Raw genomic sequence first — 143,882 nt, 5'->3', positions numbered from 1 at the left:
TAGTAGGGCCATGGGCATTGGCAACGCCATGGTACCGCAGAGGCGGGACTTCCGTGTAAGTCATTGATCCCTTGCTCTCATGGAGGGAGAGTGCTTGGTCGTGAAAGGGGCCGAAGAGGTGGAGCATGCAGAGGCAATCTCCAAGTACCGAGACAAGGCTGAAGGGCAGAGGCCAAGAAACTTCGTAAGACCGGTGTCAACAAGTTTCTCATCAAGATAGCCATAAGTGAAGGACTTCGGGTCATGCAAGAGTGCACGACCAAGGAACGAAGCAGGCAATACACGGTGCTGTACCTTTGCTACTCAGTGGAGTAGGCGGCAGGGTTGATGGAGAAGACGGTACAATCCCAGAGGCGACCTCATCTATCAGAGAATTACTCCAAGTTGGGGTGAAAACTTCCTGCATTCCAGAAGTTCAATGGCATTGAGAAGGTGAATCACAGTAACTAACTCAACGCAAGGAGTGCAAACACTTCAAGTGCTTCAGAAGTGTGAGCAAAGAGCAGGCGAAGGCCAGTAACCAACTCGATGCATGAAGTACAACCTCGAGGAGGCGGGCGAAGTCAAGTAACCGTTGCCTTCTCAACTCTTAAGAGAATCAGCGAAACCGAGTACCCCAATTCTTTCATCTATCCAGCAGAGGAGCTCTGCACAAGTTCAAAGACCCTTCGAAGATAATGGAAGACAATAGTTGTCAAATCCTCACCAACGGTGATCAGTGCTACTGAGAGTAGATTGTCCGCTTCATTTCCCAACGAAATGCCAATCGAAAGCGGAAGTGATGCGAACCTACTTGGATGTGACAATTAACCGAAAGGAGAGTCAATGAGCAGATTTTGTGGAGGAAGGACCCAAAACTTCAGAAGTTTGCGAGACGATGCTCGTTAAAGCTCCAACAAGCATCCACCCAATTCAAGCAGCATGTGGAATTTTAAGAGACTGGCGCAGTAAGGATGGTCTTTTCCTTCATCTGGGAGATCCGCAGGAATCAACAAGGATCAACACAACTCAGCCAACCCCACACCAGAGTCAAAGTCATTGGTGAGTTGAAGCAGCATGGCGGATCAAAGGTTCGACTACTCAAAAACAACAGCGGAGAGCAGTTGGGAGCCAGGAGGCGCATTGCAGCTGGAGCGAAAGATTGAAGACTCAGCAAAGGCGAAGAGTTGCAGTGTTCACAAAGGCTTCAACGAGGACGTCGAAGGGATAAGTGGGGGAGAATGTAACGGACAAACTTCTAAACAAGATGTTGGATGTAAGGCTTATGTCTGTCCGTTGTCTTTTGGCATGTTCATGCCTTGTACAGCAGGTAGAGGGACGGCCGAAGGCTAAATAGTCCCATGTTAGTTGGGTTGGTGGCCTCTTTAGGCTTGTAAATAAAGGTTGTGTCATGTGGACACGTGCGAGAGCTTTTTGGTTTGTAATGGACCATTTTACCCTGTGTTGTGCAACTATTCAGAGCTTGTAAAGTTTGTTTGTAATTTGCATTGTCTATGAAGTATTTTTCGGACATGTTTGCTTGTGGATCCCGATTGAGGCGTTCTCTTTAACCCGTTCTCTCTTTTGTTGGTCCTAAGGGACAATGGGAGGCTTCGGGGAGGCTGACCTTTGCGGACGGACGCGCGAGGGTGCCGCACGACTTAGGCAAAACCAGCTAAGTCCGTGACAAGACGTACGGAATCCAGTTAAAGTTTAGCTCGGTCGCACACCCCCAAACCAACGGCCAGACTGAAGTGATGAATCGAGCAATCCTTGAAGGCCTCAAGAGGAGAATCTTGGGCGCGCATGGGGCCTGGGTGGACGAGCTCCCCAGCATCCTGTGGGCAATGCAAACAACTCCCAAAACCGCTACGGGGGAGTCTTCGTTTAGCCTGGCGTTTGGGACTAAGGCGGTCCTTCCGCCCGAGATGGTATTCCCGACCTTACGCACCTCCAACTATGAGCGAGGGCACTCTGAGGAGGGACTACGGGCTAACCTGGATCTCCTTGAGGAGAGAAGAGTCAGGGCACACCTGCGCGCCCTGGCATACAAGAAGGCGACTGCTCGGATATACAACCGAAGGGTCCATCCACGGCCAATCCAGGTTAGAGACCTCGTCCTCCGAAGAGCAGAAGTAAGTAAAACCCGACCCGAGCAATGGGAAAACTTGCACCCAACTGGGAAGACCCCTATCGAGTCTACGACATGGTACGAGAAGGAACCTACCGACTCGAAACTATGGAGGGAAAAATCCCCCGCCGAGAACATGGAATGCCACGAACCTGAAGAAATTCTACCCTTAAGGGGGGGCTGGTCGGGGCGCAAGAAAGATATGGGAGCCCGCGCATCCACAGTCGGGGAGAAGAGCAAGCCAGAATTCTAAACTGAAAGTGCTTCTCGATCATAAAGGTGGTACATATAGCGGTCGAGCGACATGGCCCCAAGCCCGACCAGACAAAAAAAAGGGGGGAAGGAAAACAAAACTCAAAAGGTGAGGGGGTGCACCCCCTAACTCAAGGGAGGAGTCGTCAGCCCATCGTCGAAGGGGACGTTCGCCAGCATGTCGACGTCCTAGTTCGCCGGGTTGTCAACAAAAGGGTCTGACTCCAAGTCCAGGTCCGAGTACTTTGCCCGAAAACGAGCATAGGCCACCGGATACCCGTACTCGTACGTGACCCAGCCCGACCTCACCAGGCCACGCTCGAACCCGGCGGACGCTTTGTACCCGGCGATCGCCTCCTCGACCCTTCTAGGCAACCCCAGCCGCTCCTCCTTGAGTGCCTCCTTGGCGGCTCGGGCCATCGCCTTAGCGGCCCGAGCCGTCGCCTTGGCGGCCTCGACGTCCTGGGAGAGGGTCAAGAGCTCGTCATCCAACGAACGGATGTGTGACACCATCGTTGTGTCACCAGCAGAGAGCGACGGGGGGGCGTTATCGATGGACCGAATAGCCCACCCGGTGCTGAAGCCCCACTCTTGATCACAACTGATGAAGAAGAAGCGCCTCTTCCAACCTTTGTTGTTGGAGGGCACGCCGCTAATCTTGAAACCGCTGCAGGCGGTCAAGTAATATCCGCCTGGTCCCCTCCCTAGGCGGAAGCAAGCCAGAAACAAAGACTGGGACGGTACAATCCCAGCCCCCCGACACTCCCAGATGAAAGCCACCAGGTAGCGCTAGGAGTTAGGCGACACCTGGGATGGGGAAATCCCCTAGAAGTGAAGCCAATCCTTAATGACGGGGTGCACTGGAAACCGCAGACCGGCTTCAAGCGCCCCCACAATCAGCCCGAACCCATCGGGGAACCGGTTATATGGCCGCTACCCCGGACGAGGGGTGTGCAGGCCGTAGCACTCCGGGATGCGGTAGCGATCCCAGAGCACTCTCAACAAGTCCTCGGTAACCACCGAGTCCACATCGTGCCAAGACTTGAGGGCCTCAAGCTCTGCTAAACCCCTCGAGGCCTCGGTAGAGGCACTACCTGAGGACACGCTCACTACCTTATCCCAAGAGCTTGTAGGAGGAGAGGAAGAAGGCGAGAGAGAAGGGGTGGAAGAAGGGGACGAAAACAAAGACAAAGACGAAGAGGAGACGGAGACATCCCGACCTCAGAGTCGCAGGAAAGAAGCCCGGTTGCCGGGGCGAGGGATTGAAGCAAGGAAGACGACGGAGTTGCGAGGAGGGAACCGAGGCACAGAACGAAAGGCTGATCGCAAGAGTGATGATAACCACCCTGGATGGGGATTATAAAATGGGCATGACCCACTACGAGGCGGCGATTAGGGCTTCCCGAGGAGAGCAACAGTCGCGGCATTTAAGACTCATCACAACCCCTCGGATTCGCCAGATTCGCCCGCCTCGGACTCCCCACCAGAGGCATCCCATCACCCGAGACCCCCCGCCGAGCGCCATTCAAAATGAAGTCTCCTGCCAAGCCCCATGACGCTCCGCCTGGCTCGCCACATGGCACGACGATGTTCAGGTATGGCTCACCACCCCAAGCTCGATCCTTCCCCAGGTCGCTCCAGATCGCTCTCGACTAGCGACCCGTCACCACCCCAAGCTCGATCCTTCCCCGGGTCACTCCAGATCGCTCCCGACTGGTGACTCGGCAGCACCCAAGCTCGATCCTTCCCCGGGTCACTCCAGATCGCTCCCGACTGGCGACCCGTCACCACCCCAAGCTCGAGACTTCCCCGGGTCGCTCCAGATCACTCCCGACTGGCGACCTGTCACCACCCCAAGCTCGATCCATCCCCGGGTCACTCCAGATCGCTCCCGACTGGCGACCCGTCACCACCCCAAGCTCGATCCTTCCCTGGGTCGCTCTAGATCGCTCCTGACTGGCGACCCGTCAGCACCCAAGCTTGATCCTTCCCCGGGTCGCCCAAGATTGCTCCCCACTGTGGACCCATCAGCAACCCATGCTCGATTCCTGCCCGGGTCGCTCCAGGTCACTCCCAACTGGCGACCTGCCAGCGCTCAATTCGGAGCTGAGCTCACAAACTCGATCCCCAGAGTCAATTTGGAGCCGAGCTCACAAACTCGGTCCCCAGACTCAATCCGAAGCCGAGCTCACAAACTCGGTCCCCAGACTTAATTCGGAGCCAAGCTCACAAACTCGATCCCCAGACTCAATTCGGAGCCGAGCTCACAAACTCGATCCCCAGATGCAATCCGGAGCCGAGCTCACAAATTCGGTCCCCCGACTCAATTCAGAGCCGAGCTCACAAACTTGGTCCTTGGACTAGAATCGGATCCGAACTTATCCGGTCCCCAGGATTCAAAGCCGAATCTACCCTCTCGGCCCCCAAATCCGGCTCCCGTCCAAAGCGTACGAAATCACTCTCAATTTGCGACCCACCGACATCAAAACCCGAGCCCGGACGTAATCGCTCGGCCCACGGGCCCGACTCCAACGACCAAGCCACACCTTGCAACTAATTTAATACCCGAGTCGCATCCTACTATCCAAGTCACCCCCCGCAATGACGTCGACGCTTCGGTTTCGCTTCAGGCCCCTACCGTTCAATTAGCAGGGTCAGTCCTGCCTGCATCATGGGGTCCTACCCCCCTAATCACCCCTGACGAGTCAATTCACCTCTCCCAAGGAGACACCCAATACAATCGCGTCCCTCAGCCCTAAGCATGCCTCCCGGTCCGTTGGGGATCCGTTGACACGCCCCGGAGGGAGGGGGGAGAAGTGATAGGGCATATTTTGGCTCTAGATGAATCACCAGCAACACCACACACCGTCAGCCACCAACGCAACGCCACACGCCGTCAAAACCACGGGGTGCACGCCACATCAAGTTCGATACCAATACACTGTGCGACTTAACCACCCCGAGAGCTCGGGGCGGTGCCGTCTACTCTTGGGGCAGAGCCGTCTGACGCCACTCAAGAACCCCCAAAGATACCATCTCGTCAGAGAAGTCGTCCCGCCCCCACGAAAGTCAGCGGCCACGCCAATCCAAGGCACGACCAACCCTCGCATGCAGGTATAAATACCCTCGTCCGATGCCCGGTCGGGGGGGGGGGGGGGGGGGGGGGAGAAAGAAAAGGAGAAGAAACACAAAAGGGCAAACTGAACTGACTTGCTCGTCGGAGGGGCCAAAGTCGGGAAGCACCCAACGAAGGCCTTTTTGCAGGGAGGTGTCGCCCCCGAGCGGCGGGAGTCTTCACCCCGAAATCACCATCTGGTGCGCGGAAGAGGGTGGTCCATCGATTCGGATCCCAACCAACGCCAGCCTGCGCCTACCATCCCAAGGGCACGCCCACGTCACGAAGAAAGGTTGCCAACCACCCCGGGGACAAGAGGACACATCCCGCCATAAACAACACCCAAGTCGGCAGGCCTCGGAGCGCCAACCCCCAGCCACTCGCGAGGACTCAGCCAACCCTGCCGGTCCAACCCTCGCCCGAGACGCTCAAGAGGCACAGCCACCTCATCATCCTACTCATTCCACCAGAAGTTCCCAACGTTGGCCAGCGGACCAAACCGTGCTGACTCACAGCCACGATACTTTTGTTCACTAACAACCATAAAATCCATTTAGATATTGGTCATTAACATGCAATTTTTATGAGTTGCTACTGCTTATAACAACTTAAAACAACTATTTTGACCCTCTTGTGTACATGTATTGAACTACATTCGCAGATTAAATAAGAACAGCCACAGCTCCAAACAGAACATTAGAAAAGGGCAGGCTAGAAGATATGTTGTATAGAATCAGTAACACAGCTTAGAAGGGGACATTCAGAGAGACTAAAATAGAAAATAGTACCAGCGAGATAGTCACATTCATATGCAAGTCGTTGCCCTCTCTTCTGAAGCATTGATGTGGTAATGTTCAAATTCTGAACTTCTCAATGCAATTCTGCCTTTAGTGAAAAGTTATTTAAATAAGTCAATCTAATACTTCAGAAAAAAGTAAAACAAAAAACAAAAACTTGAGATCTCCAAGCTTCTCCATCAATTTTAGGTTCACCATGCTCGCAAAATAGCAACTCCTAAAATGTGTGCAAATAATTTAGACAGTGTCATGGTGAACTGGAGAACAAATAAAAAAACCTCCAGTGCAAACATATCCAGAGAAACAGCCACTAAAATTTACCAAATGAAACATATGGAAACAAAAGAAAATATATCAAGAGGTCTAATCTGCAAATATGTGGAGATTAAAATAGGATACAAGCAAAGCGCTACAAAACACACATAATGAAAATATTTGTTATAATGATGAAATGGTCATAATAGAAACAAATAATAGTACATAGAAGATGTTAAACAGCTATATTCCGGTAAGGTTCGAAGAAGGGTGACAGGGCCGCAGGTCTCCCTCGCCGTCTCTCTCGGCACGGCTTCTAATAGAAACTATTTGAAGAGATTAGTGAGAAATGGGAGTGCGTTGACCGTCGAGAGTGGAGCAATGGGAGGATGGAGGCTGGGTGTTCTAACAAAAGCGGCGGAGCCACGTCAGAGGAAGCAACGGAGGGAAGAACCCTAACAACAACAACAACAACAACAACAACGACAACATACCCTCCGACTCCCCTTTCTTTCGAGCGCCAAACACCAGCTCTCTCCTCGACGCCTTCGCCCTCGAAGGTCGGCTGCCATCTCTCTCAATGGCTAAATCCACTAGCAGTCGTCGTGTTTTTGCTTTGTTTTTCCCTATTTGCCTCGGTTTCCTAAATCGATCGCCGATCGAAACGTACTTAAGACTTCTTCTAATCTTTGATCCGCTCAGTTCCTATACCAGAAATCAAGTAACCTGTTTGCCGATTGTTAGTGAACAAAAGTACAATGACTAATGAGTCAACACAGTTAGGTCCGTGGGTCGAAGTTGAGAGCTTCTTGCGGAGTGAGTAGGATGATGCGGAGTGAGTAGGATGATGAGGTGGTCGCGCCCTCGGGAAGGAATGTTGGTCGGTGTTGATCGGGATCCGGGCCGGCTCACTGCTCTCCCTTATGCGATAGAAGGTATCTCTTGGGTCGAGATGCTCGTCGCTCGAGGGTGGCAATTTCGGAGTGACTCGGGCAAGGGTCGGGCTGGCAGAGTCGACTGGGCCCTCGTGAGAGGATGTTGATCAGCGTTTCTTGGTTTGTCGACCCGGGCATCATTTGTGGTGGGACACGTCTCTTCGACTCCGGGATGAATGGCAATGCGTCCTCGTGTACTAGATGGCAATTTCCGGGTTGAAGCGCTCGTCGTTCGAGGGTGTCTGTCTTCCTGCAAAATGCCCTTCGTCAGGTGTTTCCCAACTTTGGCCCCTCTAACGAGCAAGTCAATGGAGTATTTTTATATCAAGTTTTTTCCTCCCTTCCGGTCGGGCGTCGACCAAGGGTTTATATACTATTGTGCGAGGATTGATTGTGCCTCGGTTCGATATGGCCGCTGACCTTTGTGGAATGGGATGGCTTTTCTAACGAGCTGGCGTCTTGGGGGATGCCTGAACGGCGTCAGACGGCACCGCCCCGAGCCCTCGGGATAGTAGTGTCGCATAGTGTCTCGATATGGAACCTGGCTTGACGTGTGTCACGGGGTTCTGATGGCGTGCGGCATCGGATTCTGACATTGGTTGGAACGTGGCGTGTGACGTCGATGGTGACTCATCCGGGGACCAAAATACACCTTATCACTTCTCTCTCTCCCTCCTCCCCCTCTCCTCCTCCCCTCCATCCCGCCCCCAAGGCATGCCATTGGGTCCCTAATGGACCAGGAGGCATGCCTCGGGCTGAAGGATGCGATTGTGCTAGTTGCCCACGCGGGGAAGCTGGATTGACTCGTTCGGGGGGCGATTTTAGAGGGGCGGCGCCCCGTGATTTGGATAGGACTAATCCTGCTGATCGAATGGTGGGGCCTGACGAGGCGATACCTAAGTGTCGAAATCGGCCAAGCGAGACCTGCGTAGCGAACCCGACGTGTCTCAGTTTAGATGACGGGTTTCGCATGGCTTGGAGCTACGACTGCCAAGTTTGCAAGTTGGCGAGCGAATCGAGGCGACTCGGTTTAAAGACTTGTCGGGCGGCGAATCGGAGTCGACTTGAAGCGACTTGGATAACGGGGTAGGTCGGTGATTCGGGCGTTGGATCGACCGAGATGTGACTCGGGCATAAGATTGGTCGCGAGGTGTAGCTCGGGCGATGGATCGAGCCTGTGAGTCGAGTGATCGAATCCGGTTTTGGTTCTGGTGTCGACGGGTCATAAGTCGGGAGCGATCCGGGTAGGAAACAAACCTGGGGACCGAGTGACTACGCTCGGCTCTGAATTGAGCCTTGGGTTAGAGTGAGTATGCTCGGCTTCGAATTGAACCTGGGGACCAAGATCTAGGGACCGAGTGAGTAAGTTCGGCTCCGAATTGAACCTAAGGACCGAGTGAGTCAGCTTGGCTCCGAATTGGGACCAAGTGAGTAAGCTCGGCTCCGGATTTGAACCTGGGGACCAAGTGAGTAAGCTTGGCCCCGAATCAAACCTGGGGACCGAGTGAGCATGCTCGGCTCCAAATTTGAACCTGGGGACCAAGTAAGTAAGCTCGGTCGAGTGAGTATGCTCGGCTCCGGATTTAAACTTGGGGACCGAGTGAGTAAGCTCGGCTATGAATTGAACCTAGGGACCCAGTGAGTCAGCTCAGCTCTGAATCCAACCTAGGGACCGAGTGATTAAGCTTGGTTTCGGTTTCAGTGCTAGTAAGTCACCAGTCAAGAGCGATCTGGAGCGATCTGGGCAGGAATCAAACCTGAGGGCTGAGTGGTTAAGCTTGGTTCCGGTTTCGATGCCGGAGGGTCACTAGTCGGGAGCGATCTGGAGCGACCCGGGCCGGAATCGAACATGGGGACCAAGTGATTAAACTCGGTTCTGGTTTCAGTGTCAACGGGTCGCTAGTCAGGAGTGATCTGGAGCGACCCGAGCAGGAATCAAACCTAGTGGCCGAGTGATTAAGCTTGATTTCAGTTTTGGTGCCGGCGGGTCGCCAGTCGAGAGCGATCTGGAGCGACCCAGGTAGGAATCGAACTTGGGGGCCGAGTGATTGAGCTCGGTTCCGATTTCAGTGCTAGTGGGTCGCTAGTCAGGAGCGATCTAGAGAGACCCGAGCAGGAATCGAACTTGGGGGCCGAGTGATTAAGCTCGGTTCCAGTTTCGGTGCCGGCGGGTTGCCAGTCAAGAGCAATCTGAAGCGATCTGGGCAGGAATTGAACTTGGGGGCCGAGTGATTAAGCTCAGTTCTAGTTTTGGTGCCGGCGGGTCGCCAGTCGGGAGCGATATGGAGCGACCCGGGCAGGAATCGAACCTAGGGGCTGATTCATACCTGAATGCCATCGTGCCACATGGCGGGTCGGGTGGAACATCATGAGGCCTGGCAAGAAACTTTGTTTTGAACGGCCTTTGGCGGGGGTCTCGGGTGATGGGATGCCTTTGGCGGGAGCTCCAAGGTGGGTGAATCTGGCGGATCCGAGGGGTTGCGACGGGTCTTTAATGTTGTGATTGTTCCTCTCCTCGGGAAGCCCTAATCGACGCATCGCCATGGGTTACTTGCCTTTTATAATCCCCATTCAGGGCGGTTGCCATCAGTTTTTCGTCCCGCGCTTTAGCTCTTTCTTGCAACTCCGCCGTCCTCTTTGCTTCAATCCTGCGCCCCGGACCCCGGGATTCTTCCTCGCAACTCTGAGGTCAGAATGTCTCCGTCTTCATCTTTGTCTTCGTTTTCGTCTCCTCTTCCCTCTTCTTCTCCTCTCCTTCTCCTTCTACAAGTTCCCGGGATGAGGTGGTGAGTGTGTCTTCGGGTAGAACCTCCTCGGAGGCCTCAGAAGGTTCCGCCGTGCTTGAGGCCCTCAAGGCGTGACATGACATGGACTCGGTGGTGACCAAAGACCTTCTAAGAGTGCTCCGGGACCACTACCGCATCCCGGAGTGTTACGGCCTGCACGCCCCTCGGCCTGGGCAGTGATCATACAACTGGTTTCCCGACGGATTCGGGTTAACAGTGGAGGCACTTGAGGCGGGGTTGCGGTTCCCAGTGCACCCTGTCATAAGGGACTGTCTTCACTCTTGGGGAATCTCCCCATCCCATGTGTCGCCAAACTCCTAGTGCTACTTGGTGGCTTTCATTTGGGAGTGTTAGGGGGCTAGGATCGAGCCGTCCCGGCCCCTCTTTTTGGCTTACTTCCGCCTAGGCAGGGGACCAGGCAAGTATTACTTGACCGCCCATAGCGGTTTCAAGATTAGTTGTGCGCCCTCCAACAACAAAGGTTGGAACAGACGTTTCTTCTATATTAGTTGTGATCAAGAGTGGGGTTTCAGCACCGGGTGGGCTTTTCGGACCATCGATAATGCCCTCCCTGTCGCTCTCTGATGGAGACGCAGTGGTCGTGGATCATCTAAGGGGTATCATGTCCTCTTCTCGGGCGATTAAGGAGATGACCGAGGAGTGGATGGTCGAAGTGGAGCTGAGCCCCGCCACTAGGGGTATGGCCATTCGCATGTAATGGCATGTTTGCTTGTCCCGAACTATTTGACCGCTGCCAACTTTTGCAGAAATGGTGGACCTGCGATCGATGAAGAGGACAGCCAGTGCTAAGGCCTTCAAGCCCCCGTCTTAGGACAGGGAGGGCTCCGGAGGTGGGGTTGTCCCGCTGGGGGGCACACCGAAGAGGGCGTCAGCATCTCCGGCATCGGGGCACCCTCTTAAGAAGACGAAGACGGTAATTCGAAAGCCTCCTGTGAGTCGGGCCACCCGCTCGAGCACCTCCCTGGAATCGCTTGGGGCCAGTGCCCATGGGGAGGGCTTGGGGAGTGTGAAGGGGAAAGGGTCAGTCGAGTCATCCGGTAGTGACCCTTCCAAGAGGACGCCGACGCACCCATTGCTGGTATGAGAACCATGCTGCATCTATTCCTGGGCTAATGGTGGGCAGTACCAAGCCCAGAATATGGTCGATCTTCCGGCCGGAGAGCCGAGGGCCCCCTACGCCGCTCGGTGGCCGACCCTCAAGGCCAACAACCGTCTCTAGGGTGATGGGCTAACCGCCCAGGAGTTCGTCCGAGGGGCGTTGCACCCAACCCTGGCCAAGGACCTCTACAGCTCCACCTTCGAAGTGTTGGTAGAGCGGGTGGCAAAGTCGCTCGTCTGGGTAAGTAGTGGCTTCCTTTCCCTACCTGATCCCATCTTGCTTGGGTGCTAACATCGATCCTTGTGCAGAGCCAGCACTACGGTATGGCGTTGATCGACCGAGTCCTCGGAGTTGGGTGGGTGATCGGGTGCCAGTCTGTAACGGACAAACTTCTAAACAAGATGTTGGATGTAATGCTTATGTCTGTCCGTTGTATTTAGGCACGTTTATACCTTGTACAGCAGGTAGAGGGGCGGCCGAAGGCTTAATAGTCCCATTTTAGTTGGGTTGGTGGCCTCTTTAGGCTTGTAAATAAAGGTTGTGTCATGTGGACACGTTCGAGAGCTTTTCGGTCTGTAATGGACCATTTTACCCTTTGTTGTGCCACTGTTCAGAGCTTGTAAAGTCTGTTTGTAATTTGCATTGTCTATGAAGTGTTTTTCGGACATGTTTGCTTGTGGATCCCGATTGAGGCGTTCTCTTCAACCCGTTCTCTCTTTTGTTGGTCCTAAGGGACAATGGGAGGCTTCGGGGAGGCTGACCTTTGCGGACGGACGCGCGAGGGTGCCGCACGCCTTAGGCAAAACCAGCTAAGGTCGTGACAAGTCGGAAATTGACGTCACCCTCCGACTAGAGAACCTGGAGCTGCGAGCCAAGGGAGGTCTAGAGGCCGTTGCCGCGACCGAAGAGCGCGCAACGGCACTGGGTGAGGAGGTGGCTCGTTTGAAGACCAGGCTGGAAGAAAGCCGGTCACACATCTGTTCACCAGATGACGAGATGCTAACCCTCTCCCAGGGCGTCGAGACCGCTAGGGCGACAACTTAGGCCGCCGATGAGGTCCTGAAGGAGGAGCGACTAGGGTTGCCCAAAAGGGTCGAGGAGGCGATCGCTGGGTATAAAGCGTCCGCCGAGTTTGAGCGTGGCTTGGTAAGGTCGGGCCTGGTCACGTACGAGTACGGGTACCGGGTGGCCTACACTCACTTCTGGGCGAAGTACTCGGACCTGGAGCTGGGGTCGGACCCGATTGTCGACAACCCGATGGATCAGGACATCGACATGCCAGTGAACGTCCTCTTTGACGATGGGCCCATGACTCCTCCCTCGAGCTAGGGGTTGCGCCCCCTCTCCTTTTGTCTGTTGCTCCGGTTGGGCTTGGGGCCGTGCCGCCCGACCGCCATGTGTATCTCCTTTATCATTAAGAAGCACTTTTATTTTGAAATTCTAACTTACTATTTTCTTGAACCATGGGTGCGTGGGCCCCACATATCTTTTCTGCGTCCCGACGAGCCTCCTTTATGGGTAGAATTTCTTCAGGTTTACCACAATTCCACATTCTCGGCAAGGGACTTCCCTCCATAGTCTCGAGTCAATAGGTCCCCTCTCAGACCGTGTCATGGACTCGATAGGGACCTTCCCAGTTGGGTGTGAGCTTTCCCCTTACTCAGGTCGGGTTGCTTGTTGAATCTCGGATTTTGATGATGAAGTCAATTGTCATTTGTTGTCTAATCTATGTGTTGAGATAAGTGTGCAGGATTAACTACGATGAAAGATAGACAAGCAGCAGGAGTTGCGCCGGAGTCAAGTTCATGATCACGTTGGGAGTTCGAGAGTTCGACGGAAGTACGGACGGTCGTCGGAGGTTCTGCGGGAACAGATCCGAGAAGTCCAGAAGCTTGCCAAGCGAAGCTCGTCGGAACTCGCCAAGTGGATCGTCGCAAAGTCCAGGAGTTTGCCGGAAGTCCGCAGAAGCATCACCGAGGGTTCATCGGATGATCGACGGAAGTTCGCCGGAAACTCGCCGGAAAAAGCAATTGACGTACCGAAGCAAAGCTGCAGAAATTGTCTTAGATTTAATCGTAGTTAGCACGGTGATTAAGTTAGAAATGGGAGGTGATCCCATTAGCTTAATCCTGGGGCAATTGGGCCCCTGAAGAACTCAAGTTGGGTCGAATGGTTCAACCCATTCGAACCCAAGAAGCTGTGGGAGGTGCAACCGCCCAGGCAGGGAGGTGCCACCGCCCAGGCTAAGTCTCCCAGCGAGACTGGGAGGTGCAACCGCTCCAGCCAGGCGGTGCAACCGCCCAGGGCTCAGTCTCCAAGCGAGACTGGGTGGTGCAACCTCCTCTGTCAAGCGGTAGCACCGCCTGAGCTCAAGTTTCGAGCTCTGCCTGGTGATGCAATCACCGAGCTCAGTCTTCGAGCTCTGGAAGAGAAGTACGACCTCTCTGGCCAGGAGATGCACAGCCTAAGCTCAGTCTTCGAGCTCTGGCAGAGAGGTGCAACCACCTCTGGCAGAGAGGTGCAACCACCTCTGGCAGAAAGGGGCGATCACCTCTGGCAGAGAAGAGAAACTTCTCTGGTCAGGAGATGCACCGCCTGAGCTCGGTCTTCGAGCTCTGGCAGGAAGGTGCAACCACCCCTGACAGAGAAGGTGCAACCGTCTGAGCTCAGTCTTCGAGCTCTGCCAGGCGGTGCCACCTCTCCAGTCGAGAGGTGCAACCGCCTGAGCTCAGACTTCGAGCTCTGCCAGGCGGTGCCACCTCTCCAGTCAAGAGGTGCAACCGCCTGATCCCGGAATTTCGGGATTTGATCGTTTTGAGCTCGAAATTTGAATTGGGTTGGGGCCTATAAATACCCCACCCATTCAGCACTGAAAAGAAACAGACCCACACCGAAATCTTGATCTTTTCTGTGATTCTAAGAGCTCAAAAGTGTTGTAAAGCCTTTAAGTCTCCTCCTTCTGTTCTTCAAGTTTTCAGTTGTAAAGTGAGGAGAGAAAGGTCTGTAAAGGTTGTCTCCTGAGCCTGTTAAAAGGAGAGAAACTGTAAAAGAGCAGTTTGGCCTTCGCCCATTGAAGGAAGGCCCCTAGTTGACGTCGGCAACCTCGTCGGTGGAGGAAGCCAAAAGTGGAGTAGGTCAAGGCTGACCGAACCACTCTAAATCTCTGGTTTGCGTTTATTTTTGAGCACTTTATCATTACTGCAAACCTCCTCCATTACTACTGCACTCTGCGCTTTCACGAACAAGTTCTAAGTGCTGTTCTTCCGAATCTGCATTCAGACGTAAATTCGTATTTTCGTACATTACAGTTTACGTTTACGTTTGATTCTGCAGAACTGTCTTCCGTGCTTTTACGAAAGAGTTTCCTTGCAGTTTACACTTACATTTTGATCCTATTGATAACTGCAAACTGTCCTCTACAATTTTACGAACGAGTTTCAACATTTAAACGTAAAACTGCATTTAGACGTAAATCGGCTTTCCTCTCACAATCATCAGTTCTCAGTTCACGTTTACGTCTTGATTTCAACTGCATACTGCCTTCTGCGAGTATACAAACGAGTTTCAAAGTTTAGACGTAAATCTGCGTCTAGACGTAAACCAGCGTTTAGACGTAAATCTGAGTTTAGACGTAAATCTACGTTTAGACGTAAAACTGCGTTTAGACGTAAATCTGCGTTTAGACGTAAATCTGAGTTTAGACGTAAACTGCGCTTAGACGTAAAACTGCGCTTAGACGCAAACTGTGTTTAGACGCAAACTGCGCTTAGACGCAAACTGTATTTAGACGCAAACTGCGCTTAGACGCAATCTGCGCTTAGACGCAAACTGCACTTAGATACAAACTGAGAATTAGCTTTTGCATCATAATAGTTTTTTTTTTAATTGAACGAACGCAGCTTTTGGTTTTTAATCGCTGTAAGATTTCCGCTGCACTAATTCACCCCCCCCCCCCTCTTAGTGCTCTCGATCCTAACATTGCTCACTTCTGCTCTTCGGAGGACAAGGTCCCTGACCTTGATCGGGCGTGGATGGACCCTTCGGTTGTAAATCCAAGCTGCCGCCTTCTTATATGCCAAGATACGCAGATGTGCCTTGGCTCTCCTTTCCTCAAGGAGATCCAGGTTTGCTCGGAGCCCCTCCTCGGAGTCTCCTTGCTCGTAATTGCTAGTCATAGGTGCCCAGCAAGCCAATCACGTGAGTGATGGCACGTGTGACTTGATACAGAATCTTTTTGCTTATTATATTTTGGCGTATATCACTTTATAACTATTGCATAAATGCATATATATTGTGATGTCCTTAGATTTGTGCAATGGGAATCGGATCGTGATGAGATCACGATAATGAGATCGATTCACCTTTAAACACATATCCTAAATAATCCCGGTCATAGGTTACTCGAGAGGGACATCGTGATAACCGGATAGACTGGTGTGCTGTATACCCGTCCATATGATGGATGCAGCTGGTCTCATAGCTGCTCATGTAGGGACACTAGGGATACAGTACAGGTGCTCATTGGAGAATGAGTTCACTGATTGATCCGCTTACGGAATGCTGGATGGTTGATGATGCCTTATTGTCAGACAGCGATTCCGTAGTCCTAGTGGTGTATCTGGTCCTTAGACTTGAGACACCAAGGATGTCCTGTATGAGTGCTCCACTCTTTGATACCAGACTTATAGGTTTGGCTGTCCCCAGATCTAGTACAGCTGGTCATTGGGAGTGGTAGTCGACCTTACGAGGGCTATTAAGTGTCAATAGAGGATCATCCACTCTCGGCGTCATGAGAGAAATATCCTATGTGTTCTTGCTCAGATAAATCCCTGGCCAGGGTCATTCGGGTTGAGAGAGAAAGAGTTCTCCGGGAGAATCCGATTAGAGCGAGACTTGAGTAGAAACCGTATAGGTCTGACAGCACCATGCTCGATATACGGTCTCTAGGATATTAGATGGATGAGGGACTATAGGTACATGGTAACTGAGAACAGACAGGTCCAATGGATTGGATTCCCCTGTATCGTCTGGGGACTACGGCGTAGTGGCCTAGTACGTTCATAGTCGATGAGTCGAGTGAATTATTACAAAGATAATAATTCACTGAGTTAGAAGGAGTTCTGACAAGTATGACTCACGGCCAGCTCGATAGTGGGCCTAGAGGGTCACGCACATATGGTAGGCATTGCGATGAGTAGAGGTTCGGATATGAGATATCCGACGGAGCCCTTGTCTTATTGGATGCAGATCCAATACCCACTAGGGAAGGACCCATTAGGGTTTGACACGGGATCTCTATAAATAGGAGGGATTCACAGCCTCATAGGCTAGAGTCTTTGCTTGCCTTTCCTATTCTCCTCTCCCTCTCCACCTCAGAGTAAGCCTAGAGATTTGAGGAGCGTCGTCGCATCCCTACTGTGTGGATCACCGCTAGAGAGGAGGACGCTTGACCTCCTTCACCCTCTCCTAAGGATCTGCAAGGAAACAGGGATATACGATCTCCCTAGGTAACACAATCTCTATACGCAGTTTTGTGTTTTGCGGATTTTTTGCGCACCAATCTTCGCACGACAACGAACATCTTTTTGGGAATTGGGGATTTTTGTTTTCTTGTTCTTCCGCTGCGCATATGATGTCGCCCCCCATGATTTCCCAACAGTGGTATCAGAGCCAGGTTGTTCGTGCGAATGATTGGTTTTGAACTGCGTGTGTTGTGTTTAAGAAGAATTTTGACGCCAAAATCGTTGATGCAAAAGCGAGAAAGGGCAGCAACTAATCTGCGTGCGTGAAGCGCAGTCGAAGGCGGGCAGCACAGGGGCTGCGTCTGCAGTAGCCGGCCGGCGGCCTGCTTGCAGCAGCCTTGCTGCCGGCGTGGCTGGCAGCCCACGGGCAGAGGCGCCGCAGGGCAGCGACGCCTGCCGCCGCTGCTCCCGCGGGCGAAACCCCCCCACGCCCCCCCCCCCCCCCCCCCCCACAGGGGCGGTCGCCCGGCGGGACAGCACCGCCTGCGGGGGAGCCCACCTGCAGCGACAGCGCCGCCAGCGGGCGTGCCGCCTGTAGGCGAGGGCAGTGCCCTCGCCCCGCCGCACAGGCCGCCGCCAGCAGGGTGGCGGCGGCGGCGGCAGCAGCAAAGGATAGTAGGGCATTAGGGTTTTCTGGGAAAAAGATAGTTTTACCCCTCGGAATTTAAGAAATTCCAGTTTCTGTCTTTTGCCCAAATTACGAAAATACCCCTATAAATTCAAAAATTCCCTACATGTCCCTGATTTCATAAAATATTAATTAATTAAAAGGTTTAGTTGATTATTATTTTTATTATCTAGTAGTCCTACATGATGATGATTATTTATACATGTGATGTATGATGTGTGGACGGATGATCATGGACCGTATGATGTGTGTACTTGTGATTATTATTATTGAGGTCTGCGAACCTCCATTATATTTCTCGTTTATTGTCGGGCCTGCGTGCCTATGATTAAGTTGTAATCACATGAGGAGGCGCAGCGGGAGCGTGGATGCGATAGCGGGACCCACGAGACGGACGATCGTGATGCATGGAGATGCATCAAGATGTCGACGGAACCGACGAAGATGAGATGGACGATCACAGGGCATGGAGATGCACCGTTGCACACATAGATCTTGATGTGAGTGATTAGGCCTACTGGCTCGGGCCTAATCATATTAGGTTGTGGTCCATGATCATCTGGTGTGATTACTTATACACATACTAGATATGTATATATATTTGCATGCGATATAGATATATATTAAATATGTATATGTGTGACATGTCATATTAGGAGACCAAATTATAGAAACATCTCTCGATAATATTAAGTCGGTAAACGTGAGGCAATTAGATTGACCCACGTGGCCTTCCATCGTTATGAGTAGGAACCGATTCCCGGTGTAGGTTGAGTTGGTTGAGTCCCTCGAGACTCACCTATATCGCGATTCGCTATCTTGCTTATGACATAGAGATGTCACCGGTGACCTAAGGGTATGGTATGCTTGGTCGAGTCCCTCGAGGGTATATCATCAAATCAGACTCATCTTGTAACGAAGGTGTTGACTTAACCGAGCATCATGGTTGGTCGAGTCCCTCGAGGCCATGGTGATTCGGAGGCCGAACAGGACGGGAATCATAAAGAGTTGTGATCGGCAAGAGTTGCCTACCTTTTAGGCTTAGTGTGATTGGTCGAGTCCCTCGAGGTTACACTAAGACGCTGATTGGATCCTGATCCCCACTAGAAGTCTGCCGGAGACTTCCGTTTCACGTGCTGAGGGTGTCACGTGACTCGTTAGTAAAATAGTGGGAGCATATTAAGATAGAAGTCCATATCTTGATAGTTTATTTCTTGCAAAATCTGCATGTTATTCATTTCTGCTACATCTTTATTTTCAGAAAATGTCGCTTTCAAATCCCTTACGTGGCATACTTGATGTCAACCGCCTCACTGGTCCAAATTATACGGATTAGTTCCGTAACTTGAGAATTGTTCTCACAGCGGAGAAAATCGTGTACGTCCTTGATACAGTGATGCCTACGCCCGAAGAAGGGGCAAGCGAGGATGAGATCGCTCGCTACGTGAAGTACATTGATGACTCCACTCTTGCTCAGTGCTATATGTTGGGCTCTATGACTCCAGAGTTACAGAGACAACATGAAAAGATGGATGCCAGATCCATTCTCCTACATGTCCGCAAATTGTTTGAGGAACAGGGAAGGACTCAACGATATGAGATATCCAAGAGCCTTTTCCGCGCTAGGATGACTGAGGGGACACCGGTTCAGAACCATGTCCTAAAGATGATTGAGTGGATAGAGAAACTCACAGGTCTAGGAATGGTCCTAGAGGATAACTTATGTGTGGACATTGTGCTTCAGTCCCTACCAGATTCCTTTTCACAGTTCATAATGAATTTTAATATGAACAAGCTTGAGGTGACTCTCCCAGAGCTCCTCAATATGTTGAGGGAGGCAGAGAGTACTATTAAGAAAGAGAAGCCAGTTCTCTACACTGGTGAGACCAGAAAGAAAAGGAAAGCAAAAAGGTCCCTTAAGAAGGGAAAGGACAAGGGCAAACAAGGTAAAGCAAAGGTTGCTAAGAAAGACCCAACAAAGGACAAAGGCCAGTGCTTCCACTATGGTAAAGATGGGCACTGGAAGAGAAACTGCAAAGAGTACCTTGCAGAAAGGGCGAAACAAAAGCTTGATGAAGCTTCAGGTACATTTATGATCAGTCTCCATTTGTCAGAATCTTATGATAACATGGGTATTGGATACCGGTAGTGCTTATCATATATGCAATTCGTTGCAGGTTCTGGCAAGGCCTAGGAGACTTGAAAGAGGCGAGATGGACCTTAAGATGGGTAATGGAGCAAAAGTTGCTGTATTAGCTGTTGGCGAGGTTGCCCTACATCTGCCTAGTGGAGCTTTTATTGCATTAGATGCATGTTATTTTGTTCATTCTATTATCAAAAACATTATCTCCATTTCATGTTTAACAGTTAGTGGATATAAATTTGTTTTTGAGAACAATGGTTGTTCGATATTATTAGATGATAAGATCATCACGAAAGGAACATTGCATAATGGTTTATTTATGTTAGACACCACTCCACATATCATGAATGTAAATGTGTCCAAAAGGAAACGAGATGAGTTGAACAGTGCATACCTGTGGCATTGTAGGCTAGGTCACATCCATGAAAGAAGGATTCAAAAGTTGCTAAATGATGGATATCTAGATCCATTCGACTATGTGTCATATGCAACTTGTGAGCCTTGCATTCGTGGAAAATTGACCAACTCTCCATTTAGTGGAACTGGAGAGAGAGCCACTGAGTTGTTGGAACTCATACATAGTGATGTATGTGGACCCATGTCAACTCATGCCATTGGAGGTTACTCCTACTTCATTACATTTACTGATGATTTCTCAATGTATGGATATGTGTACTTAATGAAGTACAAGTCCGAGGCCTTTGAAAAATTCAGAGAGTATAAGAATGAGGTGGAGAACCAGACTGGAAAGAGTATCAAAACTCTTCGATCAGATCGAGGAGGTGAATACTTAAGTACAGAGTTTACTCAGTTCCTCAAGGACCATGGGATATTATCCCAATGGACACCTCCTTACACACCTCAGCTCAATGGTGTCTCTGAAAGGAGAAATCGTACTTTATTAGATATAGTACGGTCCATGATGAGTTTCGCTGACCTACCCATCTCATTCTGGGGATATGCCTTAGAAACCACAGCTTACCTTCTGAACAGAGTTCCAATTAAGTCGGTAGTGTCTACACCATATGAGATATGGAAAGGGAAGAAGCCTGATCTTAAGGTTGTTAAGATTTGGGGCTGCCCTGCCCACGTTAAAAGACACAACCTCGATAAGTTAGAATCAAGGACAGAGCGATGCATATTTGTGGGATACCCCAAGGAAACTTGTGGGTATTACTTCTATCATCCCGAGGACAAAAAGGTCTTTGTAGCTAAGAGAGCAGTGTTCCTTGAGAAGGAACACATTCTTGACGGAGACAGTGGGAGAATGATAGAATTGAGCGAGGTTGGAGAACCAAGCTCAAGCACCACTCTACAGCCCGAGTCTGTTCAGGTACCTAATACACAAGTATCAACTTTACGCAGGTCTGATAGAGTATCCCATCCTCCTGAAAGATATGTGGGACATATTAGAGTAGAGGATGTAGAGGATATTGATCCTCAGACCTACAAGGAGGCTATTATGAGTATAGACTCCGGGAAGTGGCAAGAAGCCATGAATTCTGAGATGGATTCTATGTACTCCAATAAGGTTTGAAACCTAGTTGATTCGCCCGAAGGTATTGTACCCATCGGTTGCAAATGGATCTTTAAGAAAAAGATCGGAGTAGATGGAAAGGTAGAGACCTATAAAGCAAGGCTAGTGGCTAAAGGGTATCGTCAAAGGCAAGGTGTTGACTACGACGAAACCTTCTCACCCGTAGCAATGCTAAAATCCATCAGAATTCTATTAGCTATTGCAACACACTATGATTATGAGATCTGGCAGATGGATATGAAAACCGCATTCCTCAATGGGAACCTCGAGGAGGAGGTGTATATGATGCAACCTGAGGGATTCGTGTCCAAGAACTGCCCAGATAAGGTGTGTAGGTTGCTTAGATCCATTTATGGACTAAAGCAAGCTTCCCGAAGTTGGAACATAAGATTTGATGAGGCAATCAGATCTTATGACTTCGTTAAGAATGAAGATGAGCCTTGTGTGTATAGGAAGGTAAGTGGGAGCGCTATCACCTTTTTGGTGTTATATGTGGATGACATCCTCATCATTGGGAATAACGTAGGAATGCTATCCACAGTAAAGACTTGGTTATCTAGACACTTCTCCATAAAGGACTTAGGGGAAGCATCCTATATCTTGGGGATTAGAATCTATAGAGATAGATCCAAGAGGATGCTTGGCTTGTCCCAGTCCAGGTACATAGAAACCATTGTCAAAAGGTTTGGCATTGAAAATTCTAAGAAAGGACGAACATGGATATGATACCTTACGCCTCAGCAATATGGTATATCATGTATGCCATGCTATGTAATAGGCTTGATATAGCGCATGCTCTGAGTGTCACGAGCAGGTATCAGGCGGATCCAGGCTTGGAGCACTGGAAAGCAGTAAAGTGTATCCTTAAGTACTTGAGAAGGACTAAGGATCTTTTACTAGTATATGGAGGTAATAGCCTTAAGGTTGAAGGCTTCACTGACTCAAGTTTTCAGTCTGATGTCGATGATAGCAAGTCGAATTCAGGGTATGTGTACACCTTGAATGGAGGAGCAGTGTGCTGGAAGAGTTCCAAGCAAGATACCACTGCTGACTCGACCATAGAGGCGGAGTACATTGCTGCATTAAATGCAGCAAAGGAGGGAGTCTGGATGAAGAAGTTCATCACAGATTTGGGAATCGTGCCGAGTAACGAGGAGCCGACTTCCTTATATTGCGACAACTACGGGGCGATTACCCAAATAAGGGAACCCGGGTCTCATCAGAAGTGTTCTGAGGAGGTTCCAACTTATCAGAGAGATCGTAACCCGAGGAGATGTAGCAGTGGAAAGAGTTCCATCCGAAGATAACATTGCAGATCCACTGACAAAGCCGTTGTCTCAGATTGTCTTTGAGCGTCACAGGAGTCTGATGGGGATCAGACACATAGGTGATTGGCTTTAGGTCAAGTGGGAGATTGCTAGTCATAGGTGCCCAACAAGCCAATCACGTGAGTGATGGCACGTGTGACTTGATACAGAATCTTTTTGCTTATTATATTTTGGCGTATATCACTTTATAACTATTGCATAAATGCATATATATATTGTGATGTCCTTGGATTTGTGCAATGGGAATCGGATCGTGATGAGATCACGATAATGAGATCGATTCACCTTTAAACACATATCCTAAATAATCCCGGTCATAGGTTACTCGAGAGGGACATCGTGATAACCGGATAGACTGGTGTGCTGTATACCCGTCCATATGATGGATGCAGCTGGTCTCATAGCTGCTCGTGTAGGGACACTAGGGATACAGTACAGGTGCTCATTGGAGAATGAGTTCACTGATTGATCCGCTTACGGAATGCTGGATGGTTGATGATGCCTTATTGTCAGACAGCGATTCCGTAGTCCTAGTGGTGTATCTGGTCCTTAGACTTGAGACACCAAGGATGTCCTGTATGAGTGCTCCACTCTTTGATACCAGACTTATAGGTTTGGCTGTCCCCAGATCTAGTACAGCTGGTCATTGGGAGTGGTAGTCGACCTTACGAGGGCTATTGAGTATCAATAGAGGATCATCCACTCTCGGCGTCATGAGAGAAATATCCTATGTGTTCTTGCTCAGACAAATCCCTGGCCAGGGTCATTCGGGTTGAGAGAGAAAGAGTTCTCTGGGAGAATCCGATTAGAGCGAGACTTGAGTAGAAACCGTATGGGTCTGACAGCACCATGCTCGATATACGGTCTCTGGGATATTAGATGGATGAGGGACTATAGGTACATGGTAACTGAGGACAGACAGGTCCAATGGATTGGATTCCCCTATATCGTCTGGGGACTACGGCGTAGTGGCCTAGTACGTCCGTAGTCGATGAGTCGAGTGAATTATTACAAAGATAATAATTCACTAAGTTAGAAGGAGTTCTAACAAGTATGACTCACGGCCAACTCGATATTGGGCCTAGAGGGTCACGCACATATGGTAGGCATTGCGATGAGTAGAGGTTCGGATATGAGATATCCGACGGAGCCCTTGTCTTATTGGATGCAGATCCAATACCCACTAGGGAAGGACCCATTAGGGTTTGACACGGGATCTCTATAAATAGGAGGGATTCACAGCCTCATAGGCTAGAGTCTTTGCTTGCCTTTCCTATTCTCCTCTCCCTCTCCACCTCAGAGTAGGCCTAGAGATTTGAGGAGCGTCGTCGCATCCCTACTGTGTGGATCACCGCTAGAGAGGAGGACGCTTGACCTCCTTCACCCTCTCCTAATGATCTGCAAGGAAACAGGGATATACGATCTCCCTAGGTAACATAATCTCTATACGCAGTTTTGTGTTTTGCGGATTTTTTGCGCACCAATCTTCGCACGACGACGAACATCTTTTTAGGAATTGGGGATTTTTGTTTTCTTGTTCTTCCGCTGCGCATATGATGTCGCCCCCCATGATTTCCCAACAGTAATTGGAGGTGCACAGGGTCGAGAATAACATTTTGAGCGGCAGAACTACCTCGGTCCCGATTGCCAGGCTAAACGGAGACTCCCCTGAGGTAGCTGTGGGAGTCGTTCGCATTGCCCATAGGACATTGGGAAGCTCGTCCACCCAAGCACCATGTACGCCTGAGATTCTCCTCTTGAGGCCTTCTAGAATCTTCCGGTTCATCACCTTAGTTTGATTGTTATTTTGGGGGTACGCGATCGAGCTGAACTTCAACCTGATCCCATACGACTGGAAATAGGCTTTGAACTTAGTGTTGTTGAATTAAGTTCCGTTGTCGGTGACGATAGCCTTCGGAATCCTGAACCTGGTGATGATATTCTTCCACGTGAAGCTCTGGACTTGCTTCTCGGTAATGGAGGCCAAGGGTTCGGCTTCCACCCACTTCATGAAGTAGTCGACCCCGACTATGAGAAAGCGTCGCTGACCCGATGTTGGAGGGAAGGGTCCAAGGAGGTCAAGCCCCCATTAGGCAAAGGGTCAGGCCACATCTACCGAAGTAAGGGGAACGGCTGGCTAGTGCGACAATCGAGCGTACTACTGGCATTATGGGCACTACTGCATGTATGACATGGCATCCTGGTGCATGATTGGCCAGTAGTACCCTTGTCGGAGGGTTTTGAAAGCCAAGGTTCGTCCCCCGATGTGCTCCCCACAAATCCCCTCATGAAGCTCGGCGAGGACCACCTCGGCTTCTAATGGCGCCAGATAACATAGGAGGGGTTGAGAGAATTGCTAGTCATAGGTACCCAACAAGCCAATCACGTGAGTGATGGCACGTGTGACTTGACATAGAATCTTTTTGCTTATTATATTTTGGCATTTATCACTTTATATTAACTATTGCATATATGCATGTATATATTATGATGTCCTTGGATCTGTGCAATGGGAATCGGATCGTGATGAGATCACGATAATGAGATTAATTCACCTTTAAAAATAAATCCTAAATAATCACGGTCATTGGTTACTCGAGAGGGACATCGTGATAACCGGGCAGACTGGTGTACTGTATACCCATCCATATGATGGATGCAGCTGGTCTCATAGCTGCTCGTGTGGGGATGCTAGGGATACAGTACAGGTGCTCATTAGAGAATAAGTTCACTGATTGATCCGCTTACGAAATGCTGGATGGTTGATGATGCCTTATTGTCAGACAACGATTCCGTAGAAGTCTGATTGATCCGCTTACACTAAGACGCTGATTGGATCCTGATCCCCACTAGAAGTCTGTCGGAGACTTCCGTTTCACATGCTGAGGGTGTCGCGTGGCTCGCTAGTAAAATAGTGGGAGCATATTAAGATAGAAGCCCATATCTTGATTGTTTATTTCCTGTAAAATATGTATGTCATTCATTTCTGCTGCATCTTTATTTTCAGAAAATATCGGTTTCAAATCCCTTATGTGGCATACTTGATATCAACTGCCTCACTGGTCCAAATTATATGGATTGGCTCCGCAACTTGAGAATTGTTCTTACGGCGGAGAAAATCGCGTACATCCTTGACACAATGATGCCTACGCCCGACGAAGAGGCAAGGGAGGATGAGATCACTCGCTACGTGAAGTACATTATTGACTCCACTCTTGCTCAGTGCTACATGTTGGGCTCTATGCCTCCTGAGTTATAGAGACAACATGAAAAGATAGATGTCAGATCCATTCTCCTACATGTCCGCAAATTGTTTGAGGAACAGGGAAGGACTCAGCAATATGAGATATCCAAGAGCCTCTTCCATGCTAGGATGACTGAGGGGACACTGGTTCAGAACCATGTCTTAAAGATGATTGAATGGATAGAAAACTCATAGGACTAGGAATGGTCTTAGAGGATAACTTATGTATGAACATTGTGCTTCAGTCCCTACTAGATTCCTTTTCACAGTTCATAATGAATTTTAATATAAACAAGCTTGAGGTGACTCTCCCAGAGCTACTCAATATGTTGAGAGAGGCAGAGAGTACTACTAAGAAAGAGAAGCCAGTTCTTTACACTAGTGAGATCAGAAAGAAAAGGAAAGCAAAAAAGTCCCTTAAGAAGGGCAAGGGCAAAGGCAGACCAGGTAAAGCAAAGGTTGTTAAGAAAGACCCAACAAAAGACAAGGCTAGTGCTTCCACTATAGGAAAGATGGGCACTGGAAGAGGAACTACAAAGAGCACTTTGCAGAGAGGGCGAAACAAAAGCTTGGAGAAGCTTCAGGTACATTCATGATCAGTCTCCATTTGTCATACTCTTATAATAACACATGGATATTGGATACCGGTAGTGCTTATCATATATGCAATTCATTGCAGGTTCTCGCAAGGCCCAGGAGACTAGAAAGAGGTGAGATGGACCTCAAGATGGGCAATGGAGCAAAAGTTACTATAGTAGATGTTGGCGAGGTCGCCCTACATATGCCTGGTAGAGCTTTTATTGCATTAGATGCATGTTATTTTGTTCCTTCTATTATCAAAAATATTATCTCCATTTCATGTTTGACGGTTAGTGGATATAAATTAGTTTTTTAGAATAATGGTTGTTCGATATTATTAGATGATGAGATCATCATGAAAGGAACATTGCATAATGGTTTGTTTATGCTAGACACTACTCCACATATCATGAATGTAAGTGTGTCTAAGAGGAAATGAGATGAGGTGAACAGTGCATACCTGTGGCATTGTAGACTAGGTTACATCCATGAGGGAAAGATTCAAAAGTTGCTAAATAATGGATATTTAGATCCATTCGACTATGAGTCATATGCAACTTGCGAGTCTTGCCTTCGTGAAAAATTGACCAACTATCCATTTAGTGGAACTGGAGAGAGAGCCACTGAGATGCTGGAACTCATACATAATGATGTATGTGGACCCATGTCAACTAATGTCATTGGTGGTTACTCCTACTTCATTACCTTTACTGATGATTTCTTAAGGTATGGATATATGTACTTAATGAAGTACAAATCCGAAGCCTTTGAGAAATTCAGAGAGTATAAGAATGAAGTGGAGAACCAGACTGAAAAGAGTATCAAGACTCTTCGATCAGATCGATGAGGGGAGTACTTAAGTACATAATTTACTCAGTTACTTAAGGACCATGGGATATTATCCCAATGAACACCTCCTTATACACCTCAGCTCAATGGTGTCTCTGAAAGGAGAAATCGTACGCTATTAGACATGGTATGATCCATGATGAGTTTCACTGACCTACCCATCTCATTCTGGGGATATGCCCTAGAGACCGTAGCTTACCTTCTGAACAGAGTTCCAACTAAGTCGGTAGTGTCTACACCATATGAGATATGGAAAGGGAAGAAACCCAATCTTAATATTGTTAAGATTTAGGGTTGCCCTGCCCATGTTAAAATATACAACCCCGATAAGTTAGAATCGAGGACAGAGCGGTGCAAGTTCGTAGAATACCCCACGGAAACTTGTGGGTATTATTTCTATCATCTCGAGGACCAAAAGGTCTTTATATCCAAGAGAACAGCGTTCCTTGAGAAGGAACATATTCTTGGCGGAGATAGTGGGAGCATGATAGAGTTGAGCGAGGTTGGAGAACCAAGCTCAAGCACCACTCTACAGCCCGAGTCTGTTCAGGTTCCTAACACACAAGTTTTAACTTTACGTAGGTCTGGCAGAGTATCTCATTCTCCTGAGAGATATGTGGGACATATTAGAGGAGAGGATGTTGAGGACATTGATCCTCAAACCTACGAGGATGCTATTATGAGCATAGACTCCGAGAAATAGCAAGAAGTCATAAATTCTGAGATGGATTCTATATACTCCAACAAGATTTGGAATTTAGTTAATGCACCTGAAGGTATTGTACCCATCGGTTATAAGTAGATCTTTAAGAAAAAGATCGGAGTAGATGGAAAGGTAGAGACCTATAAAGCAAGGATAGTGGCTAAGGGGTATCGTCAAAGGCAAGGTGTTGACTATGATGAAACATTCTCGCCCGTAGCAATACTAAAATCCATCCGAATTCTATTGGCTATTATAGCACACTATGATTATGAGATTTGGCAGATGGATGTGAAAACTGTATTTCTCAATGGGAACCTCAAGGAGGAGGTGTATATGATACAACCTGAGAGATTTGTGTTCAAGAACTACCCAGATAAGGTGTGTAGGTTGCTTAGATCCATTTATGGACTAAAGCAAGCTTCCCGAAGTTGGAACATAAGATTTGATGAGGCAATCAGATCTTATGACTTCGTTAAGAATGAATATGAGCCTTGTGTGTACAGGAAGGTAAGTGAGAGCGCTATCATCTTTTTTGTATTATATGTGGATGACATTCTGATCATTGTGAATGACGTAGGAATGCTATCCATAGTAAATGTTTGGTTATCTAGACACTTCTCCATGAAGGACATAGGGGAAGCATCCTATATATTGGAGATTCGGATCTATAGAGACAGATCCAAGATGATGCTTGGCTTGTCCCAGTCTAGGTACATAGAAACCATTGTCAAAAAGTTTGGCATGAAAAATTCCGAGAGATGTCTCATACTGATGAGACATGGGATATCACTTTCTAGGAGTATGTCCCCAAAGACTCTAGAAGAAAGGGTGAACATAGATATGATACCTTATGCCTCAGCGATAGGGTCTATCATGTATGTCATGCTATGTACTAGGCCTGATATAGCGCATGCTCTGAGTGTCACGAGCAGGTATCAGGCGGATCCAAGCTTGGAACACTAGAAATCAGTAAAGTATATCCTTAAGTACTTGAGAAGGACTAAGGATTTTTTTTCTAGTATATGGAGGTAGTAGCCTCAGGGTTGAAGGCTACACGGACTCAAGTTTTTAGTCTGATGTCGATGATAGCAAGTCAAATTTGGGGTATGTGTACACCTTGAATGGAGAAGCAGTGTGCTGGAAGAGTTCCAAGTAAGATACTACTATTAACTCGACTACAAAGGTGGAGTATATTGCTACAACAAATGCAGCAAAGGATGGAGTCTGGGTGAAAAGTTCATCACAGATCTGAGAGTCGTGTCGAGTCGCAATGGGCTGATTTTCTTATATTGCGACAACAACGAGGTGATTGCTCAAGCAAAGGAACCCAAGTCTCATCAGAAATCTAAGTATGTTCTGAGAAGGTTCCACCTGATTAGAGAGATCGTAACCCAAGGAGATGTAGTAGTGGAAAGAGTTCCATCCAAAGGTAACATTGTAGATCCACTAACAAAGCCATTGTCTCAGATTGTCTTTGAGGATCACAGGGGTCTGATGGGGATCGGACACATAGGTGATTGGCTTTAGGTCAAGTAGGAGATTGCTAGTCATAGGTGCCCAACAAGCCAATCATGTGAGTGATGGCACATGTGACTTAACACATAATATTTTTGCTTATTATATTTTGGCATTTATCACTTTATATTAACTATTGCATATATGTATGTATATATTGTGATGTCCTTGGATCTGTGCAATGGGAATCGGATCGTGATGAGATCATGATAATGAGATCAATTCACTTTTAAACACAAATTCTAAATAATCCCGGTCATAGGTTACTCGAGAGGGACATCGTGATAACCGGACAGACTGGTGTGCTGTATACCCGTCCATATGATGGATGCGGCTGGTCTCATAGCTGCTCGTGTGGGGACACTAGGGATACAGTACATGTGCTCATTGGAGAATGAGTTCACTGATTGATCCGTTTACGGAATGCTGGATAGTTGATGATGCCTTATTATCAAACAGCGATTTCGTAATCCTAGTGGTGTATCGAGTCCTTAGACTTGAGACACCAAGGATGTCCTGTATGAGTGCTCCACTCTTTGATACCAGACTTATAGGTTTGGACGTCTCAGATCTAGTACAAGTGGTCATTAGGAGTGGCAGTTGACCTTACGAGGGCTATTGAGTGTCGATAGAGGATCATCCACTCTCGGCATCATGAGAGGAATATCCAATGTGTTCTTGCTTAGACAAATCCATGGCCAGGGTCATTCGGATTGAGAGAGAAAGAGTTCTCTAGGAGAATCCGATTAAAGCGAGACTCAAGTAGAAACTATATGGGTCTGATAGCACCATGCCCGATATATGGTCTCTAGGATATTAGATGGATGAGGGACTATAGGTATACGGTAATTGAGGACAGATAGGTCGAATGAATTGGATTCCCCTGTATCGTTTGGGGACTACGGTGTAGTGGCATAGTACGTCCGTAGTCGATGAGTCGAGTGAATTATTATAGAGATAATAATTCACTAAGTTAGAAGGAGCTCTAACAGGTATGACTCATAGCCAGCTCGATATTGAGCCTAAAGGGTCACATACAAATGGTAGGCATTGTGATGAGTAGAGGTTCGAATATTAGATATCCGTCGGAGCACCTATCTTATTGGATATCCAATAAGCCCCTGAATTATTGGATCCCATGGACGAGATCCAATAAGAGCCCATGAGAGATTATTGGATAGAGATTAACTAATCTAAAAGGCTTAGGTAATTGGATGTAGATCCAATACCCACTAGGGGAGGATCCATTAGGGTTTGACAGGGGACCTCTATAAATAGGAGGGATTCAGTGGTTCATAGGCTAGAGCCTTTGCTTGCCTCTCCTATTCTTCTCCCCCTCTTCACCTCAGAGCAGGCCTGGAGTTTTGAGGAGCGTTGTTGTAGCCCTGCTGTGTGGATCACCACTAGAGAGGAGGACGCTTGACCTCCTTCACCTTCTTCTAGATATCTGCAAGGAAACAGAGATATACGATATCCCTAAGTAACACAATCTATTCTATACACAGTATGTTTTACGGATTTTTGCGTACCAATCTTCGCACGATAACGAACATCTTTTTGGAAAATTGGAGATTTTGTTTTCTTGTTCTTCCACTGCGCATGTGATGTCGCCCTAAGATTTCCCAACAAGAAGGCCCTTCGGTATAACTTTTCGTCGATGATGCAGTACCAGTCTTGAGTTCACCTTAACCGTCTCACAACCACCGAGTCGTCGGGCTCCTCTCCACCCACTTTATATCGGAGGATCTCCTCCATCCAGCTCCATGATGAATTTATTTTGGCGACCTCGTGAGTTATCACCGTTGGTGTTGCTACGAACTCAGTCGTTGGGGCCGACCCCGGGCTGCGGGTGGAGGCTGATCTGGCCAGCGCATCTACCCGCACGTTTTGCGCCCGAGGTATTTTGGTGATTAAAAGGCGGTTGAAACGGTGGGCGAGTCGCTTTGCCTCCATCAGGTATGCCACCATCGTCGGGTCCCGGGCTTCGTAGCTCCCATTGACGTGTCCTGTCACCAACTAGGAGTCGCTAAACACTTCATGGTCATCTACATGCATCTCCAGAGTGAGGCGTAGGCCGTGGAGCAACACCTCATACTCGGCCTCATTGTTAGTGGCTCGGAATTGCAATTGGAGTGACCTCTCGTAGGTTTCTCCCGACGGGCCTTTGAGGATAAGCCCGACCCCGACGGCTTCGGAAGTGGACGAGCCATCTACATGCAGGGTCCACGTGTTCTGATTGTTCTCCCGCCCCACAGCATGGTCCTCAAGGGTTAGCTCGAAAATGAAATCAGCCAGTGTTTGAGCTTTGATGGCAGTCTTGGGGGAGTACTGAATGTTGAATTCGCTGAGCTCGACCGACCATCGCAGTATACGACCTGATGTGTCAAAGTTGGAGAGGATCTGTCGTAGTGGTTGGTCGGTGATTATTTTAATCATATGGGCTTGGAGTAGGGCCGTAACTTTCGGGCTGTCTTGATAAGAGCGAGAGCTAGCTTCTCGATCGGGGAGTACCGCGCCTCGGGCCCCCTGAGGATATGGCTGACATAATGTACGGGTAGTTGCACTGGTGGTATCTCCCGAACTAACACCGAGCTGATGGCTTGTGCTGAGGCCGCCAAGTAGAGACCGAGGGTTTCGCTTGGCTCGGGCGAGGCGAGTCGAGGCAAGCGGGCGAGGCATGCCTTCAACTTTTCGAAGGCTTCCTCGCACTTTGAGGTCCATGTAAAGTTGTCGGCCCGTCATAGAGCCCGGAAGAAGGGGAGGCACTTGTCGCCTGAATGTGACACGAACCTGCTGAGCGCCGCCCAACCTCCTGGCAAGTTGCTACACCTCTTTGACCGAGCGGGGGGAACGCATCTCGGTAACGGCTCGTACCTTTTCTAGGTTGATGCCTATCCCTTGCTGGTGAATGACAAAACCAAGGAACCTCCCCGAGCTGACTCCCAAGACGCACTTCGTAGGGTTCAAACACATGTTGAACCGCCTAAGTGTTTGGAACGTTTCCACCAGGTCGGCCAGGTGTGTTCCTGCGACCTTGCTCTTTACAATCATATCGTCTACATACACCTCCATATTCCTCTTGAGCTGGTGCTTGAAAAGTTTGTCGACCATCCTTTGGGAAGTCGCCACAGCATTCTTTAGGCCGAAGGGCATCACTTTGTAACAATATGCCCCTCGATTGGTGACGAAGGCAGTGTCTTCTTGGTCTTGGGTTGCCATCCGGATTTGGTTGTAGCCCGAGAATGCATCCATGAACGTAAGGCGTTCATGGCCCGCGGTGGCATCGACTAACTGGTCTATCCTGGGGAGCGGATAGTAGTCCTTGGGGCATGCCCGGTTGAGATCGGTGTAATCAACACACATCCTCCAGCTTCTATTAGGTTTTTTAACAAGGACTACATTCGACAGCCACCGGGGGTATTTAACCTCAGTAATGAATCTGACCTTTATAAGGCGATCGACCTCGTCCTCGATCGCCTTATGTCGGTCGGGGGTGAACCTCCTTGGTCTTTGTCTCACCGGCCGTGCCTCGGGGTCGATGTTGAGCCGGTGTCGTGCCACTTTTGGGTCGATCCCGGGCATCTCCTCAGGGGACCATGCGAACATGTCGGCTTTCTTCCTCAGGAAATCGATGAGGTGGAGCTAGTCCGCTTCGGGGAGAGTGGCTCCGACTTTGATGGTCCGGTCGGGTCGCCTCCTCTTCAGGGGTACCTCGATGAGTGGCTCGGGAGGCTCCAGCGGCACTTGCAGTACGGGTTCTTCATGGGGATCGGGGATCGGGAACCGGAGTTGGGCGTAGCTTTCCTGGGAGAGTAACCGCGGTGAGGTAGCATCGCCTTGACTCCCCTGGGTCACTTCGGGCCTCCCCAATCCCTGCCGAGGTCGAAAACTTGATGGTCCTGTGGTAGGTGGAAACCACTGCCTTTATCTTGTTGAGTGTTGGGCGGCCGAGGATGATGTTGTAGGTCGAGGGCAGATCGACTACCATGAAGGTGGTCATTATCGTCATCGCCCTCGGCTCCTCCCCAATGGTGACGAGGAGGACTGTGGTCTCAAGCGGGGAGATGGAATGCCCTGTGAATCTTGTGAGGGTTGATGTCATAGGGGTAAGGTCTCCCTCGGTCAAGCTGAGCTTCTAGAAGGCGTCGAAGTAAAGAACATCGACGGAGCTCCCAGTGTCAACCATCACCCTCTTAACTCGGGCGTTGGCGATCTGGATGGAGATCACCAGAGCATCGTCATGGTGGTAGCGCTCGGCCTCCCCGGCCCCGAAGGAGATTTCAGGCTTAAGTTCAGGCCGGGGATGTTTCTCGGTCGTGCTGCGGGCGTAGGCCTTTCTCACCGCAGAGCTGCTACCGCCAGCCGCTGGTCCCTCAGAGATGACGTCAATTTGTCTCTCAACGGGTCCCCTGGGGCGTGGAGTCGCCTTTGGGGATTTGAGGTAGCATTCGAGGTGACCTCTCTGGATCAGTGCCTCTATTTGATTCTGGATGTCATGGCAGTCCTCCATGTCATGACCGTAGTCCTGATGGAACCTACAATATTTAGACCGATCTTTGTAAGTGGCCTTCATAGGGCGAGGTTGTTGCAAGAGACCCGTCTCCTTGATTTGGAGAAAAATCTCAGTGCGGGATGTATTTAGGGGGAGAGGCGGGGGCCTCAGGAGCGGTAGCTCTTGTCGGCCGAGCCCGCAGCGGGGTGTCGCTAGGGCTACTGAGGTTGTTCCCCGGGACAGTTCCGCCCTTGGCCTCTTGCCTTCCACATGCCTCACCGCCACCAGTGCCTCAGCGGCGACGTACTGGTTGGTGCGTTGGAGCATTTCGGAGATGGTCGCTAGCGGCTTCTCGATCAGGGACCAAAAGAACCTCGAAGGCGTCAAACCCATTAGAAAGGCCTGCAAGATTAGAGAGGGGTGAGCGTCTGAAAACCCCTGGATCTCGGTGGCAAAATGTGCTACGAACTGAGAGAGCGACTCGTCTTTGCGCTGGGATAGCGCGAGCAGGGTGATCATGGAAGGCCTAGGTCGCGCGCTGGCGAGGAAGTTTTGCTCATACTCCTCGACAAGTTGATCGAAGGATGAGACTGAGGATTGGCGTAGCCGGCTGAACCATGTTCGTGCTGACCCCCTCAAAGTGGTTGGAAATGCTCGGCACATCAATGCATCGGAGGTGCCATAGAGGGCCATCTGGGCTCGGAATGTAGAGACATGCTCCGTGGGATCGGAGCCACCGTCGTATGTCTCTAATGTCGACAACCTGAAGTTGAGGGGTACTGGCTTGTCCTGTACTTCCTGAGTGAAAGGGGACCTGCCCGAGCCACCTTCGCTAGACTTGCTTCGCGATTTTTGAAACTCGCTCTGGAACACGTCCAAGCGTTGGTTGACACGGGACAGTTGGGCCCTAAGTGAGTCGTCCGCCGAGTCGGACGATATGGTGTTAGGCTCGAGATGAGGTAGTGTGGCTCGGTAGGGCATGGGTATGTTCTGCCCGGGAGGACCTCTCGGGTCCGTTGCTTGCTCACGGGCTTCTCCGATCTCAACCTGCTCCTGCGACATGGGCCCTCCTTTTAGCGGTCAGTTTGCCGACCCGAGCGTCGTTTGTGGTGGGACACGTCTCTCCGACTTCGTGATGAATGGCAGCGCATCCTCGTATACTGGATGGCAATTCCCGGGTTGAGGCGCTCACCGTTTGGGGGTGTCCGCTTTCCTGCAAAATGGCCAAAATGGCCTTCGTCGGGTGTTTCCCGACTTTGGCCCCTCCGACGAGCAAGTCAGTGGAGTATTTTTATACCGAGTTTTTTCCTCCCTTCTGGCCGGACGTCGGCCAAGGGTTTATATACTATTATGCGAGGATTGGTTGTGCCTCGGTTCGGTGTGGCCGCTGATCTTTATGGGATGGGACGGCTTTTCTAACGAGCTGGCGTCTTGGGAGATGCCTGAGCGACGTCAGACGGTACCGCCCTTAGCCCTCGGGATAGTAGTGTCGCATAGTGTTTCGGTATGGAACCTGGCTTAACGTGTGTCACGGGGTTCTGATGGCGTGCAGACACGGACTTAGTTGGTTTTGCCTAAGTCGTGCGGCACCCTTGCGTGTCCGTCCGCAAAGATAAGCCTCCCCGAAGCCTCCCATTGTCCCTTAGGACCAACAAAAGAGAGAACGGGTTAAGAGAACGCCTCAATCGGGATCCACAAGCAAACATGTCCGAAAAACACTTCATAGACAATGCAAATTACAAACAGACTTTACAAGCTCTGAATAGTGGCACAACAAAGGGTAAAATGGTCCATTACAGATCGAAAAGCTCTCGCACGTGTCCACATGACACAACCTTTATTTACAAGCCTAAAGAGGCTACCAACCCAACTAAAATGGGACTTTGAAGCCTTCGGCCGCCCCTTTACATTCTGTACAAGGCATGAACATGCCAAAAGACACAGACACACATAAGCATTACATCCAACATCTTGTTTAGAAGTTTGTCCGTGACATTCTCCCCCACTTATCCCTTCGACGTCCTCGTCGAAGCCTTTGTGAACACTGCAACTCTTCGCCTTTGCTGAGTCTTCAATCTTCTGCTCCAGCTGCAATGCGCCTCCTGGCTCCCAGCTGCTCTCCGCTGCTGTTTCTGAGTAGTCGAACCTTTGATCCGCCATGCTGCTTCAACTCGCTAATGGCTCTGACTCTGGTGTGGGGTTGGCTGAGTTGTATTGATCCACGTTGATTCCTGCGGATCCACCAAATGAAGGAAAAGACCATCTTTACTGCGCCAGTCTCTCAAAATTTCCACATGCTGCTTGAACTGGGTGGATGCTTGTTGGAGCTTTAACGAGCATCGCCTCGCAAACTTCTGAAGTTTTGGGTCCTTCCTCCACAAAATCTGCTCATTAACTCTTCTTTCAGTTAGTTGTCACATCCAAGTAGGTTCGCATCACTTCCGCTTTCGATTGGCATTTCGTTGGGAAATGAAGCGGACAATCTACTCTCAGTAGCACTGATCACCGTTGGTGAGGATTTGACAACTATTGTCTTCCATTATCTTCGAAGGGTCTTTGAACTTGTGCAGAGCTCCTCTGCTGGATAGATAAGAGAACTGGGGTACTCGGTTTCGCCCATTCCTTAAGAATTGAGAAGGCAAAGGTTACTTGACTTCGCCCGCCTCCTCGAGGTTGTACTTCATGCATCGAGCTGGTTACTGGTCTTCGCCTGCTCTTTGCTCACACTTCTGAAGCACTTGAAGTGTTTGCACTCCTTGCGTTGAGTTAGCTACTGTGATTCACCTTCTCAATGCCATTGAACTTCTGGAATGCGGAAAGTTTTCACCCCAACTTGGAGTAATTCTCTGATAGATGAGGTCGCCTCTGGGATTGTACCGTCTTCTCCATCAACCCTGCCGCCTACTCTACTGAGTAGCAAAGGTACAGCACCACGTACTGCCTGCTTCGTTCCTTGGTCGTGCACTCTTGCATGACCCGAAGTCCTTCACTTACGGCTATCTTGATGAGAAACTTGTTGACACCGGTCTTACGAAGTTTCTTGGCCTCTGCCCTTCAGCCTTGTCTCGATACTTGGAGATTGCCTCTGCATGCTCCACCTCCTCGGCCCCTTTCACGACCAAGCGCTCTCCCTCCGTGAGAGCAAGGGATCAATGACTTGCACAGAAGTCCCGCCTCTGCGGTACCATGGCGCTGCCATGCCCATGGCCCTACTATCCGTCGCCTCGCCTCTGTATCCCTTTTCTTCACAATCAATAGAGATGTCTCCGTGGCACTCCTCTGAGTCCACCTCCATTCTAACTGATGCTTGATTTTGGGTAGCTAAGTCCCTCTGGACTCATCGTCGCTTCCTCGCCCCTTTCGACCCCTTGCTTCAACACCTCTGTGTTCTCCAAGCAGTCCGTTTGGTCGATGGAAAGACAGACTGCAACTCCCATGCATGGCCTCTGCCATCATGTTGTAGAGTTTGCACCGATTCTGTTCTCCTTAGCTTCCTTGGTAGCAACGTTCGCTTACTCGACCTTGTCCTCTGACTTGTCGGGCTCCCTTAAGCGAATATGAGCTCTGGAGAAGTCCAACTCTCCAGCTGCTTCGATCATACCTCTGCATGATCAAGTCCCTCCCATGGAACTCACTGGTACTTGCATTCGAACTTTTCCCTTAGTGGAACCCAGCCCCCATATGCTGATGACCAAGGTTTTCATCCGATGGAAAATTCGGTGCACGCCCGGAAGACCCGCCTCTGCGGTACCATGGCCTTCACTCCTTGAATCCATAGCCCTTCTTGCCGTCATGTAGTTCACCAAAGCTGAGCTCCCAGTAGCTCCCGATCATACCTCCATATGATCTCATCCCTCACGGGACAGATTGTGTGTATCGCATTGCCACGAACTGTTCCACCACGATCCGCTGCACCATGTCGCCTCCTGGTGACATCTCCTTTGCATTTTGATCCTTGTGGAATAAACTCGAATTGTGAACCCTCCATGTGTGGCCTCTGCCAATACATCGCAGGGTCTCTTCCACCTTCGATTTTGTTCGCTCCTCTGGCAATCGACCTTCATCCACCCACTCCTGGGTCACACCTAGATGAAGCACTGCTCTAGGACAATCCGTCGCCTAGTAGCCCTCGAAGTCCACCGACTTCACTGTAATCTGTGCACCATTGTCTGGATCCTGGGCCTCTGCCCCTACCAGCACAATCTCCGCTGCACACTGCTTCCTTCATAGCAACTTGAATGGCAATATTGTGGCATATTCTTCAAGAGTACCCACCTATGCGTCCTCTTGCCCCGTGCTAAGGCCTTCTAAACCCAACTTCGCCTCCGCAAGTTGAGTCGCCTTAGTTCCTCCATCAAATGCTTCTCCGAGTTAAGGTGCATGTGCCGCGAAGCTCCCTTCGTCTTTGGCACCATGCAAGATGAGTCCACTCCGTCAGAAAGAAGGACCCATGGAACAACATGATCCTACTCTTGCCTCTGCAAGAGTTCATGTCCTTGACCTCTGTCTAAGGAAAGCACTGTGCCTCTGCTCTATGTTCCAACTTCTATGCTAGCTCCCTTCATGCGGCTTGGGTACTTCGCCAAGTTACACCCAAGTTACTCCGCTCCTCGTTTTTGCATTGAGTCGATGGTGGCCCTCGCGCCCACCATTTCACGGGTCAGCCCTCCCTTGAGTTCGATCTCCACATCGACTCCAAGTGTGCCTTCATTTAAGTTGCTTCAAGTTGCTCCCCCACTTGATCTCACAATGCATCCTCCAATGCATTCTCTCAAGCGAGATCATGCGACGACTCCTCGTCGCTTACTCAGTCCATCAAGCTTCGTGGAGTTGTTGTTTGTTGAGGTACTCCTCCTCAACATGTGAGGTCTGTCTCACATGATTCTCCCTCTGGAGAGCCGGGACTTATCCCTCCTGGATAACTACCCCGTTGGAGCAACATCTCTCTTCGTTTCGGAGACCACCATCCCCTTGGACTACTCCGATCTGCTGAACAAACTGTGCATTGTTCTGCCTCCAGCAAACGCACTTGCTAGATTGCGACTCCACGTCCATACAGCCCCCGATGCACCCCTCAAGGCCTAGCAACATGCTGAACTCATTGCACACTTCAGCCTCCTACGAACGTATCCTTCACATGCCGAAGAGAAAGTTTCAATGCTCCATGGCGCCGAGTCTCGGTCGCCTTGGGATGGCCACGAACATTCTATCGTCCGCATACAAGCCCATGCATGAGTATCAAATTCTTCGAGTTAGCAATTCCCCTCACCTCTGTGAGCTTTTGCATAACTCTTTTGGTCGTTGAGCAACTCATTCCACCTTGGATGGTCTCATTCTTGCCAAGCGCCTCGCTTGCCTAGAGCACCATCAAGTATAGTTGTCAATGTTGAGCCGTAGCTCAAACTCAGCCATCCCAACCTTTGTGCGCTCCAAATTCTTCCAAGCTTGCCTGTTCTCGTGGTGCCTCTTGCGCGAAGGGTTGGCCATTCCTCTGAATGCCAATCTCAGATGCTCGCTCCTCTGAGCGACTCTTTTCCCTACATCTCCATTCCTGTTTTCCCTCAAACGGTCGCGCATGTGCTGACTGCCCTCAACGCAGCCCCGCTAGGTCCCCCACGTTTGCATGTCAAGTGTTTCTATGAGTGCTTGTCCCGCTCTGATACCATATGACACGGACTTAGCTGGTTTTGCCTAAGTCGTGCGGCACCCTTGCGCGTCCGTCCGCAAAGGTCAACCTCCCCGAAGCCTCCCATTGTCCCTTAGGACCAACAAAAGAGAGAACGGGTTAAAGAGAACGCCTCAATCGGGATCCACAAGCAAACATGTCCGAAAAACACTTCATAGACAATACAAATTACAAACAGACTTTACAAGCTCTGAATAGTGGCACAACAAAGGGTAAAATGGTCCATTACAGATCGAAAAGCTCTCGCACGTGTCCACATGACACAACCTTTATTTACAAGCCTAAAGAGGCCACCAACCCAACTAAAATGGGACTTTGAAGCCTTCGGTCGCCCCTTTACATTCTGTACAAGGCATGAACATGCCAAAAGACACGGACACACATAAGCATTACATCCAACATCTTGTTTAGAAGTTTGTCCATGACAGTGCGGTGTTGGATTCTGACATTGGTTGGAACGTGACGTGTGACGTCGATGATGACTCGTATAGAGACCAAAATACACCTTATCACGATCATAAGATTGTGATAAACAAGTCATTAATCTGCTTTTAATTTCAAATAACGTGATCAGAAATAGTACATACAGATGCTTGATTTCTCACTCGCATTCAACGAATCATGTGGCGCAACATCATCCAGAGAGAAGGATACGAAAGAAGCGACTAATCGCTCGATCAAAAACCGACGGCTAATCTCACCTTGATCAGAGGAAGAGGTGGAGAGGCGGAGCTGGGCAGCGGGATCCGCTTCTGGAAAAGGACACGACAGGAGACGGCGAGCGGCGAGGCCGCACAAAAGGGTTTGGGTCGGGGTATCGGCAAGTGCCGACGGTTTCGCTTATTGTAATCACAGAGAGCTTTATGATTCGCGCATTGATTCAACGAGTGATCAACGGTCGTGGGATTGATCTCCACCGGCGGGATTCGATCTTTTGTTTTATGCAGATGGCAGTATCAACGGCAGCGCATCACCAAGAGGTTAGTGGGTTAACATTACAGCAAACAGGTGATGATAAGGCTTGAATTGCACACATTAACGTAGTACAATAATTGCAGCAACCTCATCAACCCACTTGATAATGCATCTTCACATATTGTAGAGATCACATCGAAGACGATCCGAAACAAGAGCTACATTAACATATTTAGCACAAGAGATACACACAGTTTGTTAGCAGAACAATATGTCAGTAGAGACTTCATCAAACAGAAGGTGATCATCATCTTATGATCATTTACTTTAGGCGTATAGGAAACCAGATGAGAGGGCCATCAAGAGGACCGCGGCCTGCTCTTCTTCCCCAAGCACGCCTCTCCTCCGCCGCCGCCTCTGCTTCCGATCCATGGAAGTCGGCTTGCACAACCCCGATCCCAACATCAGAAGCTTGAAGGACACACCGAACGCCTCCCCTCCGCCGTCGACCTCCCTCTTCTCCTTCGCTCCAGCCTCCTCGAACCTCGGCACGGCTCTCCTGCTCTTTCGGTACCGGATCCCGCACGCGTTACAAAGCGACTGCCATCACGGATCGCAAAGCCAAACAAATTAGATCGAGAAAGAGACGAACGAACCGGCAGGCCGTAGATCGATCTCTGCACACCTTGGGACCAGAAGGGCCGGCTCTCCAAAGAGGGGTCTTGGTGGTTCGGCAACCAGTGCAGCTCTTAAGCTGGGAGTCGCTGCTGCTTGGATCAGAACCTCCCGAAGACTGCAGATAAGGCCCATGGATCAGCAAGCAAGTTGCGACAACGAAGGAAAGAAGCAATGGTAAGCTCACCATCGGATCAGGCCATAATTGCCTCCTATCACACTCCATCTGCTCCATTGCTGCGAGAACCAGAGCTGATCCGCCTTTCTGGCAAACAGAAGTAGCGGATCACAAAGATCGGGAGCTCCGATTTCGTATCTGATATCTGTGTGTTTATATACGATCTCTCGGGAGTGGAGGGAGGGAAGGGAAGTGGAGGGAAGCAGGAAACCGTGGAGGGAAAGGCGGAAAACAAGAAGAATATTTGGGGCATGAGATCATGGCAAGCTAAAGAAATCTGCTGGCTTCAATTCCCCGTGCGGGTCACGAGCCCGAGGACGGCTAGCGGAACCGACGCGTCGCGTCAGACACCGCGGGAAACGTTTCCTACGACGTGGCTTTAACTCATTCGCCATCGACGTGGGAATCCGCTTAAACCGCGGCCGCCTGGGCCGTCGGAGCGCGGGTTCGCTGTTCGAGATCCGGTAGCTGATCTCGCGCGGTGCCACCGCCATCAGAACCTGCTGCGGTGTGGCGGCGGAAACCCTAGAGACGACAGACGATGATGTGACCAAAATGCCCTCGAGTAAAGGTGAGATCAGACGGTGAGGGAAAAAAAGCGAAACTTATTCATTGATTTATGTTAATAATATAATACAGATTAATTAAAACTAGAAAATGTGTTGCTTAATGCCTATGGAATGAACATCTAATAAAATTGGTAAGATGAATTCATCTTCTTGATCGATTCAAAAAATATATCTCTTGATTTATTATATTTTATATAATACATTGACAATTTTCAACAGATTCTCTCATCCAATGATATTTGCCAATAAATGAAACGAAATGAATAAAAATAGTAATATATTATTATTATTATTATTATTATAAGTCTTGAGCTTAAATTCATCTTCATAGGGCACGTGTAGTTCAAAAGCTTAACCCTAACTCTTTAGAGAAATAAAATCCCTTTAGAAGGACAAAAAGGAGCAAGTAAAAAGCGATTTTTATGGATTCTCATTTTTAATTGGTTCGATTCGATTTAAACGATCGAACCGAACGCTTAAATCCTAGTGAAAATAAAAAAATATATAATCTATTATATTTAGTAGAATTTTAATGAGTCAATCTAAGTTATTACTAGACTTTGATGATTTAATTTATATTATCTAGAGTATCAAATCGAATTAGAACCGAATCATATGATTAGTAATTCTCTTGTTCGCTCCGATTAATCAGTTTGAATCAAATCAAATTTATTTTAATTTAAAAAAACATCAATCTGAATCAGTTTATTGTTTTAACTCATTCAAATCGATTGATAAAATTGACTTAATGACGTGTGTCTAATTTCATAAATCTTATAGTACTAATTCAATCGAACCAAAATTTTGATTCAATTCAATTCTAAATCATTATATATTTATATATATAATAAATTAATCAATAAGCATAATCCATTTGATTTGATTTAATCTTCGACCGTTTAATTCTAACCCGATTCGAACATCCTTAATATCACCACTTTGGTTTTTTTATACCTTGATAACATAATTCGTCGATTAGCTCTTGTTAGTAAACAAAAGTACTATGGTTGATGAGTCAGCACGGTAAGGTCCACGGGTCGACGTCGGGAGCTTCTTACGGAGTAAATAGAATAATGAGGTGTCGCACCCTCAGGAAGGAGTGATGGTCAGTGTTGGTTGGGATCCAGGCCGGCTCACTACTCTCTCTTGTGCGATGAAAGGTATCTCTTGAATCGAGACGCTCGTCGCTCGGGGGGGTTCGCCTTCCTGCAAAATTGTCCTCATTGGGTGTTTCCTGACTTTAGCCTCTTCGACAAGTAAGTCAATAGAGTATTTTTATACTATTGTACGACGATTGGTTATGCCTCGGTTTAGCATGGCCGTTGACCTTTGTGGGATGGGATGACTTTTCTGATGAGTTGGCATCTTGGGGGATGTCTGAGCGACGTCAGACAACACCGCCCCAAGCCCTCAGGATAGTCGTGTCACATAGTGTCTCAATACAGAACTTGGCTTGATGTGTGTCACGGGGTTCCGATGACGTACAACGCCGGATTCTGACACTGGTTAGGACGTGGCATGTGACTAGACCAAAATATACCTTATCAGCTCCAAAATTGTTTAAGAAATAGAGGGGAGGGTTCATTTTTCGATAGTTTAATTATCCATTTAATATGAGCATAAAAAGAAAAGAAAAAATAGAGAAGAATCCTTAAAGGCAACCGTAAGCTTTGTGTTCAAAAACTTGCTTGTCGTGGACAATGACAACTCCTCGAGACATACACCGTGCCGAAGAAGGCATTGCTTTCTCCATTCCAAAGGCAGGGGAAGAAAAGAGTGCCTCGACAGCCGGTGCTGTTACATCCCCATCAGAAAAAATTGACCTTTTTAATTTGATGATTAATGCCTTAATCCATCGATAGGAATCTTATTCGTGCTAAATCCCAATCATTATTAGCTAGCTAATTAATCCACCGAGGACGAACCAACGTTTGGTTAGATAGATGAAGCCATTGAGAAGAGGCCATACGACGAGAAAGTTGGTGGGTCCAAATCCTAAAGTGATGAACGTTGCCGACGGGACCTATCATAGGGAGTGAATGGATGAACACGATAGAGAAGATGTGGTGCACAAATTTTACGTAATTATCATGGGAAAATACAAACTTATATTATTATTATTTTATTTCATAATGGATATCCCTATATTTTTATGAGACACGATAAAATCTTATAGTGAACAAATTGATTTATTTTATCATTCCAATTTCTTAGTTACAATATTTTTTTTTCAATAGGTTATATATATATATATATATTTTTTTTTTAAAAAAAAAAATATTTTAATCCCAATAAGGATATATATTTTAAATTCGAGCTGATTTTTATTAGATTTTGAGCCCATTTACTTTATTAGTTACAATATCTTTTTAATATTTAGGTGGAGATACCAAAAATCCATACGAAGAAAAATAGGTAAAGGTATTTCAGATATCATGATAAGGTGGGGACGTCCTTTCAAAAAAAATTGAAATGAATGATACCTCTTAGGAAAATCCCAAAAGACATTTTTTTTCAAGGAAATCATTCCTAGAAATTCTAAAATAATTGTATATTTAGTTTTAAATTTTAAAAGGAGTGATCAATCGAACGAAAATATCGGATAATGAACATTAAATCTATAAATAAAATATTATGAATCCTTCGGTCGCGAACAAAGATATTTAAGTCTTTTTAATTAAAAAAAAAGAGAACTCAATCATTCTCTATCTTAAGATTATAATTTTTACTTTAATAGTACTATCCCTAATTTTTAACATAATATAATTATAATCTATTAATCATCGTGTGATCCAAGTAGTTAATCTATCAGTTCCACTATTAATGCAGTGAACATAAATTTAATATTGATATATGTCTGGTGCAATTCTAATAACCATGCTTCTAAATTCCTTATATCATTTTTCTCTCCCTTCTATTCAGTCGGCATAAATATTAGAGATTTATATTTGTCCATATGAATTTATCAAATTCACTTAGTAAAAGTTAGAGTTTCGAAATCTTATCATAAAATTTTTGGATAATTATTTAAAAAAATCCTCTTATTTTTAATTTTTTTCGACCAATGTTCTCGTTTTCATAACGTCTCATATTTTAAAAAATAAAATAAAATAAAATTATCCCTAGGTTTTGCCCCCACTGCTATTATTATGCTCCTTTGGTATCTCCTCTCCCTTTGAATGTCCTCTTTGTTAAATCTTGGCATCATTAACTTCTCATCGAATTGATAGTTAAGAATGAAAAGAATTTGTTGACTCTATTCTCGCTCTCGTTTATCGTTTCGAAGGGTTTCTAAAAAGAGTGATCGAGCACTTGTCATCGGACCTCGTGAAAAGCGTAAGCAAAAGATAAGAAGGCGTATGAGAAGAGTGGAGGTCAAGGACGATAACGGGTTTCTAAAAAGAGTGATCGAGCACTTGTCATCAGACCTCATGAAAAGCGTAAGCAAAAGACGAGAAGGCGTATGAGAAGAGTGGAGGTCAAGGACGATAACAATTTTCAAGCTAGCTCGTCTAGGCCCAGATCGTGACTTCGCCAACTTTGTCATAATTGATCATCCCGAGAGACTACTTGTCTTAGTTGTCGCAACAGAGAAGGAGCAGAGGCAATGGGGCGAGGGTTGAGGTGGTGGACGATGAGGCGCTAAGACGGAGGCCAAGGATAATTTAATATTTTCAGGGAACAAAGGATATGCAGAAATAAATATTTTTTTTTCCGAAATTTATCCATAAATTTTCACACTTTAATATAAGATTGATATGTGATGATTTCAGCCATTAGGGGAAGAAAAGCTCATCATAGATACTTCGTAATCAATTTAATATTATGCCGATCGAGTAAAGAATCCAAGAAGAATTGATGCAGGTCAGAGATCCAATCCCCAGTAAACCCAAAAGCTTAGCTCTGAACTGATGAGAAGGCCATGGTTAAGAGTGTACGAACAAATGGTTTCCCTCCTACCTCGCACAACACAGCGAAATCTTCCTCACTGCACCCCAAGCTTGGCCTCTCTGTTAGCCCTGCCAAGCTTGGCGCAGCAGCGAGATAGGAAGGCGAACCAGGCCGAGAGGGCGCACATCGCCCAGGACAACACCAGCAGCAGCCTGTCCTTGATGCGCGCCTTCGGCCGGTGGCTCCTGTCCGCCACCACCAGCGCCCGGAGGATTACCTCCGCCACCGCGTAGGCCGTCGTTGGATCCATCTCGTCCACCGCCGCCCCGTGCTCGTTGACGCACGGGATGTCGTAGACGGCGTTCGTCTCCGGCACGCCCAGATGCTCGCACGCCTTCACCCGCGCCTCCATCCTCTCCTCCGGCGAGAGCTCGTCCCCGTGCGTCAGCACGAGAATCGGGATCTCAGCTGCGCGGGAATGGGAGAATGAGTGTTTGACGAAATACATCGGGGAGCACGGGGGAAATTAGATGCGTTTTGCGGGACTCACTGGAGTTGATCTTGATGGTAGGGTGGTGGACGAGGTCGTAGGTGGCCTCGAGGGGGCCGGCGTCGCCCGAGAGGAGGGAGCGGTGGAGCTCCCGGAGGTTGACGACGATGATGACGCAGTTGACCCGCCGGCGGACGAAGCGCTTGGCTGGTGCGGAGGCGTCCAGAAGGCCGGTGCCGCGGCAGGGCTGGCGGTGGCGGACGCCCTTCTCCATCCACTCCGCCACCTCCTCGAGGCCGTCGCCCATCCGGTCGCGGTCGAGGCCACGGGAGTCAAAGACGCAGAAGCCGTTCCGCATGGACCGCAGCACGTTGTGTTCCTCCAAGCACAGCGTCCGCCCGTCCTTGTCTGCCCAACACAATTACAGGCCATAGCAGTAGCAAATCTTTCGTCAAAACCGCAACTTCCGTTGGAATTGCCAGAGAAAAGTCACCAAAAAAAAGGTACTTAATAGTACACTTAACAGCAAATTAATTGCTGAAAGCAACGACAAGCCGAACAGCAAGTAAGAGTTGCGGAGTTCGACTAATCTCTCCGACAAGAACGCCGAATGAGCGAAGAAAGTCGCAAATTACGAGACTCATAACTTCAATCCTCCACGCGGCCAAAGATCGAAGCTTCCGCGGAGGGCTTTTTACCTGCGGGGGAGGTGAAGGGCACGAAACCGGCGGGGCCGAGGACATAGTACATGAGATCCACAAGCGTACTCTTGCCGGCGCCCGCGAGCCCGATCAGCAGGACGCTTACGACCGGGGGGATGTCCATCTCCTGCTTCGGGACCCCGCCGGCGGGGAACCAGAGATCCCCGGCCTTGTAAGTCAGCAACTTGTGCCGGAGGTCGTCGAGGGACTCATTCGCGGCGGTCGCCAGTCGCTCCATCTCCCTCAGCACCCGCACCCGCCGCCGCGCCGCCTCGCCCTCGGAGCCGCCATGCTCGACGAGGGGGCGCCACCAGTACGAAGCCAAAGCCGCACCCCCCTCGCCGCCGTCGTCGCCTGCCTGCACCGAGCTTCGCATCGCTGCTACCGAGACCTCACCTCGCCAGCCTCTTCTTACGGTGGCTCCTAACGCTTCCACCCGCCCACCGCAACGATATTACATATGACAGGATCCATTAATTCCGATACAACAAATATTCACCCAAATCCGTCCAATTACTCGATTTAACGGCCACAATCCAAATCGGCTCCAATCAAACTCTTGATTTGACGGCGGAATCGTGGGAAGGGATTGTGCGAAGTTGTATTGACTCGATCGGGTCCGCACGTGCCAAGTCAAGGATGGGTTGTGGGTGCACGTGCCACATACCCATCTACTCAACGCGGCTTATGATGAACTCATTAAATTATTTGATACGACGCATTTATTATTGTTAGTGGCACAAGACTGACAGTTTAATAAATGATTGACTTAAGGCAGAATGTGATGTTAGATAAGTCGTAGCTTTTCTTTTTTTTAATCGAAAAATTAATTAATTGTCATCCCTAATTATTGTCTTTAATTCATATATTTAAGTAACTTTTCTTCCTGTCTTGTGTTTGATCTCTAAAAAATGCTCAGCTCCTCAATTCATGTCGAACAATTAAGTTCACTAATTTGCACTTAAATCCTGCTTTCTTACTAATTAGTATTTTTATTATAATTAATAATAAATAAGATTTTATCTCTTGATAGCTCGGAAATATATATATATATATATATATCTCTCTCTCTCTCTCTGAGGCACCATCACGTCATTATTACTCCGCAGTCGACCACCAAGTAGTCAACAACACAAGACTTAGGCACAAGCACCAGGGTTGGCTAAGAGGTAACCCTCCACCGCCTTCAACAGTCTTGCGGTGCCTTCCTTCATCTTCTCCACCTCCTCGCCGCCGACCGGCTTGTCGTCGAGCGTGTCGTACTCCATCTTTATCTTCACCGCGCAGGCGTCATCGCTCAACGCTTCATATCTGTACTCGAAGATGATCGACTTGAGCGTCAGCCCGACGTAGCCTCCTTCGATCGTCTTGTACCTCAGCGTGTGGCTTGCATGGTCCAGCACTTCCACATGATCCTTCACGAAGCTCAGCGGCTTCGCAGCTGCATGCAGTTCCACGCACAGGATTCCCACAACCGGTTAGCAGACCCATGCACGTCTCCTATCAGAACTATACATGCCGAAAGTTCTCATGGGGTCATTTCAAACCTGGAGTGAAGCGGAAGATCTTTGTGCTGCCGGCTTCACCGTCTCCGATGAGTTCCACGCTCGCGAAGTACTCGGGAACGATTTTGGGGTACATGACGTGGTCCTCGCAGGCGGCCGCCTTCCACATCCGGTGGACACTGACGCCGAACGTCAGCTCCAAGTTGCAGCAATCGGCGACCATGTCGTCGAGCGGTGCAGGTGGAGAAAGGTCTATGAGCCGATGAAGGCTTGGTCGATGCAAGGAGAAGTCTGGCTGTGTGCATATATAGAGAGGAGTGGTTGGTGAGGAAGATGGCGGGTCATCGGTGACGTCTGCGTGGGCTTTGAACATGTGATGAGAAGCCCAAGTACCAGTCAACCCTCATCGAGAAGTTGGAAGAACTGAGACCGACGAGACACCATGAGAGCTCAGCGGTGGTGAATTGGTCTTCTCTCAGTTGTCAGCATGTCCACAAACAGTTTGACTAGTCTCCCAAGTTCATGTTTCTTGACATAAATCGTCGATGGTGGAAGTCTATCAACGTTGATCCAACGTTCTGCCCGCAAACCATGGAACTCCTTGGCAGATTCTCCAAGAACAAGTTAGCTGTTGACTGCATGCCACAGAAGGTCACTATCTGTCTCTGCAAGAAGCCATTGATGATCATACTCTTCCACCAACCCCACTATTATTTTTTTTTGTCCAAACGAAAATTTAAATATGACTTATGAAAATGAATATATTTGGTTTCCGACAAAATCTATATATTACTTATGAAAATGAATATATTCTGCTCTCAAAAAAACAAAAAAGAGAGCACAATAGATCAATAAACTCTGATGGCCAAAACTCCCTGGAATAAATGGTGCTAGCAAAATTTGTCAATCAATTTTCTCACTTTATTTTCCTCCCTAAATACACAGTTAAAACTTTTAGTTTCGGGCTTTTACAGTAAATAGTCCTATTTTCTAAAAAATATAAAATTCTTTAACGAAATATTTAGCATTATTATGTCATGATGTATCTTTAAGGATTTCGAAAGATATAGACGCTCTACGAGAAAATTCATATTCATTAAATGTCTAATTAGACTAGAAAGAATATTCTTACGGATCAATTCATAGTCAAAACTTTTAGTTTCAGGCTTTTACAATAAATAGTCCTATTTTCTAAAAAATCTAAAATTCTTTGACAAAATATTTAATATTATTATGTCGTGATATAGATGCTCTACGAGAAAATTCATATTCATTAAATATCTAATTAGACTAGAAAGAATATTCTTACGGAGTAATTCATAATTAAAACTTTTAGATTCAGACTTTTACGGTAAATAGTCCTATTTTCTAAAAGAACTAAAATTCTTTGACAAACTATTTAGTATTATTATGTCGTGATATAGAAGCTCTACGAGAAAATTCATATTCATTAAATGTCTAGTTAGACTAGAAAGAATATTCTTTAGAAAAATTACATCAAAAGACTTTTTCCAATCCAAACAAGTCCTGCAATCTGTGTATTCAACCTAACACCTCATTGTAGACTACTTAATTTCCATCTTTATCAGATTTAGTAAATGTCTTTCTCATACCCTTAGCACCATTTAGTGCCCTTTGATTTTTCTGGGTGCCTTTTGGCACAATAACTCCATCTGAGAGTGACAAATGAAATATAAGGGAAATTTGAGTTCTCGACCTAAGAGAAGAGACTTCAAATACACATCATCACGATTGATGCTTTAGCGAGATTTCGAACAATTTATTTCTTGATCCTCCAAAACTTCAAACTAAGAAGCTCATCTATTTTTTTCTATTATATATAGGTTTATTTTCTTAAAACAAATGCAAGTTGACTTCACATTCTAAAGTACAACAAATTGTGTCTTCATCGCTGGAAACCTAAAAGAAAGTCATCTATCCTCAAAAACAAAAGCAAGTAGGTACTTTACATCAAGAGAAAGTTGACTGAGGTAGAATAGTATAGTAAAAGATGCTCTTCCAAATCTTTGTTTATGGTTTTTGACTATTCGTGTAATGTAGTCAACAATTGTATTGTTAATCTTGAAATATTGATTGTTTCAAGATCTCTATCTATAATGTGTATTTTTGGCGGCTTTTATGGAGCACTTGTCATAATATGAAAATAAAGATAATAATTTTCTTTTTTTGTTTCTTATCTGAATGTGACCAAATAGGTTGGGCATAGGTCTAGAATACCTATTGGAAATAAATAAATATATTATTTATAATAAACTATTAATATATTCTTGGTATGATCCATTGTCAAATTAGTATTTTGCATCTATGATATATAATTTCAGGTTTTTATCCAGGAGCTTTGTTTGATCATTAGGTATCATTGAGATAATATATATTTAAGTGTTAAACAATAAAGAAACAATATACATAAAAAGTTTATGTTATTTAAATAAGAATTTTGAGCAAGAAGAGTTCACTATAAAAATAAAAAAAATAATTTTTTTTTTCAATTATGAATAATTTTGTGATCTCAAACAAAATGCAAAATAAAGAAAAAATATTCAAAATATCATAAACATGTGTTAAGGAGGTTTATGGATGTTATAAGTAGAAAATGTTAGACATTTGGTCTTAGTGGTGTGTATATATCAAGGTATGTAATTTCGAATAATACCGTCCAGTACGAGTAATATGTACCGATTCGTCAGTTTACCGGTGCACGGACCACCCGTTACCGAGTGAAAATGTTTACATATATTATATATATATGTATACATATATATATATGTATACATATATATATGTATATGTATACATATTTATATATATACATATACATATGTATATGTATACATATATATATATATATATGTATATGTATACATATATATATATATATATGTATATATATATGTATATATATATATACATATATATATATATATATATATATATATATATGTACGCATATATATATGTATACATATATATATGTGTATGTATGTATATATGTATATACATATGTAAATATGTATATTTATGTACATATACATATACATACATATATATATATATACATATACATACATATATATATATATACATATATATACTCCAGTCACTTAAATTGGATTGATAGGTGACTAAATTGATTTTGATACATAGTCTATATCAGATTTTGATCTTAGTATTTTTTTTATTATATTAAACTATGTTATAGTAATTTTATTAAATGATAACAATAGGCTATGAAAATTGAAAAGAAAAAGACTATTGCTTTATTGACTCTAATTTATTGCAGATACTATAAGAGCTGAGATAGAAGTGAGTCAGCCCTCTTCCATGGCATCAGGTAACCATTTCTGACAAGGACGAGATTAAATCGAGTAAAAATGGTTTTTCATGAAATGAAAAAAATAATAATCCCAAGTGAGGTTTGTAAATAAGTGACTGTTTGATAATGATCTTTTTGTTAATGCCTAAATTATAAATAGAAAAAGAATGACTAAATAGTTGCATGGAGTGATAGTAACGATGATTTATTTATCAACTTTTCCAACGTCACAAAAAAAATAAAAATAAAGGATTTTAGTTTTATATTTTTCTAAAAAATAGATTGATAAAAAATATTTATATTTACATAATTAAATTGAGTTTGAATAATATTATATGGAGCTTACTATTTAAGACCTCCTTATTATCATTCACAATTGCTTAAAAATTAATAAAAATAATTTATTATTCATAATCTCTCTAATTTTATTTTTACTTTTATATTTTCATTTTCTTTTCTTTCACACGGTCCTCGCCTATGTGTCTACTGTTACAAAAGTGCTAACTGCCTTGCTCTCATCACCCGTTGTCATCGATCGTCGACTTTAATTTGCCCACGTGTCATTGATCTTTCATTGACGCTATCAATCTTACTCACCTACCATTGATCTTCTGCTGACGCTATCATCGACTTTGCTAGCTATGGAAGAAGAGAAAGCTATTGTCGTCGATCACCAATCCTAGCTTGCCCATCGATCTTCCATCGACTGTATTATTGACTTTGTTGACTATGAAAGGGGAGGAAGTCACTATCGTCTATTGTTGCCCTAAGCTTGCTTGTTTATCGTTAATCTTTCGTCGGCATCATCACTATTGCCATTTACTCTATAAAGAAGAGAAAGCTTAAGCCATCAATTGTGAGGCCTAATCTCTCCATCAATTGCCAATGTTTTGTTGACACTATTGTTAGCAACTCTACTATTTAAGAAAAAGAAGAAAAAAATAGAAAGAAAATAAGGATATTTAAATATATTTATAAATAAATAGTTTAGATATATTAAAATATTAAAAAAGAAAATTTAGATAGTAAATTAAGGATCATAAATAGTAATAAAATATTATAATCGTTTCCTTGGATGTGTTTTTGGGCCGGTTTGGTGAATCGACGGGTCGGCCCGATCCATTTGTGGATCCTTAAACCCCATCCAAAAACCCTAAGTTGTTCATCCGTAAGTTTACCCGGGTCGCAAGCGCTCTCTCCTTCGATCGATCATGGCGGCCGTGGGGGAGATCGGCGGATCCAAGAAGAGGAAGCGCGAGCCTTCAGCGGCGAAGGGAGGGGGGAAGCCCAAGTTGACGCAGCTTAAGAACGCTGCCTCCAAGCCGGCGAATCTCAAAACTCAAGGCTTCAAGAAGCAGCCCAAGGCGTTCGAGTTAAAACCGGGAAAGCCTACCAAATTCGGTGATGAGACCGCTGTACAGGCGAAGAAGGAGCCTAAGACCCCAAGGGAGAGGCGCTTGGCTGCTAAGGTTTGCTGCACTGCCGTCATATGCTTGCCTGATTTTGTTTGGGGCTTTTGGGTTTCTTTGTAGTACGATTAGAAGTTTGCAGATTGATTCTTTTTTTTCTCGGTCTTTGTGCTTTATAAGATTGAATCGGACTGAGTAATCTTTGTATTTAATTGATTATTTATTTGATTTAGAGACATCATTTTCTTGAACTTTTTGTAAGAGTACTGATGGGCGAGATCTTCTCCTATTCCTCAATTCGATTGGCTTGACTGAATATTCTTGGAATTCAATTGTCTTTGACATAGACCCTTCATTTGCTTGGTTCCTTTGGTGTAAGAGAAGGTTGGCAGACGAGAGAACTTGTATACTTTCATACTTCAATTTCTGTATGCAGCTATCTATATTTCTTTAAGATGGAGTGTAATTCTCCTGAAGGTTAATTGTCATGGAGAGGCTTCTAATCCTCATGGGGTACATGCATTATTAGTCTACTATTTAAAATGCTAACTTTAGTTTAATTTGCATTTAAACTGTGATGTCTGAGAACGTTCCCAGATTTTTGATACCGTTTGGTTTGTCCAGGAAATGGCAGAAACAAGGAAGAAGAAGAGGAAACCAAATTACAACCTTGAGAAAGTAAGCATGATTTTAACTGCACAAACATCTTCTCTTCCTCTATTATACTGCAGCTTATGTTGAGTTGCCTAATGATTACATGATTTGTTCCAACAATGTCTTATTTGAATGGTTCTTGGAATCACTTTTTTGGTTGTTGTTGTTGTTTTTCTTGTGTTTATAGGTGTAAATAGCATAATCAAAACCAATAGTTTGATCCACTTGTTCTGTTTGTGTCCTAGTTTCAGCAGGATTTAGTAGCCTTAATTATTTGGTTGAATTTTGTTTGCTATGTCTCGTGGCATGTGCGATGTCAGCAAGGTGATGGTTCAGGGACATGATGCTGTGCCAGGATTTTTGTCGGCATATTAAATCTCTCGTGTGACAGACAAACACTTGTTCTATAATAAGACACATTGACGTTTGATCTATGTGTCACAGTTTATTTAGGCTTATGATGTGCAACACTTAGGTTGAAATTGAGGGTTTAGTTATTTTTGGTATAAGAAGGGATAACATGGAAATGAAGGCAACCAACCATGTTTCCAGAAACTTAGGAATAGGGCAAAAGAAGAAGACCAAGAAGTATGTCAGTGGACACTGTCTTGAAAACCAAGGATTTTCCTTTTATGGAGAAAGGATTTGCTGAATGAAGTTGGTCTTTGTTGGTTGGTAAGTCCATGTACAACATGTGGTAATTGACATGACAATCCTTAGTGAAAACTTAATGCTAATACGCTACTGTACTAGTCTCCTGGGAGAGATGAGTAGTGAAAACTTAATGCTAATAAGCTACTGTACTAGTCTCCTGGGAGAGATGAGTAAGGCCAACAAGAATGAACAATATTGATGGCAGTTAAGAACATAGAATGGAGAAGAAAAACCCATGTGTCATTGGTAGCACACTTAAGCCGTTAGTTCGCTGGTACCAAGTTGCTCACCAATGCACATGTATTTTTTCTGAGCTTATAGCAAGCCTAAAGAATTCCAATTCAAGCACCAATCAAATCCTAGTGGTAGTTTATAGTTGAGTAGTGCTCATTTGTCATATTGATTTGCATTGTCGGTAATCAGCATGTATGCTTAAATTTATTGTGTAAAGTAATTTGGTGCAACACTTTTTGTTTTCTCAAACTATAGATTATGGCTTAAGAAACCCTTTTATTTCCATATAGTTATTTTCTGATCTTTTTCACCCTTTTGACATACAATATGCATATTTGAGTAATGCTTGAGATTTTTTTCTAAACCTTTTCTAAAGAAACTGCTAATAAGAGTTGAATTTGATGTTTTGCAGGAGCTTGCTTCATTGTGGGAAAAAATGAGATGTTACAACGTTGGCAAACAGGCGAGATCCGAGTAAGTGCTCAACTGTTTTATTGCTCTCCATTATCTCTCTGCTATTTACAGGGACAGTATTTCTTTAGGCTTGTAAGTGAAGCCTTACGTAAGATGAATGGGAAGTTTGTGGAGATTGCATGCTCTCATGTTGCGGCACGTGTTCTTCAAGTGAGTTTATTTTCATACTTCTGACATTTTTCTTGTGTACAACAGACTTCTTTTATGTGTTCTCAATGTTAGATTTTGGAAGACTAACCCTCAGGAGTTTTAGATGTTTAAAATTTTATACGACAAAGCATGTGATGGATATTATGCTTTTTCATTCTATTATTAACTTATTTAGTTCTTTTATGGTGTTTTACTATTTACCAGACGTGTGTCAAATATTGTTCACAAGAAGAAAGAGATGCTGTTTTTGAGGCTCTTCGGCCTCATCTTCTTGCTCTTTCACGGAAAAAGTATGCAGTTCATTTAGTAAAGAAACTTTTAGATCATGGTAAGTCATATAACTTGTGAACTGGATATGTTTTATGGTAAAGCTAGATTTGAATTATATGGATCTTTTCCATTGTTGAATGAGATTTCTTTTGTGTTCCTCAGCTAGCAAAAAACAACTAGAATGGTTCATATCCTCTCTACATGGGCATGTGACTTCTCTTCTGCGACATTCAGTTGGATCTGCAGGTTTGTAGGGTATCAAAAATTTAAGCATTCTAGTATATATTGTTATTTGATCATAATTTTGATTATGGAAAATGGACCTGCGGGCTATTCACAATCCAAATTTAATTATACTGTAACTGCAATAGGTGTAATTCAGAGGAATTCTTATCGAGGCATCTTGCCACAATTTTATTAATTTGAAGTTTATACATGTGTCTAGTTTAACAACTGATGCCCAAATTTAAGCCTTTGTGATTGCTCTATATTTATTTTGTCAAAAACAACCCTTCTCCTTCGCCCTCCTTCTGTAACTCCCCTTGTATATCTAGGAATTCTAAGGTTTAAAGCCTCAAGACTTGCCAATCCAATGAGTTGAGGTTGCTTAGACTTATAATAAGACTCGATAAAAGCTTTTATGAATAAGTGTATAGTTTATCACTATTATATGGTCTTGTTATGGACCTTGCCCATGATATTTGAGCTTAACTTATCTACTTATCTCCATGATTTTCTGCTGTGGTTAACTCGATGTTTTCTTTGGAAAGGCTATTTATATACATAATTCAGTTTCGGTTTAATTCAACAACTCCTTTATATAGGAATACATATAACACATCCCGTTTTTAAATCATTTGACTGAATTGTTTAGGTTTACAACAATGGCCCCCACCTGTCACCAACACTGGCGCCCCTATGAAATAAAAAATTACTTGTTCTGTACCTTTTTATTTACTTTATTCCATCCAAAAAGACCCTCAACAAATGAACAGTCATTTTGAGTGTTACACATCTTTTGATGAGGTTATTGTGCACTCTCTTTCTTTTTATCGCCAATATGTGTTGGCTTATTTTTTATAAAAGGATTTTTAGAGCTTTTGTATAACTGCTTATATTTTCAATATCTTTTTAACAAAATTTCTTGGTATCTTGTTTCTCCGTGTAGTCATTGACTATGTATTCCATTTGGCAAATGGGTCCCAAAAGCAAATCCTTTTGATGGAGATGTACTCTACAGAGCTTCAATTATTTAAGGACCTGACCTTAACAAATTCAGGCAGGTAATTGGAACATAAGAGATTCTTTGGACTGCACTTGTCTTTGTATTTTCGGGTTATGAATGCATATTCTTTCCTCTTTTGCAATATGGAAATCATCTTTGGCCATACGAATTCTGAATCGTCCTCAATGAGGATGATATATTATGGCTAACGGATATGGACAAGAAAACTGTATGATTGTTTTTTTGCTTGGTTGTATTTTAAAATTGCTTTCTTTAATTTTCTTATTCTCCAATGTGGTTCTGACAAAACTGATGAGCATGTTGACTCATTGTTAGGAGATTATACCCGGGGAATTTGTATGAATTGTAATATATTTAGGGCTTATTTTATCTGAAACTTATAGACACCAACTTCATTAGTGGGAAGCAATATAAGGGCAAATAAGGGAGAAATGGGAGTATAGTGTCCTATAGATAGGCATGGAAACTTTTTTCCTTTTTTTTGTTAAATGTTGAACAAACGATATATGCATTATTGATTTTTAGTAGCTAGATACTCTTAAATAAATACTCAATAAAACTAAAGAATAGAACTACTAGCTAAGGAATTAGGAAAAACTACCTGACTTCTCTCGGATTCGGTGTTGAACCACGTGGATAATTACCAAATTAAATCAGAATTCCTTGGACATTTAAACATGGTACAACTTGCATTAGCAATCCAACACGACATGGATAAATCTATATCAAACCTTTGAAAAATAGGAGTTGATATTACAATAAAAATATTGTAATATATAATGTTGCACATGACAAAGGTTAATATTTGTTTATGTTGTTAGAATAGGCGATGCTTGATGACAACTATTATCCATAAACAAAATCATGCTTAATGGCATTGTATTTCAAGCATATAGTGAGGGTAAGAAGAACTTCTAAATGGAGCAATATGATTCTACTAGTTTCATATTTCAATAATTTGATGGTTAATACAGAAGGCATGTAAATAGTCTATCTAATCATACATCCATCTCTATGATAGTTAACGAACAAAATACTACCATGAAATATCCTATGAGGCTAAAGGTATCCAATCTTTTCAATAATTATCTGTAAGTTTGGATACGTAGTGGAAGTATGTGACTCATATTCAACAAGTATTTCCTGACAGATTTAAGAAAGCATTTAAGTGATGTGTTTGGTAGCTGCAGACTAAGTCATTAGATCTAGGTGCTGATGTGACCTGGAAAAGGATAGGATAAAGAAGGAATGCGTCCAAAGAGGTTAACCAAATTTCCTAACAAAAATCTGATCTTCTAATCAAAGGATAATACTTTGAGCCTATTCAGGGCTTCTAAAACAAATTCCAATGGTGAAACATATCATGCAACCTTAAACACCCTACGGTGATATCTTTTATGCTTTTATATAATATAACGATTATGTTATTTATGTTAGCTGACATGGTTTTATAACACAACAATGTTTCTGTTGCCATCGACTTTTTATGTTATTTTCTTCTGATGTGCCCCATCTCATATCAGGCTGGTGGATATAATTTCTAAACTTGGACTACAAAAATCATCTGTGTTGCAACACATGATGTCTGTGATTCAGTCACTTTTGGAAAAAGGGATTGTTGATCATTCCATTATACACAAGGCCCTCATGGAGTTTTTCACAATTGCTGATAAGGTGATCTTGGTCATGTTTACCTACTGCATCAATATGTTGTATAATTTTAAGCTTTTTAAAACTTACAGTTTGTGTCTATTTTTTCCATTTGAAGTCCTCTGCTGCAGATGTGATTCAACAATTATTACCTCTTCTTGTGCAAGAGTCAGCTTCTGCAGAGGAGAGTCCTCATTTCTCAGCTCCAGAGATGCAGAAAAAGAGGAAAATTAAAAACAAAAATGTGAAAGAACCACTTCTTGCTCGGATGATTCACACAAGAGATGGTCTAAAGATCTGTATCCTCTGTGTCAAGCATGCAAGCGCAAAGGTGTGTAATAATGTTTGTGTGTTCAATTTTGTCTTCCCTTCAGCCAGTTAGTTGAAGTGCTTATTTACTATATACAATGCGATTTATGGTGCATGGCCTAATTGATCTCCGGTAATTCTCATCATAACTTGTTGCATCTGTTGCTTTTATTTCTCATAGTCATGCATACTACTTGCCTTCTAATCACTAATTGAAGTGGCTTTTATCAATATGCTGTCATTCTTGATCAGGCATGGAAATCTATGATTTGGTCTTCTAGATTACACAGCATATAATACCACAGGAATCAGCTTAGTTTCTTTATGCTCTAAACTTGAGTATTTCTTTTGTTTGGAATGTTATAACTTGATTCAATTTCACAGGAAAGAAAAAAGGTTATTAAAGGCATAAAGGGTCATGTCAGAAAGCTTTCACTTGATCAACTTGGGAGTCTTGTAAGCACCTTTTTCTCAACCCTCAACATACATAACCTTCTGTATGAACTGTCTAAATTCAGTTAACCGACCAAATCCACTTTTGACAATATGATGTTGCTCTCTAGCATTGCTTTCGTCCATCATATTTCTATTTTCCCTTGTTAACATTATTTTGATCAGACTTGCAATTTTTTTGGCTTTAAATATGTATTCTACAATTCTTCTGTTATCATAATATGTGCCAATGGCATGTCTTTTCATGTTAGCAGCGGTTTCCAGTATGATCTACAGTCAATTTGTACATATTTGATCTGGAAACTTGTGACCTTTTTAGTTTTACAGTGATAGCATGCCTTTTCAAATATCAAGAATACTCCACTGCCTTATGTTAAAAATATTGAATAGTGGAGGAATTTGATCAGAAAGCTTCTTGTGACCTACCATATTGTGCTGTAATTCACTAATTTTCTGTACTCTTTTAGGGACCATTCGGAAACTCAGGGCTCTTTATATTTGCTTGTTTGAAAACTTTTGGTGTTATTCATGGATTACATTGTTACATAAGATTTAGTGGACTGGCAACTAATAACTTGAGTCTATCCGAGTTACTAGGCAATTAATCTATTGAGTTAGGTTATGACAATTGGTATGGAGTGAATTATGACATATAGGAAATTGCTGTCATGAATGGTGCAAAGGGCTTGCCATTGATGCTCTGTTTGTCTAAAAACCATTTATATATGTTGGACATTGACGAGGAATTATATTTGAGAGCGACATATTATGAAACACTAATGGCTCCACATTGGGAGTTATTGATGGATTAAATCGGTATATAAAATTTGAGGTGTCCTAAGGCTTTATCTGTGATTTTCGAACAGTATATGAATGCAATTATATGGCATAATAACTTTGTACTAATTTGGCAATATTTTATTCCAGTTGCTAGTTTGTGTCCTTTCGGTAGTTGATGATACGAAGCTTGTAACAAAGGTCAGTGATTGCTCGTTTGATATTTGATGTTAAAATTTTGATTTTGACCTTCTGAAATTTGTTGAAAAATTTTTATATCATTTGTCAGATTGTAATACGAGAGCTGCAAACAATGCTGAAGGATCTGGTATTGGATAAGGTAGTTACTTTGTTTTGATCAATAGCTGACATTTTTTGAAGTGTTTCTTGATCCGATTCTTGCAACTAAGAGAAAAGAGATCTCATGAATTACCAGAATGGAAGACGTACAGTACTGCAGCTACTTCATCCACAATGTTCACGCTATTTTGCATCTGAGGATTTGGCTTGTCTAAGTTTATCTGTTCCTTCCCTTTCTGCACAGGCAAACATTATTTCCATCATTATGTAATTCAAGCTAGTAGCAGATGTGCATCATCTGAATCCGTTCACTTCCATCTCAGGTGGAAGAGACAGAGGACCCCATGGAAGTTGGCTTGGAGCAATGCCAAAATGGGGAGTCTCCCATGACAGATAATGAGAACAGTGAAGTTGGTAGGAAGAGTTTGCAGTTAGATACCGGGGGCAAGAAGGATTCATTTCGCAGGAGATGTGAATTGATGGTTGAGAGTGGGCTTGCTGAGGTAACACTTAATATTCTGCTTCAGACATGCAATATTCTGGACCATTTTTAGCTTACAATGTTAAATGGTCAAGTGTCAAAACACACATTTTCTTTTTCTTTCTTCTTGTACCATAATATTAGACACAGTTTCAGACAGCAAAATATGAAGTTGGAGGTGGGGATACAGGAGAGTTCTGTCAAGCTTTGGGTCACATTCAATATTCTGGTTGGATTTGGTTTGATTCACCTATTCTTTTTTTTTTACTTTCTGAACTCTTACTGCTGGTAGCAGGTTCCATTCTTTTCTTGATGTGTGACTTTTACTACTGTGCCTTTAATTGACATTCCAGAACTCCTTGTTCAGTTCTTTGCGAAATTGCTATCATCGTGCTAGTGTATTTCCTCCCTCTCTCTCTCTCTCTCACACACACACACACACACACACACGCATGCATGGTTTCCTTGTTTCCTTTTGCTGGTTGAGAGGCTACTCATTAAACTTTAAGCTTTCATTAACTAGAGTGTAAATGCTGTTACTAGATTTTTTACTACTATTTTTAGAGAAACTAAAAGTAACAAAGAACAAAATTGGTTCATTTTATTTTGTGAAATATGCACTTGATGGTTTTAAAAGATTTCATTGTTTCTGGTCATTCTACCGCAGGGACTATTTGAAACTTGTACTGATAACGTTGGTGAGCTACTCCGTTCAAACTTCGGCAAAGAAGTAGTTTATGAGGTATTCTTTTTCTGTCACGTTCTTCTGAGCTGCTGCATTAATATTATTAGTTTCTCATTTCTGTAGAACTCCTGATGCATCCCCTCATTAGCCGATCTTCTATTTGATTTGGTTAAAAACATAATTAACAAAATTGCTATTGAAAGGTGGTGGTCTAATGTACCAAAAATTGGAGACTATTACATATTGCAATAGTTTGAAACTATGTATTTGTCATTGGAAAGTTCCACACATACCTATATAGATAAATATAAGTATAAAAAATATAAATGTGTATATACTCCTTCCCTCTGAAATGCTGAATTATCATTGATGGCCGTCTGTTTGCATATGTGAAAGAAAATTATCATGTAAAATTTCTCACATGTGAACATGGAATGTATGGAAGTTTTCATATTCTAGAAGATATTTTCTACGGTTTTTCAGTGGGAGTATATGAAATTGTGTAAGCAGTATTGCTTTAAAAAAATCATATGACCTGCTTGATATCTATATTATAATTGTAGATTCACATCCCATCCGTCAGTGAATTTGTTTGTATTTTTTTACACATATTTATTTTTAATTTTAGTCAATATTTCTTTCTTTTATTGATGTAAATTTATGTATCCCCTGGACTATTATTTAAAATTAAGCTTGGGTTGACAAGATTATAATCACTTGATATAACCCATATCATCTTCAAGCTTTCATAGGACGATATTGGTACATTTTGATCTTTTCCTGAAGTGACATTCTTAATTACTTCTTGTCTGTTCTCTCTTTGGTTGTTCATCAACTATTTGAAAGGAAGCATGTCTATTATAGTTAACAGTACTCCCGCATGAACTGGAAACCATTTAAAATTTATATAGCTACATAGCAATGGCAGATCCTCGTAAGCTTTTTTATCCCAAAGCTTACGAGAACCTCTAAAATGTCTTTTCAGCAAGTTCTTTCTTAGGCTGGTTTATGTGTCATTGGAGTTTTAACATGCCAATGGCCTTTTGTTCTGGATTACTGTTTCTAGTCTCCAAATATTAGGAAGTACTTTGACTTTCACAATTTATGTTTATAGAACTATGATGGAAAAAAGCAATTAGTTTATTGTGTTATTACTACCAAAGCAACAATTGATCGACCTTGTGATTCTTTAGGTTTTCTCTTAATCGTATTACATTATATCTGAAGGAACAATTATGACAATAATAATAAATTGATATTGGAATTGAAGTCTACAGTTTTTACCCATGAGTTCACGGCTTCCAGACAAGGTATCTAACTCCCTGCTTGTAGGATCAATTCTGTGTACATTGACTTTCCCAAGGTCATACATTAACAAGACTCTCTTGTCTAGATATTGGTCTTCCGCAGGAAAGAAGAATAAATGTCCCCAAAGATATCCTGATTCTCGACATGAATGTATCCTATTTTGTATATGTTGTGAATCCTGTTGTTCATTAGTGGTTCACATGGACATGCCTTGGTCTATTTTATGGCGTCAGTGCCCTATTAGGCTCTTTAAAAAGAAAATTAATTAAGTGTCTTAAAAAGATTAGTTTGTTCTTTATCATTTAACCTATTACTGAAACGGACATGATGTCTTGCGACTCTATTTTTTGTTTTCTCATTCTGTTTCCTCTGATGCAGCTAGCTGTTGGTGGAAGTGACGGTATCTTGCAATCTTTTGCTGATAGAATGGATGCCTTGCATAAAGCAATAGCTTCCCTGGCAGCCCTGCCCAAGACAAATGAGTCACAAGAGGAGCATGTTTTGGAGAACTTCCACTCCAGTAGGCTCATCAGGAAGCTCATCCTTGATTGCCCTGGTTTCGCAGCCACTCTGTGGGAAATGGCTTTGGATGGGAAGTGCGACGTCTGGGCTCAAGGCCACAGGTAAAGGGATGCTACTAGAGGAGGAATAAATAGAGTAATTGCTAAAAAAAAATGGTGTTTGTGTACAAATATCAGTGTTCACATTGGATTATTTGGATGTCTATTGCAGTTGCAAGGTGCTTCTCGCATTCCTGGAATCATCGGTTTCAGAGGTTAAAGACTTGGCGAAGCCTGAGCTTCAGCCTTTGATGGATCGTGGTGTTCTTAAAGCTCCTGAGAATAGGTTGGTTGAAAAAGGAGTTTGAAACCTTCCTGCAGGTGGAAGGGTGTGAATGCAGTTAACCAAAAAGGGTTCATCTATTAACCTTTCATCAACATGTATACCAGCTTAAGCAGCACACAATCTTGGCAAACTTGGAGGTCATGATCCATTTCCGTATCTGGATTTTACTAGGATTTATGCCAGATTAGAAAAAATTTTTGTATTATTTCTGTGCTTTCCGAACTAAGAGAAGGAAAAAAAAAAATCAGTAATATGAGATTGTATATGCTAGCTACTATCATTGGTGTTATTTTATAAATCGCATGACATTATTAATTATATTCATAACGATAGTAACAGTGGTCGTGGTGATAATGATCAGTTTTGATTGATGAAGATGATGTTAATGATGTTGATCATGACACCCAAAAAATGGTTTTATTTTCATGTATTATTTATTCTCAGATCAACCAACCTGTCGATTGATGCCATGCCTTTCGCATTGCACAAATCAGAAACTTATTAGCCTGCCTATTGACGAAAGATAGCAACAATTTCTATTGCGTCCTATAATGTCATGTATTTTGATATGCTTGTATAATAATCAATCAAATAATTAAGGCTCATTGTATGAAATTTTATCCTATAATTTTTTTTTACCTAAAATATTATTCGGATGTTATTATATATTATATTTATTTATCAAAAAATTAATATCATCCAATAAATTTTTATAGTTAAAGGGCGAAAAGTTCATAAACAAAATTTTAATTCTATTTACTAAAGGACAAGTTTGAAATTTTATATCTAAAATATTATTCTGATGAGATAGTATATTATATTATATTTATTTATAAAAAAAATTAAGATTTAAAATATCATCCGATAAATTTTTAATATTTGCATCTGATTCACTTAAAAATTAAAAGGTCGAAAACTTTATCATATAAATTTTTTTAATGATATTAACTATCTTATTAGAAAAAAAATAAATTCGACTTTATGTCATCAAAATGTGGTCCTCATCGGTTACCACATTTTGTGTAAAAAAAAAAATAACCGAAAACAACAAAGAAAAGTAAATTACAATTTTACCCTCGAGAAACCCTTAGAAGCCCTTCTTCGCTGCGCCGCCGACTCTCTCTCGTTCGTTCTTTCTTTCTTCCCCCTCAAGGAAGAAGAGCTGAGGGAGGCGGCGTACGATGGTGTCGCTGAAGCTCCAGAAGCGGCTCGCCGCGAGCGTCCTCAAGTGCGGGCTGGGCAAGGTGTGGCTCGACCCCAATGAAGTCAGCGAGATCTCCATGGCCAACTCCCGTAAGAACCTTTCCTCCTCTGATCATTCCTGGCTGTAGCGTAGTGTCTGCCATCGATCCTGCCCTTGTGCTCGAAGGAGCCCCAGAGCTGTATGCTTTTTGTATGAGACGTTGTTTCTGCCCGCGGCTACTTCTCCGCGGGGCATTTGTTAATAGATGCTTATCGGATGGTTTGACTGCTCTGTTAATATCGTGAATTTTATCCCATCTTGAGGTTGAGATTGGGGTATTGATGCTTTTTTTTGTAGTTTTATTGGTATGTTCATACCGTATGCATTCTGCACTCTTCAAGTTTCTAGATTCCCTTTTGAATTAACAATATAAGTTTAATCTTGCGGTTCTTTGTGTCTATCAGACTGTTAATATTGTTTTGCTTACTTAGTACTAGAGGACAAAGGAAACAGTGTGAGAAGATAGTTAATGATTTTGGCCAAAAAGTGTAATACTTTTTTGATCTTAAAGCAACCTGACAGTTGAACATCTTATTGAAGACTGACCTCTATTAGCTGATTGATGCAAGTTCTTTTAGTTTTTGGATATGGTATAATTCTTATTCGAATAAATTTTGTTCATAACCTTTCCTCTTGACCAATGATTTTCATATTACAGGGAAGCGCAAGGGCACAAGAGAAGCTAGGCTTCTGACTAAGGTACTTTGGACGCAAGTTCTCAGGCTAAGAAATATATATATATATATATATATATATATATATATATATATATATATATATATATATATATATCTTGAATCTATTCCAGTCACTTAAATTGGATTGATAGGTGTCTAAATTGATTTTGATACATGATCTATATCAGATTTTGATCTTAGTAATTTTTTATTTTATTAAACTATGTTATAGTAATTTTATTAAATGATGGCAATAGGCTTTGAAAATTGAAAAAAAAAAGACTCTTGTTTTATTGACTCTAATTTTTTGCAGATACTACATATGGTAACCATTTCCGACAAGGACGAGATTAAATTGAGTAAAAATAGTTTTTTATGAAGTGACAAATAATAATAATCCCAAGTGAGGTTTGCAAATAAGTGAGTGTTTGATAATCATCTTTTTATTAATGCCTAGATTATAAATAGAAAAAGAATGACTAATTAGTTGCATGGAGTGATAGTAAGGATGATTTGTTTATCAACTTTTCCAACGTCACCAACAAAACACAAATAAAGCATTTTAGTTTTATATTTTTTCTAAAAAATAGATTTATAAATGAATAGTTTAGATATATTGGAATAAAATTTAGATAGTAAAATAGGGATCATAAATAGTAATAAAATATTATAATCGTTCCCGTAGATATGTGTTTTTGGGCCGGTTTGCTGAATCGACGGGTCGACCCGACCCATTTGTGGATCCCTAAATCGGCCATTCAAAACCCCATCCAAAAACCCTAATGTCGTCCTTCCATAAGTTAATCCGCGTCGGAAGAGCTCTCTCCTTCGATCGCTCATGGCGGTCGTGGGGGAGGTTGGCGGATCCAAGAAGAGGAAGCGTGAGCCCTCAGCGGCGAAGGGAGGGGGGAAGCCCAAGTTGATGCAGCTTAAGAACGCTGCCTCGAAGCTGGAGAAGCTCAAAACGCAAGGCTTCAAGAAGCCGTCCAAGGCGTTCGAGTTAAAATCGGGAAAGCCCACCAAGGCCGGCGATGAGGCCACTGTACAGGCGAAGAAGGAGCCTAAGACCTCAAGGGAGAGGCGCTTGGCTGCCAAGGTTTGCTGCACTGCCATCATCTGCTTGCCTGATTTTGTTTGAGGCTTTTGGGTTTCTTTGTAGTACGGTTAGAAGTTTGCTGAATGATTCATTTTTTTCTCGGTCTTTGTTTTTTATAAGATTGAATCAGATTGAGTAATCTTTGTATTTAATTGATTATTTATTTGATTTAGAGACTATTTTCTTGAACTTTTTGTAAGAGTACTGATGAACGAGATCTTCTCCTATTCCTCAATTCGATTGGCCTTACTGACCCTTCATTTGCTTGGTTCCTTTGGTGTAACAGAAGGCTGGCAGACGAGAAAACTTGTATACTTGCATACTTTAATTTCTGTATGTCGCTCTCTATATTTTTTTAAGATGGAGTGTAATCCCTAAAGGTTAATTGTCGTGGAGAGGATTCTAATCCTCACGGGGAACATGCATTATTAATCTAATATTTAAAATGCTACATTTAGTTTAATTTGCATTTCAACTGTGATGTCTGAGAACGTTCCCAGATTTTTGATACCGTTTGGTTTGTCCAGGAAATGGCAGAAACAAGGAAGAAGAAGAGGAAACCAAATTACAACCTTGAGAAAGTAAGCTTGATTTTAACTGCACAAACATTTTCTCTTCCTTTATTATACTACAGCTTCTGTTGAGTTGCCTAATGATTACATGATTTGTTCGAACAATGTCTTATTTGAATGGTTCTTGGAATCACTTTTTTGGTTGTTGTTGTTTTTCTTGTGTTTGTAGGTGTAAATAGCATAATCAAAACAAATAGTTTGATCCACTTGTTCTGTTTGTGTCATAGTTTCAGCCGGATTTAGTAGCCTCAATTATTTGGTTGAATTTTGTTTACTGTGTCTCGTGGCATGTGCAATGTTAGCAAGGTGATGGTTTAGGGACATGATGCTGTGCCAGGATTTTTGTCGGCATATTAAATCTCTCGTGTGATAGACAAGCACATGTTCTATAATAAGACACGCATTGACGTTTGATTTATGTGTCACAGTTCATTTAGGCTTATGATGTGCTACACAGGTTGAAATTGAGGGTGTAGTTATTTTTGGTATAAGAAGGGATAACATGGAAATGAAGGCAACCAACCATGTTTCCAGAAACTTAGGAATAGGGCAAAAGAAGAAGACCAAGAAGTATGTCAGTGGACACTGTCTTGAAAACCAAGGATTTTCCTTTTATGGAGAAAGGGTTTGCTGAATGAAGTTGGTCTTTGCTGGTTGGTAAGTCCATGCACAACATGTGGTAATTGACATGACAATCCTTGGTGAAAACTTAATGCTAATACACTACTGTACTAATCTCTTGGGAGAGATGAGTAGTGAAAACTTAATGCTAATAAGCTACTGTACTAGTCTCCTGGGAGAGATGAGTAAGGCCAACAAGAATGAACAATATTGATGGCAGCTAAGAACATAGAATGGAGAAGAAAAACCCATGTGTCATTGGTAGCACCAAGGTCTACCGTACCGAAGCGTACCGCCCGAACCGAACGGTATGTACCGGTCCGACAGGTTATTGGTACGCGGTCTGCCTGGTACCGCTATAGTGCTACAGTTCTATACTGTAGCACTGCTACAGTATGAAAAAAAAAATTATTCGGTACATCAGGGTGTACCGCTCGGTACGCCCTGATGTACCGCCCGGTACACCGGTATCATACCGTACCAAGCCGGGTTGAAACGCCGGTACGGTACGGTACACGGAACCTTGGGTAGCACACTTAGGCCGCTAGTTCGCTGGTGCCAAGTTGCTCACCAATGCACATGTATTAGCTCTTAGCTTATAGCAAGCCTCAAGAATTCCAATTCAAGCACCAATCAAATCCTCAAGGCCTGAAAGTGGTAATTTATAGTTGAATAGTGCTCATTTGTCATATTGGTTTGCATTGTCGGTAATCAACATATATGCTTAAGTTTATTGTGTAAAGTAATTTGGTGCAACACCTTTTGTTTTCTCAAACTATAGATTATGGCTTAACAAACCCTTTGATTTCCATATAGTTATTCTCTGATCTTTTTCACCCTTTTGACATACAATATGTATATTTGAGTAATGCTTGAGATTTTTTTCTAAACCTTTTCTAAAGAAACTGCTAATAAGAGTTGAATTTGATGTTTTGCAGGAGCTTGCTTCATTGTGGGAAAAAATGAGATGTTACAACGTTGGCAAACAAGCGAGATCCGAGTAAGTGCTCAACTGTTTTATTGCTCTCCATTATCTCTCTGTTATTTACTGGGACAGTATTTCTTTAGGCTTGTAAGTGAAGCCTTACGTAAGATGAATGGGAAGTTTGTGGAGATTGCAGGCTCTCATGTTGCGGCACGTGTTCTTCAAGTGAGTTTAAGTTCATACTTCTGACATTTTTCTTGTGAACAACTGACTTCTAAATTTTATGTGTTCTCAATGTTAGATTTTGGAAGACTAAACCTCAGGAGTTTTAGATGTTTAAAATTTTATACGACAAAGCATGTGATGGATAGTATGCTTTTTCATTCTATTATTAACTTATTTAGTTCTTTTATGGTGTTTTACTATTTACCAGACGTGTGTCAAATATTGTACACAAGAAGAAAGAGATGCTGTTTTCGAGGCTCTTCGGCCTCATCTTCTTGCTCTTTCACAGAAAAAGTATGCAGTTCATTTAGTAAAGAAACTTTTAGATCATGGTATGTCATATAACTTGTGAACTGGATATGTTTTATGGTAAAGCTTGATTTGAATTATGTGGATCTTTTCCGTTGTTGAATGAGATTTCTTTTGTCTGTTCCTCAGCTAGCAAAAAACAACTAGAATGGTTCATATCCTCTCTACATGGGCATGTGACTTCTCTTCTGCGACATTCAGTTGGATCTGCAGGTTTGTAGGGTATCTAAAATTTAAGCATTCTAGTATATATTGTTATTTGATCATAATTTTGATTATGGAAAATGGACCTGCGGGCTATTCACAATCCAAATTTAATTATACTGTAACTGCATGAGGTGTAATTCAGAGGAATTCTTCTCGAGGTATCTTGCCATAATTTTATTAATTTGAAGTTTATACTTGTGTCTAGTTTAACTACTGATGCCCAAATTTTAGCCTTTGTGATTGCTCTAATTTTATTTTGTCAAAAACAACTCTTCTCCTTTGCCCTCCTTCTGTAGACCCTCTTGTATATCTAGGAATGCTAAGGTTTAAAGACTTAAGACTTGCCAATCCAATGAGTTGAGGTTGCTTAGATTTATAATGAGACTTGATAAAAGCTTTTATGAGTTAGTGTATAGTTTATCATTATTATATGGTCTTGTTATGGACCTTGCCCATTATATTTGAGCTTAACTTGTCTACTTATCGCCATGATTTTCTGCTGTGGTTAACTCGATGTTTTCTTTGGAAAGGCTATTGATGTACATAATTCAGGTTCGGTTTAATTCAACAAGTCCTTTATATAGGAATACATATAACACATGCCATTTTAAACGTAAATTAAGCTAAATTCTCCTTTATAGGTAGATGCAAATTATATGATCATTTGACTGAATTGTTTAGGTTTACAACAATGGCCCCCACCTGCCACCAACACTGGCCCCCCTATGAAATAAAAAATTGCTTGTTCTGTACCTTTTTATTTACTTTGTTCCATCCAAAAAAACCCTCAACAAATGAACAGTCATTTTGAGTGTTACACATCTTTTGATGAGGTTATTGTGCACTTCTTTTTATCGCCAATATGCGTTGGCTTATTTTTTATAAAAGGATTTTTAGAGCTTTTGTATAACTGCTTATATTTTCAATATCTTTTTAACAAAAATTCTTCGTATCTTGTTTCTCCGTGTAGTCATTGACTATGTATTCCATTTGGCCAATGGGTCCCAAAAGCAAATCCTTTTGATGGAGATGTACTCTACAGAGCTTCAATTATTTAAGGACCTGACCTTAACAAATTCAGGCAGGTAATTGGAACATAAGAGATTCTTTGGACTGCACTTGTCTTTGTATTTTCGGGTTATGAATGCATATTCTTTCCTCTTTTGCAATATGGAAATCATCTTTGGTCATACGAATTCTGAATCGTCCTCAATGAGGATGATATATTATGGATAACGGATATGGACAAGAAAACTGTATGCTTGTTTTTTTGCTTGGTTGTATTTTAATATTGCTTTCTTTATTTTTCTTATTCTCCAATGTGGTTCTAACAAAACAGATGAGCATGTTGACTCATTGTTAGGAGATTATACCCGGGGAATTTGTATGAATTGTAATATATTTAGGGCTTATTTTATCTGAAACTTATAGACACCAACTTAATTAGTGGGAAGCAATATAAGGGCAATAAGGGAGAAATGGGAGTATAGTGTCCTAGGGATAGGCATAGAAACTTTTTTGCTTTTTTTTGTTAAATGTTGAACAAACGATATATGCATTATTGATTTTCAGTAGCTAGATACTCTTAAATAAATACTCAATAAAACTAAAGAATAGAACTACTAGCTAAGGAATTAGGAAAAACTACCTGACTTCTCTCGGATTCGGTGTTGAACCATGTGCATAATTACCAAATTAAATCAGAATTCCTTGGACATTTAAACATGGTACAACTTGCATTAGCAATCCAACACGACATGGATAAATCTATATCAAACCTTTGAAAAATAGGAGTTGATATTACAATAAAAATATTGTAATATATAATTTTGCACATGACAAAGGTTAATATTTGTTTATGTTGTTAGAATAGGCGATGCATGATGACAACTATTATCCATAAACAAAATTATGTTTAATGGCATTGTATTTCAAGCATATAGCGAGGGTAAGAACTTCTAAATGGAGCAATATGATTCTACTAGTTTCATATTTCAATAATTTGATGGTTAATACAGAAGGCATGTAAATAGTCTATCTAATCATATATCCATCTCTATGATAGTTAACGAACAAAATACTACCATGAAATATCCTATGAGGCTAAAAGTATCCAATCTTTTCAATAATTATCTGTAAGTTTGGATACGTGGTGGAAGTATGTGACTCCATTTCAACAAGTATTACTTGACAGATTTAAGAAAGCATTTAAGTGATGTGTTTGGTAGCTGCAGACTAAGTCATTAGATCTAGGTGCTGATGTGACCTGGAAAAGGATAGGATTAAGAAGGAATGCTTCCAAAGAGGTTAACCAAATTACCTAACAAAAATCTGATCTTCTAATCAAAATATAATACTTTGAGCCTATTCAGGGCTTCTAAAACAAATTCCAATGGTGAAACATATCATGCAACCTTAAACACCCTAAGGCGATATTTTTTATGCTTTTATATAATATAACGATTATGTTATTTATGTTAGCTGACATGGTGTTATAACACAACAAAGTTTTTTGTTACCATCGACTTTTTATGTTATTTTCTTCTGATGTGCCCCATCTCATATCAGGCTGGTGGATATAATTTCTAAACTTGGACTACAAAAATCATCTGTGTTGCAACACATTATGTCTGTGATTCAGCCACTTTTGGAAAAAGGGATTGTTGATCATTCCATTATACACAAGGCCCTCATAGAGTTTTTCACAATTGCTGATAAGGTGATCTTGGTCATGTTTACCTACTGCATCAATATGTTGTATAATTTTAAGCTTTTTAAAACTTACAGTTTGTGTCTATTTTTTCCATTTGAAGTCCTCTGCTGCAGATGTGATTCAACAATTATTACCTCTTCTTGTGCGAGAGTCAGCTTCTGCAGAGGAGAGTCCTCATTTCTCAGCTCCAGAGATGCAGAAAAAGAGGAAAATTAAAAACAAAAATGTGAAAGAACCACTTCTTGCTTGGATGATTCACACAAGAGATGGTCTAAAGATCTGTATCCTCTGTGTCAAGCATGCAAGCGCAAAGGTGTGTAATAATGTTTGTGTGTTCAATTTTGTCTTCCCTTCAGCCAGTTAGTTGAAGTGCTTATTTACTATATTCAATGCGATTTATGGTGCATGGCCTAATTGATCTCCAGTAATTCTCATGATAACTTGTTGCATCTGTTGCTTTTATTTCTCATAGTCATGCATACTACTTGCCTTCTAATCACTAATTGAAGTGGCTTTTATCAATATGCTGTCATTCTTGATCAGGCATGGAAATCTATGATTTGGTCTTCTAGATTACACAGCATATAATACCACAGGAATCAGCTTAGTTTCTTTATGCTCTAAACTTGAGTATTTCTTTTGTTTGGAATGTTATAACTTGATTCAATTTCACAGGAAAGAAAAAAGGTTATTAAAGGCATAAAGGGTCATGTCAGAAAGCTTTCACTTGATCAACTTGGGAGTCTTGTAAGCACCTTTTTCTCAACCCTCAACATACATAACCTTCTGTATGAACTGTCTAAATTCAGTTAACCGACCAAATCCACTTTTGACAATATGATGTTGCTCTCTAGCATTGCTTTCGTCCATCATATTTCTATTTTCCCTTGTTAACATTATTTTGATCAGACTTGCAATTTTTTTGGCTTTAAATATGTATTCTACAATTTTTCTGTTATCATAATATGTGCCAATGGCATGTCTTTTCATGTTAGCAGCGGTTTCCAGTATGATCTACAGTCAATTTGTACATATTTGATCTGGAAACTTGTGACCTTTTTAGTTTTACAGTGATAGCATGCCTTATCAAATATCAAGAATACTCCACTGCCTTATCTTAAAAATATTGAATAGTGGAGGAATTTGATCAGAAAGATTCTTGTGACCTACCATATTGTGCTGTAATTCACTAATTTTCTGTACTCTTTTAGGGACCATTCGGAAACTCAGGGCTCTTTATATTTGCTTGTTTGAAAACTTTTGGTGTTATTCATGGATTACATTGTTACATAAGATTTAGTGGACTGGCAACTAATAACTTGAGTCTATCCGAGTTACTAGGCAATTAATCTATTGAGTTAGGTTATGACAATTGGTATGGAGTGAATTATGACATATAGGAAATTGCTGTCATGAATGGTGCAAAGGGCTTGCCATTGATGCTCTGTTTGTCTAAAAACCATTTATATATGTTGGACATTGACGAGGAATTATATTTGAGAGCGACATATTATGAAACACTAATGGCTCCACATTGGGAGTTATTGATGGATTAAATCGGTATATAAAATTTGAGGTGTCCTAAGGCTTTATCTGTGATTTTTGAACAGTATATGAATGCAATTATATGGCATAATAACTTTGTACTAATTTGGCAATATTTTATTCCAGTTGCTAGTTTGTGTCCTTTCGGTAGTTGATGATACGAAGCTTGTAACAAAGGTAAGTGATTGCTCGTTTGATATTTGATGTTAAAATTTTGATTTTGACCTTCTGAAATTTGTTGAAAAATTTTTATATCATTTGTCAGATTGTAATACGAGAGCTGCAAACAATGCTGAAGGATCTGGTATTGGATAAGGTAGTTACTTTGTTTTGATCAATAGCTGACATTTTTTGAAGTGTTTCTTGATCCGATTCTTGCAACTAAGAGAAAAGAGATCTCATGAATTACCAGAATGGAAGACGTACAGTACTGCAGCTACTTCATCCACAATGTTCACGCTATTTTGCATCTGAGGATTTGGCTTGTCTAAGTTTATCTGTTCCTTCCCTTTCTGCACAGGCAAACATTATTTCCATCATTATGTAATTCAAGCTAGTAGCAGATGTGCATCATCTGAATCCGTTCACTTCCATCTCAGGTGGAAGAGACAGAGGACCCCATGGAAGTTGGCTTGGAGCAATGCCAAAATGGGGAGTCTCCCATGACAGATAATGAGAACAGTGAAGTTGGTAGGAAGAGTTTGCAGTTAGATACCGGAGGCAAGAAGGATTCATTTCGCAGGAGATGTGAATTGATGGTTGAGAGTGGGCTTGCTGAGGTAACACTTAATATTCTGCTTCAGACATGCAATATTCTGGACCATTTTTAGCTTACAATGTTAAATGGTCAAGTGTAACACACATTTTCTTTTTCTTTCTTCTTGTACCATAATATTAGACACAGTTTCAGACAGCAAAATATGAAGTTGGAGGTGGGGATACAGGAGAGTTCTGTCAAGCTTTGGGTCACATTCAATATTCTGGTTGGATTTGGTTTGATTCACCTATTCTTTTTTTTTTACTTTCTGAACTCTTACTGCTGGTAGCAGGTTCCATTCTTTTCTTGATGTGTGACTTTTACTACTGTGCCTTTAATTGACATTCCAGAACTCCTTGTTCAATTCTTTGCGAAATTGCTATCATCGTGCTAGTGTATTTCCTCCCTCTCTCTCTCTCTCTCTCACACACACACACACACACACACACACACGCATGCATGGTTTCCTTGTTTCCTTTTGCTGGTTGAGAGGCTACTCATTAAACTTTAAGCTTTCATTAACTAGAGTGTAAATGCTGTTACTAGATTTTTTACTACTATTTTTAGAGAAACTAAAAGCAACAAAGAACAAAATTGGTTCATTTTATTTTGTGAAATATGCACTTGATGGTTTTAAAAGATTTCATTGTTTCTGGTCATTCTACCGCAGGGACTATTTGAAACTTGTACTGATAACGTTGGTGAGCTACTCCGTTCAAACTTCGGCAAAGAAGTAGTTTATGAGGTATTCTTTTTCTGTCACGTTCTTCTGAGCTGCTGCATTAATATTATTAGTTTCTCATTTCTGTAGAACTCCTGATGCATCCCCTCATTAGCCGATCTTCTATTTGATTTGGTTAAAAACATAATTAACAAAATTGCTATTGAAAGGTGGTGGTCTAATGTACCAAAAATTGGAGACTATTACATATTGCAATAGTTTGAAACTATGTATTTGTCATTGGAAAGTTCCACACATACCTATATAGATAAATATAAGTATAAAAAATATAAATGTGTATATACTCCTTCCCTCTGAAATGCTGAATTATCATTGATGGCCGTCTGTTTGCATATGTGAAAGAAAATTATCATGTAAAATTTCTCACATGTGAACATGGAATGTATGGAAGTTTTCATATTCTAGAAGATATTTTCTACGGTTTTTCAGTGGGAGTATATGAAACTGTGTAAGCAGTATTGCTTTAAAAAAATCATATGACCTGCTTGATATCTATATTATAAATGTAGATTCTCATCCCATCCGATAGTGAATTTGTTTGTATTTTTTTACACATGTTTATTTTTAATTTTAGTCAATATTTCTTTCTTTTATTGATGTGAATTTATGTATCCCCTGGACTATTATTTAAAATTAAGCTTGGGTTGACAAGATTATAATCACTTGATATAACCCATTTCTTCTTCAAGCTTTCATAAGACGATATTGGTACATTTTGATCTTTTCCTGAAGTGACATTCTTAATTACTTCTTGTTTGTTCTCTCTTTGGTTGTTCATCAACTATTTGAAAGGAAGCATGTCTATTATAGTTAACAGTACTCCCGCATGAACTGGAAACCATTTAAAATTTATATAGCTACATAGCAATGGCAGATCCTCGTAAGCTTTTTTATCCCAAAGCTTACGAGAACCTCTAAAATGTCGTTTCAGCAAGTTCTTTCTTAGGCTGGTTTATGTGTCATTGGAGTTTTAACATGCCAATGGCCTTTTGTTCTGGATTACTGTTTCTAGTCTCCAAATATTAGGAAGTACTTTGACTTTCACAATTTATGTTTATAGAACTATGATGGAAAAAAGCAATTAGTTTATTGTGTTATTACTACCAAAGCAATAATTGATCGACCTTGTGATTCTTTAGGTTTTCTCTTAATCGTATTACATTATATCTGAAGGAACAATTATGACAATAATAATAAATTGATATTGGAATTGAAGTCTACAGTTTTTACCCATGAGTTCACGGCTTCCAGACAAGGTATCTATCTCCCTGCTTGTAGGATCAATTCTGTGTACATTGACTTTCCCAAGGTCATACATTAACAAGACTCTCTTGTCTAGATATTGGTCTTCCACAGGAAAGAAGAATAAATGTCCCCAAAGATATCCTGATTCTCGACATGGATGTGTCCTATTTTGTATATGTTGTGAATCCTGTTGTTCATTAGTGGTTCACATGGACATGCCTTGGTCTATTTTCTGGCGTCAGTGCCCTATTAGGCTCTTGAAAAAGAAAATTAATTAAGTGGCTTAAAAAGATCAGTTTGTTCTTTATCATTTAATCTATTACTGAAAAGGACATGATGTCTTGCGACTATATTTTGTTGTCTCATTCTGTTTCCTCGGATGCAGCTAGCTGTTGGTGGAAGTGACGGTATCTTGCAATCTTTTGCTGATAGAATGGATGCCTTGCATAAAGCAATAGCTTCACTGGCAGCCCTGCCCAAGACAAATGAGTCACAAGAGGACCATGTTTTGGAGAACTTCCACTCCAGTAGGCTCATCAGGAAGCTCGTCCTTGATTGCCCTGGTTTCACAGCCACTCTGTGGGAAATGGCTTTGGATGGGAAGTGCGACGTCTGGGCTCAAGGGCACTGGAGGCAAAGAGAAAAGGGCGGCATTCTGGATATGGTACGATTCTTATTGGATTACATTTTTCTACACCCTATCCTCTCGAATGATGTTTTTCATATTACAGGTAAGCGCAGGGGTACAAGAGAAGCCAGGCTTCCGACTAAGGTACTTTGGATGCGTAGGATGCGAGTTCTCAGGCGGTTACTGCGTAAGTACCGTGAGTCGAAGAAGATTGACAAGCACATGTACCATGACATGTACATGAAAGTGAAAGGTAATGTCTTCAAGAACAAGAGGGTGCTGATGGAAAGCATTCATAAATCCAAAGCTGAGAAGGCAAGAGAGAAGACCTTATCCGACCAGTTTGAAGCTAAACGAGCCAAGAGCAAGGCCAGCAGAGAAAGGAAGATTGCCAGGAGAGAGGAACGCCTGGCTCAGGTCTGAAAAATTTATTATCTTGTTTTCCTTTAAATATGGCATGCAGCTTATGGAAGTTCTTTCCCATTTATTCTTCCCTTTCAACTGTTTCTATTGTTAATATTTCATGATTCTTGTCGAACAAATATTTCATGCTCCCTTCTTGCTAAGTAGTTTTTATAATTATCCATATAAACTCCTCGATCATAAAAATATTTTCTTGACACTCATCGCAGACGACACATCTTAACGATTAGTATTTTTCTTATACTTGTGTTAGAATCGATAAAACATCGACTAATTCAGTTGATCAAATCATTTTTTTGTGTTAAAAATGTTGTGATGAAACCTTTTTTTGTTTGGCTTGGATGAAAAAGTTTCTGCAAGTTTTTTTCCTGTCTCAATGATTTTAGTTTGTGGAAGAACATTGTTCTCTTCTCGTGACAGTCAGTTCTGTAATTTCTGCCATTGGTAATTAATGAGAACTGATTACTCGTTCTTATGATTCCTGATTTATCTTGGATCTGTTGACAAACAGGGGCCTGGAGACGGAGCACCTGCTGCGCAGAAACCTGAGTAGGAGATTGTTCCTGTCCACTTTTTCATGAAAGCTCTTGTGGACTTTTCTGTTCATAAACTAACAGTAATAGTATTTTATTGCAGGGTTCCAAAGAAAGCTAAGAAGTAGAGGCACACACCGACATGGCTGTTTCTATTCTGAATCATTACTCGCTCGCAGAATGGAAGCAACAGCAAGCGGATGATTGCTAAAAAAAAAGAAAAAAGAGAAACGTACAAGCTTTTATTTCATTTATTCAGAGTTTGGTAGTTGGATAATCATGTGTGCTACACACCTCACTGATGATGGATGTTACCATATTTTGATCGCCTAGAAACATCGATCACTCTCTTTTTTTTTTTTTTTGATAAGATTGTCGTCTATTGTTAAATAAGAGTCGAGAGATGGTGGCTATGGTCCTTCGAACTGATAAAACTATGTCGATATCTTTGTTAGGGGAGTGATTTTAACCACGTAAAAGTGTTTTCGTGGCATAGATTAGTGTTTTTGTCATCAATATGTTATGCACGCGAGAAGAACCATAATCAAAACCCGTTCTTCTTTTGAGCCCATACGATCAGAGCTAACACCTTCTCTTTAGGTGATCATAGAAGGTTTTATTGACATTGTCATTTACGGTGCAATGGGTCAACTTATAAGACTAGCAATCAAAGATTATAAAATACCAATATTCTCCAACAATATTAGCAAGAGAGAGATCTTGACATTCAATAGCACTTAACAAAAGAAATCCTGTTAACACACATCAATCAACACCTGAAAATTCAGAATAATCTTTGAAATGTTAATCTAAAATTTAGCCTCCAGTAGAGTTGGGGAGAAAAAGTGGATGGCTTGCCTATGGTAATGTTTTTCTTTTTTATTTTTCAAACTCAACCCACTAGTGACACAGGCAGATAAAAGAGGAGCAAAAGGGAATTTCATGTTGTTCCCGATATAAAATAGTTGTTTCTTAAATTGCTAGTTGAATTAGAAAAATAAGATTTCAAGGTAGTTTTTTATTCTGTTCAACAACTGATAAATTTTCTAGAGCGAAGATCTTATTAACCCTGTTGTCCATGACAGATATGCGCAATCATACAAACACATCACAAGAACTACATAGGTACACAACATGTACCACAAAATTGGTGCAGATAAATTCCAACATCAAAACAATAATAATAATACCTAGTTCATAAATAGCAAACCAATAAATAAATCTATTTCAGTTTGCAGAATATATTGGTGACTACTATTTGCAACTAATAAAAATAACAAAAAAGATAAATCAGAAAAATATCTATTATAAGATACATAAGTCCCTCATATAGCTTACTTACTATACCAATTACAGGTACATCTACATAGCTTACTACCACCCCCTTACTACCAATTACAGGTACATCTACATATCTATTATAAGTACCAATTTAACATCCAACTAGAATCTGAGAACCAGTAAAACCATCACTAAACATGAGTAATTAATCAAAAGGAAACAACACCAAATCCTCATTGCTGGACCTTGTTCCAAATCTAATATCTTAATATAAAATCATTAAGATCCAAGAGAGGAACCTGGTTGAACAAATGTCCTGTTTCTCCAATTTCAAGGGGAAATCCTCGAAAAACTCATGCCTTCTGAGGAAATCATAATTACCCAAAATTCTTGATACAAATCACACAAACATCCACATGTTCTATGGAAGAAAGAAAGCAGGAACAATCTGGCAAGCTAAATCATCTAAATTCCTCTCATAAATACTACATATGTAACCAGATCAAAAGCCATGTAGTGAAAGGGACAATTGAGATTTAAGATACTCCGCTTCTTTCAAAAGGTTCATTCCTAGAAACTGGTTTAAACAATTAACTGTTCTGCTTAAATCACCATCAACTACAGAGAGCTGATGGAGTACAAGAAAAAAAGCAAACTACGTGCTGGAGTACTCATGAATCGAATATGCGATAATAGTTTCTGTCTTGTTCTCTCTCAAGCCATATCAAAAACACATTTTTGAGCTAAATTATGGTGATAATTATCAATTTTCAGTTAACGGTGACAAAAATTTCATCGAGGCACAAAAATGCAAGTATCTGAACACCAAAATTTATATATGAAATTAGTTGATAACCCAAAAATCCATATTACTGGAACACAAAAACATGCGAAAAAACAAAATAAAAAGCACCTTTTTGGATTACAGTTAGCAAAATATAAGAAGCAGATATTACGACCGTTAATTAGAAGATCAAAATCGCATTCTTGCATTCACTGCAATACTACACCAAACGATCAAACTCCCTTTACAGTGCAAAAAAGTATCCAAAATAGAGATCCAAAGGAGAGACGACTGGATCTTACCGTTTGGAGAAAGGTCCATCGGACGTGACGGTAATCTTGCTCTTGTCGCGGGTGACAGTGATGGCATTGCCAAGGGCCCCGACCTTGCCGCCGGCCACCTTGATACGCTCCTGGAGGAACTTCTCCAGGGAGGTGATGCCCATGATCTTGTCCTCCACCGGCTTCGCGCAGTCGATGACGAAGGTGGAACCCTTCTTCTTCCCGCCCTTCACAGCCGCTGCCGCGCCACCGCTGCCTCCACAACTCATCGTCCCCTCCGTCCGAGCAAAGCCGCCTCTTCTCTGAATAGGCTTATGGTAAACAAGAGAGAGGCCGAAGTTGGAGAGCGACCCTATTTAAATGCGAGCCGCGGAAAGGAAACCCAAGCATTGTCGTGTTAAGATGTCCCGCGGTTGACGGAGACTAAATGGTTACCCTCTTTTTTTTGTTTTTACTAAAATAAAAAACAAACAATTTAATTGCTTACTAAAATACATGAGTGTAAATTCTTTTAACCCAAAAAAATCTAAAACCTCAACAAATTAAGACTACTAATAATTATTATCTCTTTTCTTAAAGCAAAGAATATTTCTTCCATTTTCTGGGAAACCAAATAGAGATTAAAGCTTGAGATACTTACTACCGCCGTATTGGACTTTTGGCGGGATCCGGAAAATAGTCGGATCGGATACTGGTCAAGCTTTAACGGATCCATTGGGTCACCGGGTCAGAATGCATTCCGGATCTGTTCTAATTCAACCTGAACCAAACCATCTCCCGAGGCTTGAGATGGTTACCATAGTGTGCGACATTGACACCATTATAGCATCACTACCACTCCCTTCTCGCTATTTTTATCATGTCATGTCATCCACAAATAGTTGGAAACTAATTCGATTCTATCAACCACAATTTGCAGAAAGAAAGAGAAAATTTGGTTATGCATTAGCATCGATCAGGGGCAAAAGAAAGAATTGGGTTACCGATTCAGTTTTGCTAGTGCTCCGTCTTCAATTAGACTGAATGATTCATACCTTGCCAGCTTAATCTGAACAAATAAGAAACCCAACGTTACAGCAGAGACATTGGTACAAGTAATTGACAGAAACCCAATCTGAAGAAAATGTAGAGTTCAACATACAATATTGAGCTCACCTGTTCAATCCCAGTAGTTATCTCATCAGGTGCTCCAGAGTTGAGATGGCACGTGTTTCCAATTTATAAGCTAATGATCTTCATGTTAGCACCCTTTGTTTCTTCATTCCATTGTTTCAAGGGGAGACTAAACAAGATAACCCCATTAATTGGAAGGTCAGTATCATCTACAGAAAGAAATTAAGATATACCTTGTGACTATGTTCAATATCAAGTATCTCTTTAGCAGTCCCTTTCTGGTACCTTCTACAGAATCATGAACGGCGCACCAGATACTATTTCAGGTGCAGTGTCAAAGAAGTCACTCCCAGTATACTTACAAGTTAAAATTGCAAGAATGAGCTGAAGAGAATGGAGAAAATTCTACATTATTCAATTTGCTTCTACCATTTTACAAGACAAACAAGAAGCCACAGCAAAGATGACATCCTGAGCAAATGGCTGGGAAGGAAGAGATAAATTGGGAATGAAATATATTGCTGGACTACCCAACTTAAGTAGCCCGACATTCTTCAATGCATCATAAGTGAAGCAATTAAGCTAATGCGGAGTGTACGAGTGGGTCAAATCAGAGGCCACTATTTCTCTTCATCAGAGTCAAAAGATTGTCTCCGCCTTAGCGATTCCAGTACATGTGTTGGCCGATCACTGACGATCACACCACCATTTCCCATGCTCTTCAGCTTGGGCACACTCATCGAACGGAGTGGTGGAGTTGGCAAATTCTGGTTCGCTTCCTTGAGAACTGATCTCACCTTAGCTCTGGCAGCTGCATCTGCTACTGCTGAAGCAATCTTTCCTTCAGTTCCCAACTTCTCTGAAACTTTGCTGTACATGCCAGTAGAACTCCGTCCATTTGGTGAACAGTAGCTCTCCGACCTTTGCACATTTACAATGGCCTCCGCAACGGTGGACCTGGCCTTGGCAGTCTCATACTTTTGCATGTCATAGAGGAGCTCCTTCTGGAGTTGCTTGTCGGCAACCAATATCTCATCGATCTCGTTCTTGTAGTCCTTAAGGAGAATGCGGAGGCATTCCATTAGACAGCCGGTGAGGGGGCTATTCTTGCTCTGGAGCAGTTGCTTCAACTCGATGAATACAGGGACAGCTATCTGGATCAGGTTCTTCTTGGCTACTTGGGTGACCACCCTCCCTCTGGCAGCATGGACAGCGCTTCCTGCACTCTCACCACCATCGTCATCTATCTCAGATGAATCAGAACCACGACTTGGATGGATCCTCATCTCTTTGCATGCAAGGATTTCTAGAGCATCCTGTAAATAAATGAGAATTTTCAGTATGGACTACTCTCTCCTTGTGAGGAAAAGAGCATTGCCTCAACTTCATTAATCAGTAATGGCAAAAGCAAAGAGAGAATTCTTGGCCCATGAAAAGACAGAAGGAACCTAAGCAAGCAAAGCCAACTGCCAAAATATTATTCACTCTCTTGATTGGGCTAATCTAACAAATTATCAAACAAAATCAGCAAGAATGAGAACAAAAACCTTATCAAGTTATCATGTATTATTCTTTCAGCAGAATCCTTAAACCATGAGTTAAACTAGGGATCCATATAAAGTCCATTGAAGCAGTCACTCTCTCGAGTTCATTTTTTCCTTTCTTGAAAAGACTCTGGACGTTTATGTTACTGAATGTATGACACCGTAAACTCTAAATACAGTGCCAACATGATGACAGCAGCCCAAATACAGAAGCAAAGGAGCCAGCGGTGTGCCAAGTACATGGAAAAAAGTAGAAAGAAGATGAGCATTTAGACCGACACACAAAGGAATCAAGGGGGCCAGGTTCAGCCTTTTGCATGGTGATTTAGGTTATTGCACCCTGGGTTCCAATTATGTCCACCATTACTATAAATCAGAGAGAACAAATCTTATTTACTCCTTTGGTAGTTATTTTGGTAGTTCCAGGCTTTTAGTTTCTTTTTATATAACAAAAGAAAAGTTATCTGATATTTGTAATGCTGAGCATCTTCTTGTAGCTAGTTAAAAACCTTGTTGGTTTTCAAGATCCTTAGCCTCGTAGAGACAGAAGCAACTTATTAAGTCAAATATTTTATATTTTGCAAAAACAAATATCAGATGTTTGAATATACTGGGTAAACAATTCTCATAAACTTAAATAAGCATATGAGATTATACTCAGTTAGCAATTCTCACACATTCCACTTGCTTCTAGAAAATTTATCATGAGGAATAATAGTCTTACAATAAATGCATGGTATAGTGCTCAACTTGGAATTTAATATGCCTCTTTTAGTCAATAGATTTCTCAATCAGGTGGCATACCTGGAGTACAGATAGTCCAGCAACATCATCAACATTGAGCAAGCCATCAGAAGCAGCTGCCAAAATCTCAGCACACAACTTGGCTGAGGTAGCCAAGAGGTGCTCTGGGGCCATTTGTTTTAACAAAGAAACATATATGTGCATCCTTTGTGACCTTGATTTTGCATCATTGCCTCTGTAATTGCAAAAAAGGGTATAGGATTTAATACTACATTGAAAATCCATTTCAAGGGTTAGAATCTTGACTAAAACTCACCTTATAGAAAAGAGACGGGACCTAGCATGCAGGCCTCCCTGAGACTCAACATGTGCAGAATGAGCACTGCAGTCATTTAGAAAAAAAATGGCTTCTATAAAACTGTTATATGCAAGAAGTGGTGCCTTAGCTGCCATGTAAATACAAAAGAAAAAAGAGAGGTTATTGGACCACAAAAAATTGAAATGAAAAAAAAAGGAAGACCGATGAAATTAGGAGAGACAGACCCTTTAGGATGTTTCCAAAGAGGAAATCAGCCAGATGTCTTATCTTTTCGGACTCATCAACCAGAGACAACAAAAACCGAAGGAACAATACTCCTCTCCACTTTACATAGTCTCTCTGTATAAAAGCCAGAAATGATGATGACATGCAAAATGTATTCAATAAGAATTATCCATAGGTTAAATGATTTCAGAAATCAGACCTGTAATAATTGCGAAAGCAAGATGAATGTCTGTCTTCTCACAACTTCACAAGGATCACGCAATGCAATAGTGATCTTGTGCATATAACTGTTATGTAGGTCACAACAAAACTGAGATCAGCATTCACATTTATAACCAAGAATTATAAAACTAATTTTTCAAGCATGAAAAGACTTAAAAATCATATTTGTACAATGAACACAACATTGAGAGGCACGATATCCAATGTTCTTACATAACATACAGATCAGATCATATATGCAGAAACAATGTGTGCATGAAAAACTAGATATCAATATGTTACTGACAATTGAACACAAAGAACAACATGCAGAGCTTGAAACAGATGCAAGCAATTTGGTGATTTTAACAAAATCATAATTCCATAGATGCCCCACATTACACCACGGACTGCTTAGAATTTTGACACTAGGAGGTTAGATGAATCAGAACAGATTGCTGTTTTCAATCACGTAATTGTAGACTAAAAAAGAACCCCTCTTTCTGCTTGAGCCAAAAACTCCAAAGTAACGAAGACATGTTAACTATTTACAATTATATTGTTTCTATATCACAAAATATCCATTAAAAGTATACAAATACCCTCCAGAGAGAGAGACCAATACCAGTCAACTAAAGATGTGTATCGCACACAAAAATCTGTCATTGCCACCATAATATTGTTGCGGAGTGCAGCACTGTCACTCTTCTCAAGTTCCTATAGATCAAAAGAACATAGATCTATAATAACTGGAAAAAGTCTAGAAGCACAAATGAGAATCAGAGTATAGTGCCAGGCAGGAAAAACCAAAATAAACAGGAGCAATTTCAGACCTGCACAAAGAGTGGAATGTAACGCTTTGCTAGTTTATCATCCACAAGGCAGATTTTGCCCATAGTCACCCATGACTGAATATACAGAGTAGGAGTCACCTCTTTAAATGAAACTGTCGAACCAGCAAACTTTCTAGGCTTTGGTTCAGAATTTCCAGATGTTATAACGGTGTGTAAGACAGGTACAATGCCCTGCAAATCGGCAGAAGGGCAGACTAGAATCAATGATCCAACAGTAAAAACAGCAGTCACAGCTTGTAGTGCTGACTTCAACAATGAGACATCTCTCTTTCCTTTTTTCCTACTGTTCTGCGGAGGTGTTAAGAAGATGTTGATATTGCTCGATTCTGATGCCTCTGATATATAGCTATTAAGAATCTCTAGAGCTTTGGAAAGCAACTGATGCACCCATTTCAATATGAGGAGATCGCCCTCCTCAGCTTTTGTAGCCTTTCTCTTGCACAAAGTTTTTAAAGCTTTTACATGTGCATCAACCTGAAAGCATAGAAAAAGGAAGAATTCACAATCTTGAATAAGTAACTAATGCAACTGCCAATATTTGTAGCTAAACAGTATATTTCAGGTACAAAATCTATAGATCAATCATAGAAAATGTCTAGACATATTGCTTACTGTACTCTTTCTTGCATCCATATCGACCCAATACAACTTGTCTCTCATGATAACCATTTGGAAATCCAAGTTGCAGCAAATAATGCTAGAAAAGCTTTCCTAGCACTAACCTAACTGTAAAATAATTCACCGCTAAGGTCAGGTGTTGCAATAAAATATACATACATATATATATATATATATATATATATATATATATATATATATAATTTTTTTTCATTAGTAAATGAAAGTTAAAAAAGGAAAACAGACGATGAATGGTGATAGAAAGTTCTTTAAGATAATATTGTGTTCTCCATTTCTCATATTTTGTTTAGAGTTATAGATTATATAGTTCTAAGATATGATAGCTAATTTCAAGTGATTAACGACTATAAAAAACATATCTACAATCATAAATCCATTTTAATCTGATAATCAGAAGATCAGATTCAAGCTAATAAAAGATCTGATATAATGCATCCATGAAGTAGCTCTCAAAAATCACAGTATGATTATTTGTAGTTATTTAAAAATTGGATACTTCAATGAAGTAATATGAGAAGCATCTAACAACTAGTTATTAGATAAATATAAGACAACTATGTTGAAGTATTCACATATTATCAGTTCATGGAGAACAAGCAAGGTGAAAGAAACAACACCTGAACAAATCAATGAGTTTAGAACTAGTGATTTAAAAAACACCAGGCGCTAAAAGGCGCCAAAGTCCCAAAATGCTCGAAGTATTAGGCGCTCACCTAGACACCTGCCCAAGCGAGCCGAGATGCTCTAAAATATTAATATATAAAAATTATATAATATAATTGATAAATATGATTATATAAAATAAAAATATGATGTTAAATTGATAAGATCTGAAGTACCAAGTCATATTATTCATGTTCTAATAACAATAATGTCAAAAGACTCAAAACAATAAAACTTTACATCATATTCAATCATCGTCATACTCAACATCGTCATTCTCAAACATATCATCACCTTTCTCTTTCTCTCGTCCATCTTCAATAAAATAGATTTCCTCCTATTCAACAATGGTAAGAGATGAATTTAAAGCTTTTGCACTCATTTTTGCTTTCATCATTTGTCTTGTATATGTCTATAATTCTCTAATACCTGAGGATCTTGCCACATCTCCCCATGTTAAGTTATCATCTTCAAATACAAGTTTATCTTCGCCATCTTGCAAGTTTACACTGATTTCTATTCTATGAGCCTCACATGCTCAAAGACACTTTAATTTCGCTCACAACTTATAGCACTACAAGTCAAACTAAGAATTTTGATAGTCAATTGCTACAAGTTCCGTATGAAATTTTCAAATAAACTCCATGATTCAACTACAAAATTTACTTTCTTATTAATAATAATATATTATACATAAAATTAATTATATAAATTTATAAATACCTAGGGTTGTAGTTGTCATAGATTGAACTGTCATTAGAATTCCAAAACGGCCATTGACATTTTATATAAAGATAATTCGCGTATAATTTTATCTTGCACCTCATGGTTTGGAACAAATTTTGTAGCGCACTTATACAACCCATTTATAACTTTTGAATCAAACACGATAGAGGTGTTCTTATAATAAAATTCTGGGTTCAAATAATATTCTACGATATACAATAGATAATGAAGTTGACAATTCCATTTTTTTATCAATGATTGCAAATATGTTATACTTTTCTTCATTTCTATCAAAAGACTTTTGAATTATTTCTTTTATTTTATTCATAGCCTTACAAATATATCCTATTGTAAATTTTTTTTCATTACTTATCAACCAAAAGGCTTGAACAAGAAAGCTTATTACCTGCAATGTATAAACTATAAGATTCCAAAAGGATGACATTAAGATGATATCATCGGCCCTCTTGCATTTCACTCTTTTGTATATTTGTTTATCACTTATTTCTCCGAGGCAAACATGTTTCTCAGGTTGAGTTTTTAATGATGCACGCTTTATAATGTTAAGAAGGAAGTAACAAATCGGGTGACACCATATCTCACAAATTCCTTCTTACTTGTGAATTCTTTTATCATATTCAAAGCCCCAGTATGATTATAGAGAAATCTAATGACAAAGATTACTCTTTTTAAATCTTCTTGATGTAAGAAATATTTCTAATATCCTCTAACATTATCGGTTATAACTTGGATAACATTTTGTTTACCAATTTCTTCCACAAATTTGTCAAGCAACTCATATATCTTTTCTCTAGATTTCATAAAAGATAATGCATCTATTAACTTCACAAACATGGTTCCTAGAGAACAGCTGACCATAAAATTAATTATACTATTATGTCCCCTAGTGGTCCAAGTATATGACATAATAGAGCAAACATGCTTCACCCATGATTCTTTATGGCCTTTTAATAAATCATTTGTATAATCTACCTCTTTTTTTTAGTAATGAAACTCACAACCCATAATAACTTGAAGGTTTTAATCCCCCGCCATATCTTTTAATAGCTTCAATCATCTCTTTAAAATAATCCAAAAAACAAGTACTAAAAGGAAAGTTAGTATGATAAAAGAAGGGAGCAATGTTTTGAATCGTTCTTCCTCTTATTTTTTTTATCGCAAGCATCACTTATGAATCTTTTAATTTTGCTTCTATTTGACGTAGTTGCTTCTGTGATCCTTAATACATATATAAGTCCATCGGTCCCTTTTTACCCTTCTTAATAATCATGACTTCTTTTCTTTTTTTGTCAAATACTCTTTTCCACTAGCATTAACACTTTCTGAATAACCCCCTTCTTTATCATCTCTAATATAATAAATATTTTTCTCGGGTAAAATCTTATAAGATTTATTCCTTTTCAATCATATAAACGAGCAACTTCTTTTTACATCAGGTGGACACTTCTTACATGTTGATGCATTCTTAAAGTTCCCTACTTGATGCTACTTTGCACAGAAAATACAACCTCTAATAGTCTTATAACAAAAAATGCAAGTAATTGCATTAGGACCTTTAGGATCCTTTAGATAATTGTATTTTTAAGCAGGATAATTTCTTAAATTTTTTGATGAATTTTTTGAATTGCTTTATACACTTCCCATAAATTCTGAAACCCTAATAACAGTTCTAAATAAATAGAGATTACAATGCTAAAATCTAAATAGGGACTATTATATGGTAACGATAGTTAACAATATTTAATCCACCGTCAACAATAGTTAGAGGGGAGTAAAGAGTCACCACAATGGAAAGTGGGGAAGGAGAGGGCGGGGATGACAGAGGAACTTTCGGACGATAGTAGCGACGACGGAGGAAGTTGTGTACGACAGCAGCATCAACGGAGAAAGTTTCGGATGATGGCAATGACGGTGGTAGAAGCTACGTATAGCGATGTCGTGGGCGGAGGAGGCTTCAGATGTGTTCGTTGACGATGGAGGAAGCTGCAATCTTATCCCTCGACAATGGAAAGGAGCTACACAAGAAAGCAGCAAGTAGGGTTTATGGGTTGGAGTCAGCAGTGACAACAGAGGGAGAATCGATCTGTGCGTCAGTAGCGGAAGCAAGGTTTATGGGTTGGAGTCATACGTCAGGGGGCTTATGTGTGGGGTTTTAGTGTTACTATGGACCCATCCGTCGGCAACAAAGGAAGCATCAGTCCTATGTGTCAGCGGCGGAAGCAAGGTTTATGAGTCAGAGTCATGCGTCAGGCGAGGTTGCATATGGGCTTTTAGTGTGAACCAACTAAACTACTGTTCAACTGAACTGAACTTGATCATATGATTCGATTGCTGTGCTTTAACCAAGCGCTTACCAAAACACCTCGGTTCAACTGAGTGCCCAGGTGGCGCTTCACTGAAGCACGTAGCTTGATCACTATATGAGGCACTCGAGCCTAGACTTGCCTCACCTGAGTGCCTAAGTGCCTTTTTAAACCACTATTTTGAACACTACTAAAATTATAAGAAAATAAACTAAAAAAAAATAAAGCAATAGTGAAAGCTTTCGAGTAACTTAAATTGTTAGTGTCACAACCAAATCTAATGGGATAACTAGCCTATCAATTTTATTTGACCCTAACCATTAGCTAAAATACATAAGTTGAAGTTGATAGTAGCAGGGTCTGCCGTACCGAGCCATACCGCCCGGTATGGGCGGTACGTACCGGTCCGACAGGTTTTCGGTACGCGGACCGACTGTTACCGGTCCGAGTTACTGTAGTAGGTACTGTGCTCAGTACACTCAGGTGTACCGCTCAGTATACCGTACCATACCGGTACCGAGCCCAGGTCGAAATACCGGTACGGTACGGTATTGCGAACCTTGAATAGTAGTACAATTATTAGATCCTTTTATAAGTCAATCGTAGTCTTAGCTCATTTCCGTTGTGGGACTAATCGAGCTATTACAAACTCCCCCACTTAAGGGCTTGACGTCCTAGTTAAGGCCCAGTATAGCATAGATCAAATCCTAGTATAATGCATGTGAGATATAGCTTAGTGGTGGCTTTACGCCATGACAAATTCTCTAACTTCGTCCATGGATAGCTCTTTCCTACTCAAACCCTCTCACCATGCCCCAATACTAGATCGGCTCTAATACCAAATGTTATAACCCAACCTGATAGGATAATTGACCTATCAACTTCATTGACCTAAACTACTAGCCAAAATGCTTAAGTTAAAGTTAATGGTAGTACACCCATGAGACCCTTATAAGTCAATATTAGTTTTAGTCCAATTTCGATATGAGTAATCGAAGTGTTATTGCTAGTGACTAGTATGGTTGATTTGGCATCATATCTTACCATCAAAAAGCACTATCAGATTGAGAAAAACTGATGTAAAATAATATTATGCTTCAACCAATACAAATATTTTGATTAAAATGACTCTTGGCACTTCTTTTTAGCAATTTTAGCTATCAACAGTGGGGAATATTATTCTGCACCACTTGTCTTCAATTATTTTGTGGCTAACTTAAACAACTTGATTGTGGTGATCGTAATTCATGCTAGAAAATATCCAGATAAAATATCTCAATGTCTTGACTGGTATAAACAATCATGGTTCAATTCAACAAAAGATATAAGCTCCTTATGTCAAAAGAAAGAGAATACTTACTTTTTGAACAAATAGTTCTGCGGTTAAAGATTTAATAAAACAAATTCTTGACTGGTATAAACAATCATGGTTCAAGTCAACAAAAGATATAAGCTCCTCATGTCAAAAGAAAGAGAATACTTACTTTTTGAATAAATAGCTCTGTGGTTAAAGATTTAATAAAACAAATTCTTAACTCGCTGACATAATTTTGATGATAGAACACATTGTAAAACAATTGATGTTTACCTCGCTTAAGTTCATACTGAAGTTCTTAAGACGATCTAGTAAGTTGCAAGCCAACTCTGTAGCAGGCTCAGGAGGCAATTCCAACGACACATTAGAAATGGTGTGCAAAAGGTGAACACGATCTCCAGCCCACATAAAAGAGCTCTGGTCCCCTTCTTCAGAATTTTTACCTTGATCTTCTAGGCTAATCTTGTCAAGAAGATGCCAATGGTGATGGAGAAATTCCCATTCTATGGCCTTGGGTGAGAACAATGACACTTCAGAAAGCAATTGCCAGGTCCCAGGAGGGGCCGTCCACTTCTCTATGGGCTTGCTACTGCCTAACCATACAGACTCGGATGCTGTAATTATATTCTGAAGTGAACTTGCAACTGACATCTTAATTCTTTCCTTCTTTCCAAGGCTTGAACATATCTTTCTGACACATGGTGCCACTTCACTGTCACAAATCCCTTTCAACAAACGTAAAATACCTTTAGGAAGCAAGGACTCCAAATCTGTTGCATCTTTTCCAAAATTGATCTTAGCAGCTTGAGAGATTTTATCCAAGACCAATTCAAGAAACAAATTCTCACAATCCTGTTGGATGCTTGACTCATTATCAACAATCAAGCGTGGCACAGCATGAAGCCATTCAGGTATTACCCTGTCATCAGGGAAGACTCTGCAGGCCTACAAAGATAACCAACAAGCACCTAATTATAAGTATGATATTTGGTGGTAAAAGAATACAAAATGAGAAAAAAATTGACATGACTTCACCTCTGATAGAGCTGCAACAGCTGCTTTGCGGATGCTGACCAAAGGGTCAGAGCAAGCAGAACTCAGTGTCCTAAGGAGCAAATCATCTAATGGCCCTCGCATTATAGTAGTCGACTTTGTAATGAGGAGAAGTGCTGCCTTCCTTACAACAGCCTTATCATCCTGACACCTCCTCCACAAAAGCTCATTGAAGTCCACACTGCTGATTCCTGAGAGTTCCCACAAACGGGCAGAATTCCCAGAATCACCAGTTAAGCTGCCTAGCAGTTGTGCTGTATTTGTTAAAGCTCGAGCTCTGATTCCCGGTGATGAATCTGAGCAACGCTGTACTAATGCTTGCAGACAAGTCAGTCCCCATGCCTTGTCGTTAAATTCCTGAGCCGATCCCTTTACCCCAAGAGGATCGGGCAACAATGTCAAAAGTGCTAGAATGAGGTCTACAGCCAACAGTCTTAGCTGAGGCTTCCCTTGTGTCATCTTCACCACATAATCGGCGTATCTTATTTGATCCTCTTGCTTCATTGCCCGAACAATCACCATGATGGAATCAACAGCACAAACTCTCAGCTCAGACTTCTCCGGTGCCTTTGTCGCTAAGAACCTAGGTAGGTACACCAGAGCTTCCTTCACTGCATCATTCTCCTGGGCCAGAGGCACTATCTTTTCTGTAACAAAACCTAAAGCAGAAGCCCGGGATGCTGATTTTGCAGGAGATAAGATCATCGGCGTCAGTGATCGCAGAACCTCAACAGCTAAAGTCGTCTGGTCTCCGTGCTCTGGCTTCGAGACGATCCTGTAGAGTACTAGGAAGCAGAGATCCGGAAGCCGGTGGTGACCGGAGGAAGAGCTCAGGATTTTTGCCACAGTATCGACCAATGACTTTACGGCATCAGGGGTGTTGTCAAGCCGGACTCGGAAGAGCACGGAATCAAGCAGTTCGAGGACGCGAGGAAGTAGGCTGCTGAGGTCGGAGATCTGATCCACCGACGTCGAAGCGCTTCCAGCAGATCGTCCAGGCTTCCTCTTCCGGGCGCTCCTCCGGGGAGCGGGGGCGTCATGGGAGGCCTCCGGAAGGGCAGTGGCCGAGGCGGCGGAGGTCGAGGGAAGGGGCTTGAGGGCGCGACGGAGGGAGCGGAGGAGGGAGAGGAAGACAAGGGGGTTGAAGAGGGAATAGAGAGGGGAGGAAGGGGAGAGGAGGAGAGAGAGGTACACACGGCCGGAGAGGAGAGAGAGGCGGGGAGCGGAGACGTCCATGGAGGCGGAGAGGGGACGGAGGAGGGCAGAGGCAGGGAGTCCTCGGGCGGCAAGGAGATCCCAGAGTGCGAACGCGGCATCGCCGGAGGCGGCGGCGTCGAGGAGGGACTGGAGACCGAGGATGGAGGGCTCAGAGAGGGGGGAGTCCCCATCGTGCCGGCGGAGCGAAGAATCGAGCTCGGCGAGGATCGAGGATAGGGTTCCGCTCTCGTCGTCGTCGTCCATGACAACCACCGAATCGCTTTTTGGATTTGGGAGGGTTCCCGCTCAAAAGAGGATGCCCCTTATCGTCCGAAACCGCTCGCCACACGTGGCGTGTAACAGTGTTGTTACACGGCAATTTTAATTGGTACCGTAACTCAAATTCTTCTGTCACGCTAGGAATTTCATCATAAACCAAAACAAAAAAATCGTCATATTAGACAATTGCATTTAAACAAAAAAATAAAAACAAAAAATCATCATAGTAGACAATTACATTTAAATATGCTTGTCTCATTAAAAGCTCATTTTAATTTAATTTGGAAAAAAATATAAATAAAAGTTTATAAGTTTATTTTTTATTTATATTCATAGAATTAAATCAAACGATTCAGTTTCAATTGATCCATGTAACAACCCATATGGATCGAACAAATACCTGACTGACCAATTTAGAAAACCATGATTTGATTTATAAATAAATTAACGATATACTTGTTCATACTTAATTATTATATATTTTTTTATCAAAAATTATTTGTGTTCAAAACAGGTAATTTAACTTTTACTGGACATAGTATGAGATTACCATTATAGTCTAATAATAAAACCACATGCAGCCTCATTATACCAAACCCACGTGGGAAACCCGAAGATCTAAACCCTGATGCCTATTGAAGGGGAAACAACATTATTAAGTACGACGTCAACGGTAAATGGAAATCTCAGTCAACTTGCTCAAGATAAAAGTAAAAGGAAAAAAAAAAGGGACATTCATTTCCATCAGTCAAATAGAAAACTGATTTATAATGCAGCAGGCGTCTATAGGGCAACACTGATCAACTCATACAGGAAGTACAAAGAATATAATAAATAAAGAGCACACTAAGGCTTTACTCAATATGATCACATACTTATCCTTGCAGTAGCTCATGCAGCTGGGAGTCATCTCGTGGACTTGTTAAAAGAGTTCTTCAGAGTTTAACTTGTTCCAAGCTTCCTGTTTCACGCAAAGAGGGCATATTTGTGAGACAAAGAAGAAAACCAGAATCATTTCTAAGAAAGATTGTTACAATAAGGACATCACCACAATATATGAAAACAAAGCTAATGAAACCAACATTGAAGAGAGAGAGAGAGAGGAAAAAGATCATCCGGAAGAATTACATGCCAAGTTTTAACAGCGTTTATAAAGCAGGTAATAGTTTGAAGTCCGCTGGCTAGTAATGAGATGTAAGTTCCAACTTTTGAAGGCCATCACCTGATCTCCAAACTGTTCACTAAACAGATTTTTTTAAAATATAAGTCAACAGAGTCAACTTTCCAGTAGTTACAGGGCAATAATTCATTTTGTTGTAAAGCCATTTGAACCCAAGAACTCCAGTTAAGTCCAAAAAATGGTCTTCTGGATCAAATAAATGGATCATGTCAAGATATTCCATTGTGTTTTAGAAAGCTGCGAAGCCAAACTGTACCAATCACATTTAAAATGGCAGGCTGTATCATTACAAGAATCACAGTCTTTGTGCCATGCCTTTATTTGATCAAAGCATTTCTCACATAAAATTAGAAGGTTTTATCTTTCTAGACTGCACTTGCAAAGTTATGAGCATATGGCCAGAACTAACTTCCTTCCTAACTTGCAAAGTTATACTGGCAAGATGGAAGTGGCAATCTGATGCCAGCTCTTCCTTCTTTAGTGGTTTCCTCTTGCATGTACTCTTACCCCTCTTTAAGGTCGCCAAATATTGCATATAATTTCATATGTTTCAAACATCCTAACCAGCAATCACTGCCTTGTCAAACATTTCAGGGTCAAGGGATGAGTTATGACATTAACCAGACAATCCACAACAAACATATAGGACAGAAATGAAAAGCTTCTAGAGGATGGAAGTAGCAACATAACTCAAATATGAACAGCAATTATAATACTGAAACAAATATCTTTTTATCAATATTTCATAATTTATTTTCGGTAAAGTGCCCACTACACCACCAGCAGCTATCATATGATTTTGGAGTGTTAGACAACTGGATATATATTGTGTTCTAGTCTTGACCTCCTGGCGACCACCGTAACCCATGCCCATGGTCACTTCCAAGTAAAGAATTTGCTGGAGAAGGTCAAACTAGAGAATATTTAAAATAAAAAGAAAGTTGTTTGCTTTAGCTTTTGATAAAATTAAGGATGTAACTTATCATAATACAACAAAACAGCCAATGTTTTTTCCTTGCTAACAACAAATAGGTTAGAATATAAAGTTCAGTTGGGTATTATTAATAAAAGTGATTAAAGCATTTGGAACCAGGGTCCTAATGATATGAACAATGCAGAATTATATCAAATTTCCCTATTTAAGCTCTGCGAGAATGTAGCCCATGTCATTAAATCTCAATTATGCTATTGCTGCTCTTATTTCCTTTTTCTTTTTCCTTAAGATCCTCACCCTTGCAGAAATTATAAAAGAACGATAAAAAAAATTGTGTGATTTGCTATGTGTCCTTGCCCAAGTGGAAAGACAATAACATGATACTTATGCTAGTCAGAGAAAATTTAGCTGTTATATTAATTCATTATTAGCAGTGACCAGAAAACAATTAGATAGGCACCCTAAAAGATCAACAGGAAATGATGTTTGAATAATCAGCTAAGCATCTCTTCAAGAATTTCAAATGCTTGGCAAAATACAATTATTTTTTTCCTAAAAAATGTTTATGTATAGGCAAAGAGAAAAATGGATTTCCATGTTCAAGATATATGCAGCAGAAGAAACATAGTTATGTCCAAAAGAATGCGAATCCTAAAAAACTTCATTAAGTACCTGATGAATCTGCTTTGACAAATAAATGGGGAAATTGTGTTGTAAATTCCAAAGATAAAAGATACATCAGTTATTCCTTTTGTTCATTTGAGCACAATAGCACACATTAGTGGGAAGATTCTGAAGAGCAGGATTTCGTAGAATACTGTTGTCATAAACTTCACAAACTGATAAACCTAGAAAACCAAACAAGTACAACTATAGATGCAGGCACATATAGCAACCTTATTTCATTCAAGGAAGATGTTAGTGATGTTATCCCAAATCAAATAACATCCAAGATAAGTTTTATGTCTTAAGTATATGTCAAAAATAATTTCAACGTGCTGCAAAATCAATGAATCTGCTTTCACTTCATAGATCTAAAGCTTCCTTCAAGTGAAAGCTTTCATATATGCATGTATATATATGTATATATATATATATGTATGTATATGTATATATATGTATGTATGTATATGTATATATATACACACATATACATATATATATATATATATATATATATATATATATATATATATATATATATATATATATAATAATTGCAGTCATTCTTCCTATTATCGGGAATAAAACTTTTTTTTACCATTGTTAACAGATAGAAAAATTCCCTTACAATTGAAAACAGATATCCAGAACAAGTTGAACCTCAGAAATAAATTTATCATGATCTGGTGGAAGACATTTTCTGACAAATATCATGTTACAAATTCTTCATTGAGTATTTCAGAATATTATGCCAACTTGAACTTATTTCTGTAATTGGCACTCCATGCCTTGATGATTCATACTGGGACAGACAGCCCGACAGAACAGTCATAGCCACAGATACAATTCTCAATCAAAAAGGTCAAATGCTATGGTCTAGCTATTGTTTCGTCAATTAAATGAAATAGAAAATCAACTTGTATTAGTCAATAAAATTTGTCATTTGGACGACTTAGATGTCTCATATTTCTCCAAAAAAATGATTCAATTGATGGGATTCGGTATGATAAGATCGATGGAATTGAATTTCAAATGATGGAAGAAGGGACTCACTGAATCAGAATCGCCAACTATATCAATTATATATTAGAGAAAAACTGTCTTTCTACTTTCCCTGGTTCCATTGCTAACACAGGCTCCATATGAGTCCACATACTTCTTTTAAAGATTCTGATTGATATAGAAAAATAATTGATAGACTGGTGTCTAGGATAAAATGCTCTAAATTTAACAGCCACTATGCAGGTTAAATGCTGACAAATGCACTTACAAAATAAATTACATGAGTGCCTATAAAACTGAATGTATGGCCACTATTGCCAAGGAATCAGGTTTCTGTGCCTCAGGAAGGCATAGACATCTGAATTCAGGTTTTTAGCTTGTTTATGAGGAAAAGCAACACTGGAACTTTTACACAACAAACAGGCTTAAAGAATGAGCAAGAAGGTATAATGACCAAAAGTTCAATTACCATGAGTTCAAAATTATGAGTTCTAAGAATCTAAAGGATGATCAAGTTACCCTTAAATACAAACCTTGAGGAGATCAAAAACCTTCTCAGCAATATACTTTTGTTGAAGAGTTGCACCTTTTTGCTGCACCTTATCAGGATGGACGCACAAAGTAGCTCTTCTATAAACCTTTTTGACCGCAGCAGCAGTAATCAAATCAGTCAAAGATACAGGTTGCCAGCCGCATTCAGGCCAAAGCACCTGCATGGGATTTGAAAACAATGAAAAAACTAAAAGTAACTGGATATGACATCTCTAAATTTATGGATAAGAAAACTCCAAAGTTCACCTTTTAAATAAAAGAGTATTCTGGAAGTTTCTTCTAAGAGGAAAAAGACCTTTTTTAAAAATTTATTTCATGTGTCACCTTTTGCATTAATAAAAACTAATCATTCCAAAGAGAAATATTGAGAGTGAAAACCCTCTCAGCTTTTATTCATCTCCCATTTGATCTCCTACACTCATCTACTAGAAATTTGCATGAATGTCCTTCTGATGTGTGATAAAAATATGTCAAGCAGACATTTGGAGCCCATATTGCCCAATATGAAGGCAATGCATGCTAACTTTCTTCTATGTTTGTTCTAATAGGTATTATCCTTTTTCCAGAACTCTCGCAAACATTACCAATGATGACAGAAAGAAAGGGCAGAATTAAGTGGCCTTTTATTACAACAAGGTTAAAACTTTAGAAGCATATAGTTCATTTTATTCAAAACGATAGTAAAAACTGGGAAGGCCACTATACTAGAAAGTAGAAAGTGAAGAGTTTCCTGTGTCACTTCAGGGGACAACTAGCAGAAATGCCATCTGTATTTTCAATGATTTAAAGCCTAACTCACATCTACAATCAACCTCTCGAAGAATGCATTGATATGACAATTTAAGACTTCTTACAAGCATACGTTCACTTTTGTTCAGAACTCTATTACTATAAGACACAGTGATGCATTTCCCATTGTCACTTCAAGGGACAACTGGCAGAAATTTGATTTGAATTTTCAACGATTTAAAAGCTTTCGTTTACAACTATTACAAACCTCTCAAAGAATACATTGATGTGACAACTTAAAGACTTTTCTCAAGCACAATGTTCATTTCGTGCAGAACTCTTTCACATAACCTATAGTAAAAAAGATGGGCAGAATAGTCAGAGACAGAGATGTGGTTCTAATGTCATATCAAATGATATTACTGGTAACAAGTCTGTCGGTTAACTTAAAGCAATCTTCTAACCCAATCACAATAGGTCTAAGTCAACTTCTGTCATAGAAACCAAAACTACAAGACCATTATTTACTTGGAAGTCAAATTTGAGAATTCCAGCCACCCTATTCCTAGGCCACAAGGAACAGCAAATTTTGGTGAGTTTTTTGAACAATTAGAAATTCACATGCCACCATGATTTTTTTTTTTGGCACATGCCACCTTGTATTAAGTGCCATATATTGGCATCAGTGAGGAAAGAACCTATACCAATTCAGTCTGAATAAATGAATCAATTATTTTTTATCTTCCATACCAGAAAGAAATAAGCTTCAAGATTAAAAATGGACTAATTGTGCTGATACAAGATCTGACTTTTTAACCAAAATTAATTATAGGGTTAAAGAGGTCTCACGTCAAGTCACAGATTCAGAGTTAATAGAAGAAGCCGCATCCCTCTTCTTTCTGCTGTAGCTCACCATTGAATGGTAGGTAAACTCCTCAAAGAATGAACTAGAGAAGGCACCATGTAAAGTTTATTGGCCATACAACTTAGACCGGTTTTCAAGTTTAGCTTCACCTTTATATCAGTTTATAAGGAGATATTAGACGAACCGAACAGGTATCACCAAAGAAGTATTAACTGATGGACTATACTGCAATGGCTTGACACAAAGTGATGCGGTTAAGACCACCTACCAAATTGTGTTGCACTCTAACTGACCCAGATCCTAATTATCGATCACATAATCCATCATCACAAAAAAATAGCATCTTAATATGGATAAACAAGTAGAGGGAACCTCCTTCACAAGTAGATGGAATCAAAACTCTCTTACCTTCTTGGGATTCATGCTCTAAATCTCCACTTTAAATTATTCTTCACTTAAATTGAATTCTATCTTACGCATCAGAAGAGAACCCTGATGGAAGCATTCCCAAAGTCTCTTCTGTTTCACAAGATTTACCTTAAGAGTACTTTTATACCGGTAGAGTACCTCAGCTCAGCAACTCCAGAATTTTAAGCTCACACCATGATGGTCCACTTTCGCTCAACTTGGTATTTCACTTTGTCCAACCTCAGCTATTCTGTAATTTGGTTCATATTGTCTACCTCAGCACAAAGGCCCAGTTCAGCTATTGCAATCCTAGTCAACAAGATGATCAACCCTAACTTCATCAGTTAATAGGGGGAATAATAGTATTAATTGGGTAATGTATATGTCATAATATTATAGAAAAATCAAAGAGGAACTTCCTATTTAGTGCATAAACTTAGAGAAACAGAAAGCCTCATTATGGCCCAAAATCAACCTTCCTGCAATTAACCTTGTCCTTATAGTAGGCAACTGAATAATGGACCCTTGTACTTACTACATGCAAGCCAAAATCAAGTCAAGGAAAAACCTATATCTTGCTAGCTTAGTTATTTATGGAACACTTGCATATGTATCCACACAGAGTTTGACATTTTCAGATTTACTCCCACAAAGTTGAAAAAGTATTATTATATGTGCCCTCATAGACTGAACATACTTTCGTACATATCTGTGCCATTAACCTCCATCAACTACCTCTATGGTAACTCCAATTAGATAGGGAAAGAACATTAATTAGCATATGTGAAATCTAAAAAGAACCAAAACAGTCATCCCAATTCTTTTTCGGCACATTCTCATCTTCTCCTACCAGTCCCATTCTTCAAATCCTTATTCCTGTCGTCATGCATCTCTCTATCATTGATGTTAACAAGTTCATACAGGTAAAAAAAATATATGCAACAAATTTGGGTGTCTGCAAGGGCTTTTTTTTTTCTAAAGTTCTTTATACCCCAGAAAACTTCATATATTACTTCTTAATAAAAATGTTCCAGAGAAGAAATAAATATGTACCAAATACAATGGCACACAATCACAAGTTTGTTTGGAACCCTGCATGGCTTCACAAGTTTTATGATACTACCAACTAATGCAGCTAACCTATATAACCATCATCATAATCAATGCTTTAATCTGTGGAGCAGATTTACAGATGCATAAAGCATTCAGAGGCTACAAAACAACAAATACTAGAAGAATTATAAAATACATTTCAGAGCCTCTGGTACTCACAATTCTCTCATGTCATTAAAAATTATTATGTGAGAAAAGTATAAGGCTTCGTAAATCTTCCTTTCATTCACTTCTCAAGTATGGACCATTTAGATCATTATGTCATGCATGCTGCCAACCTCACCAAATGATTGTGCAGGTTTACTAGGTGACAAAAAAAAAACATTCACTCAAGCACCACTCAACCATGTCTAAATCTGGAAAAGCCTTCCTCCTTGCTTTATATTCTTGAACAAGATGGAGTTACTTTAGTAGTACAAAGTCTAGGACTAAGTGTTTGTCTCTTAAAGAGCTCAGAAGACTAAATATACAGGGTGGTATCTGTTAGATAAGAACTGAAAAAGTGAATGAATATGAAGAGAAGGACTAAATTCAAACGAAAAAGTGAGGAATGACAAAAGAAAAATAAGAAATCTTTTTACCAGTAAGTCCATAGAAAATATTAGAAAATAGAAACACCTTATTGAGAAAGAGGGAAATTTTTTAATGGCATTCACCACTTCAACTGTCCTAGCCTTGTGTGCTAATAATTGCAGTTGTGATTACTGATTAGTAAGTTAATCCTAGAAGAGGTCACAATTGGTAAATATGCCTAGAACTATCTTTGACTGCATGACATGAAAAGTTCCAGTACCAAAGACCTGAGGTATATGGCCAACTAATTATAAAGAAACATACAAACAAGTACCATCCATTCTAGCAAATTATGCTTCTTCAAGTGACACCTGACACTAGCTCATTTGCCTAACTACCAAGAAAATGAAACATACAAACAAACACCATATTAACAAGGTATACCTAAAAATCAGCATCCAAGAACCATAGCAAGAGTGCTCTAACTCTAGTGATCATACTCGCAGTAATTTCACAAGAAACAATAACTCTGAACAAAAGTGAAGCAACATTTGATTGAAAATGGATCTTGTCAAGGGCTTAGTAAAAGGTAACAAACAGTTATATATATTCCAACCTGCGAGTCATATCCACATGAAATTCAACATACAGAATGTTGACATAGCAAAATGGATAAGTATTCAACCATATTAATGAAAACCTCACATATTGTAGTGTTGATAGCAAGGCACGCAAATTGCCTTCTTTTCCAGCAGCCCATCGTTTTATCTCTATATCTAATGCTTCAGCAATCCTCTGAAATGAGCATATTGAATTAGTATAAAACTAGATAATGACTGTAACAAGGACATGAAAATGTTAAAAGGATATCTAATGCACCTGTTTTAATGTTATAGTCCTAGTGAACACATACAAGGCAAAAAGGCTTTCAGAGATTCACTATAGCATTCAGGTAACTTAAAGCTTACATGTCTTTCAGCCTGCTCTCTCTGAATTTGCATATCACGCTCATTTTTCTCAGCCAGAGCTTTTGCCTGTACATAAAGTCCAATAAGGCCAAAGAATAAGTCCATATTAATTGCACAATACAGAATCAGAATTTAACTTTAACTTCTAGTCAAAATGCAAGTACAATTGCCTGTTATCAGTATCTTATGTAATGTCACAAAAATAAGAACATTACCGCAAGTTCCTGTGTCCTCTGATGACGCTCAAGTCTGGCTGCTCTTCTTTTTTCACTCTCTCCTTCAACTTCTTGAAATTTGCCAGATGATGGAGGGCCTTTTATAGATAAAAAATATTTCAAGAAATTAAAATATCAGAATAAAAGACTTGCTGCACAAGTACAAGAAAGAAAAATATAAGTTGCATGAAAAAAGAATACTACCTCCAAAAATGGAAGTCAGGTCACCAACAATATTAGTTGTGGAAGATGCCTTTCTAATGGTAGATGAGGAACCTGAGGATGTTCTCCTTGTTCCATCAGAACTCCCTTTGTTCTGATCTTTAACATCAAACATAGTTTCCTGGAAATCCAAACAGCATGTTATAATCTACAAAAATCACAAGTCTCTTTACCTATAGTTGACTTTGGTTCTTACTGATGAGGTATGTGTACTACTTGCTCGAGCACCACCCATGCTGAAGAACGACTCTAGATCATTTTCTACTTTCTGATGTTCTCTGACAGCGGCAGCAGCAGAAGTAGCAGCCCTTTCTCGAGCTGCTGCAGCAGCCCTTTCCCGAGCTTCTGCGGCAGCTCTTTCTACTGCAGCTCTTTGGGCTCTTAGCCGTGCTTCTGCTGCGGCTCTCTCTACGGCAGTTCGTGCTTCAGCTGCAGCCTTCTCCCTTGCTTCTGCAGCAGTCTTTTCCCTGGCCTCTGCAGCTGCCTTTTCCCTCACTTCTGCAGCAGCCCTTTCCCTTTCCTTTGCTTCTGCAACAGCCTTTTCCCTCGCTTCTACAGCTGCCTTTTCAGCTCTTTCTATAGCCACTGCTGCAGCCCTTTCACGTGCCTCAGCAGCTGCTCTCTGCACTGCTGCTCTCTCAGCTCGTTGACGTGTTTCAGCAGCTGCCCTCTCAGCTTTTAGTCGAGCTTCAGCACCTGCTCTATCCCTTGCCTCTCTTATAGCCCTTGCTGCAGCTTGTCTAGCCTTTTCTCTTTCCCTATCAACTTCTTGCTCTCTCTCCTTTTCTAGTCTCTTTTCCTCTTCTTTTCCCTCCCTTTCCTTCAGTGTTCGCTCGTGGTCTGATCCTTCTTGTCTCTGTGTGTCTTCTAGATCCTCACCATCTAGATTTTTTTTTTCATCTATATATTCTTCGTTCCTTGAAACTTTGGCACCACGATCTATTCCCCTAGCCTCAGCATGTTTGAACCTTGCCTCAGCTCTATGCATGGCCTCCTTCATAGCAGCTTCTGCAGCTAATTTTTTCTGTAATTCTACTCCGTTGAAGAAAAAGTCTTCATGATGTTGAGTTACTTGAGTATATGTTTTAGGTTTACCCATAGCAAAATCTTCAAGTTCATCAACTGAAGCTGGCTTAGCTGATTTTTCATTGTAAGGATGGCTCTGCGTAGAATCATGGAAAGACTCATTTTCCTTCCTTTTTGTATAAGCACCAAGAGGAGCTTTCTTGATGACAAGTGGAGGTGGCGGTCTTGAAGGTGGCGGAGCACTGGTAGGTTGAGTCTGAAGGGGAATTTCTGAAACAGTAAGCCAGATGTCATCTCTGGTTTCAATAGGCTGATTAAACTCTGGGGATTGATCCACCGTGGTGTTTTTTCCATAGGTGTCCATATTTTGAATACCATTTCTACCAACAGTATTTTGCAAGTCAGAAGATTTTGTAGACTGCACCTGCTGCGATAGTGGCACTGATTTTGAGATTCCATCAAAAGCATTAACATCATCAAATATTGTCTCACTAACAGGAGAAGTGTCAACTCGCATGCTTCCAAAGTTCATAGGCTCACTAATATTTTTTAAAGGGTTAGAGAACAACCCAGATGATGAATATTTTGAGTTAGATACTGATTCTAAAATAACAAAGGAATCTTCAGACTTGCTGGTAGCTGGTTTATCTAATGAGATATCTGACATCTGTTGGCTAACCTCTTGGTCTTCCCTGAAAAAGATCTTCACATTCTGAAGATATGATGATAACACAAATGATAATAATACATGAAAATAAAAAATCAAAAGACATAAGTAACATGAAAACACAGAATTAAGTATCCAACTGAACTGAATGACAAATTAGAATTTGAGAATAAAAACTGATGGAGGATAACCTATTAAAAAAAACCCTATGATGTGATTAGCATCTTCAGAGAGGCTAGAGTTCTGGAATAGCAAATTGTCTTGCTGTTCAAAGTTAAAGGAGACAACTGACAAGGTCACAAATACATTCAAATCATAACAATATGACTAATGAAAACAAAAGTGATACTACGAATATGCTTCTTTTTCTTTTTTATCATTAACAAATTGAAGTTCTTTGGAACAAAGACTGCTTTATCCAAGTAACTTATGTCATTCATCCATTATATAGATAAGAAACAGTTTACATATGTAAACTTGGGCTTTTTTTAATTGCTTCCAGGTTAAAAGAACTGGGAGAAGGTTATCTCTTTGCTGCCAGATATGCAGATTGTCTGCCATTACATAACTTCAAAGTTTTTATTCTTCTTGCAAGGCAATAAAGGTATTGAGCGAGGCTATTTAATTAGATAACTATTTCAAGAGGCAATAAACAAGAATATTGTTGTTATATACCCTTTTCACATTTTCAAATATGGCTGACACTGTAGGAACGGTATATAGCACACCATACCAATGCTTTACCACTAACGCGAAATCTTACTTGAACTAGCATGATAACCTTCATATGTGACAGATTCATTTTATAATGAATGAATAGGATGCAAAATACATAATAATAGAAGTATCTTAGGAATCAAGCATCGGAAGAGTCATGCCAAAATTTATAATGGGTAGGGTATCAATTTTTTCTTTCATTTATTGGTCCCTCCTTAGACTTTATTTATTAGCAGCAACTCAAGAAGCTTATTCTATTGGTTGAAGCCACTAAATCAAGGCTAATATTGTTCCAATATCAAAGCCTTAATTGATCTACTTAGATTAAATCTTATCAGGAACTTAATTGAATAACATAATCCTAATTTCTATTAATGTATAGATTTAACCAGAATCAATAAAACTGGTTGTTTTTATAAAAACTTCTAAACCATAACTCAGAAATCTTAACAAAATTGTTTAGGCTAACAAAATAGCTGGATTGCCTAAATATTCTAGTTGTTTTAAGTTTTAACATGTATAGAGGGTTCAGCCTTCATGTCCATTTTATTGCGATCAAGCAATGAATCTATCAGCAACTTTAGTCCAGTGGGTTGAGCTTATTCAAGTTTGGACCAAAAAGCACATTATGTCAAATGAAGAATCTGGTCTGCATTCCAAAACCATAATAAATATATATCATTTAAAAACTAAGCCTTCTTCTATTTAAGTAGAAGCCTAATCTCCATTTTTTATAATATAGAACTCAAAGGATAAACTATTGTTTTCGATATCATGCACCTCAAAGTTGGAATCTTGACTATTTAATCTAATTATTCATAAGCTTATTGTGTATATTTAGGTAGAGATCTGGTGATATCTAGAGTTTCTTGTTCTTTGTAATGATTCTTTATATTGACAAGCATATGTAAGAATAAAGATTCAATTAGAAATTTTGAACGAAATATAAAGACTTAGGACTACTAAAGTACAAAGTATGTCATGTCAGGAAAAGACAAAGTTGTTTAAATGGGATATTAGTAACACTAAGGTAAGAGATGCAGGTCTAGTTGAAACTTGAAAATATGGCCAACATAAAACAAAAGGCAAAAACTTGATTCAACTTCAAGCGATTATTAAAAAGAGGTAAACTTCTAAAAGTTGTCCATGGATTCAAGGAGTATTGTGTAATGTGATCACTGGATAGCTCTTATTCTAAAATAATTCTCCAATATACTTAATTACTTATTTGATCAGCCATTGTTCCACCTGCCAGAACATTGAACTATTTGGGAGTGATGCTCTTAAGTATTAGATTGATTAAAATTTAAGAGGAGATTATAGAATTCATTGACCGTCTTTAGAAAGGTTCAAATGAGAAATGCCTGGGAGTGTTAAAATCAAGGTAGCAGCAGTCAACAATAAGATCCAACGAAACCACTGTGGCACAGGTGGAAATTAAAATAATCCAAATTCAAAGTTCTATAAGAGGAAAAGAAAGATCAAAGAAAAATCTATTAGAATTTGCAAGAAAAGAGATGGAGATAACTAGATCCTCTAACTGGAAACGAACTTGACCCTTATATGGTGTTTTTATGGCTCTTGATGGAACTAAATGGCAAAATTGTAAATTACAAAAAATGCTAGACAAACACATAAGAAGAATAAGATGTCAACAGAGAACCAATTCAACATGGATACAACTGGCCTGTATTAAACATAAATAATATCAAATTAAAGAAAGCATGTCAATGGAAAGTCATCTCATTGATTCAGATGTACATACATTGGCGATACTGATTGCTGATATTGCAGTCTTAAGATGTATGCATTGGTTATGGACTCAACATTGCACATAAACTGTGTTAGTATATTTTTGTAATTCTTTAAGTTATACCAGCCAAGAGGCCTACCAGCATTTCTAACATTTCTATGTTATTCCACAGAACCAAAATATTGAAAAAGGTGTCAGGGCAGGCAAAGCACACAGTTCAAATAGTTCACAGCATTAAACACCAGAGGCAGATGCAAAGTGAACCAAGGAACATGGTATACTGGAACCTATTTAATACTGTACTTGGCATGCATGGAACAGTAAATAATAAAGCGTACAAGTCTACAAGACATGCAAAACACTTAATTGTGAGATTGGCCATGTCCAGTGATTTAAAAAGCGCTAGGCGCCAAAAGGCGCCAAGGTCCACAAACGCCCGAGGCGCTAGGCGCTCGCCGGAGCGAAGCGAGGCGCTAAATTATAAAAATATATAATATAATTATAAAAAATATATAATATAATTATTTAAATTATCTAAATTATAAAAATATATAATATAATTATAACAATAATTTCAAATAAATAAAAATTAACAACATTAAAATCAAAATAATATATTATTAATCTATTAACAGAAAATTAATCATTTCAAAATTCAAATAAACTTAATATTAAGAGTATACTGAGCCTGATGGAGAAACGAGGAAGCAGCGACGAGCGGGGACGGCAGCAGCGGCGGCGAGCGGCGGCAGCGGCAGCGGGAAAGGGAAAGGGAGCGGAAGGCGCGAGCAGCGGGAGGCCTCGAGGGAGGCGCGAGCAGCGGGAAGGCTCGCGGGAGGGCTCGCAGGAGGCGAAAGGGCTCGCGGGAGGGCTCGCGGGAGGCGTGAGCAGCGGGAGGGCTCGAGGGAGGCGCGAGCAGCGGGAAGGCTCGCGGGAGGGCTCGCAGGAGACGCGAGCAGCGAGAGGGCTCGCGGGAGGGCTCGCAGGAGGCGCGAGCAGCGAGAGGGCTCGCGGGAGGCGTGAGCAGCGACAACGGCGAGCAGCGGCAGCGGGAGCAGCGGGAGCGAGCGACGAGATCGCGATCGGGATCGGGATCGAGAGCGACAGCGGCAGCAGGTTAGTCTTGGGTTAGGGTTAGGGTTAGGGTTGGGATTATATCGGTTTAGTTGGTTCGATTGAACCAACTAACAACCGAACCAGGACCGAACCAGACCTAAAATTCTGGTTCGGTCGCCTTGGTTTACCCAGGCACTCGCCCGAAGCGCCCAGCGCCTAGGCTCGGGCAAGCGCCCAGGCGGCGCCTGTTTGAAGCGCGCCGCTTGGGACATTAGCGAGGCGCTCGGGCCTCGCCTCGCCTCGCCCGAGCGCCTAGGCGAGCGCCCGAGTGCCTTTTGCAATCACTGGCCATGTCCAATCTAAAACCCAAACTTTCCAAGGGTCCTCTATCCCGCCCCTCCGAATTATCGCATTCAAGAGGTGTGACTCTGTCTTAAATCAATAATATTAAAATTTCATCACAGTTCAATCCAGGATCCAAACTAATATTTGAGGACACTGAGAAACATTCGAGTCAAAATTCACATTCACAAAACCTGTGCAGTTTATAATCATATACCACATCACTCAAACTTTTATGAAAACCCAAGCTAATTAACAAAACATTAACCTCACTTATAAATTCAAATACTTGAATAAGCCAAAATCTAATGTGACAAAATGGGTAACAATTACCAAACAATTGTAGTCTAGTCCGGTTGATGCCTGACTGACTCTGAAAAGGTAGCAACTAAAACAAGCCATAATCTAATGTGACTAAATGGGTAATGAGTACTAGACAAGTATAGTGTCGTTCTGTTGATGCCCAACTGACTCCGAACGGATGACTATTACCAACAGGAGGTTCGGGGATGTTCAGAACAGGCTGATCTCTCCCACTTTCACAAACCTTGTGAAATTTAATTGTTAGGGCCAATACGTGCCAGTTCTAAAGTTTTCAGACCTGCACGACCTCCCATAAATTTGAAGTCTATTCAGAACTTCCCAATGACTTGAAGAGGTTGATGGCCTCAATTCATGCTGAACTTATCATCATTCATTGAAACATTTTCCACTCTATTTTCACTGAGGCCTGCAGCAGTGAGCAACTAATTAATTTTTTCACTGCTACTACATCATATACAGTATGCAGGGTTACTCAACCATTGTGAGGATAACATAATCCTAGCTCTTGTTGCTGAGTGCCATATAGTGGATTTTTATGAGGATGTGGCCAATATTCGCTGGTGTACTGGTATCTGTTGTTAAAATTACCTCCTTGAGATCTGTCTCCTATAGCTCTGGACTAATGATTGCACAAGTAAAAAAGAGCAGACTGTAGTATTATATTCTTCACCCTATTTCTAATAAACAATTGTAAGAAATTCATGCCCATTTTAAGCAGCATGTGTCATCTAATGTTTATAAAAGCTATTGTTCTTACCACTTACGAAGCATTCAACGTTAGTAGATCAAAATGAACCTTCTTTATCTCTGTACACCAAGAAAGTTCATTGTCCACATGTTAAATAATTGTAAGATATGACAATAAACATAGTTTATACTTTATAGTGAAATAAAAGGCAGAAAATTTAAACTCGCAAAGCATATAATTCCACAATCATGGAAATCAGCTTAAAAAGTCATTAAAACAAACTGGTAGTATCTCTCTTTAATACGTGGAAATATTGCATGAAAACAGAAGCCCTTAGTTTTATAGCAAATTAACCTAAGTAAAACTTTCTATGCATTGATGACCCAAATTCATCTGTCAGGGTAAAAAATACCATATACTGAAACAATTGTGAGATCTAACAAAAGAGAATTAATCAAGTCTGCCTACGAATCACAGATCATACCTTTTCTTCGGTGGGCTGCTCCTACCGAATCCAGGAATTAGCTCATCGAACCCTGACATATCCTGCTCCTCCTTCTCCCCAGATCTCTTATCACTACCGGCCCTTGACTCCGGCATTTGCTTCCCCAGGTTCTCAAGGAGATCCTCATACGGTGGTGCAGAAACATGATTAGATCCTGATGAAAGGGAAGCAAAAGCATCGTCATACTTAACCGATGACGAGCTCTTCGTGCCAGGAACCCCGTCGAATATATCGTCGTCATATACCGGCTTATCGTACACGGGCAAAGATGACGAGGACTTCGTCCCGGAATCCGCAAAGCCGTTGAATATGGAGTCAAAGTTCGACGGCGATGAAGACGAGGCATACTGTCCACGAGAGGACCAACTCGAGTTCGCAGGAACGCCTACGAAGACATAATCATAATCCTTCGAGATGCCAGCTCCGCGATCCCGGAGGAAGGGATCGCCGATCGAGGCGGAGTTCCAGCCGGATGATGGATTCTCCCACGAGGAGGTCGAGTCGGAGGATCCGTCCCGGACGGACCAAAGGTTTGGGCCTTCTCCGCGCCCTCCTCCTACGGTGGCGGCGGTGCTGGGGGAGGCTATGGGGGTAGACTTGCCCTGCGGCCGGAGCCCGAAATCACGATCGAGGATGCCGGAAAACTCGTCCATTGAGGAGGAGGCGGTCGGTGATCGTCGATCGATCTCCGGGGTGACAGAACTGATGGGAAGGGGCGGATATTGACCGGAGCGAGAGAGAGAGGAAAAGGTGGGTCGGGTTTCGGGAACACGAAAAATACGAACGATTCGGGCTCGAGGAGATTAAACTCGAGGAGTGAGCGACCCGATGGTCCCTACGCGGGTCCCACATTAACCATCAAATTTGATTTCGCAACGATTTGTGCTCGCTATGGGGCCCCGAGCAGCCGCTTCACCGGAATTGGATATCGGAACAGTAAATGACCAACCGACGAAGGGAGCTAAGGGGCTTAGAAGAATAAGTCGAGGCAGGATTCGGCCTACGGGTTGTGTTTAGACTCGGCCGAATGAGTTGTCTACGGGTATACTGATTCACGAAACAAGCAGTAGTTGGTTGACTTGACTCTGCTTGGCCGATGTGTGACATTTGATTAACGCCCACCACCAACTCTTGGTTTGATTTCTCTTTCTTGAGTCTCTGTTTTTGGGAACAGTACTCGTTAGATTTTTTTATATGGTTATATCTAATTAGATAAAATGTATTATAGATTTATTTAAATTTTGATGATAATCAATGATTAATAAGAAGAAAGTTTAATTAGAATATTATCTAGAGATACTCTTATAATTATCGTATTAGATCCTTTATTTTTATTTATAAAAGGATAAAATCTGAATGAAATAATCAATGATGACAGATATTTTTAATTTCTCTTTGTCCCTAATTCATTATTGTTAGTGGTGTTCATTTATGAACGATAGAAAGAGAAAAAAAGATAAATCTAATTATCATTACAAATTGATATCGATGTGACTTTTAAATCTGAAATAGTACACTTACGTATCAAATAATTTTTTTTTGATGATATTGAAATATATGTATCGTAAATCCGACCCATCATTATTTGATTTTAGTTTCTGACATTAAAGCTTTTCATATAATATTAGCATAATCATGATTTTTATATTTATAATTGGTATCAAAATCAATACCTTAAATCCATTTATTAGTACTCTTTGCTTGTAAAAAGATATTATTTGATTTTCATTTATAATACTTGAATGATTTATGTATATTATTGATTTATTTTTCTATTTAATCCGTCACGTCACTTATTTACGAACAATGTGAGGATTATTGTAGTTCATCACTAGACCACCATCGGCAGCTTATTATCGATAACAATATTATTCAGGGCGATGATCTTTGGTGGTTGTCAGCCAAATCCCGCAAAGGAAAGAATTAGGGTTTTAATTTTAAAATTATAGTTTTACCTTTATAAATCCTTTTAATTCTAATTTATATCTTTTTGATAGTTCTACCATTCAGAAACTATATAATTCTATTATATATCCTATTAAAATTATAGTTTAACCCCTAAAAAATTAAGAAATTTTGACTTATATCCTTAATTATAAAATTAACTATTATGATTTATTTTTAATCAAATATTTTGATTTGATATAATCATGATTGTATTTTTACTATTTGATTAGATTTAGGTTTGATCAATTTGATTGAATCTAGTGAAAGTTAATTTTTTGATTAATTTTAATTTTTGACTTACTTAATTGGATTGATGTTTAGCCCAATTTTAGACTTACCTAAATAAATACAATTGATTAGTCTAGGATTCTATGTGAAATTAAACAGATATAAATTATAGTAGTCTCTTACAGTTTTTTCATGTGACATATTTTTGCATATGATAATTAAACTTCAATTATTATTTTTAATTTTTTTTTAGTTATTCACATATATATCTTTAATATTGTGAAATCATGTTTATTTTTTTACATAAAGACATTTTATATTTTATCATGATTATAATTATCATATGAATTTTTATTTATACTTATTAACATTTAATAATTATTTATGGTTATTATGTTATTATTAATAAAATATTTCGACGTAAATTAGACTAAAGGATACTTAGTAAATATTATTTGTAATTCAAAGTAGCCCAAAATGATAGGTTTTAAGATATAAATCATAATAAATATTTTATTATTTATAAAATATTTATGTTTTATATTATTGTATTGGTCTTGTAACCGTCAAGATGGTCTAAACCAATAATTTATAAAATTATATTAAAAATTAGTCCTAAATGATATTAAGAAAATAATATTTATAATGACACACATAATTAGAAGATTTAAATAATCTTAAATGAGAATCTATTTAAAATAATAATGTGATGGGATATGATGATACTATTTTGGAATCTCAAAGGTAACAATGATGGTATTTGTCATCCATAGATAATTTTGAGTAAATAATAGATATATCAATAGTCATCATATCTTGAAAACTTAAAATATTAATATTATTTTATATTTTACAATGATACTTGTTTTTAGATACTCTTATGCTTATAATATCCTTGTATTCCATATTTCAAATTATTCAGAATGGTTAGAGCATGTGTAGTTTACTCTAGGCATATTAGATCTTGACCTAGTATTACTTGATGAAAGGTCCGTAAACTTTACTAATGAAAGCACCGTAGAATAAATTAATGAGATAAATGCTTAAAAAAATTTAATAGGCTTAATTTAATGTTTATTAGATTAACGATTATAAATAACATAAAGTCTTCATTACCACTTGCAACTAGTATACAAAAATATTTAAAGGTTATCGAAGATAGATTTAAATATGTTGATAAGTCATTAGCTGACACATTAATGAAGAAACTTACTATTGAATCTCAGATTTTGATGATGAAATCAATTGATGAGTTTACAATTTAATATGTATTTTGAGTGATGCAGCAGTAACCTCGATTAGAAAAGATAAATCGATTAAAATAGGAGGCTTGTAATCAATTATATATATCAAGTTAATTTAGGTCTAATTGAGTCGGTATCGGGGTGAAACAATACCAACTCAATTAGAGGTCAATTATGCCCGAATTAGGGCTATTTTGGTCCAAGTGAAAAGCCCATTCAGTGACCTATAGCTAGCCCAAGCGGTGGTACCGCTCATACAGAGTCTCCCAGATTATATTAGGTGGTGGTACTATAAGTCTATGTGGTGGTACCGGACCCGAAAAACCTAGGATAATATCTTTTTTGGCTCTATTTTTAAAGTCAGTTGGGGTCTATAAATATCTCAGATATTTCTGCTTGGAATGACATGAAATTAAGTAGAAAAGGGGGAAAGAATATTTGAGAAAAAAATTAGAAACTCTCTTAGGATTTAGAGTCTTTTCCTCCTAGAGTTAGAAGTTTTCTAAGAGAAGAGTGATGTCTCAAAGAGATGTGTAAAAGGTTCTCTCCTGAGCATGTGAAAAGGATAAAGAGTTGTACGGGTAGTTGATCTTTTCCCAATGAAAGAAGATTGGTAGTGGAAGTCGATGGCCTCGAGTAAAGAAGAATCGAGAGTGGATGTAGGTCACGACGACCAAACCACTATAAATCTGGTTTGCATTTACTTTATGCTTTTTATTTATATTACAAACTGATTTACTTATTTACTATGCTTATGAATGCTTTTAAGTTAAACTCTTTTTCGATATCGATTTTCATCAAACGAGAATTTTTAAACCGACGTGATTTTATGAAAGTACTAATTCACCCTCCTCGCTTAGTGTCGGATTTCAATCATAACAGTTGGTATCAGAGTGAAGGTTTTTCTCGTTTGGTTTAACACTCAAGAAAATAGCTTTTACCGACAATCAAGAGGGTCTTTCTATTATTCGTCCTCTCATGTTCAATGAGACGGACTACATGTATTGAAAAACTCGAATGAGAGTTTTCTTTCTTTCTATGGATTTGAATTTATAGAATATTATCGAATGTTGTTTTCAAAAGTCTTCTAATCCAATGAACGAATGAAATAATTTGAAGAATTTTTTTCTTTAAATGCTAGAGCTATGAATACTCTATTTTACGCTTTAGACAAAAATGAGTTTAATCATATGTCGATTTGTGAAACTGCATATGACATTTGGCACACACTGGAAGTAACTCATGAAGGCACGACTAGAGTTAAAGAGTAAAATAAATCTTTTGATGTATGTTTTTGAATTTTTTCGAATGAAGCCAAGCGAAACCATTGTTGACATATACACCCATTTTACGAATATTGTCAATGTCTTGAAAGCTCTTAGTAAATATTTTTCTAATCTCAAACTTGTAAACAAGATTCTAAGATCTCTTCCAAAAATTTGGGATCCTAAAGTAACGATAATACTATTAGGATCGAGTTGGCACTAAGAGAGGGGGTGAATTAGTGCAGCGGATTAAAACATCGGTTTAAAATTTTTTGTATGTTAAAAACGATCTCGGAAGATAACTTGAAAGCATGTTTGATCGTAAGGGTAGTGAAAGCCAAGTAAAAAGGAAGTGAAGTTATTGCAAAGTAAGTAAGTAGCAATAATAGAAATACAAACTTGAATTTATAATAGTTCGGTCGGTGTGACCTACATCCACTTCTGATTCCTCCTCCGTTGAGGTTACCAGCATCCACTAATGATCTCCCTTTAATAGGAAAAGACCAACCACCTCTTTACAGTGCTTTCTCCTTTTCACGGGTTTAGGAGATAACCCTTACAAGTCTCATACCTCTCTTGAATGATCTCAATACTTACAAAGGGAGGAGGAGGACTCTTACACTTTTACAATACTTTTAACACCCAAAGAATTCAAGATTTTGTTCATACTTTCTTACCCTTTTATGCAGAAAAAGCTAGGGTATTTATAGGCTCCAATGGCTTCAGAATTGGAGCTAAAAAGTGTCACATCCTCGGATTTCGGGGTACTAGTAGTACCACCATTATTATTGGGCGATACTATCACCTGCAGACTAATACTGGGTCATACGACTGCTTGACAGAGCTTCAGAGACCGAGCTCTAGCAGTAGCACCGCTTGACAAAGCGGTACCACCGTTTGATAGTATTAACTATTGGTGGTACCACTGCCTAAGTCTAAGCAGTTCCACCACCTATAGCACCTAGGAGATTGAGTCCCAAGTAGTGCCACCGCCGGTTCTGACAGTGCCACCGCCTGCCATGACTTCAGGTGATGAATAAGCTTGTTCAACCGGCCTAATCCAACCATGTTAAGGGCCTAATTGGCCCCTAACTGAGTTAGTGAGATTACCTTCCAATCCTAACTCAACTTAAGGTCTAACTATGATAATTTAAGATATTTAACGAAGCATTTTTGGTCTGGTATGTCAATTGTTCTTTCGGCGAACTTCCGGTGATCTTTCGATGAACTTTCGATGATCTCTCGGTAATGTTCCGGTAGACTTTCGACAAGCTCCTAGACTTCACGACGATCTCCTTGGTGAGTTTCGATGAGCTTCTTTGGCAAGCTCCTGGACTTCTTGGTTAATTCCAATAGAACTTCCAACGAATGTCTGGTTTTCCGACGAACTCTCGAACTCCCAATGAAATCTCGATCTTGACTTCGACATAATATTTGCTTTATGTTTTACTGCTATTGTATTTAATCCTACACATTTATCTCAACATATAGATTAGATCAAATAATTTACCAATTGATTTCATCATCAAAATCCAAGATTCAACAAATAAGTCTTTAGAGATAAGTAGAATAAACAAGATATCATGATTTGAAATAAGGCTAGATTAGTGGCTAAAGGTTTTAACTGAGAAGAAGACTAAGAAAAAACCTTTGCTCCTATGATAAGACTTAAAACCATAAAGATATTCCTTACTAATAAATATTTTAAAAATTTTAAATTATTTGAAATGGATAACAAAAGTACTTTTCTTAATGATTTTATTTTCGAAGAAGTTTATGTTGAGCAACTACCCATATTTGAAAATGTTCTTTTTCCAAATCATGTTTATAAGTTATCTAAAGCTCTCTATGGGTTGAAGCAAACCCCTAGATCTTGATATTATTTTTGGTTCTACAAATGAATATTATTTATTAAAAATAATTTTTAAAATAATTTTTTATTCAAAAAAAATGATACTATATTATTTATTAAATATTTTTAAAATAATTTTTTATTATTTAAATTTATGTTGATGATATTATTTTTGATTCTACAAATGAATCTTTATGTGAATCATTTATCAAAAGCATGAGCTAAGAATTTAAAATGAGTTTAATAGGTGAATTGACGTTTGTCTTAGAATTACAAATTAAGCAACTAAGTGATGAAACTTTTATTATTCAAACTAAATATACTTTGGATCTACTGAAACAATTTTACTTAGACAATGCTCAGACCATTAACACACCAATGAGTATTTTTACTTAATTAGATATAGATAATGAAATATAATGCTTTGATTAAAAGACTTGTAGAGGTATGATAGGTAGTTTACTATATCTTACTATAACTAGACCTGATATAATATTTAGTATTAAACTTTATGCAAGATTTTAATCCAATCTTAAATAATCTCATTATAAAGCAGTTAAAAGAATTTTTAGATACTTAAAAGGAACGTCTAATCTAGGATTATGGTATCAAAAATCTAAAAAAATTGATTTAATTGTATATGTTGATGCTGACTTTGTAGGATTCAAAATAGATAGAAAAGTACTTCTAGAACATGTTAGTTTCTAGGTCACGTACTTATTTCTTGATCTTCTAAGAAATAAAATTCTATTATATTATTTACAATCGAGGCTAAATATGTAGCGGCAAGTATATACTGTGCATAAGTAATTTAGATGAAGAATACCTTGGATGATTAAGGACTTTATCTAAAAAACATCCATATAAAATGTGATAATATTAGTGTAATTTGTTTAACAAAAAACTCTATCCAACACTCTAGGACTAAACACATTGATATTAGATATTATTTTATTAGGGATCATGTTAATCATCATGATATACCTTTAGATTTTATTGACACAAAACATCAATTAGCAAATATTTTTTACTAAACTATTGAATAAGGAATAATTTGATTTTATTAGAAGAGAATTATACATATTGAATCATTCAAATGCATGAATCATTTAAATGGATCATTATCTTAATTTCTTGTTGTTTGTGTATTCATGACTTATATACCCATCATCAAATTGATCTCTCATGACTTAAACTTATTTTTGATATTAATATCCTTATATGATATCAAAATAGTTTTACAATTGATATATTGATGTAAAGAAGAAAAATAGCAGCATAAATTCATAATATCCTTCTCTTCTTTTTGATAATGATAAAGGGGGAGAGAGGAGTAGAAACTTACATATTTTTTTTTGTTTTGTTGATGATAAAAGGAGAGAAGTCGACTATACTTCTCGATGATGTTGAAAAATTATAATGTCTTAACTTATGATAATTTGAAATTGTGATGTATGTAATGATTATTTTGATATTATGATTTGGAATGATGTACATAATTCTTACAATGACCTTTACAATAAAAGTTACTATGATTATTTTGATCTTTATCAGAGCGACGATTCTTGTTACAGTTATCTTCATCTTAAAAATAATAATAAATAAATAAAAAAAGAGAGAGAGAAGAAGAAAAGGCCGTAGCCACGCACCCCTGCTTCCAACCAACCCACCCACCGTCACTACTCTCCGGCCAGTGACCGACTCTACCCTGCTTCCTGGCCAGAGTCCACCGCCTCCCACTTGAGCCACCGCCGCTGCCAGGAGACGACGCTACCAGCGTCCCATCCCGCCGCAGCTCCGCTCCCCTTCACCACCGCTATAGGGCAACCAGTTCTCCACCGCCACTACTGCTCCCCGGCCACCAACCTCCCCCTCTCTAACATCGTCGCTACTTCTCGGATAGGGCGACTTACCTCCCCACCACCGCCCCTGCTTCCTGGCAGCCTTACCCCTGCTTCCCTTCTTCCCCACCGCCGTTGGAAGGCAACTACTTCTCCACCACTGCCGCTGCTTCTCGGTTGCTCAATCACCGCCGCCTGCCTCCTAGCCGCAACCCTAGCTATCTTCCCTTGGGTCGCAACCGCAGCCGTCGGTTGCCTCCCTCCTCGCGACGACCGAAACAGGGCAACTCACCGATTGCCCTTATTCCCAGCCGTGCTACCACCGCTTCTTTTCTCCACCGGCAGTCATAGCACCATCGCCTCCCAACCGAGCCACCACCGCTGCCAGCCACCATGCGACGACCGTCGCTCGCCTCCCAACCATCGGTCCCCTTGCTCTGCATCCATAGTGATAGAAACATAGAAACTCACTGGTTGCCCTTGTCCCCAACAGTGACACCACTGATTCCTCTTCTGCACCGTAGCCTCAACCCCGGCCACATCAACGCCACCTCCATCTTGCTTTGCCTCCGCTGCCGCTGCTGCCAATTGCCATCACTGCAGACTCAACTTGGCTGTTCGACAATCGCACCAACTCATCTTCTCAACCTTGGCCGCTTTAATGCCGCCCTCCCCCGCCGCTGCTCCTGGCCAACGTCTCCCAGCCGTGACCCTCGCTGCCTCCTTCTCCACCGCTGCTTGCCTCCTCTTGGGTCGCAGCCGCTCGACCTCTCCTCCTCGCGGTGACCAAAATAAAGTAACTTTGCATTTTTCTGCTGTAGCCACCGATTGCAGTAGTTCCCGGCCAGCAACCACCGTCGTCGTTGCTCCCGACCAACGACTAACCCCTCGTTCTACAACAGTCGCCCTCCAGCAGCACAAGTAACAACTGCATCAAGTAAGCTGCCCTGCTTCAACCCTAGCAGTGCATGCACCACTGATTCCTCTTCTCAACCCTAGTCGCTTCAACACCGCCTCCCGCTTGCTTAGCATCTTCTACCGCAACCACAGGTTGCCACCACCACAGCCTCAATTGGTTGCTCGACGATTTTCCCCTTGGGTCACAGTAGCTGTAGCAATATCGACGCAATCGCCTTCCAGCCCTTAGCGCTCTCCCCCCACGCAGCGATAGAAACAGGGCAGCAACTCTTCCTCCAATGTAGCGACCGTAGCATTGCCCTCGGCAACTTCACATCGACAATGCTGATGCCCTTGACCAGACATCAAAAATAAGAACTGGAGATTGCATATTTGTAGTCTTACGCAATGGTCATTGATAACTCAGTGAAAGCACAAAGGGAAGCGTTGAAAATCAGAATTGAGAACTAGCTACAAAAAACTCTTAATGATTTTAAAAAAACCTACTGGAGAGTCTCAGCAAATTTCAACAAGATAGGAGCTCAAGTTCTACATTGCATAGATATGGAAATATAGGAAAAGGGCCCCAAGATTGTGACATAAATTACTCATGCATTAAGGTGGAATTTCTGAGATGGGAAGATGGAGATCCGACCAGTTGGATCTCTAGGGTAGAAAAATTTTTCTGTTTTCACATAACTCCAGAAGAATCCAAGGTGAAAATAGCCTCAATCCAACTAGAGGGAGATGCAATCCAGTGGTATGATTGGTACGAAACTTGTCATAGAGTTTTATCGTGGAAGCAATTTAAGATAGGACTTTTTATTCACTTTGGGCCATCTGAATACGAGAATATTGATGGGCAGCTCACCAAAATTTGTCAGACTTCTACAGTATTAGAATATCATAGCAAATTTGAATGATTATCAAATTAAGCCAGAGATTGGTTTGAACGACAACTTGTGAGAACATTTATTGAATGACTTAATCCAGATATCCGGTGTGAAGTTAAGGCTCGTCAACCCTGTACTATGACAGTTGCGATCTCATTCACATATCTACATGAGAAAAAAATTAGTAGGGAAAATCATGGAAATATAAGTGACAATAACCAGATAATCAGCAAGCCACCCGCCCCATCTATTCCCAACCGAAACCTTGACACCTAAAGACTAACCTAAGAAGAACTCAAGGAAAGATCAGAAAGGAGTTTATACTATGATGAAAAGTAGAGTATGGAGCACCGATGTAAATAAGGGCAACTTCTGATGATGGAACCAATTAGAGAGGAACCGGAAGCTAAGAATGTGGACTCCGATCATGAAGGTATAGATTCTAATGAAGATGTTGGACCTACCATATATACGATGTATACATTAACCCGCTGCTCTAACCCGCAAACTATAAAGTTGGTAGAACTCTGGAACATCAGCATGTTATAGTTTTGGTTGATATTGGTAGCACTAACAATTTTATGTATAGTGAGACTATTGATCGATTGGCCCACCACATTGAAGGTATGATAGATTCGAAGTAAATATCATTGATGGACAGATTTTAACTTGTGATAGCAAATGTTCAAAGATAAAATTGATTATACAGAGCTAGGAGTTTCTTGCAATAATTATTACACTGAAAGATCGACCTATTGCTTACATTATCAAAAAGTGGAGACCATACTTACTTGATTAATGGGTTATGATACGTTGCAGATAGCCTATGACTAAAGTGCTTAAAGAGAAGCTCCCCGAGTTTGATATTGCTCAACCTTGAGGACAAGACTGATTTGAAGAGAGAGGAATTATTAGGATCCCTTTATTTCCTAAGCTTTTGAATAATATTTATTGAGCCTGTTTAGTTCAGTTAGAGTCGGATAGAGATTTATTTAATATTTATTTATTATTAAGAGTCCAAGTCCTATGGACTCTAGGTGGAACTCTATAAATTATGATGTAACACTTTCTTTTTGGCAGTCAATCAAAGAAATATTATTCCAGTCTATGGACAAACCTAGGAGGCTGATCCCCTTGAAGCGATCAAGGAGGCCGATCCCCTGAAGTGATCATCCCCTTTTCTCCCCTTTTATCTTCCTTCTTTTACAATCAGACTTTAGGGTCTTATCAATCAATTGGTTATCATCATCAAAAGAGGGGAGATAGTTAAATCCTATATTTTGATGATGAAATTAAGTAATGAGTTTATAGACTAATAAGCATTTGAGATAAGTGACATAGGAGAAACTTCAATAATGGACTTGAACCATCGAAAGATAAATCGTTGAAGTAAGAGAATTAGACATTGGGTTGAAAAGCATCATGTCAGAGATTGGACATCAGGATTGGTCGATGTGCGGGAGGATAGACTTTGTGTCATGAGTTCGTACTAGTCATAGGTGCCCAGCAAGCCAATCACGTGAGTGATGGCACGTGTGACTTGATACAGAATCTTTTTGCTTATTATATTTTGGCGTATATCACTTTATAACTATTGCATATGTCCATATATATATTGTGATGTCCTTGGATTTGTGCAATGGGAATCGGATCGTGATGAGATCACGATAATGAGATCGATTCACCTTTAAACACATATCCTAAATAATCCCGGTCATAAGTTACTCGAGAGGGACATCGTGATAACCGGATAGACTGGTGTGCTGTATACCCGTCCATATGATGGATGCAGCTGGTTTCATAGCTGCTCGTGTAGGGACACTAGGGATACAGTACAGGTGCTCATTGGAGAATGAGTTCACCGATTGATCCGCTTACAGAATGCTGGATGGTTGATGATGCCTTATTGTTAGACAGCGATTCCGTAGTCCTAGTGGTGTATCTGGTCCTTAGACTTGAGACACCAAGGATGTCCTGTATGAGTGCTCCACTCTTTGATACCAGACTTATAGGTTTGGCTGTCCCAGATCTAGTACAGCTGGTCATTGGGAGTGGTAGTCGACCTTACGAGGGCTATTGAGTGTCGATAGAGGATCATCCACTCTCGGCGTCATGAGAGGAATATCCCATATGTTCTTGCTTAGACAAATCCCTGGCCAGGGTCATTCGGGTTGAGAGAGAAAGAGTTCTCCGGGAGAATCCGATTAGAGCGAGACTCGAGTAGAAACCGTGTGGGTCTGACAGCACCATGCTCGATATACGGTCTCTGGGATATTAGATGGATGAGGGATTATAGGTACACGGTAATTGAGGACAGACAGGTCCAATGGATTGGATTCCCCTATATCATCTAGGGACTACGGCGTAGTGGCCTAGTACTTCCGTAGTCGATGAGTCAAGTGAATTATTACAGAGATAATAATTCACTGAGTTAGAAGGAGTTCTGCAGGTATGACTCACGGCCAGCTCGATATTAAGCCTAGAGGGTCACACACATATGGTAGGCATTGCGATGAGTAGAGGTTCGGATATGAGAAATCCAACGAAGCCCTTGTCTTATTGGATGCAGATCCAATACCCACTAGGGGAGGACCCATTAGGGTTTGACAGGAGACCTCTATAAATAGGACGGATTCACAGCCTCATAGGCTAGAGCCTTTGCTTGCCTTTCCTATTCTCCTCTTCCTCTCCACCTTAGATCGGGCCTGGAGTTTTGAGGAGCATCGTCGCAACCCTACTGTGTGGATCACCGCTAGAGAGGACGCTTGACCTCCTTCACCCTCTCTTAAGGATCTGCAAGGAAACAGGGATATATGATCTCCCTAGGTAACACAATCTCTATACGCAGTTTTGTGTTTTGCGGATTTTTGCGCACCAATCTTCGCACGACGACGAACATCTTTTTGGGAATCGGGGATTTTTGTTTTCTTGTTCTTCCGCTGCGCATATGATGTTGCCCCAAGATTTCCCAACAGTGGTATCAGAGCCAGGTTGTTCGTGCGAATGATTGGTTTTGAACTACGTGTGTTATGTTTAGGAAGAATTTTGACGTCAAAATCATTGATGCAAAAGCGAGAAAGGGCAGCAACAGTTGCTGCCCTCGATCTGCGTGTGTGAAGCGCAGCCGAAGGCGGGCAGCAGGCTTGCTGCCGGCGGGGCTAGCAGCCCACGGGTAGAGGCGCCGCAGGGCAACGGCGTGAGCCGCCGCTCCGCGGGCGAAACCCCCCCCACAGTGGCGGCCGCCCGGCGGGACAGCACCCCCTGCGGAGGCAGCGGCGCCCGAAGGGGGCGCCCACTCGCAGCGGCAGCACCGCCAGCGGGCGTGCCGCCTGCAGGCGAGGGCAGTGCCCTCATTCGCCGCACAGGCCGCCGCCGGCAAGGTGGCGGCGGCGGCACCAGCGTAAGGGGAAAGGCATTAGGGTTTTCTGGGCAAAAGACAGTTTTGCCCCTCAGAATTTGAGAAATTTCAGTTTCTGTCTTTTGTCCAAATTACGAAAATACCCCTATAAATTCAGAAATTCCCTACATGATGATGATTATTTATACATGTGATGTATGATGTGTGGACGGATGATCATGGACTGTGTGATGTGTGTACTTGTGATTATTATTATTGAGGTCTGCGAGCCTCCATTATATTTCTCGTTTATTGTCGGGCCTGCGTACCTATGATTAAGTTATAATCACATGAGGAGGCGCAGCGGGAGCGTGGATGCGATAGCGGGACCCACGAGACGGACGATCGTGATGCATGGAGATGCATCAAGATGTCGACGGAACCGACGAGGACAAGATGGACAATCACAGGGCATGGAGATGCACCGTTGCACACATAGATCTTGATGTGAGTGATTAGGCCTACTGGCTCGGGCCTAATCATATTAGGTTGTGGTCCATGATCATTTGGTGTGATTGCTTATACACATACTAGATATGTATAAATATTTGCATGCGATGTAGATATATATTAAATATGTATATGTGTGACATGTCATATTAGGAGACCAAATCTTAGAAACATCTCTCGATAATATTAAGTCGATAAACGTGAGGCAATTAGATTGACCCACATAGCCTTCCATCGTTATAAGTAGGAACCGATTCCCGATGTAGGTTGAGTTGGTCGAGTCCCTCGAGACTCACCTATATCGCGATTCGTTATCTTGCTTACGACATAGAGATGTCACCGGTGACCTGAGGGCATGGTATACTTGGTCGAGTCCCTCGAGGGTATATCATCAAATCAGACTCATCTTGTAACGAAGGTGTTGACTTAACCGAGCATCATGGTTGGTCGAGTCCCTCTAGGCCATGGTGATTCGGAGGCCGAACAGGACGGGAATCACAAGGAGTTGTGATTGGTAAGAGTTGCCTACCTTTTAGACTTAGTGTGATTGGTCGAGTCCCTCGAGGTTACACTAAGACGCTGATTGGATCCTGATCCCCACTAGAAGTCTGCCGGAGACTTCCGTTTCACGTGCTGAGGGTGTCGCGTGACTCGTTAGTAAAATAATGAGAGCATATTAAGATAGAAGTCCATATCTTGATAGTTTATTTCTTGCAAAATCTGCATGTTATTCATTTCTGCTGCATCTTTATTTTCAGAAAATGTTGCTTTCAAATCCCTTACGTGGCATACTTGATGTCAACCGCCTCACTGGTCCAAATTATATGGATTGGCTCCGTAACTTGAGAATTGTTCTCACAACAGAGAAAATTGTTGGGAAATCATGGGGGGCGACATCATATGCGCAGCGGAAGAACAAGAAAACAAAAATCCCCGATTCCCAAAAAGATGTTCGTTGTCGTGCGAAGATTGGTGCGCAAAAATCCGCAAAACACAAAACTGCGTATAGAGATTGTGTTACCTAGGGAGATCATATATCCCGGTTTCCTTGCAGATCCTTAGGAGAGGGTGAAGGAGGTCAAGCGTCCTCCTCTCTAGCGGTGATCCACACAGCAGGGTTGCGACGACGCTCCTCAAAACTTCTATCTTAATATGCTCCCACTATTTTACTAATGAGTCACGCGACACCCTCAGCACGTGAAACGGAAGTCTCCGGCAGACTTCTAGTGGGGATCAGGATCCAATCAATGTCTTAGTGTAACCTCGAGGGACTCATTCACACTAAGCCTAAAAGGTAGGCAACTCTTGCCGATCACAACTCCTTGTGATTCCTGTCCTGTTCGGCCTCCGAATCACCATGGCCTCGAGGGACTCAACCAACCATGATGCTCGGTTAAGTCAACACCTTCGTTACAAGATGAGTCTGATTTGATGATATACCCTCGAGGGACTCGACCAAGCATACCATGCCCTCAGGTCACCGGTGACATCTCTATGTCGTAAGCAAGATAGCGAATCGCGATATAGGTGAGTCTCGAGGGACTCGACCAACTCAACCTATACCGGGAATCGGTTCCTACTCATAACGATGGAAGGCCACGTGGGTCAATTTAATTGCCTCACGTTTACCGACTTAATATTATCGAGAGATGTTTCTATAATTTGGTCTTCTAATATGACATGTCACACATATACATATTTAATATATATCTACATCGCATGCAAATATATATATATATATCTAGTATGTGTATAAGTAATCACATCAGATGATCATGGACCACAACCTAATATGATTAGGCCCGAGCCAGTAGGCCTAATCACTCACATCAAGATCTATGTGTGCAACGGTGCATCTCCATGCCCTATGATCGTCCATCTCGTCCTCGTCGATTCCGTCGATATCTTGATGCATCTCCATGCATCACGATCGTCCGTCTCGTGGGTCCCGCTATCGCATCCACTCCCGCTGCGCCTCCTCATGTGATTACAACTTAATCATAGGCACGCAGACCCGATAATAAACGAGAAATATAATGGAGGCTCGCAGACCTAAATAATAATAATCATAAGTACACACATCACACGGTCCATGATCATCCGTCCACACATCATACATCACATGTATATATAATCATCATCATGTAGGACTACTAGATAATAATAAAAATAATAATCAACTAAACCTTTTAATTAATTAATATTTTCTGAAATCAGGGACATGTAGGGAATTTCTGAATTTATAGGGGTATTTTCATAATTTGGACAAAAGACAGAAACTGGAATTTCTTAAATTCCGAGGGGTAAAACTATCTTTTTCCCAGAAAACCCTAATGCCCTTTCCCCTTTTCGCTGCTGCCGCCGCCGCCACCCTGCCGGCGGCGGCTTGTGTAGCGGGGCGAGGGCACTGCCCTAGCCTGCAGGCGGCACGCCCGGTGGCGGCGCTGCCGCTGTGAGTGGGCACCACCTTCGGGCGCCGCTGCCTCCGCAGGCAGTGCTGTGCCGCCGGGCGGCCACCCCTGTGGGGGGGGGTTTCGCCCGCGGGAGCAGCGGCGGCAGGCGTCGCTGCCCTGCGGCGGTAGGCGCCGCTGCCCTGCGGCGCCTCTGCCCGTGGGCTGCCGGCCCCGCCAGCAGCAAGCCTGCTGCAAGTAGGCCGCCGGCCGGCTGCTGCAGACGCAGCCCCTGTGCTGCCCGCCTTCGGCTTCGCTTCACACACGCAGATCGAGGGCAGCAACTATTGCTGCCCTTTCTCGTTTTTGATAACACATGGGTATTGGATACCGGTAGTGCTTATCATATATACAATTCGTTGCAGGTTCTGGCAAGGCCTAGGAGACTAGAGAGAGGCGAGATGGACCTCAAGATGGGTAATGGAGCAAAAGTTGCTGTATTAGCTGTTGGCGAGGTCGCCCTACATCTGCCTAGTGGAGCTTTTATTGCATTAGATGCATATTATTTTGTTCCTTCTATTATCAAAAACATTATCTCAATTTCATGTTTAACAGTTAGTGGATATAAATTTGTTTTTGAGAACAATGGTTGTTCGATATTATTAGATGATAAGATCATCACGAAAGGAACATTGCATAATGGTTTATTTATGTTAGACACCACTCCACATATCATGAATGTACCTGAAGCTTCATCAAGCTTTTGTTTCAACGATTTTGACGTCAAAATTCTTCCTAAACACAATACACGCAGTTCAAAACCAATCATTCGCACAAACAACCTGGCTCTGATACCACTGTTGGGAAATCATGGGGGGTGACATCATATGCGTAGCGGAAGAACAAGAAAAGAAAAATCCCCAATTCCCAAAAAGATGTTCGTCGTCGTGCGAAGATTGGTGCGTAAAAATCCATAAAATACAAAACTGCGTATGGAGATTGTGTTACCTAGGGAGATCGTATATCCCTGTTTCCTTGCAGATCCTTAGGAGAGGGTGAAGGAGGTCAAGCGTCCTCCTCTCTAGCGGTGATCCACACAGCAGGGTTGCGACGACGCTCCTCAAAACTCCAGGCCTACTCTGAGGTGGAGAGGGAGAGGAGAATAGGAAAGGCAAGCAAAGACTCTAGCCTATGAGGCTGTGAATCCCTCCTATTTATAGAGATCCCGTGTCAAACCCTAATGGGTCCTTCCTTAGTGGGTATTGGATCTGCATCCAATAAGACAAGGGTTTCGTCGGATATCTCATATCCGAACCTCTACTCATCGCAATGCCTACCATATGTGTGTGACCCTCTAGGCCCAATATCGAGCTGGCCGTGAGTCATACTTGTCAGAACTCCTTCTAACTCAGTGAATTATTATCTCTGTAATAATTCACTCGACTCATCGACTACGGACGTACTAGGCCACTACGCCGTAATCCCCAGACGATACAGGGGAATCCAATCCATTGGACCTGTCTGTCCTCAGTTACCATGTCCCTATAGTCCCTCATCCATCTAATATCCCAGAGACCATATATCGAGCATGGTGCTGTCAGACCCATACGGTTTCTACTCAAGTCTAGCTCTAATCGGATTCTCCCGGAGAACTCTTTCTCTCTCAACCCGAATGACCCTGGCTAGGGATTTGTCTGAGCAAGAACACATGGGATATTCCTCTCATGACGCCGAGAGTGGATGATCCTCTGTCGACACTCAATAGCCCTCGTAAGGTCGACTACCACTCCCAATGACCAGCTGTACGAGATCTGGGACAGCCAAACTTATAAGTCTGGTATCAAAGAGTGGAGCACTCATACAAGACATCCTTGGTGTCTCAAGTCTAAGGACCAGATACACCACTAGGACTACGGAATCGCTGTCTGACAATAAGGCATCATCAACCATCCAGCATTCCGTAAGCGGATCAATCAGTGAACTCATTCTCCAATAAGCACCTGTACTGTATCCCTAGTGTCCCTACACGAGCAGCTATGAGACCAGCTGCATCCATCATATGGACGGGTATACAGCACACCAGTCTATCCGGTTATCACGATGTCCCTCTCGAGTAACTTATGACCGGGATTATTTAGGATATGTGTTTAAAGGTAAATCGATCTCATTATCGTGATCTCATCACGATTCGATTCCCATTGCACAAATCCAAGGACATCACAATATATATATGCATTTATGCAATAGTTATAAAGTGATATATGCCAAAATATAATAAGTAAAAAGATTCTGTATCAAGTCACATGTGCCATCACTCACGTGATTGGCTTGCTGGGCATCTATGACTAGCAATCTCCCACTTGACCTAAAGCCAATCACCTATGTGTCTGATCCCCATCAGACTCCTGTGATGCTCAAAGACAATCTGAGACAACGGCTTTGTCAGTGGATCTGCAATGTTATCTTCGGATGGAACTCTTTCCACTGCTACATCTCCTCGGGTTACGATCTCTCTGATAAGCTGGAACCTCCTCAGAACACTTCTGATGAGACTCGGGTTCCCTTATTTGAGTAATCGCCCCATAGTTGTCGCAATATAAGGAAGTCGACTTCTCGCTATTCGGAACGACTCCCAAATCTGTGATGAACATCTTCACCCAGACTCCCTCCTTTGCTGCATCTGATGCAGCAATGTACTCCGCCTCTGTGGTCGAGTCAGTAGTTGTATCTTGCTTGGAACTCTTCCAGCACACTGCTTCTCCATTCAAGGTGTACACATACCCTGAATTCGACTTGCTATCATCGACATCAGACTGAAAACTTGAGTCAGTGTAGCCTTCAACCTTAAGGCTATTACCTCCATATACTAGTAAAAGATCCTTAGTCCTTCTTAAGTACTTAAGGATACACTTTACTGCTTTCCAGTGCTCCAAGCCTAGATCCACCTGATACCTGCTCGTGACACTCAGAGCATGCGTTATATCAGGCCTAGTACATAGCATGGCATACATGATAGACCCTATTGCTGAGGCATAAGGTATCATATCCATGTTCGCCCTTTCTTTTGGAGTCTTTGGGGACATACTCGTAGAAAGCGATATCCCATGTCTCATCGGTATGAGACCTCTCTTGGAATTTTCCATGCCAAACCTTTTGACAATAGTTTCTATGTACCTGGACTGGGACAAGCCAAGCATCCTCTTGGATCTATCTCTATAGATTCTAATCCCCAAGATATAAGATGCTTCCCCTAAGTCCTTCATGGAGAAGTGTCTAGATAACCAAGCCTTTACTGTGGATAGCATTCCTATGTCATTCCCAATGATGAGGATGTCATCCACATATAACACCAAAAAGGTGATAGCGCTCCCACTTATCTTTCTGTATACACAAGGCTCATCTTCGTTCTTAACGAAGTCATAAGATCTGATTGCCTCATCAAATCTTATGTTCCAACTTCGGGAAGCTTGCTTTAGTCCATAAATGGATCTAAGCAACCTACACACCTTATCTGGGCAGTTCTTGGACACGAATCCCTCAGGTTGCATCATATACACCTCTTCCTCGAGGTTCCCGTTGAGGAATGCGGTTTTCACATCCATCTGCCAGATCTCATAATCATAGTGTGCTACAATAGCCAATAAAATTCTGATGGATTTTAGCATTGCCACGGGTGAGAAAATTTCGTCGTAGTCAACACCTTGCCTTTGACGATACCCCTTAGCCACTAGCCTTGCTTTATAGGTCTCTACCTTTCCATCTACTCCGATCTTTTTCTTAAAGATCCACTTGCAACCGATGGGTACAATACCTTCGGGGGCATCAACTAGGTTTCAAACCTTATTGGAGTACATAGAATCCATCTTAGAATTCATGGCTTCTTTCCACTTCCCGGAGTCTATACTCATAATAGCTTCCTTGTAGGTCTGAGGATCAATATCCTCTACATCCTCTGCTCTAATATGTCCCACATATCTCTCAGGAGGATGGGATACTCTATCAGACCTGCGTAAAGTTGATACTTGTGTATTAGGTACCTGAACAGACTCGGGCTGTAGAGTGGTGCTTGAGTTTGGTTCTCCAACCTCGCTCAATTCTATCATTCTCCCACTGTCTCCGTCAAGAATGTGTTCCTTCTCAAGGAACACTGCTCTCTTAGCTACAAAGACCTTTTGGTCCTCGAGATGATAGAAATAATACCCACAAGTTTCCTTGGGGTATCCCACAAATTTGCATCGCTCTGTCCTTGATTCTAAGTTATCGGGGTTGTGTCTTCTAACATGGGCAGGGAAGCCCCAAATCTTAACAACCTTAAGATCAGGCTTCTTCCCTTTCCATATCTCATATGGTGTAGACACTACCGACTTAGTTGGAACTCTGTTCAGAAGGTAAGCTGTGGTTTCTAGGGCATATCCCCAGAATGAGATGGGTAGGTCAGCGAAACTCATCATGGACCGTACCATATCTAATAATGTATGATTTCTCCTTTCAGAGACACCATTGAGCTGAGGTGTATAAGGAGGTGTCCATTGGGATAATATCCCATGGTCCTTGAGGAACTAAGTAAACTCTGTACTTAAGTATTCACCTCCTCGATCTGATCGAAGAGTTTTGATACTCTTTCCAGTCTGGTTCTCCACCTCATTCTTATACTCTCTGAATTTCTCAAAGGCCTCGGACTTGTACTTCATTAAGTACACATATCCATACCTTGAGAAATCATCAGTAAATGTAATGAAGTAGGAGTAACCTCCAATGGCATGAGTTGACATGGGTCCACATACATCACTATGTATGAGTTCCAACAACTCATTGGCTCTCTCTCCAGTTCTACTAAATGGAGATTTAGTCAGTTTTCCACGAATGCAAGGCTCACAAGTTGCATATGACACATAGTCGAATGGATCTAGATATCCATCATTTAGCAACTTTTGAATCCTTCTTTCATGGATGTGACCTAGCCTACAATGCCACAGGTATGCACTGTTCAACTCATCTCATTTCCTTTTGGACACATTTACATTCATGATATGTGGAGTGGTGTCTAACATAAATAAACTATGCAATGTTCCTTTCGTGATGATCTTATCATCTAATAATATCGAACAACCATTGTTCTCAAAAACAAATTTATATCCACTAACTGTTAAACATGAAATGGAGATAATGTTTTTGATAATAGAAGGAACAAAATAACATGCATCTAATGCAATAAAAGCTCCACTAGGCAGATGTAGGGCGACCTCGCCAACAGCTAATACAGCAACTTTTGCTCCATTACCCATCTTGAGGTCCATCTCACTTCTCTCTAGTCTCCTAGGCCTTGCCAGAACCTGCAACGAATTGCATATATGATAAGCACTACCGATATCCAATACCCATGTGTTATCATAAGAGTCTGACAAATGGAGCCTGATCATGAATGTACCTGAAGCTTCAACAAGCTTTTGTTTCGCCCTTTCTGCAAGGTACTCTTTGTAGTTTCTCTTCCAATGCCCATCTTTACCACAGTGGAAGCACTGGCCTTTGTCCTTTGCTGGGTCTTTCTTAGCAACCTTTGCTTTACCTTGTTTGCCCTTGCCCTTTCCCTTCTTAAGGGACCTTTTTGCTTTCCTTTTCTTTCTAGTCTCACCAGTGTAGAGAACTGGCTTCTCTTTCTTAATAATACTCTCTGCCTCCCTCAACATATTGAGGAGCTTTGGGAGAGTCACCTCAAGCTTGTTCATATTAAAATTCATTATGAACTGTGAAAAGGAATCTGGTAGGGACTGAAGCACAATGTCCACACACAAGTTATCCTTTAGGACCATTCCTAGACCTGTGAGTTTCTCTATCCACTCAATCATCTTTAGGACATGGTTCTGAACCGGTGTCCCCTCAGTCATCCTAGCGCGGAAAAGGCTCTTGGATATCTCATATCGTTGAGTCCTTCCTTGTTCCTCAAACAATTTGCGGACATGTAGGAGAATGGATCTGGCATCCATCTTTTCATGTTGTCTCTGTAACTCTGGAGTCATAGAGCCCAACATATTGCACTGAGCAAGAGTGGAGTCATCAATGTACTTCACGTAGTGAGCGATCTCATCCTCGCTTGCCCCTTCTTCGGGCGTAGGCATCACTGTATCAAGGACGTACACGATTTTCTCCGCTGTGAGAACAATTCTCAAGTTACGGAGCCAATCCGTATAATTTGGACTAGTGAGGCGGTTGACATCAAGTATGCCACGTAAGGGATTTGAAAGCGACATTTTCTGAAAATAAAGATGTAGCAGAAATGAATAACATGCAGATTTTGCAAGAAATAAACTATCAAGATATGGACTTCTATCTTAATATGCTCCCACTATTTTACTAACGAGTCACGCGACACCCTCAGCACGTGAAACGGAAGTCTCCGGCAGACTTCTAGTGGGGATCAGGATCCAATCAGCGTCTTAGTGTAACCTCGAGGGACTCGACCAATCACACTAAGCCTAAAAGGTAGGCAACTCTTGCCGATCACAACTCCTTGTGATTCCCATCCTGTTCGGCCTCCGAATCACCATGGCCTCGAGGGACTCGACCAACCATGATGCTCGGTTAAGTCAACACCTTCGTTACAAGATGAGTCTGATTTGATGATATACCCTCGAGGGACTCGACCAAGCATACCATGCTCTCAGGTCACCGGTGACATCTCTATGTCGTAAGCAAGATAGCGAATCGCGATATAGGTGAGTCTCGAGGGACTCGACCAACTCAACCTACACCGGGAATCGGTTCCTACTCATAACGATGGAAGGCCACTTGGGTCAATCTAATTGCCTCACGTTTACCGACTTAATATTATCGAGAGATGTTTCTATAATTTGGTCTCCTAATATGACATGTCACACATATATATATTTAATATATATCTACATCGCATGCAAATATATATACATATCTAGTATGTGTATAAGCAATCACATCAGATAATCATGGACCACAACCTAATATGATTAGGCCCGAGCCAGTAGGCCTAATCACTCACATCAAGATCTATGTGTGCAACGGTGCATCTCCATGCCCTGTGATCGTCCATCTCGTCCTCGTCGATTCCGTCGATATCTTGATGCATCTCCATGCATCACGATCGTCCGTCTCGTGGGTCCCGCTATCGCATCCACTCCCGCTACGCCTCCACATGTGATTACAACTTAATCATAGGCACGCAGGCCCGACAATAAACGAGAAATATAATGGAGGCTCGCAGACCTAAATAATAATACTCATAAGTACACACATCACACGGTCCATGATCATCCGTCCACACATCATACATCACATGTATAAATAATCATCATAATTTAGGACTACTAGATAATAATAAAAATAATAATCAACTAAACCTTTTAATTAATTAATATTTTTTGAAATCAGGGACATGTAGGGAATTTTTGAATTTATAGGGGTATTTTCATAATTTGAACAAAAGACAGAAACTAGAATTTCTTAAATTCCGAGGGGTAAAACTATCTTTTTCCCAGAAAACCCTAATGCCCTTTCCCCTTTTCGCTGCTGCCGCCGCCGCCACCCTGCCAGCGGCGGCTTGTGCGGCGGGGCGAGGGCACTGCCCTCGCCTGCAAGCGGCACGCCCGTTGGCGGCGCTGCCGCTGCGGGTGGGCGCCCCCTTCGGGCGCCGCTGCCTCCGCAGGCGGTGCTGTCCCGCCGGGCGGCCGCCCCTATGGGAGGGGGGGGGGGGGGGGGGGGGGGGGTTTCACCCGTGGGAGCAGCGGCGGCAAGCGTAGCTGCCCTGCGGCGGCAGACGCCGCTGCCATGCGGTGGCAGGCGCCGCTTCCTTGCGGCGGCAGGCGCCGTTGCCCTGCGGCGCCTCTGCCCGTGGGCTGCCGGCCCCGCCGGCAGCAAGCCTGCTGCAAGCAGGCCGCCGGTCGGCTACTGCAGACGCAGCCCCTGTGCTGCCCGCCTTCGGCTGCGCTTCACACACGCAGATCGAGGGCAGCAACTATTGCTGCCCTTTCTCGTTTTTGATAACACATGGGTATTGGATACCGGTAGTGCTTATCATATATGCAATTTGTTGCAGGTTCTGGCAAAGCCTAGGAGACTAGAGAGAGGCGAGATGGACCTCAAGATGGGTAATGGAGCAAAAGTTGCTGTATTAGCTGTTGGCGAGGTCGCCCTACATCTGCCTAGTGGAGCTTTTATTGCATTAGATGCATATTATTTTGTTCCTTCTATTATCAAAAACATTATCTCCATTTCATGTTTAACAGTTGGTGGATATAAATTTATTTTTGAGAACAATGGTTGTTCGATATTATTAGATGATAAGATCATCACGAAAGGAACATTGCATAATGGTTTATTTATGTTAGACACCACTCCACATATCATGAATGTACCTGAAGCTTCATCAAGCTTTTGTTTCAACGATTTTGACGTCAAAATTCTTCCTAAACACAATACACGCAGTTCAAAACCAATCATTCGCACGAACAACCTGGCTCTGATACCACTGTTGGGAAATCATGGGGGGTGACATCATATGCGCAGCGGAAGAACAAGAAAACAAAAATCCCCGATTCCCAAAAAGATGTTCGTCGTCGTGCGAAGATTGGTGCGCAAAAATCCGCAAAACACAAAACTGCGTATAGAGATTGTGTTAACTAGGGAGATCGTATATCCCTGTTTCCTTGTAGATCCTTACGAGAGGGTGAAGGAGGTCAAGCGTCCTCCTCTCTAGCGGTGATCCACACAGCAGGGTTGCGACGACGCTCCTCAAAACTCCAGGCCTACTCTGAGGTGGAGAGGGAGAGGAGAATAGGAAAGGCAAGCAAAGACTCTAGCCTATGAGGCTGTGAATCCCTCCTATTTATAGAGATCCCGTGTCAAACCCTAATGGGTCCTTCCTTAGTGGGTATTGGATTTGCATCCAATAAGACAAGGGTTTCATCGGATATCTCATATCCGAACCTCTACTCATCGCAATGCCTACCATATGTGTGTGACCCTCTAGGCCCAATATCGAGCTGGCCGTGAGTCATACCTGTCAGAACTCCTTCTAACTCAGTAAATTATTATCTCTGTAATAATTCACTCGACTCATCGACTACGGACGTATTAGGCCACTACGCCGTAGTCCCCAGATGATACAGGGGAATCCAATCCATTGGACCTGTCTGTCCTCAGTTACCATGTACCTATAGTCCCTCATCCATCTAATATCCCAGAGACTGTATGTCGAGCATGGTGCTGTCAGACCCATACGGTTTCTACTCAAGTCTCGCTCTAATCGGATTCTCCCGGAGAACTCTTTCTCTCTCAACCCGAATGACCCTGGCCAGGGATTTGTCTGAGCAAGAATACATGGGATATTCCTCTCATGACGCCAAGAGTGGATGATCATCTGTCGACACTCAATAGCCCTCGTAAGGTCGACTACCACTCCCAATGACCAGCTGTACTAGATCTGGGACAGCCAAACCTATAAGTCTGGTATCAAAGAATGGAGCACTAATACAGGACATCCTTGGTGTCTCAAGTCTAAGGACCAGATACACCACTAGGACTACGGAATCGCTGTCTGACAATAAGGCATCATCAACCATCCAGCATTCCGTAAGCTGATCAATCAGTGAACTCATTCTTTAATGAGCACCTGTACTGTATCCCTAGTGTCCCTACATGAGCAGCTATGAGACCAGCTGCATCCATCATATGGACGGGTATACAGCACACCAGTCTATCCGGTTATCACGATGTCCCTCTCGAGTAACCTATGACCGGGATTATTTAGGATATGTGTTTAAAGGTGAATCGATCTCATTATCGTGATCTCATCACGATCCGATTCCTATTGCACAAATCCAAGGACATCACAATATATATATGCATTTATGCAATAGTTATAAAGTGATATACGCCAAAATATAATAAGTAAAAAGATTCTGTATCAAGTCACACGTGCCATCACTCACGTGATTGGCTTGCTGGGCACCTATGACTAGCAAAAATTGTGTACGTCCTTGATACAGTGATACCTACGCCCGAAGAAGGGGCAAGCGAGGATGAGATCACTCGCTACGTGAAGTACATTGATGACTCCACTCTTGCTCAGTGCTATATGTTGGGCTCTATGACTCCTGAGTTACAGAGACAACATGAAAAGATGGATGCCAGATCCATTCTCCTACATGTCCGCAAATTGTTTGAGGAACAGGGAAGGACTCAACGATATGAGATATCCAAGAGCCTTTTCCGCGCTAGGATGACTGAGGGGACACCGGTTTAGAACCATGTCCTAAAGATGATTGAGTGGATAGAGAAACTCACAGGTCTAGGAATGGTCCTAGAGGATAACTTGTGTGTGGACATTGTGCTTCAGTCCCTACCAGATTCCTTTTCACAGTTCATAATGAATTTTAATATGAACAAGCTTGAGGTGACTCTCCTAGAGCTCCTCAATATGTTGAGGGAGGCAGAGAGTACTATTAAGAAAGAGAAGCCAGTTCTCTACACTGGTGAGACCAGAAAGAAAAGGAAAGCAGAAAGGTCCCTTAAGAAGGGAAAGGGCAAGGGCAGACCAGGTAAAGCAAAGGTTGCTAAGAAAGACCCAGTAAAGGACAAAGGCCAATGCTTCCACTGTGGTAAAGATGGGCATTGGAAGAGGAACTGCAAAGAGTACCTTGCAGAAAGGGCGAAATAGAAGCTTGGAGAAGCTTCAGGTACATTCATGATCAATCTCCAATTGTTAGATTTTTGTGATAATGCATTGGTATTGGAGATTATCACATCTACAATTTATTGTAAATTCTAGCAAAGCTAAGGGGAGATTGACGAGAAGAATATTACATAAAGGTTTGTTTATGCAAGACACTACTCCACATATCATGAATGTAAGTGTCTAAGAGGAAACGAGAGGAGGTGAACAGTGTATACCTATGGCATTGTAGGCTAGGTCATATCCATGAGGGAATGATTCAAAAGTTACTAAATGATGGATATCTAGATCCATTCGACTACGTGTCATATGCAACTTGTGAACCTTGCATTCGTGGAAAATTGACCAACTCTCCATTTAGTGGAACTGGAGAGAGAGCCACTGAGTTGTTGGAACTCATACATAGTGATGTATGTGGACCCATGTCAACTCATGCCATTGGAGGTTACTCCTACTTCATTACATTTACTAATGATTTCTCAAGGTATGGATATGTGTACTTAATGAAGTACAAGTTCGAGGCTTTTGAGAAATTCAGAGAGTATAAGAATGAGGTGGAGAATCAGACTGGAAAGAGTATCAAAACTCTTCGATCAGATCGAGGAGGTGAGTACTTAAGTACAGAGTTTACTCAGTTCCTCAAGGACCATGGAATATTATCCCAATGGACACCTCCTTATACACCTCAGCTCAATGGTGTCTTTGGAAGGAGAAATCGTATGTTATTAGATATGGTATGGTCCATGATGAGTTTCGCTGACCTACCCATCTCATTCTCGGGATATGCCCTAAAAACCGCAGCTTACCTTCTGAACAGAATTCCAACTAAGTCGGTAGTGTCTACACTATCTGAGATATGGAAAGGGAAGAAACTTGATCTTAAGGTTGTTAAGATTTGGGGCTGCCCTGCCCACGTTAAAAGACACAACCCCGATAAGTTAGAATCAAGGACAGAGCGATGCAAATTTGTGGGATACCCCAAGGAAACTTGTGGGTATTATTTCTATCATCTCGAGGATCAAAAGGTCTTTATAGCTAAGAGAGTAGTGTTCCTTGAGAAGGAACACATTCTTGGCGGAGACAGTGGGAGAATGATAGAGTTGAGCGAGGTTGGAGAACCAAGCTCAAGCACCACTCTACAGCCCGAGTCTGTTCAGGTACCTAATACACAAGTTTCAACTTTACGCAGGTCCGATAGAGTATCTCATCCTCCTGAGAGATATGTGGGACATATTAGAGGAGAGGATGTTGAGGATATTGATCCTTAGACCTACGAGGAGGCTATTATGAGTATAGACTCCGGGAAGTGGCAAGAAGCCATGAATTATGAGATGGATTCTATGTACTCCAATAAGGTTTGGAACCTAGTTGATGTGCCCGAAGGTATTGTACCCATCGGTTGCAAGTGGATCTTTAAGAAAAAGATCGGAGTAGATGGAAAGGTAGAGACCTATAAAGCAAGACTAGTGGCTAAGGGGTATCGTCAAAGGCAAGGTGTTGACTATGACGAAACCTTCTCACCCGTAGCAATGTTAAAATCCATCAGAATTCTATTGGCTATTGCAGCACACTATGATTATGAGATCTGACAGATGGATATGAAAACCGCATTCCTCAACGGGAACCTCGAGGAAGAGGTGTATATGATGCAACCTAAGGGATTCGTATCCAAGAACTGCCCAGATAAGGTGTGTAGGTTGCTTAGATCCATTTATGGACTAAAACAAGCTTCCCGAAGTTGGAACATAAGATTTGATGAGGCAATCAGATCTTATGACTTCGTTAAGAACGAAGATGAGCCTTGTGTGTACAGGAAGGTAAGTTGGAGCGCTATCACCTTTTTTTTTTGGTGTTATATGTGGATGACATCCTCATCATTGGGAATGACGTAGGAATGCTATCCACGGTAAAGGCTTGGTTATCTAGACACTTCTCCATGAAGGACTTAGGGGAAGCATCCTATATCTTGGGGATTAGAATCTATAGAGATAGATCCAAGAGGATGCTTGGCTTGTCCCAGTCTAGGTACATAGAAACCATTGTCAAAATGTTTGGCATTGAAAATTCCAAGAAAGGGCAAACATGGATATGATACCTTATGCCTCAGCAATAGGGTCTATCATGGATGCCATGCTATGTACTAGGCCTGATATAGCGCATGCTCTGAGTGTCACGAGCAGGTATCAGGCGGATCCAGGCTTGGAGCACTGGAAAGCAGTAAAGTGTATCCTTAAGTACTTGAGAAGGACTAAAGATCTTTTACTAGTATATGGAGGTAATAGCCTTAAGGTTGAAAGCTACACTGACTTAAGTTTTCAGTCTAATGTCGATGATAGCAAGTCGAATTCAGGATATGTGTACACCTTGAATGGAGGAGCAGTGTGCTGGAAGAGTTCCAAGCAAGATACCACTGCTGACTCAACCATAGAGGCGGAGTACATTGCTGCATCAGATGTAGTAAAGGAGGGAGTCTGGGTGAAGAAGTTCATCACAGATTTGGGAGTCGTGTCGGGTAGCGAGGAGCCGATCTCCTTATATTACGACAACTATGGGGCGATTACTCGAATAAGGGAACCCGGGTCTCATCAGAAGTGTTCTGAGGAGGTTCCAACTTATCAGAGAGATCGTAACTCGAGGATATGTAGCAGTGGAAAGAGTTCCATCTGAAGATAACATTGCAGATCCATTGACAAAGCCGTTGTCTCAGATTGTCTTTGAGCGTCACAGGGGTCTGATGGGGATCAGACACATAGGTGATTGGCTTTAGGTCAAGTGGGAGATTGCTAGTCATAGGTGCCCAGCAAGCCAATCACGTGAGTAATGGCACGTGTGACTTGATACAGAATCTTTTTGCTTATTATATTTTGACGTATATCACTTTATAACTATTGCATATGTGCATATATATATTGTGATGTCCTTGGATTTGTGCAATGGGAATCGGATCGTGATGAGATCACGATAATGAGATCGATTCACCTTTAAACACATCCTAAATAATCTCAGTCATAGGTTACTCGAGAGGGACATCGTGATAACCGGATAGACTGGTGTGCTGTATACCCGTCCATATGATGGATGCAGCTGGTCTCATAGCTGCTCGTGTAGGGACACTAGGGATACAGTACAGGTGCTCATTGGAGAATGAGTTCACTGATTGATCCGCTTACAGAATGCTGGATGGTTGATGATGCCTTATTGTCAGACAGCGATTCCGTAGTCCTAGTGGTGTATCTGGTCCTTAGACTTGAGACACCAAGGATGTCCTGTATGAGTGCTCCACTCTTTGATACCAGACTTATAGGTTTGGCTATCCCAGATCTAGTACAGCTGGTCATTGGGAGTGGTAGTCGACCTTACGAGGGCTATTGAGTGTCGATAGAGGATCATCCACTCTCGGCGTCATGAGAGGAATATCCCATATGTTCTTGCTCAGACAAATCCCTGGCCAGGGTCATTCAGGTTGAGAGAGAAAGAGTTCTCTGGGAGAATCCGATTAGAGCGAGACTCGAGTAGAAACCGTATGGGTCTGATAGCACCATGCTCGATATACGGTCTCTGGGATATTAGATGGATGAGGGATTATAGGTACACGGTAACTGAGGACAGACAGGTCCAATGGATTGGATTCCCCTGTATCGTCTGGGGACTACGGCGTAGTGGCCTAGTACTTCCGTAGTCGATGAGTCAAGTGAATTATTACAAAGATAATAATTCACTGAGTTAGAAGGAGTTCTGACAGGTATGACTCACGGCCAGCTCGATATTGGGCCTAGAGGGTCACACACATATGGTAGGCATTGCGATGAGTAGATGTTCGGATATGAGATATCTGACGGAGCCCTTGTCTTATTAGATGCAGATCCAATACCCACTAGGGGAGGACCCATTAGGGTTTGACAGGGGACCTCTATAAATAGGAGAGATTCAGAGCCTCATAGGCTAGAGCCTTTGCTTGCCTTTCCTATTATCCTCTTCCTCTCCACCTCAGATCAGGCCTGGAGTTTTGAGGAGCGTCGTCGCAACCCTGTTGTGTGGATCACCGCTAGAGAGGAGGACGCTTGACCTCCTTTACCCTCTCCTAAGGATCTGCAAGGAAACAGGGATATACGATCTCCCTATGTAACACAATCTACTCTATACGCAGTTTTGAGTTTCGCGGATTTTGCGCACCAATCTTCGCACGACGACGAACATCATTTTGGGAATCGGGGATTTTGTTTTCTTATTCTTCCGCTGCGCATGTGATGTCGCCCCAAGATTTCCCAACAGTTCGGGCATCGAGTTGGAAGGATTGGGTATTGCACCAAGAAGATCAAATGTTATGGGAGGTTCAGACGAAGTGTCGGATGAACAAATGACATACTGGACAACGTGCTGAAGGCTTTATGATTATTATTATAGTTGTTAAGTCTTGATCAAAGTTATTTAGAGTCTAATTGAGTTGGTTTTGGGGCGTAACCATACCAACTTGATTAGGAGTCCATTAGGCCTGAATCAAGGTAGAGTTGGGCATATTGGAAAGCCAATTTAGTGACTTTAGGTTGGGCTGGGCGGTGGTACCGCAATGCCCAGGTGGTGGTACCACCTATGGTGGTACCGCAAGGCCCAAGTTAGGCTGGGTATAACCACCACCTAGGCCTTGCGGTACCACATATGAGCTAAAAAGTACAAATTATGTTTCTCTAAGAATTTTGACCATAGTATCGCTAGTGTTAGTGGTAGTACCACCTAGGTCTGTAATAGTACTACCCAAGCAAGTGATGGTACCACCAGAGCCTAGGTTCCCAAGCTCTCTATGGTGGTAGTACCATCCAGTACAAGCGGTAGTACTACTAGTACCCCGAAAACCCAGGAATTTAAATTTTTGGCTCTATTTTTGAAGTAATTTAGGGTCTATAAATATCCTACTCATGCTTTCTTAGTAAAAGAATTAAAATCTTGTGATTTGAAGTGTGTAAACTTTCTTAAAAGTATCGAGTGTCTTTCTCCTTGAGTTTAGAGGTCACTCTAAGGGAAGTGTGAGGTTTTCTTATAAAAGAAATGCGTGAAAGGTCTCTCCTAAACCTATGAAAGGGAGAAAGAGTTATAACAAGGATAGTTAATCTTTGCCCATTGAGAAAAAGATTGGTAGTGAAAGCTGGTGGCCTTGAGGGAAGAGGAATTAAGAGTGGTGAACATAGGTCAGGATGACCGAACCATTATAAATTTGGTTTACATTTCTCTTTATGTTTTTCCTTACTATTACTAAACGATTTAGTTGCTCACTACCCTTACTCACATTCTAAGTTAAATTCATTTTTTTGATAATTTTTTTATCAAAAATTTTCAAATTGAAACTTTATTTCAAATCAAAATTTTTCGATATGTGATTTAGTTGCACCAACTGCCCCCCGATGCCTTTACGATCTTAACATCATCTTGTATGGTGCCAAAGTTAAAGGGAGTTTTGAGGCACATGCACTAATCTTGATAAAGTAATTAATAGAGGGACTAAGGTGACTCAAATTACGGAGATGAAGTTGGAGTTGAAAGGCCTTGGCATGAGAGAAGAGATTGTGGAGGTGAGTACTCTTGAAGAATATACCATAGTGTTATCATTCAAGTTATGTAAAAGAAGTTGTGTATAGCGAAGAATATATTAGATGCAAGAGTCCAAAATATAGACAATGATGTACCAATTTTAGCTAAGTCGATGGATTTCGAGAGCTGTTAGGCAATGGATTATCCTAGAGTCATGCTTTGTCCGTGTGTGACTTGAGAGTAGACGGATAAAGGTTAATTATCAAAAGAGTAAATACAATCAAAGGTGGTAGAGATCTTGCGATGTGTTGATAGAGGCCATACAATGGAGAGATTGTATTTCGAATTTATCCCATAAAAATCAAAATACAATAGATATATCATTAGGAGACAACATGGTGCAACAGATCATTGTGGAACAGTTTGAGTTAATGTGACATACACAAGAGAAGTTCTGTGAGGGACATTATCATATGAAGTTATGATTAAGAGCTACTGAGAGCTTCAATTCAATGAGAAATAAAATAAAGGCTCGTAGGTCCTAATAATAATAATCATAAGTACACACATCACACGATCCATTATCATCCATCCATACATCAAACATCATATGTACACATCATCATGTAGGACTATTAGATAATAATAATAATAATCAATTAAATATTTTAATTAATTAATATTTTTTGAAATCAAGGATATGTAAATTTTTTTTTGAATTGTGAGGGGTATTTTTATAATTTAGACAAAGGATAGAATCTAGAATTTTTGAAATTCTAAGGGGCAAAACTATCGTTTACCCAAAAACCCTAAACCCCTACTCCTCCCCTTGCTTGCTGTGGCCATTGCCACCCTATCGACGGTAACCCTCTACAATGGGGGGGTGGGGGCGCCATCCCTGCAGGTGGCCTCCCTCACGGGCGAGCACACCTACGGGCATCGTGCCCTCTCAAGCTGTTCTGCTCACACTACAGTGCCCGCAAGCGCTGTTGCCCTATGGCACCTCTGCCCGTGAGCACTACTGGTGCTATCGGCCCTTGTAGGTAGGCCGCTT

At 41.7% G+C, this 143,882-nt stretch overlaps 9 protein-coding genes across 15 annotated transcripts; 2 read left to right on the top strand and 7 right to left on the bottom strand.

Annotated features, from left to right (window-relative positions):
• Positions 1 to 33,178: 33,178 nt before the first annotated feature.
• LOC135629201 (uncharacterized) lies at positions 33,179 to 33,520 on the bottom strand. The gene has a single exon (XM_065136394.1). It carries the CDS (start codon positions 33,518 to 33,520, stop codon positions 33,179 to 33,181), a length of 342 nt encoding a protein of 113 aa, XP_064992466.1.
• A 33-nt stretch (positions 33,521 to 33,553) lies between these two features.
• On the bottom strand, positions 33,554 to 34,972 carry LOC103999155 (uncharacterized). The gene has a single exon (XM_009420821.2). It carries the CDS (start codon positions 34,970 to 34,972, stop codon positions 33,554 to 33,556), a length of 1,419 nt encoding a protein of 472 aa, XP_009419096.2.
• A 5,741-nt stretch (positions 34,973 to 40,713) lies between these two features.
• Positions 40,714 to 41,833, bottom strand: LOC135628919 (GATA transcription factor 16-like). Its single transcript, XM_065135906.1, has 3 exons — positions 41,374 to 41,833; positions 41,197 to 41,304; positions 40,714 to 41,111 (listed from the first exon to the last, which is right to left on the bottom strand). Exons 1-3 carry the CDS (start codon positions 41,419 to 41,421, stop codon positions 40,839 to 40,841), a joined length of 429 nt encoding a protein of 142 aa, XP_064991978.1. The 5' UTR covers positions 41,422 to 41,833; the 3' UTR covers positions 40,714 to 40,838.
• Positions 41,834 to 45,817: 3,984 nt separating this feature from the next.
• On the bottom strand, positions 45,818 to 47,510 carry LOC135628195 (uncharacterized). The gene is made up of 3 exons (XM_065134743.1): positions 47,013 to 47,510; positions 46,375 to 46,722; positions 45,818 to 46,292 (listed from the first exon to the last, which is right to left on the bottom strand). The coding sequence occupies exons 1-3, from the start codon at positions 47,389 to 47,391 to the stop codon at positions 45,919 to 45,921; spliced, it is 1,101 nt and encodes a 366-aa protein (XP_064990815.1). The 5' UTR covers positions 47,392 to 47,510; the 3' UTR covers positions 45,818 to 45,918.
• A 459-nt stretch (positions 47,511 to 47,969) lies between these two features.
• On the bottom strand, positions 47,970 to 48,793 carry LOC135628196 (pathogenesis-related protein 1-like). The gene is made up of 2 exons (XM_065134745.1): positions 48,563 to 48,793; positions 47,970 to 48,456 (listed from the first exon to the last, which is right to left on the bottom strand). The coding sequence occupies exons 1-2, from the start codon at positions 48,741 to 48,743 to the stop codon at positions 48,155 to 48,157; spliced, it is 483 nt and encodes a 160-aa protein (XP_064990817.1). The 5' UTR covers positions 48,744 to 48,793; the 3' UTR covers positions 47,970 to 48,154.
• Positions 48,794 to 53,012: 4,219 nt separating this feature from the next.
• Positions 53,013 to 64,129, top strand: LOC135628132 (pumilio homolog 24-like). 2 transcript variants are annotated; one of them, XR_010492783.1, is made up of 17 exons: positions 53,013 to 53,323; positions 53,888 to 53,941; positions 55,218 to 55,279; positions 55,348 to 55,429; positions 55,634 to 55,757; positions 55,862 to 55,945; positions 56,868 to 56,982; positions 58,469 to 58,619; positions 58,714 to 58,926; positions 59,289 to 59,360; positions 60,285 to 60,335; positions 60,424 to 60,474; positions 60,571 to 60,678; positions 60,758 to 60,937; positions 61,060 to 61,144; positions 61,583 to 61,657; positions 63,287 to 63,361. XR_010492783.1 is itself a non-coding variant. In XM_065134608.1 (17 exons), exons 1-17 carry the CDS (start codon positions 53,066 to 53,068, stop codon positions 63,774 to 63,776), a joined length of 2,061 nt encoding a protein of 686 aa, XP_064990680.1. In that variant the 5' UTR covers positions 53,014 to 53,065; the 3' UTR covers positions 63,777 to 64,129. The 2 variants fall into 2 exon arrangements, 1 of the variants encoding a protein (XP_064990680.1); XM_065134608.1 differs by lacking the exon at positions 61,060 to 61,144 and adding an exon at positions 63,641 to 64,129 and having other exon boundaries at positions 53,014 to 53,323; positions 63,287 to 63,531.
• Positions 64,130 to 64,874: 745 nt separating this feature from the next.
• Positions 64,875 to 77,641, top strand: LOC135629348 (pumilio homolog 24-like). 5 transcript variants are annotated; one of them, XM_065136571.1, is made up of 18 exons: positions 64,875 to 65,047; positions 65,656 to 65,696; positions 67,298 to 67,351; positions 68,902 to 68,963; positions 69,032 to 69,113; positions 69,322 to 69,445; positions 69,552 to 69,635; positions 70,600 to 70,714; positions 72,198 to 72,348; positions 72,443 to 72,655; positions 73,018 to 73,089; positions 74,014 to 74,064; positions 74,153 to 74,203; positions 74,300 to 74,407; positions 74,487 to 74,666; positions 75,315 to 75,389; positions 77,017 to 77,295; positions 77,363 to 77,641. In XM_065136571.1, exons 1-18 carry the CDS (start codon positions 64,936 to 64,938, stop codon positions 77,501 to 77,503), a joined length of 1,995 nt encoding a protein of 664 aa, XP_064992643.1. In that variant the 5' UTR covers positions 64,875 to 64,935; the 3' UTR covers positions 77,504 to 77,641. The 5 variants fall into 5 exon arrangements, with proteins under 5 accessions (XP_064992643.1, XP_064992646.1, XP_064992644.1 ...); XM_065136570.1 differs by lacking the exons at positions 64,875 to 65,047; positions 65,656 to 65,696 and adding an exon at positions 66,055 to 66,770; XM_065136574.1 differs by lacking the exons at positions 64,875 to 65,047; positions 65,656 to 65,696; positions 77,017 to 77,295; positions 77,363 to 77,641 and adding exons at positions 66,050 to 66,770; positions 74,786 to 74,819 and having other exon boundaries at positions 75,315 to 75,368.
• Positions 77,642 to 82,059: 4,418 nt separating this feature from the next.
• Positions 82,060 to 93,862, bottom strand: LOC135629347 (uncharacterized). Its single transcript, XM_065136569.1, has 9 exons — positions 92,264 to 93,862; positions 91,502 to 92,173; positions 85,541 to 86,035; positions 85,333 to 85,424; positions 84,706 to 84,793; positions 84,506 to 84,620; positions 84,279 to 84,408; positions 84,023 to 84,197; positions 82,060 to 82,990 (listed from the first exon to the last, which is right to left on the bottom strand). The coding sequence occupies exons 1-9, from the start codon at positions 93,740 to 93,742 to the stop codon at positions 82,295 to 82,297; spliced, it is 3,942 nt and encodes a 1,313-aa protein (XP_064992641.1). The 5' UTR covers positions 93,743 to 93,862; the 3' UTR covers positions 82,060 to 82,294.
• A 606-nt stretch (positions 93,863 to 94,468) lies between these two features.
• On the bottom strand, positions 94,469 to 110,984 carry LOC103999008 (auxilin-related protein 1). 2 transcript variants are annotated; one of them, XM_009420638.3, is made up of 8 exons: positions 110,179 to 110,984; positions 103,318 to 104,839; positions 103,104 to 103,242; positions 102,900 to 102,997; positions 102,685 to 102,750; positions 102,422 to 102,511; positions 98,070 to 98,246; positions 94,469 to 94,718 (listed from the first exon to the last, which is right to left on the bottom strand). In XM_009420638.3, the coding sequence occupies exons 1-8, from the start codon at positions 110,850 to 110,852 to the stop codon at positions 94,680 to 94,682; spliced, it is 2,805 nt and encodes a 934-aa protein (XP_009418913.2). In that variant the 5' UTR covers positions 110,853 to 110,984; the 3' UTR covers positions 94,469 to 94,679. The 2 variants fall into 2 exon arrangements, with proteins under 2 accessions (XP_009418913.2, XP_064992817.1); XM_065136745.1 differs by lacking the exon at positions 94,469 to 94,718 and adding an exon at positions 94,775 to 94,998.
• Positions 110,985 to 143,882: the final 32,898 nt, after the last annotated feature.

The sequence above is a fragment of the Musa acuminata genome, chromosome BXJ3-1 (genome assembly GCF_036884655.1).
Source record: "Musa acuminata AAA Group cultivar baxijiao chromosome BXJ3-1, Cavendish_Baxijiao_AAA, whole genome shotgun sequence".
Classification (NCBI taxonomy): domain Eukaryota; kingdom Viridiplantae; phylum Streptophyta; class Magnoliopsida; order Zingiberales; family Musaceae; genus Musa; species Musa acuminata.
This window is presented reverse-complemented; position numbering and strand designations above follow the sequence as displayed.

Bases quoted from the DNA above. Each gene is read 5' to 3' on its own strand.
- LOC135629201 (XM_065136394.1), bottom strand. From the start codon at position 33,520: ATGACATCAACCCTCACAAGATTCACAGGGCATTCCATCTCCCCGCTT.
- LOC103999155 (XM_009420821.2), bottom strand. From the start codon at position 34,972: ATGTCGCAGGAGCAGGTTGAGATCGGAGAAGCCCGTGAGCAAGCAACG.
- LOC135628919 (XM_065135906.1), bottom strand. From the start codon at position 41,421: ATGGAGCAGATGGAGTGTGATAGGAGGCAATTATGGCCTGATCCGATG. The intron at 41,305-41,373 runs GTGAGCTTACCA...CCTTATCTGCAG, and splicing joins AATTATGGCCTGATCCGATG to TCTTCGGGAGGTTCTGATCC. The intron at 41,112-41,196 runs GTGTGCAGAGAT...CCGTGATGGCAG, and splicing joins CCGGCCCTTCTGGTCCCAAG to TCGCTTTGTAACGCGTGCGG.
- LOC135628195 (XM_065134743.1), bottom strand. From the start codon at position 47,391: ATGCGAAGCTCGGTGCAGGCAGGCGACGACGGCGGCGAGGGGGGTGCG. The intron at 46,723-47,012 runs GTAAAAAGCCCT...TGTGTTGGGCAG, and splicing joins GCCCTTCACCTCCCCCGCAG to ACAAGGACGGGCGGACGCTG. The intron at 46,293-46,374 runs GTGAGTCCCGCA...ATTCCCGCGCAG, and splicing joins TACCATCAAGATCAACTCCA to CTGAGATCCCGATTCTCGTG.
- LOC135628196 (XM_065134745.1), bottom strand. From the start codon at position 48,743: ATGGTCGCCGATTGCTGCAACTTGGAGCTGACGTTCGGCGTCAGTGTC. The intron at 48,457-48,562 runs GTTTGAAATGAC...AACTGCATGCAG, and splicing joins GATCTTCCGCTTCACTCCAG to CTGCGAAGCCGCTGAGCTTC.
- LOC135628132 (XM_065134608.1), top strand. From the start codon at position 53,066: ATGGCGGCCGTGGGGGAGATCGGCGGATCCAAGAAGAGGAAGCGCGAG. The intron at 53,324-53,887 runs GTTTGCTGCACT...TGGTTTGTCCAG, and splicing joins AGAGGCGCTTGGCTGCTAAG to GAAATGGCAGAAACAAGGAA. The intron at 63,532-63,640 runs GTAAAGGGATGC...TGTCTATTGCAG, and splicing joins GTCTGGGCTCAAGGCCACAG to TTGCAAGGTGCTTCTCGCAT.
- LOC135629348 (XM_065136570.1), top strand. From the start codon at position 66,513: ATGGCGGTCGTGGGGGAGGTTGGCGGATCCAAGAAGAGGAAGCGTGAG. The intron at 69,446-69,551 runs GTATGTCATATA...TCTGTTCCTCAG, and splicing joins AAAGAAACTTTTAGATCATG to CTAGCAAAAAACAACTAGAA. The intron at 74,667-75,314 runs GTAACACTTAAT...ATTCTACCGCAG, and splicing joins TTGAGAGTGGGCTTGCTGAG to GGACTATTTGAAACTTGTAC.
- LOC135629347 (XM_065136569.1), bottom strand. From the start codon at position 93,742: ATGGACGACGACGACGAGAGCGGAACCCTATCCTCGATCCTCGCCGAG. The intron at 85,425-85,540 runs GTCTGAAATTGC...TTTGATCTATAG, and splicing joins ACATTCCACTCTTTGTGCAG to GAACTTGAGAAGAGTGACAG. The intron at 84,409-84,505 runs GTCTGTCTCTCC...TTTACATGGCAG, and splicing joins CTTTGGAAACATCCTAAAGG to CTAAGGCACCACTTCTTGCA.
- LOC103999008 (XM_009420638.3), bottom strand. From the start codon at position 110,852: ATGGACGAGTTTTCCGGCATCCTCGATCGTGATTTCGGGCTCCGGCCG. The intron at 102,751-102,899 runs GTAATGTTCTTA...CTTTATGTACAG, and splicing joins AGAGGACACAGGAACTTGCG to GCAAAAGCTCTGGCTGAGAA. The intron at 98,247-102,421 runs GTGAGGTTTTCA...AATCCCATGCAG, and splicing joins TGCTATCAACACTACAATAT to GTGCTTTGGCCTGAATGCGG.